Source organism: Lycorma delicatula, chromosome 1 (genome assembly GCF_047948215.1).
Source record: "Lycorma delicatula isolate Av1 chromosome 1, ASM4794821v1, whole genome shotgun sequence".
Lineage (NCBI taxonomy): Eukaryota > Metazoa > Arthropoda > Insecta > Hemiptera > Fulgoridae > Lycorma > Lycorma delicatula.
In genome coordinates, this window is record NC_134455.1 from 235280574 (window position 1) to 235424752 (window position 144179).

A 144179-nucleotide genomic window follows, 5' to 3' on the forward strand; every position below is an offset into this window, starting at 1 on the left:
TTTTCAAATTGTAAAAATTGTGATTAATACTAGTCTTTTTTTTTTAAACTAAATTTTATTTAAATAATTATTTTATTTAAATTATTTTTTCAGAAATTGTAATTGTATTTCAAAGAAAAAGTAATTTAACCTTTACTTTTTTTGTACGACAAATAGAATTTGCTGGTAAAATTTCCACAAAATTGCACTTGTCAAAATGGTAATCTTGGAGACCAAAATTTTCAATTTTCACTAACTGTTAACGTAAATATTTTCTTATACAAACATTTTCATACATACAGAATTGGCTTTTTGACTTAGGGGATCACAAAAAAAAAATAAAATAAGTACTATCAAAATTTCCCTCACTGTTTTTTTATAACAAAGGGAAAAAAAAAATTTTAGTGAAAGCAGAATAGGTATTTGTTAGTAATTAAGTAGGCTTACTTTTAAAGATTTGTATCCAGATTTTGGTATTAATTTGCCAAATAGATAAAAATATTCCTATTAAATTGCCTGTTCACAATCAAGATTGTGAAGCAAGCTTTATCTTGCTGTCTGTCATCAGATTTTATGTGAAATAAAACTATAAACTACATTGACATTAAGATTCCTATCTAAATTGAGTTATGGTTAAATGTGAAGTAGTTAATGTAGCTTCATAAATTCGCATTCATCACCAAACTAAAAGCATATCTACACACTTCACTACAAATTTGAACATAATATATTTTCCTTTTTGTCAACCTTGAATGTTACTCTCCAGGTAATTAAAAAAATAAGTTTTAAAACAGTACTTCCTTAGATAGGTAATTAAAGGTTTTGTTAAAAGTAAAAATTGAGGTTTGAAATTGTGTATTTTACATTGTGTAATATTTTACTAAAGAGTAAATTGCTCTTATTTTCTTAATATACAGAACCAGAATTAATATAATTATATAGTATTTGCATAAAAAGTTTTATTTTTAAATTATAATAGTAATAAATTTAAACAATAATTAATTTTCTTTGACATTCTTTTATTTCAGATGAGCAACATAAACATTCCATGATTGAAGATAAAAATATAGCTACTCATTAACAGTACATGAATTTTGGATTCTCTTCCCATCTGTAGCATCATTCATACTACCTTTACTTTAAAACAAAGATGGCTCAAAATTTAACAGTAACACTATATGGAATTAAGGATCTTCGTGTGGTAAAAAATACTTTTTAAGTCCTTACTAGCTTTTATTTATATTTTACAACCATGAGCTTCAAAATGTAGCTTGTATAATCTACATGCCTTTTTCACTTTTTTTAACATTGGTGTATTACTGAGCCAGTAATATAGTAATTGTACCAAGATGTTACATAATGTTTAGTATTCCTTCCTTAGTGTATATTGTCTATGCAGTCTTTGTAGAATTTGATTTTTCTGTTAAAAAAAATTGGTGTGATAAACTTATAAACTGTGTATATACACTTATATTTATTGAATTTATATTTAACATTTATTGAATTTGAATGAACATGTGATATTTAAAAAATCTGATATGGATGTGGACCCACATGACTTCCTCCTTGTACGCCTAATAATAAAATTTTAATAAATAAAATTTTATTTAATTTGATATTTTTTTAATTTCTATTGAAACATTGTAAAAGAATTTTTACAAGAGTTTAATAATTAATAAATCAATATATTTAAACAAAAAAAAAATTTTAAATGAAGTTTGATTAGAACTGATGTGCCTTCCTCTTGTTATATCCAAATATTTCATTAATTAAAATTTTATTTGGCTATGGAACCAACGAAAATAAGTACCACTTATAATTTTTTTGAAAAGCTCTCAATGAGGGCTTATTACTGCAGTTTCCTTGGATTTAAGGCTTTTTTGGACACTTTTGCTACAGTAGATTGCAATCAAGAGGAGAGATGCACAACTAGTTGATAAAACAGTCCTAAATCCAAAATTTAACCATCCTACGGCTAGGATGGTTAGTCGCTCTGAAACTGGATATTTCCACTGAAATCTGAAATTTACTTCCTTTCCTTCAAGTAAATAATAGCGGTGGTATATAAACAAATGTCGTGGTGTGTGTGTGTGTGTGTGTGTATATATATATATATATATATAATATACCATGACCAAATTTGAATTTGATAAGTGTTTTGACTTGCTCACATTGACTTGCTACTTGGAGTAGCAAAGTGGAAAGGGCACATTCAAGAACCATTTAAAAAAGATTTCTTTTCTATTGACAAAAAATTTTCATTGTACATAACTTAATTAAATAAAATTAACTTTAAACTGTTTTGGTTTGTAAGGCTTCTTTTCAATTTCTATCAAGTTTTCTTGATATTTAAAAAGATTCACTTTTGTCACGCTTGAAAAGAAACTGAATTATCTTATTTAAATAAAAGAACTGGATAAAACTTAAATTACATTGCACGTAATTTACGTTATACTTAATTTGTTCGGTTTGTTAGGCTGAGGTGCAATAATGACAAAATATATAGCCTAAAGGAATTCATTTAAAAATAAAAATAATGGTTATTGCCACTCACTGTTAAGGTTCTGATTACTATATTTAGACTATTTTATTGCAATTTGCTTTTATTATCCTGATTTGAATTATTATTCAGTCATTGATTTCACAGACGGGATTCCATTTACTATGATTGTTAAATGGACCTGTTTAAGTTTTCCTTTTAGCCCCTTCCTGGATTCCTCCCATTAGATTTTCTAATATGTTCTTCTTAATTGGCAGGAATTCGTTACTCAGGTCCGTTATAATCGGGTTTTGTTAGAATATATTAATTTCAACGGTTAATTAGTAGTAGCTACTAAACAATTTATTTTATAATCCAAACGTATAGTTAAATACACCTAAATCGAAAGCATTTATTTATTTTTTTTTATATTTATTTACAATTTAAAACTTACATGGTCAACCGTCAGACCTAAGTCTGTCGACAGATATACTAAAGAGTATTATTACATTATTAAGTGGTTAATGTAATAACAATTTTATGTAACAACTAAAGATATTATTAGTTTTATAATACTTATAATAGTAGTACAATTATAAAATTAATTTTACAAAATTAGACTAAATATTTAAAAACTAATGAACAAATTATTTCTTTAATAATTGTAATGTATTAGATTTAGTAACTAAAATTATATTCAAGAAACAAAATATACTTATACAAAATATATACTTAATTACAACAACGAATTACACAATTAATATCTTGTTGCAACAATTACTTAAAGAAAATAAATAACTAAGCTTTAACCATTCAACAATACATTATTTATTGATTTACAATAATTATCAACATTAAAATAATAACTATAATCATGTTATAATTGTCTGGACTGCCAGTATAAATCCAACATGAATCCTGTTAGTACCTATTACGTTATAAGTAATGCCCACTCAATGAGAAGTTTTTTTAAATCATTTTTTTTTATTTTTACATTATTGAGGTGATTCGGTAAAGAATTAAGTAATGCAGGAACAACGTACTTCTTTAATCGTTTACCGTAAGTATTATTATATCTATCTGTGATAAAGCTCATTGCTCTCAAATTGTATCCACTTTCTATATTTACCCTGTATTCACTGTTGTAAAAGTTCTTAAAAATAATTAAGAATTTAAATAGACCTCTAACTGACAGAAACCTTGTAAGATTATTTAAATTAGTGTCATAATTGTTATCAGAATCATAAAGAGCAATATCTTTGAGGACCCTATTTTGTATTAAATTTATTTTATTTATGAGATAGTCTGCGGCTGATCCCCATGTTGTCAAGCCGTATCGAATAACAGATTCAAACAAGGATGAATAGAGTAAGCGTTTACAGTGAATTGGTAATAGGGGTGAGATGTGGTGGAATTTCATAGCAACCACTCTTAAATTTTTACATATATGTTTTATATGGTGATCCCATCTAAAAAAAGAGTCAAAATGTACACCCAAATATTTGTATTTGTCAGCATTCTGGAGATGTTCACAATTACAATTTATGTGGTAATTTTTTATACAGTCACATGTATGACAAATAATTTTTATTGGTCTTTGGGATTGAAGATAAGGAGATCTTACATGTAAAACAGTAGTTTTTTTAGCGTTAATAATAGGCCTTTGTCATGAAGCCACTTTAATAGATTATTAAAATCTTCTTGCATTAAAAACTCTGCTTCTTCCAATCGCTTATGTCCAAATGCTAAAACACTATCATCAGCGTATTGCAACAGACATGAATTAGAGATCGCGCTAGACATATCATTAACGTACAGATTAAAAAGTGTTGGGCCCAAGATAGACCCTTGAGGCACGCCACTATCCGTTTCGTATCTATCACTATATTTATCTTTAATTTTAACAATAAGTTTTCTGTTACTTAAATAGTTTTGTAGCATATTATTAAAAGGGCCATTAAACCCTAGCTTATTTAGGGCATCTAAAAGTTTATGATGGTCTAACGTATCAAAAGCTTTACGAAAATCTAAAAAAAGTAAGATTACATGGTTACATTTATTTAAGTTAATATTGACAAAATCAGATAAATCATTTATAGCATCGTTAGTCCCAATCCCCTTTCTGAAACCATATTGAGTTTCACTGATTAATTTGTTATCATCAAGGTATTTAGTAATATGCATAGAGACATACCGTTCAAAAACTTTTTCGATACATGACAGTATAGAAATTGGCCGATAATTATTAAATCTTTAAAAGAACCAGCTTTATAGATAGGTCTAACAATAGACATCTTCAGTAGATCAGGAACCCTCCTTGATTTAATTATATTGTTTACTATAATTGAAATTAAAGGGCTGACTTTATTAACGACATATTTCAAATCTTTGATTCGTATGCCATCTACACCTGGCGATTTTTTATCATTCATAGATGAAATTATATTTTCTATTTGTTTAGGAGAACTTAAAGGTAAATGAAAAGACACAAGCTGCATGCAATTGCCACTCGTGAATTTCAAGAACTTATGTATACAATTATGTTTAATATCATCTACTGAAGTTACAAAGTGTTTACCGATAATGTCTGCAGCGACCTTACCCGCGTTATTAGATGTACCGCTTACATATTTAATTATAGTATCGTCGTATTATAGTTAAGTTACGCTTAGAGGGTAACCCCATCAAAGAGTTAAGTAGTTTCCAGTTACCCTTAATATCATTCTTTTGAAAATTTTTAAATTTATCATTAAAATACTTCTCCTTCGCTTTTCGTATTTCAATATTAATTTTATTTCTATATAATATGTAATCTTTTCGAATTTCCAGGTTAGCTGGTGCTTTTTTCCATTTTTTGAACAGTTTGTCTCTATACTTTATTTTATTTAGAATGTCATCCGTCATCCATGGTTTTTTTCTATTTTGAATTTTAATCCTATCAGTATTTCTGCGAACTAAAGAACTGTTATACACAGAATTAATTATATCAACGAATTTCTCATATGCAGATGGATTATTATCCATCTTATTACCTAAGGTGTCATAATTTATGCTATCTAACTTATATCTAATTAAGGCATTATCTAAGTAAAATGAACCAAGACTGTCATCCATCGATCGTTGGGATGAACTCTTGTACAACAGATCTGCTATTGTCACATAGTGATCAGAAATTTTAGTTTCAATTACTCCAGAAAAAACGTAATCAGGAAAGCCTCTAATAATACTTTGTATTATAGTAGTTAAAATGTAATGCAGTTACCAACTACGTATGTATTTAGCTTTATAAATTCGGTATTTTATTAGTAATCGCAGTAACTTGACTAAATGATGCTACAGGAGAAAATTTAAAATAAATTCTGATTTTTCTTAAATACAATTTAGTTATCAAAACATGAGTTCTGTTAAAATATATTCAGCTAATCTCTGTTTATGCAAACAAAACTGTCAGTTAGTTTTAATGTTGACACTAATGACCACGAAAAGCTTGAAACTAACAGTTTTCCGTGTTTTTGGTCCGAAAGATTTCTTGGTTCACTTACACACAAACATGTTTCATACTAAGCCACCGACGTACGTACATTTGCTTCACCAATAATTGTTTAACGGCGGTACTGACTTCCGATCTGATCGGCGCGTAAAAAACCTTGCGTTTAAATTTTGCGTTATATGTGAAACGCTTTTCCATGGTGTTGAAAAATTGTTAGAAAAACATTAAAAATGGGTAGAATGCGGATTTATTATGAAAAAGACCAATTTACAACTACAGTAGTAGGAAACGTTAGACGGTAAACGTGAAAGAACGTTTTTCATGCGTAGAGCAAGTGACAAATTTCCAGAACGACTAATCACAAAATTATGTTGCCGAGATGTAAAGCTCGTTGACATGTCAAATTGTGTTTATTCACGTTTCCTGTCTTGTTTCCATTCGATATTGAACAGATGAGCGAGTGGATTGAAAAACTTCAGCTTTACACACACCTATTAACTATATGTCAAATTGCATTTCTTAAAATCCCTTGGGATATTCCTCTTTGTAGCCCTGATTGTATATGAAATGAATAACAATATTCTGTACTTGGCTTTATCCATTATAAGTTGAATTATAAGGCAAATTGAAAAAATTTGCCTTATCAGTTCACCTAGGTTTTGGGTTGATTTGATAGCTACTAAGCGGATATGTTATGTCCATGATGTATGAGGTCCATGTTATGAGGTCCATCACTATTTTTTGGTAACAAATGCTAAGTTTGGGTAGTAATTTTTTCATTTTGTAAAGGAATCTCATACGAAGTGAAAATCATTATTCCATCAATCTCTCAGTATCACTCAAAATCATACAATATTCTGATATTTCTTTTAGCACAATCATGTCAATATTTTCTTATTTTGACAAGTTTGCTATGCAGTCTGCTTTGGATTTACTACTAATGACTTGGTCCTAGAATGTAGCCCTAAGAAAAGCTACATTCTCCCTCGTGTTAAGTAATAAAGATAAAATTTATCTTACATTTACATTTTACATATATTTTCTTGTACATTTTTATGAGAATTACAATAATTTTAGTTCAGATGAGAAATGGAATCAAAGGATTATCAAAGGAGACTTTAGCACGAGTAAAGAAATATTGTTAGTGATAAATGTTATTTAATCTATGTAACAGTTCGATATGTCTTAATCTAAGAAAAATCAGTTCGATGTGTCTTAGTTTAAGAAAAATCAAATCCATTATCACAAGGAAAATGGATGTTTGTTATTAACTATAAAATAGAGAACCTACCAGGAAAAAATACAATAGATTTCATAATGACAGTTTTAATAGTCCAGTAAATTATAGTAATTACTATTAAGAATTTTTTATAATTATGTATATTCCATTGGAAGAAATTAAGAATCTTTGTTAAAAATTTCATTTTTTGATAAGCCAGAACTAATCAGATTCAATAATGTATTTTGAATAAAGATTTAAAAACAGTTAAATTCTTATTCCTGATTACAATTTGTGTTATTACCATTAATAAAAATTGTTACTAAAACTTTAGTCATTAAATTTATAATTTTTTATTTCTAGGAGAACCAGCCCATCCCAGAACCAAAAGAGAATGGTAAACACATTTTGTTACTCTGTAATCTATTTAAGGGTGTGTGTGTGTTGTGTGTGTGTTGTGTGTGTGTTGTGTGTGTGTGTGTTTGTGTGTGTTTGTGTGTGTGTTTGTGTGTGTGTGTGTGTGTGTGTTTGTGTGTGTGTGTTTGTGTGTGTGTTTGTGTTTGTGTGTGTGTTTGTGTGTGTTGTGTGTTGTGTGTGTGTGTGTGTTGTGTGTGTGTGTGTGTTGTGTGTGTGTGTGTGTGTGTTGTGTGTGTGTGTGTTGTGTGTGTGTGTGTTGTGTGTGTGTGTGTGTGTTGTGTGTGTGTGTGTTGTGTGTGTGTGTGTGTGTGTTGTGTGTGTGTGTGTTGTGTGTGTGTTGTGTGTGTGTGTGTGTTGTGTGTGTGTGTGTGTGTGTTGTGTGTGTGTGTTGTGTGTGTTGTGTGTGTGTTGGGTGTGTGTGTTGTGTGTGTGTTGTGTGTGTGTGTGTGTGTGTGTTGTGTGTGTGTGTTGTGTGTGTGTGTGTGTTGTGTGTGTGTGTGTGGGGGGGGTGTGTGTGTGTGTGTGGGGTGTGTGTGTGTTGTGTGGGTGTGTTGTGTGTGTGTGTTGTGGTGTTGTGTGGGTGTGTTGTGGTGTTGTGTGGGTGTGTTGTGGTGTTGTGTGGGTGTGTTGTGGTGTTGTGTGGGTGTTGTGTGGGTGTGGTGTGGGTGTGGTGTGGGTGGTGTGGGTGTGGGTGGTGTGGTGTGGGTGGTGTGGTGTGGGTGGGTGTTGTGGTGTGGGTGGTGTGGTGTGGGTGGTGTGGTGTGGGTGGTGTGGTGTGGGTGGTGTGTTGTGGGTGGGTGTTGTGGGTGGGTGTTGTGGGTGGGTGTGGTGGGTGTGGTGGGGATGTGTGGTGGGTGTGGTGGGGATGTGTGGTGGGTGTGTGGGGATGTGTGGGGGGTGTGTGGGGATGTGTGGGGGGTGTGTGGGGTGTGTGGGGTGTGTGGGGGGTGTGTGGGGGGTGTGTGGGGGGTGTGTGGGTGGTGTGTGGGTCTTTTCAGAAAGATCTTGTGTTCCATTTTTTCTTTGTAAATTCTTTTAAGTATAAAAGGGTTATAATGTTATAATATTTGTTATAAATATTTTCTATTAAAATGTTTCTTCAAACACATATGGATAAGAGACTGTAAAAATCTGGTAAAAAGCAGTGAAAGCGTATTTATATTACAGAAAAGGTCTTATGATAAAAATTTAGGTTAATATTTCTTTTCCATACGTAGCAATTTTAAAAACCGAACAACTAAGGTCGTTCTTAGTTGTAGAAAGTTTTCCGCAGCGACAACCAAACTCTGTGCCGCGGCGACCCAGGTAAAAGTATGGTAAAAGCTTCATAATTGAACCAAGAAATATATAATTAATTTAATGTTATTAAAAAATATAATTAAGATCAACTAGTTTTAATTTTACGGTACTTTTATATTTTTACTTACGGTAGGTAGGGTGCAATGGAAAAATTTTAATTGAAAAAGGACGCCGCGACTCGGAAAAGTTTGGGAACCACTGTTCTATAATAGTTTAGATGACATTCTACATTTTTTTTGCTTTTAGCAGTTTGGGTCATGCATGAATGCATTTGTAAATTTTCCATTACTGGAAAAGTTGATTTTTTATTGGTTCACAGCCACACACTGCTGGCTACATGAAAAATTTAGGAAAAATTTACAAACTTCAATGTTAGCATTGATGCTAACTTACCTTTTTCATGTCAAATTTTAACCTTTTTTTGGGATAGGCTATTAGGCACTATCAGTTTGACTATAACATTCCTAACCAAGGAGATTTTTCGTTGTGATTGCAAGGGTTTGGAAAATATAAAAATTAAGAAAAGGTTAAGTTTTTATATCCACAAAAACATCACTACAAATGAAAAATTGTATATAAAAAAAAAATCGTCACACACCATTTAAGGAAGTGTGTGATTTCTTTAGAAATATAAAAATGAATGTTAAAATAAAGCAGTCCAGACTTAATTTTGTGACATTAACTTTAATTTCATGATCGATCATTGTATCCTCGATAATCGAAGATGTTCAATACATATTTTAAGTATGTTCTTGGAATGTGCAAACAAATCCCTATTTTTTACGTTTACTCTTTATTTGATATCACGAATTTCTCGACTAAGTACTCTGCTTACTTTTGTTACAAACCAGTAATCAGTAATGTCTACTTCAATTCAGGAAATTATTCGACTCATGTTAATTTTCTATGTTCGATGATATTACATAATCATACTTAATTTAGCCGCGTTCTTCACACTACTTAACACAAATTAATCCTTCAATTTTTTGGTGTTAATCTTTCTAGTCATCCTACTGATCTCATTTTCGAGACAAAGACAGAGTTTCAAGTCTTGTTTATTAAACAGGCCCATCCGAATTAAATTATACCTAAAATCAGTTGTGCTTGTAAATACGTCTGTTGTGCTTGCCAGTTTGTTCATCGTTGTTTAAAACAAATTTTCTTATTGTATTCAATACTGCAAAATTTATTTCTAATTCCATTATAATTACTGATGTCATGCAAACAATTTAATATTTTAGGGAGAAAATTCTTCTATTGCTACCTTCATTGCAATTGCCAAGAAAAATATCTAACGTTGAATAGTCTCAATAGTTGGGGCGTGTACACTATGAAAGTATGACTGCACCATTTCTCCTTCCAATCTCAAGAGAAAAACCTATCGTTGATGGATTCCAATTGTTTCATCAGCGAGATCTGATACCTAAATTAAAATTACTATTCCTTCATAAGTCTTTCACTATTTTCTCGTGTGAGATCCAATCTAAATTTTCAGTTTCCACTGGCCATTTGAAACATGCCTGGCTGGAACAAGCTTTCTATTATTCCACGTTGAAAATTTATATCTATATTATATAAATTACGTTGAAATTATATTATCTTTGATAAGATCTCGACACTTTGGCTGGTATGAAGCAGCTTGTAACTTCTGATATAGCTAGTAAGAAGTTCAGGCCCTACCTTAATCCTTGTCCTGTTGTTTCTTTTTGCTACCTTATATGAGCCGGCTATCCGAGAGATTACTAAAATATTAAATAAAAATTTAATTTTATATTAAACTGTATATTTATATACAGTTTCAAAAATAAGGAATAGGATACTATTTGACACCTCTTATTTCATATTATAAAATTATTTTATTTTTATTTATAATTTCTAAACAACCCTTAAATATAATAATTTTCAGAAAAGTTGTATGAATTAGGAGAAAAATTAATAGGCTGCTGAAATTAAAATAATAGCGAATTTAATCATGACTGAAAAAAAAAACATTTTTTTTGCCCTTTGTTTTCGAATGTAAAAAGAACCATGATTGTACAGAGATTGTACTGACCAAATCACAAATCCACAATGTTCATGTTAACTAAACTTGACATAGCAAACATCTCAATAATATTGTCCATTACATTTTACTCATGAAAAACTTCCTTCTGATGGCTATTTACAGGGTGTAAATCTTAACGCGTTCACTGAATTTCTTGATAGTTTTAAAACAGTAGATGAAACATAGATTTGCCTTTCCAAAACAAAAGCAGAAGCTAACAAAAGCAGAAACTTACTCTAACGAAAGTGGTCATTGCTATGATTTCTTGTGGTGTGGTCTGGTCTGGTATGACTTTGGTGTAGAGAGCTCTTCTCGACACCCCTTTAAATATTGCTTTCCTAGGTTGGAAAAGTTGGCTTAAATTTTTCTTTTGTAAACCTTAATAAAGCCTATAGAGTTTTAAATTGGTCTCCCCAATTTAAGTTCATTGGTCTCCCCATCCTAATGCTTTGTGCCCACAATCATGCAGCTAACAAGTATAGCTGATTATACTAAATCAAACTCATTACTGTTTGGAAAAATTTGTACAAACACTGTTTGGAAATTTGTACAAATACTATCAGTGTAAGTGTAGTAAGTTTATTAATGAATTGAGGATTGCCTGTAGATTGGACTTATCATATAAATTTTTGTCAATTTTTTTTAAGAGGTTCTTCTGAAGATGGGATGTGTTGGAATTTGCGGATCAGATGTTCATTACTATACCGAGGGACATTGTGGAGATTATGTTGTTAAAGAGCCAATGATTATTGGTCATGAAGCAAGTGGAACAGTTTGTAAGATTGGAAGTAAAGTCACACACTTAAAGCCAGGTAAAATCTTAATACATATAACGTACACTTATATGTATTAAGTGTACACTATACATATATATGTACACTTTTACAAACATACTTATATGCATATTTAGAAATATGTTTGTGAACTCATAGGTACTGGTTCTCAAAACTGAATTCTTTTTTCTGATTACCATCTCTAATCCTTCATTAAGATAATTGAACTGACCTGGGACACAAGTCCTACTGAAAACAGAAAAGAAGTGCAGCAGAACACAATACAGCTTATGAAAACCATAACATACTGTGACCCAACTATATAAACACATTTAATACAAGGCTAGTAACAGTAAAAATTCTACTGCAACTTAAAATTTAAAATAACTCAGGAATGTATGTAGTCAATCTTTTACAACTCTTTCTATATTTTAGTAACTTAAAATACATAGTCAAATAACATAAAATCTAAAAAACTAGCTACACTAAATTTGTGATTTGACTTGTTATACAAGGTGGTAATCAATTATTGCAAACATAATCAATAAACCCATTATTTCATGTTCATTCAGAAAAACACTTAAACAATTGAAATGAGCCAAACAGACTACAGCTGATTTAAGTAGTAGTGACCAAGGATTCACACATTAACTGCCATAACTGTGTGAAAGATCCTTGTTTTAATTCTTACTATTTCTACTTCCCTCTGTGGTGATAAAAAAAATGCCAGGATCTACCATATAATACTTAATCCAGTGCAAAAAAAAGAAGATATTGCTCTTTTCCCTTGTCCCAAAATTAGCAACTTGATGAAAAGAATCATACAGAATGTTAAAATATCTCAAAAGGAAGTCTACGGTCTGGAAAGCAACAATAAAAAACCACCAGTAATTGACTATCAACAAAATGAACTTGTATGTTCAGGTGAAAAGTGCTTGAACCTCAATGTTATTTTTACCTGAATATTTCACCTGCTCTGAGTATCAATTTCCTGCAACTACAGAGAATGTGTTCAAAAACTACAAAGAACTACAGATGAAAAGTTGAGGATTTCCTTCTATATACCAACTTGTTGATCTTAGCCATAAAGCCAATATACAGAAGACTTTTCTGTGTATGGTGCACAGCAAAAACGATGTTACAGGAAATCCTGTTACAACCCAATAACATTAATATCTTGTGATGGAGAGGTCACCACAAAAATTGATTTATTTCTTGATTGTTATCAATTCAGTAGTGCTTTCGTAAGACTATGTTTACATAGTCTTGGAAGCAGAATATTCTTAAACTATGCAGAATATTAAATCTGTAATTATATGTGGGATCCAGTCCTGCAATAATGGTTGCTGTAATGACTAGTACATGTCATGTTACTAGTCTCCATTTGTACTGAGAATGTACAAGACTACACTTCATTTACACTCATTCATATCATCCTCATTCATCCTCTGAAGAATTATCTAAAAACTGTAGTTAACTGGAGGCTAAAAAGGAAAAGAAAGTCTTCATTAGAACAAGATTTATTTCAACCATTCTAAATGGCTCTTTTCCACTTTCCTCCAGATAAATGCTACTACATAATTTTGGAAATAGTTGACTGTCAGTAGTGTTTAGGAAATGCCTCAGTGATTTGTATTTGTGGTGGGTGACCTCTTCTCCATCATGAGATATATCATTGCCAAAGGAGGGAAAGGAAGAGCTACAGGCCTACTTCCCTCTGTTGTATAAGGGAAATATCCTGAAAAAATGATCTGTACATGACTAATATGGTGCCATGAGAAAAATACATCTCCAGGTAATATTTCAAAAAGGATACTCAAATATATTTCTGAATCCTGGGTATTTGTTGCATAATTTTCAATGTAGAAAAGGTTTTGACATGAGATGGTAGCAAGAGATATGATATTTTGTATTTTGGTAGCTTTCAAATTTTTTATGAGTGGAAATCTGTTCATTCAAGACTGATTGGCAACAACTAACATGGCAACAACATTGCAAAGACTATGCTGATAACTTGCATGGAAGATTAATCAGCACGGAAAAGTTCTCATAAAGTGTACTGTATGAGGAATCTCATCTTTCCAGATACAAAGCAGAAATTTTATACGATTATTCCCAAAGAATAACTAGGAAAGTAATTTTATACTTTACAGACACCAGAACTCTGTGCAACACACCATCCTCAGATGTAAAAATCAAAAGATGTTGGATCATGTGATCTTGGTGGCCAGGAATTTGGACATCAACAGATCCATTTCTCAGAGAAATGTTTTAGGAGAGTGGAAACTCCACATGAGATGTGGGAGGTGCTCAATTCTGCTGAAAGTATACTTTGCATCTGAGCTACAGGAACATCTTCTAGCAGCTGCGACAATTCTAAGTAAGTTGCCAGATAACATGAACAGCTGATTGTGAAGGCTTCCCCCCCTGTACATTAAGTCTGTTGAAAATTGCCTTCCACTGATTAGGAGAACTTTTACTTCTTCCTATGTAAAACACAATCTAGAGTGAGATCTTCTGGTTGTAGAAGTTGAACTGGGTGGAATAAAACTTAGTTGTAAGATTTCTTGTTCTGAGATTTTGAAGATTTTTTGTGATACTCATTCATCTTTATAAATTCATGTTAATTTAATTGCATCCTTGTTTATTAAATGATAGCTCATGATTATTTTGTGTTCTCTATTAAAAACAAAATTGGCAAGTTTTCCCAGTTAAAATGTAAAAGTCATTTTTTTCATTTTTTATTTGCGTAATTCTAACTTATATTCTTTTAATTCAGGAGATAGAGTAGCTATAGAGCCTGGTGTACCATGTGGATCTTGCAATTTCTGTAGAACTGGAAGGTATAATTTATGTTCTGATATATTGTTCTGTGCTACACCTCCTGTACATGGAAATCTTAGACAATATTATTGTCATTCAGCTGATTTCTGCTTTAAGTAAGTGTAACTGATTGTTATTTTTGTGTAAAACAGTTTATATTTTTGTAATAGTTTTAGGCTGTGTCAAAGTTTTTCCTTCTGTCTACCTACAGCATAAGATACATTTAATGTTTTAAATGTGCGTTACAGCTTGCATCCAAATTAGCCCTTATCAGAAATCGTCAAGAAAATACTGGTGCAGTATTTTAATGCTATTAAAAAACTGTGGAAGATTTCTGATAAGGGCTGTTTTGGAAGTTCTGAGCTGTATTGAATTCAAAGAACAATAAATGCATGATATACTGCAGGTAAAACGGAGTTGGGGGTAAAAATATAACATTAGCATTACGACATAATATAACAATTAGTTACCTATATTCCTTATGGATCACACGATTGTAGTGTGATCATGTGATCACTATAATCATGATTAGAGAAAATCTAAAATCTCAGAGTCAAGGCACTGACTTGATGCCTAACAAAAGACTAAGTCAAATATTAAGTAATATATACTGTAAAGAGTATTTTATAATTATATTGACTGTAACTTCAACAAAATGCAAAATATATCAGCAAGAAAACTCTACCACTTTTGCTGCCTAGGATGACCATAGCCCCAAAAATAATTCCCATCAAACACTAACAAAAATATGTTGAGTTGGATATCAAGAAAAGGTTGATGTAAAAAAGAATTGAAGGAATACGCAAAGATATAATTTTTTGACTTTCTACAAAAATTGATTTTTTCGCAAAACATGATATTTTTCACAAATAGATGATTTTACACAAATAATGATGATTTTACAAATGAATAAATCTGTTTTTGTGATTCAAAACAAATAGTTTTGTAAAATTAGAATATTTAAAAGCAAAAACTGTAATATTTAGAAAATGTGATCGGATTACCTCTCATGTATTTGCAGCTTCTCAATGTTATGCTGTTAAGGACAACTTGTAACTTAGACCCCACAATCACTTAGAATGGTAGATATAAAATCAATATCAATAAAGTTTACCATTTTATTTGTAGGTTGCCTGATAATCTGTCACTTGAAGAAGGTGCACTCTTAGAGCCAACTGCAGTTGGTCTACATTCTTGTAGAAAAGGTGGAGTAACACTAGGATCTACAGTTCTTATAACTGGAGGAGGACCTATTGGTATAGTCACATCTGTAGTTGCTAAAGCAATGGGAGCAAGAAAAGTCATGGTCACAGGTGAAACCTGGATTAATTTAAAGATATCATAAAATATTTTTTAATTACATAATTAAACCTGTTCAATATACTAATAAAGAGAAAGCACAGTAAGGAAAAATTATAATCTATAAATTGAACTGATCAAAACTGAGTTTTTAAGCTCCTATTATATATTTTTAAATCGATATATATATTTTTTTATATATATATATTTTTATATTTAAATTTGTGTAATGAGTGAATGGATACACATCTATTAAGCAAGAATTCTTTTATTTTTGATCCTTTCTTTTAGTCTACAGGGTTTCCTTTTCTTCACATTAATTTCCCTAGTTGGTCATTTGTAAATTTTGCATAAAATACCCATTTATTATGACTCAACTTCGTTTCTTATGTTATACATGTCATATTTAATTAGTATACAATTCATCACTAATAGTGATACTTATTGCAAAAATAACTATTGTAATCAGTAATAGTGATTAAAACTTTTGAATTCTGAAAGATACCTGAATCTTTCAGACTTGTGTACTGTAATTAATCAATTCACCCATCATTAAAAAGTTTGACTTGTTTTTGATGACATAAATTTGATAGATTTGAGATACCATTAATAATGAATGTCTGAGGTTTGAGAAGAGTATGGTCTAAACAAGCTCTTCAGTTGTATGTCCATAATAGCTAATACTGTATTAAGCTTTGTACTAAAGCAATACGTAAATTCAATATGAATGTGCCAATCTTACTAAAGGAATCTCTACAGTTTTTGTCTAAAGGGGGAAAAAACTGCATAATGTAAAGTAAAACAGCTGCATAATGTGGATCTAACGGTGGACATATATCAGATTAACCTGAGTGGAATCAAGAAACTGGTTCATGTTCCCCAACAAGCTGGCTGTATAAAGCCAGGGAATGTAGTTTGAGAAGTCACGTCTGTATTGGGTGAAGATACCCTGACGTCACAACAGAGTGCGTATTGGGCGCGACCATCAGAGAGCGTGGCTCTCGGCGAGAGTAACTGCGAGCATTTAAGTGAATATTCAGAGTTTCAGGAGTTCCGGTCTTAATCCTTCCTCTGGGGGTATTATTGGCAATCAGGAAGATGCTGATTTACTTGGGTAGGGAGTGCATTGACCCGGTGAGGGTGACATCTTTAGATCTGAAGAATTTAATAACTTACTAGGTCAGCCTCTGCTAGATGTTCTACCCATCCGGTTGAAGTCGGGACAGTGGTGGTGAAAGCAGAGGGTAGAAGTTACGTGGATTTGCTGCAAACCATAAAAGCAGTGCTTACTAGGGAAAAGGCTGGTGAAGTCCTCTCTATACGCAAGAGACAGAATGAAAAACTTCAGATCAAAATCAAGGATCTATAATGCAAAGCAGTTTATGGCTTTTACTTTCAGGATAAGCAAGATATGCTGACAACGGGTGGCAGACAAAAACATCTGTGCACATCAAAATGTGGACTCTGAAACGAATGAACAGGAGATCAGAATGTCATAGTGCATATGTTGGGACAGGAGGAATTTTGGATATTCTGTCAGGCATACATACAGCGAAAATCAAAATGTCAACAGTAATTACGACGCAGCGTGCTGTGAATAAGTTGAAGAGTACAGATTGGGTGGGTCCATTGCAGTATTTATATAGAGAAGAGTGACCGGTGCTAGAGGTGTTAAGGGTTGTAGTCATAAAAGTAAATGCATTGATCCTGACTGATACTGTGGGGGTAAAAGGTACAAAAATTCCTGCAAATGTGCAAAGGGGACAATCGCACTGGAAGAGTGTCATATACAGCTTGACAAGACATGATTAATGTGCTTTTATCCAATGCTAATAGAAGCTCGATTTTGTTGAGCACTTGAAGAACTAGGTGTGGACATATTAACAATTGAACCCAACAAATATATTGCAGCAATGGCTGCCTGAAGCATTGATCATAGAGATCTTGCTATATTTGACAGTCAGGCTAACCTGAGCCTCCTAAGCCATGGAAAGGGGATTATAGCTCTGGAGTTAACAAATGCAATAATCATAATGGTATGTCTCCAAAAATTGAGTTCGCTGAATTTCAGGTTTTCATAGGCACCTTACAAAGATTAAAAAGATCTTCCAAAACAATTGACGGGTGATTTCAACAGTTGAGCTGTAGCTGCTGGTAGCAGGTTCAACAGTTGGACGAGGTGATGTGCTGACTGAACTCCTAGACAATGGGATGTTATTGTATCTATGATGGGACACTTTCTACATAAAAGGTGGAACACAATAGAGGTTCAGGAGGGTAGAATAAAGTTTGATTTTCAGCGGAGTTCAAGGCTCAGTGCTGGGGCTTTTATTTGGGTGCTGGTGTATGATGGTGTATGATGGTGTCTTGCCCTTAAGGTTTCCAGAGGGCATAGTGGTGGCCATAGTTGCCAAAATCAAAGTTGAAGAAAGAGTTAATGCGTCCTTGGGTATTGTTAAAAACTGGTTAAGAGATCGTGGCTTGACACTTGGGCCGAACAAGTGTGTCCTATTGACACATCAATGATGTTGAAAATAGATCAGCAAATTCAACATAAACTAGTGTTAAGTACAACTGACAAAAGCTGGTAAATTTACACAACACATTCAATGGATTTGCATGAAGGGAGAAGAAACTATTTTGATGTCATCGCAGAGTGCCCAGGTCGTCTAAGCAACGGCTGAATTAAAACTTGGGACGGATAGAAGGAACGATGGAGGGCTGGTGGGACGGCCAAGTGGACTCTCATAAATGATCTACATGCTTGGATCAGCAGGGCATATGATCCCATTTGATGCAGTTACTACAGTCATGATAACTTTGAAGCATACTTGAACAGATTTGGGAGAAGACACATCCAGTTGTATGTTCTGTGAGGCTGAGGATGCGGTAGATCATACTGTTTTTAGATGCCAGAGATGGGAAATCTGGGCAGGTATGTCTGAATTTATGCCTGATACTTTGTTGGACTTATTCTGGCATTTGCTGAACATAAAGTAGGGTAGTGTGGAAAGCCCCAACTGCCGAGGGCTGCCATGCTCAGGTGTGCCAGTTCCAGTAAATGGTTGGAGATTCTAGTGGGAGTTATTAAGTTAAATTAAAATACTTGAAACTGGTGAGGGTGCCGTTATTAGTGCATTCCTCATTAGTGTGGGCATATGTAAACCCTCAAAAGATCTGACCAGTGAGCTGACCTGCCATGCTGGATTTACAGCTGGTAGGTGGGGAGGCTTGTTAGGAGTTAAGTACTTTTAAGGAAAAGTTAGTGATTATAGGCATGCCTGAGCAACATCAGCACTAGTTCCTCTTGTGATCATAGTTATACAACGTATTAGTTTACTGCATGATATAATACCTTAAAGGGTTTGATCAATGGCTTCAATATGAGCTGGAACTTATTGTTTATTCATCCCGTACTAAGTTTAGCATCTTGGCAAAGTTCAAAGTGGCCATTTTTTCAAACAGAAAAATTTTTAACCACATGGCTTACATTTAATGGTAACAAGTGGAATTAGTTCTCCCACCATATAAATGTAGTAGCAATTCGTAAGGATGCTACACCAATTGCAATGTTATTAGTAGAAAACTAGATTGACAAGAAGAATTTAACTAGAACTTAGGCTAGTTAACCTTTAGCTAGAACTAAAATTTAGGCATGAAACAGAATATTCATAAAAATATCTTCAATCTCAATGAGACTACCTCTATTCTATATTTCACCTGAAATTGTAATCTCAACGTTATTGGTTTGACAATTCATTTGATATATCTTTACAAATATATTTTTGGGATATTTCTGACAATAATATGAATACATCTGGTTGGGCAGGGATGACAAAAATTTCTCTCAATTTAGGCACAGGCTGACAGATAGAAGCATCGGCAAGCATTATCTTTCCAGTGATTTATCATATACCAATAAGCAAAGTGCAGCACAAGCAGCTTTGTTTGGTGTAGCACACCAACATTTCAGTAATCAAAAGATTTTAGGTTCAACATTATGCAATAACGTAAAACAGATAAAAGCATTCACTTCGATTTGAATTGTTTCTATAGAGCAGCATATTTTTTTATTCCAGAAAATCGAAAGTCGTTAAGCTCAAAAGCTCAAGCTCAAATGCTCAACAAAAGCAATGAGTGGTCAAGTCCCAAATTTAAAGTATTGGAAAGTACTTAAGTAATTACCAACTGCCTAATGTACATTTTTCCACCATTAATGTGTACTGATTCATCTTTAATTTTGAACTGAAAAATTTGCTTGATCTGGTAATATATTTGCAGATTTCAAATCAGCTTCCACGGAGTTGCGAAATTTAACATTTGTGGGCATTAAAGCATAGTGGACTGTGAGATGATCCATTAATTAATATAAATTGTTAGCATGCACATTTACCTTGCATGTTTAAAGTTTCTGCAGGTCCTCCTTCCTCTGGACTTCTGTGATGTCTGGTAACAGTCATCTGCAGTGGGAGTTTTGGAAATGTACATTAGAGGATATTTATTGCAGATAGGATTACCTATTTATATCGCCATATGATCCATGGCACATAAGTTTAGTCATATAATAATGGATCAACACTTTTATCAAGGAGTTAAAGCAGGTAAGATCTGGCAATATGTGACAAAAGGTAAGCAGCCTTGTTTTTGCCACTGAAACTTAGTGCGTAGCAGTTGACCAAACAAAATATTTTTTTTTTGTTTCTCATGTTAGCATAAACATGGTGTCTTGTTGTGCTTGTAACCTTTTTTAGGTTATTAGGAATAAAGGCTAATCTTTAAGTGATAATTTTGGCAATCATGTCAACACAATATTGATTACACAAGTTTCTGTAATGTAAAAAATTGGCGATAAGCATAGAATTGCATGTAGGAAATATTTTCATTATTTAGCAGAATAAATAACCTTCACCCATCAAAAACATAAGAAGGTATTGTAAACTACTAACTTGTATACTCCTACTAACTTCATTAGTAGCTGGGAGCATTGTAACGACCCCTATGCTGATTTGCCTTGCATCTGACTCCTTGCATTTTCTACGAATATTATGTCTTCTGTTTCGGCATGATTTTAGAAAAAGAACTCAAATTCTGCCAAAATATAGATAAATCTTGTGCTCTACAACAAAGCATGCTGCATGAGTATTTTTGTGGGTTTATAATTTACTCTACTGCTAGAATCAGTCCATTGTCATTTAATTTACAGAATTTCTAAGCTTAGTTTTTAATTTAATTCATATTTGTAAATTATTTATATTTGTAATTTAATTTTTATTTCACTTAACAAATTTTGCACATTTGTCAAAGAAACGAATTAAAATTATTCATTCAATAATTAAGTTGTCAGCGTATGCTCTTGTGATGTAAGTAGACAACATAATTAAGAAGTGGCAATATGTCCACCACCTGACTGAGAGCCAGTATACTATGTAAAAAATTGTGCACAACATATCTGCCACAGAGTAGACACAACTTTTCTTTTTAAAGTTTTTTGTTTTTAATATGTAGCTGTAATTCAGTGCTCCTTCTGGAGCTCCAAAGAAAGTCAACAGAAGAAATACATACATACAGGTGTTCATAGGCAACTTCAATAAAAACACAAAATTGAGAAAATAATTTTGAAGGTGTTAATTGAATGAAGCATTCTTGTGCATGTACTAATGATGTAGGTACTTGACTGTTGTTCTGTTTTATTTTATTAGCTTTTTTTATTTTAACTAGCAACCACTATTATTCTGTTTACATGAATTGCCACAGCCCTAAAACATGTCATGATTGGCTTTGAAAGGTGAGTTCACTTGTGGCCCACTTTTGGTTCAGTCTTTTTAAATAGTAATTTGTGACTGAATATTGGATCATGTGACAGCCAAGTCTCTGGGTATTATACTATGTAAAGTCAGTATATTAAGTGAAACTGAAGATAGTGATATAGTGATATATCACAAATTTCTAAAAAATAATATTAGTGAATAAAATTTCAGGTTCACATGATTATGGTCTAGAAATGGCTAAGAAATTAGGGGCAGATGAAGTATTGAAAGTAAACAAGAATGAAGACCTGAAAGAACTAAGTAAAAAAGTAATTGAAACACTTGGAGAAAGGCCTCAAATAACAATTGACTGTGCTGGTAAACAATCATCACTAGGTCTTGGATTGGAGGTATAGTGACTTTAACAACATAGTATTTGTATGTACAGTTAATTTAATGTTTTAAACAAAGTTTGAATTATTATAAATGTTTCTGTTTAAATTAAAATTTAAAAAAAAATGTTTTAAGAGATTAAATCGTCCAGAATAACTATATTTAACCTTCAGCTAAGCAGTCAATCAGTCAATCAAAATTTCTCCTTCAGCCAATGGATGGAGTTCCTTGATCCATGGTCTCATCTTCAGTTACTCAATAGTGATAAAATGAGTCACTCTAATTTCAGAAAGTGAATATTGCAGGGCACCAAATTTGCTGCGTATTTTGATTTACCAACATTTCCATGTTAACAAAAACATGTCTGTTCTCTATATGATTTTTATTAGAATTTTGTCAGTTTCATTCTGATTTTCTCTTTATTAATACTGTCTATAAAGATCTGCCTATCAGCTGACAGACAATGTACTTTATTCTGCATGCGTGATACATAACAGTGAAAGTGAGTAGTCACCTGACAAATATGATTGTATCCACCCCAGATGTTTTCCAGATGTTCTCAGCAGATGCTTGTGGCAGGAGAGGGGTTGCACTTCAGTTAATGGATTTGACGGAAGTTACATATCTGCACCAAAAATTATGAAAGAATAAGTGGAGGCATGGAAGTACATGCCTAAAAGTGGGCCATTGACATAGAACAGGGTTTACCTTTTCAGAACAACATTTGTCCCAAGGATACCAACTCATGGTGCAAGTATAACAATTGCTTCAGGTGAAAGATGTATGCCAGGTAAGCACAAAGAAATTTTTTTAGGTTGCTAAAGAAAATTTTAGTATCAAATTGAAATTTACTTGCTATCAAAATAAACTACTGTAGAAGAGCTTTGTATAAAATTTTAAGCATAAAATTTTAAGCTTGTTAATCCAAAAAAAAAATTTTTTTTCAGACTACTGAATGGGGAGGTGTACTAGTGGTTGTAGGATGTGCAGATCATACAGTAACTACTGATCTTGTACCAGCACTATCACGAGAACTTGATATACGTGGTATCTTCCGATATGCAAATGAGTAAGTTATAACTTTGTGAAGATAACTATATATAACTTATAACTTATATGATACTATAACTTATAACTTATAAGTATTGTACAGACTTAATTTAATATTTATATTGCAATATTTATATTGTTTCAGCTATCCTGGCTCAATACACTTGGTCGCCTCAGGAAAAGCTGATGTAAAGCAGATGATTACACATAATTTTGATATCACACAATCTGTAGAAGCATTTGATGCAGCAGCTGAGCAGAAGGGAAATCCAATAAAAATTATGATTCATTGTAACGAGGATTGTATAAATAATTCCAACAAAACATATGAGAAACATAACCATTAAATTGTAACAAAAAAATGTAAAAAAAATTTCATTCAATTTTGTATTGTCATATATTTCACTAGATTAAAAGAGGATACTGTTAAAAGGTTTTGACTGTTTATTACATTTTACAATTAAGGTAAAAGAGGTTTTTACAAAATTAAGGTAAAAAGAGAGGTTAAAATTAAGGTAAAAACAAAATTAATAAATACTACTGTGAGACAAGAAAGGTGAAACAAAAATTAATATAAAATACTGGATATTTGAGTGAAATTAGTTCCTCTAATGTCTAATTCCTTCCATGTCTTTCTGTAAATTCCTCCATGTCTTTCTGTACTTGAGGCAATTTACTTATTCAAGGGCACAGTTGAATAGCGGGGAAATACATTTTACAACAATTGGGTAAGAGGTTTTTTACAAAAAACAATTGGGTAAGAGGTTTTTTACAAAATTAATATTTACAAAATTAATAAATACTACTGTGAGGACAAAGTAAAGGTGAAACAAAAATTAATATAAAATACACAAGTAAAGGTGAGGTGAGTTCCCACAGTAAAGTGGGAACTTGTTCCTCCATGGCAGCAGCCAACTATACGGTTCCTCTAATGTTTAGTTCCTTCCATGTCTTTCTTCTGTACCTACGTATACGTATAAACCAGTTCGGTCTGCTTTTCTTGTTCCATGTTCCAGAAAAGTGAGGCACAGTTGAAGAATAAAAGCGGGGGGAATGGGGTTTAATAAAAGGGGTTTCTCAGGAGTTGATGTCACCATTAGTAACCTCTTCCAAACCTTCTGTGTGAATTTTTTAGCATCAAACTTTTTATTATATTGAACTACCCACCTCAGATGTTTAATGCTAAAAAATTCAAGGGGTGGGTAATTCAATATAATAAAAAATATGAGGGATCTTAGGGAGTTAATTTAAGAATACAATAGTTACCAAAAGAATACAATAGTTACAAAAAACATTATAAAAAGAAAAATGGAATTTAATCTTCCTCTGCTTTGCCTCTGTAATATGGAATATCAAAACCTTTCTTCCATGTTTACACACTACTACTACACAAGTAAGGTGAGGTGAATACTGGTGGAAGCGCAGTAAAGTGGGAACTTGTTCCTCCATGGCAGCAGCCAACTACGGTTCCTCTAATGTTTAGTTCCTTCCATGTCTTTGTACCACCTACGTATAAACCAGTTGTTCGGTCTGCTTTTCTTGTTCCATGTTCCAGAAAAGTGAGGCACAGTTGAAGAATAAAAGCCGGGGAATGGGGTTTAATAAAAGGGGTTTCTCAGGAGTTGATCAATCAAATTGATCATAGTCTTTAGTTCACCATAGTCTAAGTCCCCCTTGGTATTTTACTTTAAGTTCTTGTTCCAGTTGATTCTGCTTGGTATTCTGCTTGTAAAAGTTAGATGTTCATATACTCGAAACCTCTTCCAAACCTTCTGTGTGAATTTTTTAGCATCAAACATCTGAGGTGGGTAATTCAATATAATAAAAAATATGAGGGATCTTAGGGAGTTAGATTAAAGTAAATTTATATAAACAGATTTTTTTCATCATTTTGTTTAATTTAAGAATACAATAGTTACCAAAAGAATACAATAGTTACAAAAAACATTATAAAAAGAAAAATGGAATTTAATCTTCCTCTGCTTTGCCTCTGTAATATGGAATATCAAAACCTTTCTTCCATGTTTCATTTTCATAGTCCCACTTGGACGATATTCCGTTTAAATGTCCTATTTCAGCATCAATCATTCTTTTCACTCTTGCACGAATGCATTCATAATCAAATATCTGAGGTGGGTAAGGATTCGATACTGAAAAACATTATTAAATTATGAGACAAGAAAATTTATTTGATTAAAATAAAATTTATCTAATTAAATTTATCTGTAATTTTGTCACTGTACTCTAACTGCAAATAAACACCAATTCGTAGCATGGTTGCACGATCCATGCTGGGTGGTTGCGCTGGAGAGTGATATCGTTCCACTGGCCTAGGCCAATACTTCAATAGTAAGCAGATCTAAATGGATTAAAGATGAGATGATGGCAGCGGCAATCAGGTTTTACCAATGTGGGGATCCCAGTTGGTACATGTGATTAGTGGTGTTGCTTTGTGTGGACGATCTGGGTGACAATGTTATATTTGCAGGGTATCATTCTTCCAGTACAGGTGTGGAGAGCTTTGTGAACTTTGAGAGGAAAGAAGGTAATAATAGGAGATTATAATGCCAAGTCGCCCGAGTTTACGTTATATAAAAGAACAATACCTGGCATAAAAAAATGGAGATTAATATACATGAATAACGATGAGCCGACCTTTTGGCGCAGGGATTCGAGCTCGGCGATAGATTTTTTATTTATGAAGAACACGCATTGACACTGCAATTTGAGAGTGTTAGAAAATGAAAGCCTATCGAACCACTTTATGATATTTTGAGTAGACAACGGAACCACATTTGGTCAAAGCTGTAAGTGTTATCAAGAACTTCCGGTTCGCGGAAGTTATTGGTGGACGGCTTGCCAACATCACTGACACAGAGGAAAAATCATTACTAAAGAATGTGAGAAAGCTAGAGTCACAGTTCAAGCACCTGAACGAAGGTACACATATTAGTGGAGACCAGACCAGAGATGACCAGAGATTAGTGGAGACTAGAGATGTTACGAAAAAGAGTCTGGGGGCTGCCAACAGAGCTTCTCAAAGAGCAAATGTAAGGAAAGTATGTCGAGGTAAGTCAAAGTGCTGAACTGAATTATGCCAAGACATTGGTTGACCCATTGGGAAGGGAATATCAGTAGTAACTGGTGATAGCTGATATCCGTAATATCAGTATCCGGTGATATAAGTAACAGCCATAGCCAGTTAGAGAAGAGAGTTTAGTAGCGGAAGACGTACCACCTCTCTGCCATGGATGAACTGAAGACTGCAGGAAAGAAAATGAAGCTGCACAAGAGCTGTCGCCTGGTCCAGACGGCATTCCAGTTGAGGTCGTCCGGATACTGGTTGAAGAAGCCCCAGGCAACCAGGCAACCATACTTGGGGGTCATGAATGAGATTTTGTGAGGGGACTACATTCCAACCTCCTGGAAAGCTTATGTTTAGCTCTGATTAAGAAACCGAATGCACCGGAAGGTTTAGTAGGTTATATATCACTTTGCATAATGAATAATTTATTCAAACTATTAGAGAGAATGATTGAGGTCAGGCTGAAAACACATATTGAAGAGGGTTGTCCTAATAGGCAATACGGATTCCGGTCGGGGAGATTAACTACTGACGCGGTGAAGGGTATAATGAGACTGGTGGACACCGCGGCTGTGACACTGGTGGACAATTGGTGAACACATCCTGTGGTGGTACTGGTCGATGTACAAAATACCTTAACTCTCAGTTGCAAGGCCATATTTACGCTGTTGAGGGAAGTTGGGAAAGTTGAGGGAAGAAGGTACCAGATTGTTTAAGAAAGCTTATTCAAAGATATTTGCAAGGGGATCATCATATACCGCACTGGTAATAGTGAAATTAGATTTAGAGTGTCGAGCGGAGTCCCTCAAGGCTCAGTATTAGGTCCGGTTTTCTATAAAACCGGACCTTTCGCGAACGACATTGTATTATGGCGAAAGGTGAAAAAGAGGTGGCTGCAGCGTCAAACGAGGTGTTAACAATAGTCAGTGACTGGATGAGGGCTAGAGGTCTACATCTCCCATACCGGAAAACTACGATGATTCTAATGACTGGAAGAAATAAAATAGATCCAATCCAGATCAGAACAGCAGAAGGACCGGTTCACTCAGTAAAAAATTAAAAATACCTTGGGATGTGGCTTGACTGCAGACGATCTTTCACATTCCACATGCAAGAAACTCGTACCAAGGCTGAGGAAGTGGTTAAGAATTTAAAACAGAACTGAATTTTTGCCTCGCTCAATTCTTAACTGATCACGGTTTCTTCAGAGCATACCTCTTCGCGAGGCCCATGGCGGAGAGCTGAGAATGTCAATATTGTGATAGAGATATGGCAGAACATGTATTTTTCTCATGGAGAAATACAAGAATGTATCATTATAACTGTAAGGAAAGACCCTGACAACGTGATCGCTGTGATGCTAACTGTAGTGAATAAATTTGCGGTGGGGTCTGGTTTTGTGTACAAGCCACTGCTGCAACAGAAGGAAAGGGATGTGTTGAGGGACTCAGTATTAGGTCCGGTTTTCTATAAAACCGGACCTTTCACGAACGACCTTGTATTACGGCGAAAGGTGAAAAAGAGGTGGCTGCAGCGTCAAACGAGGTGTTAACAATAGTCAGTGACTGGATGAGGGCTAGAGGTCTACATCTCCCATACCGGAAAACTACGATGATTCTAATGACTGGAAGAAAGAAAATAGATCCAATCCAGATCAGAACAGCAGGGATTCCATGCTGGGTGGTTGCGCTGGAGAGTGATATCGTTCCAGTGGCCTAGGCCAATACTTCATTCCAGTGATGTAAGATGTAAGATGTTAAGATGTAAGATGTACCTTAGTGAAGTAACATAAGACTGAGTCCCAGTCGTTGGGTGGGGTTCTGGGAATGACATAGTTGGGCCTAGTTCCTCCTCCCGGGAGTTAGGGGCATGCAAGAATAAAGACTGAGACCAGGTCATAAATTGATGCAACAGAAAAAGTCCTGAGACCAGGTGAACTGGACTGAAGAGCAAAGGGGTGATTGACAGCCTTCTGTGGAGCCATCGTTCATCTTTGCTTGTGCAGATGGGCGGTTGTGATGAGTCACAGGGACTCTTGTTTCCCTGAGCTCAAAGGCACCCCTGGGGTCATGCTGTGCTTAATTGCTGATGTGACCTTGGGTGGGGAGAAACTGTCAATTAGGAGTTTTAGTTGGTAGCGTGCAGGCACACAACTTCTGCAAGTCCGACAACCCCACTTGTGGGGGAGTACATAAATGGTATTTCTCTGCAACACTGACAAAAAACCTTATAACATTCTATTTTCAAATTGATTTTAAATTTATAACAGTGGTGTTGGATTTATAAGCACAAACAGTCTATTTGTATTTATACTAAAACCAAAGTGTTTTATCCCATTACTTAAACAGTAGGTATGAGTCAACAATAAAATTATTTAACATTTTGTTTTTTACCCTACTCTGCGATTACATCAAAATAAATGACTAAAAACAAAATACTGTAATTCAATAAAATACTTTGTTATTATTTGCATTAGTTATTTTGTCTAACATATTTTGTGTCAGGAATCCTAAATAAATTTAATTAGAAAATTTATTATATTATATAAATAAGTATTTCTCTATTTCCTTCAATAGTCAAAAAATAATCACTGTATTTTTCTTTACTCAATTGAAATTAGACGAATGTAGAACAGAACAAAATGTTCTGTTCTGTTCTGTCATAAAACCATTTTTATGTTATACATTTACACATTTACTGTGCTGGACAATTGTACAGTGCATTTCTCAAATATGTAGTGACGTTATTCAACTTAACTCTCATTATCATCCCATAATCAGTTTGCCATAAAAAAATCTTGCATCATTTGTTAACTCTTTTTCATATACAATGAAGGTAAGCTATTGATTTATCAAATATTTGTTTCCTTTGTTTTAAATAAAAAAAACAAGCTACTTCAAGGAAACTTATGTCGAATTATACAAATGATTGAACATAGAAATTGAGGTTCCATAATTTTTGGCCATTTATGATAATTTTGGGAATGAAGTACACACTGGAACTTCAAAAGTAAGTAAAATAATATAGGTAGCAAGGATTAAATGAATTTCTAAAGTAATAGCTTCTCCTATATATAGATAGAATAAAATCTTTAATAGTGAAAGTATATGTGTATAAAATAATAATTTCAGATAGTAAAAGAGTAAATGGGATGGTTTACTTACCGAATGTCTTTATCAAAATGAATAACCAAACTGCAAAGGAAACTAATATTAATACTACACCAATTATTGACTTCAATTCTCCTGAAGGTGCAGTCATTTCTGCATAGGTTTGGCAGAAACTTGCTCGATACAAACATTTCTTCTCTTCTATAGTTAGATTCCTCCAGTCACATTTTTCTTTCTCTCTAAGGGCCTGAAATTTTAAAGTTCTTTTCAAATTAACTTGTAACCCATTTAACAAATACATAACAAATATGTAACAAATACGTAACAATTATGTTATAGCATTGTTATAATAACATTATGTTATTTGTAAAATATTGTTCCTTTATCAATTTATATCTGTCAAAATACAGATAGACTATGAAAGAGTACAATAACCACATCACAGGTTCGCTAAAAGTCTTGCTTATTTTATTCTCTGTAACATGTAAATTTTCTTATCACTAGTGAGAACTTTGGATGTTGATACCAACATGGTTAAAAGAAGCTTCATCAGTAAATCATAAAGGTATGCAGTGATAGACTTCAATCCATTCACTCACGTCACGTCACGTCACGTGGCATATTTCTACACAAACTGAAACATTCAGTGAAAATGTAACATTTATACAAGTCTTTAAAATATTAAGTAACCTATATATTCTCCCCAAACTTGTTGTGGGACAAGGGTTCAATCGTTTTAACTTTAGCTTCACATAAAACTATGTCAACATGATTACTAGCACCAGGAAAAATACCGCGTGCATATTGTTAAAATCCTACTGTAAAATCAATGCATAAGCCATATCTGCAGATTCCTCATGAGTGATTAATAATTCAAACAGTTAACAGTTCACCAGTACTTTAGTTTGTGTCAGTAACACTAACTAATGTTAAATTAAAGTTCAGTTGAGGATATTCTCTATAAAATAAGATTCATTTCTGGGAAATATTTTTTGATATTTCTCATGCCAAATTTATTTTAATAGTGCATTATATTACTTACAGAGCAAAAATCAGGATGAAACTTTTCAGCATTGTTAACTTGAAAATTAAGATTTATGTACCTATACTTCTTACATGACTTCCTTTTTTAGTCATTGCTCAGTAGATTACACTCATATTTATTATTTTTTTGTTAATATTTTATTTATTAAATTGGGAACTTTTATGTGCACTACTTTTTCTGTTCAAAATGTAAATTTCAACATTTCAAGTAATTAATTTATTAAGTGTTATACATTTAAAATTTGATAAAAATATCAATAAGCAAAGATCTTACATAAAGCAAATGTCTTATTTTCCAGAATGAACAAAAAAAAACCTTAAGGCCTATGTAAATCCTTGGTAGAAATTTGTTTAATATTTAGGGAACACTAGAAAAGAATTTTAAAAATGCAGGCGAGTCAGATAAATCTTACTACTCCAGCTTTTTTTACTAAGTATTTGCAGCAATGTCTGATTTGATAGCTTTTAAGCAATATCTCTTATCAGTAAAACATTATTAAAATTTTTCCAGCTATTATTAACTTCTTTCTTAACACAATTATAATTATGTTTAAGCCATTTGCTAAATACCTTAATAATGGAAATGATTAAGTGAAAAATGAAGTAAAATTTGGAGCTTCATGTAGCCTTATTTTTTTTATTGGCTTTCAATATTAACTCATTAAAGGACAAGCTTTAAAATAAACTATGAATTAAAATTTTCATTATGAATATTTTCTTCTAATGCAATAAAAGAATTTTGAGCTATCTGTTTAGTCTGTATCTAAGTATAACTACTTAAACATCTTAGATTTTTTTATATAAACATTAGACACTTGATTATATTTGATAATTTTTGTTAATTTAATTTTTTTTTTTAATAACTAAGATGAAACCCCCAAATACTTGCAACAACATATTAAAAAATACAACCATTTTATTGAAGGGTTATCAATGGAATAATTAACTAGGCCTTGTTTACTGTAGTAGTAATAATTGGTTCATGTTAAAAGGGTTCTTGATAAACTAGTCTCATATTAAAAATTAAATTTTAAGTTTAGTATAAAAAACATTTACAATGACGTAATTGATAAAATCTGGCTGTTACCTGTATGTAAGGACTGTTGCTCTGAAAGCGAATTGCTGGACAAGGCGTCATTACACAATCAAAATATGTTGGATCTCCATTTATTCCATGGCCAACGATTTCTCTATCTCCAATGATTTTTTCCCAGCTACCAATAGGGTAAGTATGGCGAACACTGTTGACTAGCAAGTTGTAGCTAGGTTGACATAATCTACCTATTATCCAGTATTGAAATTTTATTTTAAAAATGCTAAATTGCAATTTACACATTTGGTAGTAAAATACATTTATGCAGCTCTTATCTTTAAAATTATTATAAATATCTAAATAAGATATAACTTTATAAAATTTGATAATTGTTTACAATTGGTCAATCTCATTAAAAGTTCTGAATGCAGGGAAAACAACTTGATACTTGGATATTTTTAAAGGTACTATTTCAAGTATCTTAAGGCCTACTAGTAATTAATTTCAATGGTGCGTTTATGCTGGAAATAATGTTTACTGCTCAGTTAATTTTTATTTCAATAATGTTACCTTTATTATATGAGCTCTGGTTTTTTTTTTGCTAAAAGCTACAAACATCGTATCAAATTAAATACAGTTTTTTAATCTTAAATTGGTTTTGTTCCTCAACTTTCAGAGTTCTAAAAGGCGATATTTCTTTTTTATTTTTATTTAGAATTGGAGGATTAGGCTTAGTGTTGGCTAAATTAATAAAGTGTTGGCTAAGTATCTCTAAATTAATTTTATTATGTTGTAAAGTTATGTAGTAGTTAATAATAGTTTACTGCATAACAAGTAGTTTTCATAACTAACTTCTGTAACATGAAAGAAGAATATCTGTTTTCATTTCTCACAAAAATTCCATGGTTTTTAATACAATAATTTTTTAATTAGTATTGCGAATAAAATCTTAACACCAAATTATCTTTAATAAGTATCTTTACGAAGTTCTATTTAATATGTAAAATTAATTGTGTAACCTACCCAATAACTAACATTTCAGTTTACAAAAATGGATATGAAATATCTAACGATATGAAATATCTTATTATTTATATCAGAATATAAATAATAAACTACAATACATATTCTATACAGATATTGAATATTTGAAACCCTTTCTATTCAAATTTAGAATAAAAGGAAGCAAATAAAAACTAATTTGCTAGGATTATCATTCCATAATTAGTTACTGGAATAAACAGTGTTGATAAATTTGGTGAAAATTAGCTGTATTTTTTATGAAAGGGTAAAAACCTAAAAGAAGTTTCTCACATAAAACACTCAACTAGTTGTAATTGTAACATCAATTTATATTTTAAATATAAGAAAAGAGAAAATTAAAACAAGGAAGCATTTTCTGACAATGTTGTTCTTTGAACAAGACTGATAAATTACTGTAATTAAAAATCACATTAGAACCAATGTTATAGTCAATGTTGAAGCTATTAAAAATAAACAAATGAAATACTTTTATTTATCAATAGACGAAGTAAAATCAGAATTATAATCTTTTAAAAATAAGATTAATTTGTATTAGGTAGTTCAAATTGGTAAATGAAAGATTGCCAAAGTTGAGAGAGTTTCCATTAAGAAGGCTCCTTTTCTTAACAGAAACTCACTTTAATGAGGATATTTTCATAAATAGAATATCAGAAATTAAACATATTTACATGAAGGTTTAAAAAAAAATCTATATTTCATGACAAAGCAGTCATATTCTGTAATTTTCTAGAATTTATTATAGATTGCACTGAAAGATATCATTCTTAGTAAAATTAGTTTAAGAAAAAGGAAGGGTACTTTACATTATAGGTCTGAATAGAAAATACAGTTAGGATTTGGATATCAGGAATAGATTCAGTAATTCTGATTCTTACGTCAGAATTTGCATTTGTGTAAATTTTTACAGTATGAAATTTTTACAGTATGAAAATTTTACAGTAAAAATACTGTATAAAATTTTTACAGTATGTTTTTTATCTGTTTGAGATAAAAAACAATATACTTGTTCGGTTTCTTATTTAAGCAATAAGTAAATCTCGTGTTGCTCAATATATTAAATGGTTTTTTATTAATGCTGAAAAAGTTTAGAAAAAATTTCAGTATAACAATGGAATTATGCATCTAAATTTTAGGTCAAATTTTATCGTTTATTTATTAACTGCTATGAGAATGAGTTTAATAAGGGTTGGGTAATCGTGTACACTGATCTGGTCAAAAAAAATTTAGATACTACAAATTACTACATTATTTTAATGAATATTTTACACTAACCTTGAAAAAGTTAATAATAATAATAATAATGGCTGAATATAAGGTTTTTTTAAATCTTAGAATATAGTAAACATCATAAGTGTAAATGATTAGCAATGACATTTTAATGAAAATGCTAGTTTTGTTCATACATGGTTAAGTAACAAATAGTTTTTATTGTTTTTCGTTAATTATCAGCATTCATGTTGTTCCGGTACTTTACTTTTTTTGGCCCGATGTAAAAATGAAAGAGCATTTTGAATTTTTCCTGCTTCACTACCAGCATGAACCAATATCAGCTTCGATCCTTTGGATACAGGTGTTTTATAGCCTTTATTTGAGCCATCGATCCAACCGTAACTTTTTCCAAGTGAATACAAGATTCATCTGAAAAAAATATCGGTCTTCCTTCTCGTCTGTAAGTGCTCATTTTCTTGATAATTTACTCGTTTAATACGTGTATACATTGTTTTTCTACTAAAATTTTCCTGTTTTTCAATTTTTTTCACCTATATCCCTTACTCCTCAGAATTTTCCGTAAGTTTCATAACTAATTCATCTGCAAATCTGGGTGTTCGGTTTTTAAAACGAATAACTTTTTCAATATTGGCAGGGCTTTATGTTTCTATATGAAAATTGTACGAGGTGTGTTCAAAAAATAACGAGATTTTGACGGTTGTATTAGTCCAATTCTCGGAATTTTTACCTTGTTGTATTGGTAAACATGTCTGAAAAGTGTGGGTACATTTTTAACTATATTGGATGTTTTAATCTTGTCAGCTGTCAAAAGGATAACATATGTTTTGGTACGATAGGCGATTTTTTATTTGTATAAATAATGGATCAGAAAATTTGTATTAAATTTTGCTATAAGAATGGAATGAAGTGTAGCCATGTTTTAACAATGTTTAATATTGTTTTTGGTGAATTTGCTATGAGTAAAACAAGGGTTTACGATTGGTATAAGCGATTCCAACAAGGTCGTGAAAACGTTGAAGATAACGGGCGCGCCAGCATATCAACAACCGATGAAAACTGAAAAAGTGAAAGAAATGATTATGAATGATCGCCGAATCAGAATCAGAGAAGTCGCTGATGGGACATCTCTTTGGCTCATGCCATAAAATTTTTCCGGATGTTTTAGGTACTAAACGTGTGGTAGAAAAATTTGTTCCAAAATTGTTGAATTTCGAACAAAAACAGCGGCGAATGGAAGTTGCTCAGGAGTTGCAAAATGAAGTCAACAACGATGCAGAACTACTGAAACTTATCGTTACAGATGATGAAACATGGGTTTATGGATATGATGTCGAAACTAAGGCTCAATCGTCCCAGTGGAAGCATTCTGGATCACAAAGACCGAAAGAAGCTCAACAAGTACGAATCGTGTATCGAATGTGAACGTTATGCTCAGAGTGTTCTTCGATTTTAACCTACAAGTATTTAGTATTACCTACAAGTTCAACGCAGTTTGCGTAAAGCAATCCGAAAAAACGTCCGGATTTGTGGCGAAACAATTCATTGCTTTTGCACCACGATAATGAGCCTGCTCACACTTCACTGCTTGTTCATCAATTTTTAGCCAAAAACACTGTAATGATACCCCAGCCGCCATATTCTCCAGACATGGAGAATGGTGTGACTTTTTTTCTAACCCAAAAATAAAGAGAACCTTAAAGGCCTGTCGTTTTGCAAACATAGCTAAGATTAAAAGCGAATATCTGAAAGAACTAAACACTATTCCAAAGACAGAGTTCCAAAAGCGTTTCGGGAATTGGGAAAGCGCCGGAATAAGTGTATAATATCTAACGGGAACTATTTTGAAGGGGGTAACAATGTAGACGAATAAATAAAATAATTTTATTTACTTTTGAACACACCTCGTATATTATATATCGTTAACGTGCATCTTTGGAAGTTGTCGAAGTTAACTTTCATTTTCATTCTATTACGACTTTTACACTTCTATTACCCAGCGTACTAAACTCTCATTTTCTCCCAGTTTATTTCATTCTGTTTTCACTTTACGTACAATTTTTCGCTGGATTTTCTTCTATTAGTTTGCTGTAGATATTCATTATTATACATTTGCTTTGGCTTTTTAGAGGTATTTCTTTTACTAATCTACGACTGCATCTTGGTTGAAGCATTAGGTAGATTAAGTATTTAAAAAATTTCTGTTATTGAATCAAAATTAGTATTGAAAAAACGGTATATAAAAAAATAGAATTACTGATTAAAGGTCGATAACAATTTACGGGTGAACTACACGATTGCAAGAAGGTAACTGAATTCCCGCTTCTACTCAGTCCTGAACCCATCGCACTGTCGCTCCTGTTGTACTAGGCATTGCTCTCGCCACTTCACATGCCACTCCCAATCGAATTTCTGCTCATCCGTATGTTTACGCTTTCTTAACTTTGAACAGTTATCGACCTCCCTGGCGCTAGTGGTAATGTTTCGGCTTTTCATCCGGAGGTCCCGAGTTCCAACCCCGGTCAGACATGGCATTTTCACACACGCTACAAGTAATTCATCTCATCCTCTGAAGCAGTACCTCCTAACGGTGGTCCCGGATGTAACTTTAAAACAGTTATACAGACTTCAGGAAAACACAGGCTTCTGGCATAAAATTTAAAAAAATTCTTGTAGATTTATGAATTCATCATGCTGAGTGAACATAAAACATTATAGGCTGCTCTGCAAGTTGACTGCACTGTGATATGATGCGGTTTACCTTGTAACTAATAAAAATTGATTATGCACCAGCAGTGACTATCTGACAATGATGATTTTCATGATAGTACAGCACAGTTAATGAGCAACAGCAAGTTGTTGACTATGATAGGTCACTAGTTGCAACTCTAATTTTTATTTGATTTTGACATTTAATCAAAACTTGCCATAAAATTAGTTTGTTAGTTTTCTTTTCTTGTGCATCATGATATTTTTTTAATGCCATCTAACAATGTTTTTCTAAAATTGCTGGCAGTTTTGTAGATTTGTCCAGAAGTTTAGCGTATAATTATCTATTTGTAGGTGTGTTTTTGAAAACAAATTATTAACACATCAAGCTAGGAATAAAAAATACATTTAAAATTAAAATAAATGAAATAAAATTTAATTGTTAAATTAAATTTAATTTATACTCACTTTTTATAGTCATCCCTTGAGTACAAAAACTGAGTCTTCTGTTTCTCCCCAACAATGATTTATTTTTTACATTACGTTTTAGCAATTGTTCATGTTTAAACCCGAGAAATTATAAATATAATCATGTAACCAACCTTAATCTACACGCACTCGTTTCGCTCGCTAGTCAAGGTTAGCGAGTAAAGCGAGCGTGGGTTTAGTTGGTTAAATTATATTTATAAGCAAAAGCAATAATGCTTATATTGACTCTTTCAGGCATATTTGGAAGACCCATATTTGAATAAAATCGAGACACTGATTATAGGCAGAGACACCAATGCCTCGTGGTATTTAATATGTTTAAATGTGACCAATTGGTTTAAACGTGACTAATTACTAATACGTAACGTAAAAAAAAACCATTGTAGGGGAAAAGAGAAAAGGCCCTAAAAGGTTTATACAAAGCACATAAAAAGACCATTATTATTATCGTCATTTAGCTCAAACAATGATATAGAGTACTAAGAGAGAGTACTAAATTCATAGGGGGTGTACAATCAACGTGTAAAAAAATGCTAGGAAGAAAACTGAATAGACCATTTAATCCGTTTAAATTAAAAATTTTATTTTGTATATATTTATAAATTTTGCAAATTCTACTTTTAATTTTATTTAGTAATAATTGTTATCTCTCTCTTCCTAGTAAGTTTAAAACGAAGGAATTTTTGGATGTAATTAAATATTCTAAGTTTCATTCTAACATACATCAAACATAGAAAACTTTTATAATAAATTTAGATTGAAGAGCGTCATGGAAAGACTGATACATTATTTTGATAGTTGATAATAGAATGACAATTTTGTAGTAAATTTAAAAGGCAGTAAAAAAAAACTAGCTATAACATTGTTAAGTTTAAATTTATTTTAAAGTAAAAAAAAAAAAAGATTTCTGGTCTAGACAAGAAAGATTTGAATTTTATGAATGTGCTCCAGAGATGACTGTTCATAAAGATATTAATATAACTTATATTCAAATAAATACAGGTTTCATAGGTTTCATTATGGACAAACTTAATGAATTGGTAATTGCAGAGAAATATCCTTCCTGGACAAAATCGCTGTTATTAAGACTAGAAATCACCATGCTTAATTTGAGGAAAAACACTCAGCCGTTGGCAATATTTTTATTCTGTTTAATATATTAAATATTAAAGGAAGAAGTCGTCTGAAAGGTTTATTGTTTTATTCTAGACCTTAAAACACCATTTGGTGTAAAAATACCACCCAAAAGTAGGGTCAATGGTTGCCTATCATCACTAGTTCATTTCTCTTCACTAAAACTTAAGATCAAAAGTATAGGATTCTACAATGAATTCCCAAAAATTTAAATTGCAGTATATTATTGTAACAACGAGTGATTTATTAAAAGTAGAACTTAAAATTCATTTTTATTATTGTTTGAATAAAAAAGGGTATGACTGACTTTCTATGTTTAGATTACTCGAGTTATTTAAATAAGCAAATTAATTCTTTGCTTATTATTCTTTACAGTCAGTTTAAATCATCAATAAACTAAATAGATTATACTCGCAGTTTGCAGAAAACAGTTGAAAGTATTATATACTGAATCGTTTCAAGAAATAAATTAATACTAAAATTTCGTATCGCACTAACTTAAAAATAACTATCAACCTTTTCCTTATGGTTACACTATGCTATTTCAAGGTACAGGGTTCCAGTCAGGTTTGGTTAAGTCTGAAATAGGATTTTAGTTTACATGCAAATGCAGTCACCTAAAACCTAAAGATTACTGCATATAACAGTCATTTCATCCAGGTGATCAAAGGCTTTCAAAAAGCCCCGTCCCGCTTAGAGACTAAATTTGGGAAAAATCTTGATTCGGTTATTCGATGCTGTTTAACTGTGCGAAACTTAAGGTTTCATTCATATTAAGGGTAGCTGTTGGCTATTAGTGACGAAGTACAAAAGTTTCGATGACAATCGAATAAGTATTGAACTGTGTTGGTAGTGATGGATTTATACTTAGCGGAGACAAAGTCTGCAAGAGCTTTCACCTTTCTTTTACCTGGTTTTTAATCAGCTGGGCGATTTTGTTTCCCAGAGCGAGTTCGCTTAAGCTCCTAGATTGCACAAAGCTCTAATTTTACTAATTAAATTATTCTATTTTTTTTTTTTGCAGATTTGGACAACATAAATTATTTTAGAAGAAGAGGGTAATATTTTAAAAATGCTTAAAGAGGGTCGGACATGTAAAAACGATTTGAGCTTAAGAAAAAAAGATTTGATGAATTTAATTTTTAAATGAAAAGCAGTACTATAGCAGTTATTTTGTTTTTCTTTAAAATTAATGTATATCAAATTAATTTCTTTTAATATGCCGTATTATCTTTTAAAAAGAAATCATTTTTACGAGAAATTAAGATATATTTCCTATGAGCAGTATATGTAGTGTTAAAACACTACAATATTATTTATTTAATCTTATAATTTAAGACAAAATAAATTTCACAGTTGCAAATATAAATTTATTGTAGCAATATATGTTGGTTAATTTTATACGACTTTTAACAAAAAATTGGTGTAAGCTTAAAAACATTTCTATTATTTACCAAATAAGTAACTTATGTGGCTAAGAAAGAAATAATAAGATACGTAAAATTCTAGCAACTCGTAAAAAGTGATAAAAAACTTATTCTAATGTAACATTATACCTGCTCTTACAAAACCGGATGAAAATATAATGCTTGACATCGTTTTAAAATATGGAAAGCTTTTAGACGAAAAACTTAATGGTTAATATGTTGTTATACTTTATGTTATTTGTTAAATACTAAAACAAAACAACACTACTTCTTCTTATCTACCTCACAAGAATCCATAATGTTTTCTTCTTCAGTTATATTTTTTATATATTTTTTGTGTATATAAGTCTATATATTTTCATCAATATATATATATATATATATATATATATAAGATTTGGCAATTATTAGTCAAGTGTGAAACAATAACTAATGAAGTGTGATTCTAGTAGTTCCACTCCAAAATAACCGTAACGGTTTTTATTAATAGTTTAGTATCAGTCTTACGAATGACAGACACTCTCGCTATTTAACGATTTGGAAAAATAATTCATATAGGGGAAATAATATTTACTGTTCCTCAAATCGCTGCAGCTATTTCTGACCGATAAAAACAGTTTCCTCTTAGCTGTAATAAATATTTTATTTATTCCTTCTAAACAAGTACTGACGCAATTCAATAAAGATTAAATGGATACAAAAGTTTTACATTAATCTTAATAACAAATAATTCTAAATCTGAAAATGGATAATTAAACGCGGCCAATCCCTGCGACATGGAGGATACGGACACAGTAGTTTTAAATTAAGAATAGGGTCTGACCTTGACTATTACTTAAAATGGTGGTCGAATTATATACTGTTTTCCTAATGTGTACGTTGCAATACAACAGGTAAACAATAAGCAACCCACCCACGGCCCAATGAAGTGAGGATGATACGTAAATAAGGTCTAGTTTTGTACAGACTCTGGCAGACCATTTCTGAACATGGTTAATTGAACCCTAACCACCAAAGTACATCGGTATTCTTTGTCTGTTATTCAAATCCGTATAAAAGTAACTAACTTTTACTCGGATTTGAATTTCGGAACCTTCGAAAATCAACTGTTAACAACTGATTTGCGACGACGAGTTAACCACTAGACCAGCTCGAAGGGCTGAATTATATACAACGATTTAATTCATTAATCACGTGATTAACCAGGATACTGTAGTAAAATCACCATCAATCTGTGATAATTAGTCTTTGATCTAATTCCTCCGGTCTCACACCGGAGGAATTCCAGTGCATCATCCTAATGGGAGAACAGCAGTGAACGGCAATTGCAAGTTTCAATAAGTTCATAATGGAAGAGCTAAGAGCTGCAAAAGAAGCCTGAAGGAGAAGTCGGAGGGTGCTGGGGTGGACAGGCCCACGACCAAGTGCCTCAGGGGCCTGCTGAGCAACTGAGAGGGCCTGCTGAGCAACTGAGAGTCGCCTTGGTGCGGTGAAGCCATGGGCACTCTGTTCCTGGTGCTCTATGGCGTTCTCATTACTATGGAAGGCAGTTGCCACTTGGTAAGTATTGGGCTGGTACGTTCTGTGTTGTAAATCACAGAACGTACCATTTTATGATTTTTTATGTTTTTATGATTTTTTACTCTTGGTGTTAGTTATTGTGGTTGCGGGAGTTATATTGTGGGAGCATGTGTTACCATGAGTGTTCACAGTATGGAAAGAAATTTTCCTCTGTTACGTGTGTTTTTTCCTTGTTGTGATGTGTGAATGATTTGTTACTCCTTGCGTTGGTGTTATCCTTGCATGAGTTGTGTTGCGTGAGTGTGTGTTTAGATGTTTTACTTGTGATTGCAGTGACTGATTGTGTGTGCAGGTATTTCTCCTCTTCCTGAAGTAATGCTGCAAAGCTGTTCACAGGGGGGTGACTGGAAATGCAGGGGTGGAAGTTTATTCAGTAGAGCACAGGAACACATATGCACTTAATAACATCTTGCAGAATAGCAAGTTGATGACACTGCTTTGATGCCTGTAAATGGGGTCCTCCACCTTTAAAAAAATAAAAAAAAAGTTTCGCCTTTGGAACTAGAGCGTCACTTTACCACATACATAACAAAAATTATTAGGATGATTTAAACAAACTCTAGGCATTTTGTAACTAACGACTAATTAAAAGAAATAAAGTTGTAAATATGTAATACACAATAATTCAGACACACAAAGCACTCACAAGGCGTGATTACTTGTTCACTACTACCTCACAACTGGCATCGTTCAGATGAATCTATGCTATACTTGATCACGTTTGTACATGTCTATACACATCTGAACCTGCACAACAATAGCAACACTACCCTTTCAGTTAGTTCATTTGGTTCCATTATATTTACAATGCTCAAGGAGCTTTTACTTAACAATGGACAAATGGATGAAAAAATGTTTTAAAATATTTAAAAAAATTAAAATGATAAAAAGCTGTGGGTGATGGAGAAATTCCAAATACATATTTGAAAACAGGATAAAAAACTACATTACGTATATTTATACTCTTGAGACAAAAATCATGTTCACCAATGTTATTATAATAATAAAAGTAAAGAACCATATTTTAATTAAAAAAATATCTTAGTTAATAATTAAATACAGTAAGTAGTTTAATAAAACATTACGTTATATTATAATAGTTTTTATTCTAAGGTTTTGCTTTATTAAATGATTTTGTTTCCTGTTTTATGTCTTTTTTGCTTAATCGATGTAAAGAAATTCTGGTTTTAGGTATATTACTGTGTGACTGGGAATAAGTAGACTTGTCTTACAAGAGAATATATTTATAAACCTATGTTTACCCTTCTGTAAAAACAGAATTATTGTTTAGCTTGAGAAAATTTTAAGTTAAAACATTACGTTGTACTGCATATGTAAAAGTACAGTTATATTCTATTTATCTAAAGAATAAAGGAACTTTGCAGATGAACACTATTATGATTTCAACTAACAAACCTTACCTTTAATAACTGTCATGTAGTTAGATTAAAATGCAGTAATCATTTTGGAAAGAATATTAGGCATTAACCAGGAAAATGTTAATGTAAATTGATCCACTAAATAATTATTTTGGAAATTTATAAAAAAAATCTTATAAAAAAAAAATTGATTATTTTTGTATTAACTATGGTTACTTCTAAACCAATCACAAGAAAACTGTGAAAGTTATTATATATATTTACTAATGTAATCTTAATGTGGTAATACTGTGTACCAACATTTTTTTCTCTTTTTTTATTAATTACTAAATAACATAATTAGTTACTAATTAAAAATCAACAAAACATAAAAAATACAATTAACAAAAGAACAAGGTTTATGAAGGCTTACAATGCTAACTTAATTACTATTTGAAATAAAAATCATAAGATCTTTCTTTTTAAACAGCTCATTTGAATGAAAATGATTTAATATTTAGTAAGACACAGGATACAGCATCAATTAAGTAACTGGATGATTGGGGTTACATCAGTGCTCTCACAGTGACAGTTTTGAAAATGGCCTGAGAATTGAAGAACTTTTGATAGGAAGATGCTTTCCCTCGGGGAGATGTATGCTTGACAAAGTTGATTAGCTGAGAAAGCAGATTAGCCAGTTATGAATTACCCACTAGAGTTATCAGTCTTCTTGAAAACTGATAATTTCAAGAAGACTGATAGTAGAAAGACTTTAGTGGGAGGATTAAGAAACTAACTACAATTCAACCGTACAAAAGAACAAAGAGTAGGTCCTTGAGTTTCTAAACCAACATCTTATGATTACTATCTTGTAGAATACGTCGCTATGAGATTTTCTTAGGTGAAACAAAATCATCTGTTTAGTAATAATCTGGCCAAGCTTGATTAGTAACCTCGTTAAGAGGTTCTGAATTCCATCTCAACAGCAATCCCAAGAGAATTGGCTCTCAAAAAAGAGGCTGTATTGAATCATTGGGAAACAATATGGTTGGATTCTGCTTTACATCATTCTGGGGTCCATTAGATCTGTAAGAAGAAGAGGAAAACTAACTGATCCCTCCTGCTGTTATAAGTTGTGTCTCAATAAAGTCCATGAATTGAAAGGACTGGATGTTGGCAGCATTCAGAACTTTTGGTGCAATGTTTTCCATCTTTGTACTCAAGAACTATGTAGTTTTATTTGAAGATAATTTTGAATGCAAGTCTAATAACAACGATTATCATGAAAGGGATGATGTATTTGATCCCAAAGACTTTCATGCATTGAAATACTTATATAATTATGGGCCTATTATCTGCCTTCCTACCAAAAATATTAACAACTTGTCTGGGTGCCAAGGTCAATAAATATCTGGAAAGGCACTAGTGATAGGAACAAAAACTGTTGCCAGGGTTAGATGAATTGAAAGGAGCAGTTAGTTACTGATGGTATCATTTCTGGTATGGCAAAAAAGAGGAAAGTCGGCATATACTGATTACAGAAATGCTTTTGATTCAGTGCCACACTTCTGGTTTGGAGGCACTAGGCCTGTATAATATCACCTGTGCTATATTGGGATAAAGTATATCCATACTTAGTAATCATAAAGTATATCCATAGTAATCATATACTGATTACAGAAATGCTTTTGATTCAGTGCCACACTTCTGGTTTGGAGGCACTAGGCCTGTATAATATCACCTGTGCTATATTGGGATAAAGTATCCCAATGTAGTTTCAGCTGTTTCATGAATATGGATGATATTATCTTTTTTCTGGCATTACAAGAGTTGTAAAGCAGTTTTCATAAGCTGGTTGAATTGTTTAGTGAAAACATATGGATAGGTTTTGGTCTGGACAAATTGCAGATTAGTACCATAAAGGACTACATACTCTTTCATATCTTGGTTCCTTATAGGATCTGGGACTGAACCATGGCCATGCAAAAGAGGCTTTAATATATGACTTAAAAATCGAATACATTTCTTAAACATGGTTTCCGCTGATATATTTTAAAAATAAAAATAATTAAACATTTTTTAACCACCTTACCAGCAAAAAATATATATGTTGAGATCTTTTGAACAACTACAAAAAAACATTACAAGATCTTAACAGTATAGGAGATTAAAAATATTATTCTAGTATTAAAAATATTATACTAATATTATAAGTGTACACTTGACATTTGAGTTTGAATATACTGTTGACATTTAAACAGTCATAATTGTGTATTCATTCTAATTTTTGATTTATAATATTTTTAATATCCTGATGATGGTTTAAAAAAAAAAACTGAAAGAACTCGAGAAAATATATCTTCTTTGCTGGTAAGATGGTTAAAAAAATTTTAATTATTTTTATTTTCAAAAGTTGAGTTAAGGCTGTCAGCTCCAAGTTGGGTGGCCCTAATAAAATAAAGTCAATAAACATATTTGCATTTCTACTAATTACATATAGCTTTTGTATTGTAAAGTGGACTAAAATGGTTCTCCAGGGGCTAAATTGTATCATGTAGATGATGTTTATGAATTTCTGTGCGCATCATCCAAGGAGTTTGGTTGCGCATGGTGTTCTGTGGTGGTTGGATTTCAATTAACCACACTTCCCAGGAATGCTTGACCTGAGACTGTAAAAGATTACGCTTCTTTTACTTCATACACATCATCTTCATTCATCTTCTGAAGTAAAACCTAATGGTGGTTTTGGAGGCTAAACAGAAAAAGAAAGGAAGAAAGGTGAGAGAGCCATATGAAAAACAGCTGCAGAACCTCAGAAATTTCTTTTGAGAAAGCAGGATCCTTAGCTTACTCCACAGGGAGGTACTAGATGATATTCATTTAACCTTCTCTACTGCAAAAATGAGGGTAATTTTGAACCCTTGGCTGAGGCCTCCATGGTTGATGAGAAAGTGTATGGGTGGAGAGGAAAAGTGTTCCATGGTAGATTCATTGTATGTGTCATGGTTAGAAATGGGGGTTGTATATTTTCCTTTCAATGGCTGGAGGGTGTGGGGATGTTTGATGAGACTAGAGCATTGTATTTGTCATGTACTCAGCTCTCTCAGTTACAGGAAGCATTTAGTAAAAAATTTTATGAATGTCTCAATTTGCGTGACAAAACTAATGAATCCATTGAACATAAACTCATAATTAGCAGTTATCATGTTTTGGCCTTGAGGAAATATATAAATCATCGCTATAATGTGGCCAGAAATCTACTTCAGTATATAGCTCTCAAAGTTCCTCAAGATACTTGAATATTCCATCCTGTGCTTTCTTTGTAATCCTACATCTGTACTTGAGTATGCTAGATACTGTGTTTATTATGCCCATATAATTCTCACAGATGAATCAATGGAACATACTGATCCTGATGTTGTAATGACAGACATGCAAGAAAAAATTGCCTGACTTATAAATGTTATTATTCCACTGACAAACAACTTGAGGAAAAAAAAATATATTGTGAAACTGTGGCAAAGGATGGGGGGATTTGGCTGATCATTGAATTAGAGAAAGAGATGGATGTTTTCTGTTCGGCTGAGTGCAATGGATGAGATTCCGGATTAAGTCTCTTGAACTTCTGATAACATAACATTCATAAATATACTAATAATCCATTTTCATATAAGAGAAACACTTACTATTCTATGATACATAGAACTGTTAATTATTCACATAACAATGAGGTGGTATTAAATAATGAATTGGAACATATAAAAAATAAAGCTTTACAAAATGGCTACAATAAATCTTACATTGATAAATCTTACAGGGGATATTTAAAGAAGAAATATAATAGCACAAACACTACCCTTATTCTAGTGAATGGTTCTAAAAATTATGATAGAAAATATATTTTATACAATTAGAAACAAAAAAACATATACACAAAAATCAAATAAAATAGTGTATGTTTATAATAAAGAACAATCTACAATTGCATATAAACCAGTAAATAATATTTCAAAAAAGTTCTTTAATTATAACACTAATTATATTTTTGACAAATTTAACTTGACATATATAAAATTAAATGCAGAGACTGTGATGCCATATATATAGGTAAAACTGATATATCATTTAAACCAAGATTCTTTGAACATTTAAGCATTTAAAATTAAAAAGAAATTTTTTTAAATATGGCAGATCATTTGATTTCAAGTGAACATAAAACTACAGATTTAGTAAATAATCTTAAATATTAGAAATTTGTAACATTAAAAACAAACTGGAGCATTTAGAGAAATATTATATTTATAAATATAAAAATTTAAATTTATTAAACCATGAAATAAATTTTGCGCAGGTTGATCTGTTTAAATTGGTAGGCTTGTATAATAGAATTTTAACATCTGACTAATAATATTATCAGTCTTGACTTGGTTGACGAAGTATTTCAATGCTAAAGTTAATTTCAGTATTTTCAATAACTGATGATGAAAAGGATTTGAAAAGTCCATGTTAGATTGAAGGTAGATCAACTTTACTTTATATGTGTGTATCTGGTGATTAATAAATACTAATTATATATAATTCAATAAAGTGTACAATATGTTTAAAAAATTAATATATATAGAGTTATTTCTTTCATATTTTTTAATTCTGTTTGAATAGTACTACATGAATTGGTTTGTAATATATATATATAATAAATGTTATTGAATTTTGACTTAGTTATAAAATTAAGTAGAGAATTATTCATTATGATTTTATCATTAAAAACAGATCAGTTGATGAGGCCTGGTACATATTAATATAATATATATATATATAAAAATTTGGCTATTATTAAAATTCAGTAAACCTTTTGTTGTTTTTTTTTAGATATTAAATGTTAAGAAATTTTATAATTATAGCTTAGATTTTTAATTTTATTTTATTTCATTATGTTTCATTTTTGTGTTTTCTATGATGATCTTTTACAATATAAAATTGTTTTACATTTTTTGCTGACAAAGTTCTGCGTTTTAATTTAAGTATGTTCTGGAATTATAGTATGCAAGGGCTGCAGATTAAGAGTCAGCTTGATATGAACAATCATTATTTAGTGTTCATTTAAGAGTATTTAAGAAGCAATCTGAGGTGTAAATGTAGTAAACTTGATTTAAATACCTATAAGAAAATTAAATTGTTAATTTAAAATAGTGTTTAGAATGTACACACACCAAAAGAGATATACTCTGCAAAAGACAGAAGTATATAACCTGACTAGATCCCAAACAGGTGCTAGTATCTCTGTCATAGCTTTCTGAGTATGAATTCAAATGAATACAATCTGATGAGTAATGGTATTAGCTGATTCGTCTGTCAAGTATAGATTCTAACCCAAGAAAATTGGTCTCTTCATGACAAAACTTATATTTATAAAACAGAGAGTTTGTAGAAATATCCAACACTAAAAATTATGAAATTTAGGCTTTACAATTTATAGTGTAATTCAGTCCTATGAAATCCTTTTATTCTGTTAATTTAGTTTTTCATTAAATTACAGTACTTCTGTTGGGCTGTGAGATATTACTATAATTGCAGTATTATCGATCAATCTATTCATAGCTAGTCATATGCAATATTAATACCAAGAATAATGTAAGAAGACAAAGTTACATGGAATTTTACTCATTTCTAACCTTCTAAATATTATTAAAATATTATTCAAGTAATAAACTACAAAACATAAAAGTTCCAAAATTAAACTATGTGAATTTATTTAAGAAGTCAATTTGCAACTTTCATTTTAATTCTCTTATTACCCTACAAATGTTTGCTATTTGTCTAAAATGTAAAGTTAGAAGATGAGTACTAGTGGTTCATTATTTTAATCTGCTAAATGTTTTACCACTGCATTCATTAGAGATGTTTATTTGTAGTATTATTGCTTAATATATGACAATTATTTTCTTGTTTATACCTGTACCTGTACTTACTTTTAAAGCTAAAAGTTTGATTTATTTTCACTTATTTTTTAATTACAATAAATGAAATATTGATTATATTGAAATATTGAAATATTGATTATGAAAGTATCATGATAATTTAATTCCACTGAATTTTATCACTGTTGTATTATCTGAATAAACATTACTTGACTGTTTTTTATAACTGAGGATAGCTTTTTGTTACTGAGGAAAACTACAATGTAACACAAAATTAAGTTCTATACTACTATACTACCTCAGCTAATGCTTTGCCAAATTAGAATTTTTCATTTCTAACTATTCCATAAGTCTCTTGCTTCATTTATGCATGTATTTTTTTATATCTATAACAAATAACCTAAATCAGTCATTATCTGCATGTACTTTAACTAATTTCTCCATCTTTTTTTAGGAGTTCAAAATTCACAGTAATAGCTTTAAAACACTGATAATATAGTGATCAAAGAAATGTTTTACTAATGTAAATTATTAAAAAATCTAAATGTTACAGACAAATAATGCCAAATTATTGACACATTAATAATTGTGTTTCTTTGTCAATTAAGAGTGATGAGTAGAGATATTTAGTGACCCTTCCTACCTTATAAGTTTTCTGTTTGAACACTTCTTGTTATTTTACTAATTGAGATTTTATGACTGAAAAAGTATTGTTTGCTTGCTGATCTACTTACTTCAAAGGTACAATTGTAAGAAAATCATGTGGATAGCAGTACAATAGTTTGAATAAAATGCTATCAAAAGGTCAGAGAGTAACATTTTAATAAGATTATTTCTTAACCCATTTCCTCTTGAGTCATGGCTGTCATGATTCTTGAGTCATGTGATTTTTGTATGCGATAGGTGGACAGATTTAAGTGTGCAGTGTATGGTGGTGATGGGCTCTCTAGATGTTAACAATATTGTTAGTGTCATGATAGACTCTGTCGAAAAGTGGAACGCTATTTTTCTGAGATGGTGAGGGCCATTATCACAGTAAAGGTGCTGAAGGATAGGATAGGGAGCCTGCAGGAGTAGGAAGCATCCGTCGCATATCGATATGGGTGTGTATTATCCATTGATGCATGTGGGACTCCACAGAGTTCTTGGCATCCCTTTCTTACTGACAATTATGCTGCTTGCATCATGATGAGCATTATCGGAGAAGGGAGGTAAATGTGAGATAGATGGATAGGGTGCATTCATCCATGTCTGATTTGGATAGGCATTTCTCCATTGAGCCTCATAGGATTTTTCAATTTTTTGCTAGCTCCTTCCAGTTGATCCTGCAAGTCCCACTGAAGACTATGTTATGCTTTTTGCCAAGTCTGGTCTTCACATGCCACCGAGGGAGGAAGTTCTGTGGGGTTTAGTCTATGAGAGCCCAACACTGTTGTCTGTGGAGGCAGACAGTGTGGGTGGTAGAGCATTTTCTTCCTGCAACGTAAAAAAAAGGAAAAAAGACGATTTTAATAACATTTAAATTTTATGTTTGCTTATTTTTAATCATGATTATCCATATAATATTTTATACATTTTTGTATGTACAATATTCTTATTTTGTTATTTTTTACAGGATTATTCAAAAATATAATTGTGAATAACTTCTTGAGAAACTTTATCACAGTAGTAAGCCAATCTAAGTGGTTTATGATAGAAATAATGATTGAACAAAACTTTCACTTACTGAATAAACAATGTTGAGGAGGTATTTTATAACAATTAAGTTCTCACAAAGAGTTCTGTCAACATGTTCTTGCAACATTTAAAAAAAATCTCTGAAAGTAACATGATTTTAGCTTGAGTTACAAATGTATTTCATTTAGTCTTTCTTAATTGGTCCAAAAACTCAAAATTTGAAGATATCATATGATTGATGAACATTGGAGAAGTGCCATCTGACAAAATGGAGTTATAATTCTTCATCTGATAGTCTCTGAAGTTCATAATATATTCACAGATCAGTGAAGAGTGGTAATTTTTAGGGTGGCTGGGTGAAACTGGAATATTTGCTCTCTGAACATGACCATCAGGACTCTTTGCACCACAGTTAACAAATTCCTTATAAGTTGAAGTGCGAATTCTAATTCCTAAAAATCTATGTTTTTCCTTTCTAATTTTTAGGTCACATCCTTTCACCCCTCCCCTTCCAGGTTTTCCATCCCTACCCATTACACCTTGCTTTCCATCATTTGCTATGATATTAACTCTATGATCACTTTTTCCTATATTGTGTAATATAATTAATCCCTTTTTTCCTCCTAATCCTCCTTTTCCACCTTCTCCACTATTTCCTCCTGTACCTCCATATTCTCCATCATTATGATTTTCATTCCCATTTGCCCCATTACTCCCATCTAAACCATCCCCTCCATCCTGGCCATTCTGACCATTTCCACCACTTGCACTGAGAAATAGATTTTCACCATTATTAAAAAACTCTCCTATTCCAAAAATCTTCCCACCTGGTAAACCATTGTGTCCATTACTACCAACTTGGCTGACACTGGCTTTAGGCAGTGGATTCCCTCCTTCAGCACCATTAACAGAAATTTTCCTTGAGCCAATAACATTCCACACTGGTGCTATAATTGTTATTTCCTTTCCATTGTACCAGCCACTTATTAAATCCCTGTCAATAAACACAGAATGCAATGCAAAAATTTTAATTTGTACAGCATCTTTGCAGTTTTGTAATAATTTGTCTTCCAGTTTACTAAATGTTATAAAATAATCAATCACAGTAACAATTTTATTCTGGCAAGTAATTAGATTTTGATGTTTTATTGAAAGTTTTATCAAGGAATTTATGTTATGCATTAACACACTGTTGGGTTCAACAAGTCTATAACGGTTCTGCAAGTTACACTTTTCAATAAATATATTAAAATTATTTTCATTAATTTCTAATCCTTGTTTACTCTCTCTTATTCCCCAATGCTGTAAATCTTTAACGTTGTACATGTTTATATTCTGCTGAACTTTATAGCTGGATAGTAATCCAAACACATCTTTTAAAAAACTATACTCCTCTACTTTCTTATCAAAAAAATCATTAACTAAATACATAGACATATTCCACGTCAGTGGTGTATAAGCTGTAGTATTTAGAAAATCATTCAAATTTACCAAAAATTCATTTAAGGCAGAAAGGTTTTTAAAGTTTGAAAAACAGTCTAATTGTAAATTATTTTCAGTTGTAAAATTATTTACTTTATCAATATATTCCCCAGGATTTTTTGATTTACCAATTTCTACTGAAAATTTCTTGACTTTTTCTTTTGTATGTATTGAATTTTGAATAACACTGTTGATGTTATTAATTGATTTAATGTATGGCTCGTAATGATTTATCATATACAAACTGATTAACTTTGATAATTCTGCTATATAAGAATTCATTTTGGCAAATAAATCATTCAGAAAAATCAGAGAAGAGTCAGTTAATGGAATTCCAAAATCACTAGAATTTACTTTGACAAAATTTTCATTAGTCAGTAACATTTTTCGAATGTTAGTTCTTTCTGTTTGAAGAATTTCTATGTCTGAAATTGGACCTTCATCATCAGGCCTTCTTATAATATTTATTTTCATAAATGTATTGTTTTTTTTTGCCAAGAGATTGTCAATGATTTTTATAGAATTATTATAATTTCCCATATTTTTTGAGGTGCTTTGATGTTTAATTTTTTCAGATAAACTTGTTTTAACGTCCATTAAATAAGATGCAATACCACTAATAACTGTGCTGTCTGACACCATTTCTATTTTACCTTGTCTAGATCTGTATACATTCTCCACTTTAGTTGCTATTATATGAATGCTTTCTTTATATTTATCTACATCATGAATAAGCTCTGTTAAATGTTTTAAAAGATTTGGAAAATCTTCTTTATACATTCCTACTTTCAAAGATGCATGAGTTATTACAATAACTATTTTAATTTTGTCAGTATGTTTAAGGATTTTCTTTATTGAATACATTGATATAATTTCATGTATAGGACTTCGTGTATCTCTAAATCCAGGATTATCACAAAGAAAATAACCAGTTTCCTTATCAACTAAAAGTTCAGGGTACAACGTCTCAGAAGTTATAGTGTCCATACCTATTTTTAAACCATTATCAACTATAATAAAATCACTTGAATCATTATTTACACTCTTAGAAAAAATTTTAGAATTATTACCACCCAATATCTGTACTAGTGTGGATTTACCAACACCAGTGTTTCCAACAAAAAACACAGCATCTATTTTATTATTGTTTTTAGGAACAACTAATGAGTCAACAGTTTTCTTTAATAGATTAAAATTTTGTCCAAAGTAATTTATAAAATTATAATTTTCATTTGAATCATACAATTGATTAACTTTACTGCAATCTCCTTTGCCAGATAAAAATTGATTGATGTCCTGAAAAAAAAAATTGATTAGTTTAGTTTTAAACATAAAATTATCTTGATGATTTGGTAAGTTATTTAATCTGATTTAATAATGAATGAATTTTATTTTAAAATATTGGGGCATAAAAAAGCATTAAAAACCATATATCAGTTGTTTAGATTTAAACATTTGAAGTCAGTGGCAAATTAAAGTCAATTACTTATAAATAAATAACCCATAACAATTTTAAGAACTGATGAACTTCAGTAGTGTATAAATGTATTCTGACATAGCAAAATGGGGATTTTGGTACAACCGCATAGGATGACCTTGAGGGGTTCAAGGCCGTTGGATAACCTTGAAACTTTGAGGTCGTATATCTCGGGAACTGTAGAGTTAAGAGGAACGGATGCGCGCGTTGTAATCAGGAGGTCGAGATATTTCAAGGTCACCGGATGACCTTGAGAATTTAAAGGCCGTTGGATGACATTGGGCGGATATCTTGAGAATGGTAGGCGATAGCAATAAACGAACAAGCGGGTTATGATCGGGAGATGGTGATGTTTTAAGACCATTGGAAGCCTTTCAGGGCCGTTGGATGATCTTGAAAGTTTGAGGGCGGATACCTCGAGAACGGGAGGCGCTATCGATGAACGAATAAGCGGGTTACAATGATAGGAGGTCATCAGATGACGTTGAATTCAAGGTCGAGGTCGTTGCAGATATCTTCTCGACCCTTATACCGAAATGTTTGTAGTGGTGACGGCAAGTATTAATAGTATATATGGTATAAATAAATAAATACATATATATATATATATATATTCGTACAATAGTATATGTAGTACAAATAGGCTATGTTCCATATCGGTATACGTTCGTCGAATAGAAGCTGCAACTCTTCTATCAGATAAATACTTTTAATAATTAAGGACTCGCAGATACCAAGCGGTGTTAGTAGCGACTTAGTAGTGATAAGAACTCGTGGATACCAACCGGTGTTAAGGAAGCGAGTCGGTGGTAGTAAGAATACCTGGCGTTATTAATAGGCTACGTGTTAACAAAGCGGCCTCTTTGTCCTTCGAGGGTATTGAAGCGGCATAGGAGCCTCTGGAGTGGCCTCTTTGCCTCAAAAATCTGACAAGAAATTTATTTTTATTATAGTTTTTGCTCCTTTGCCCGAAGATCTGGTAAGAAATTTATTTATTTTTTTTCATAAGCTGATTGCAGAAATAATGAATTGTAGGATCGAGCACATCGTCGTTTGCCCCTTCGATTGATCTCTGCACATACCAGCTACCTTATAAGGTACGCGTCTCATCTGGTGAAATGTTCGAAAAATCTCCCTTTTTCCGATATGACATTATGTTTCGCAGATAAGTTCCAGCTTGCTTTCAGCATTCCAATTCGTTTCGATGCTCCCACCTCTGATGAGAATTGGAACGAATCACATGAGTCGCGACTATCGGATGTAACAAGAATTGATGAACTCGACAGTATGTCGTCGATGTCTTTCTCTAGTGCGCCTTCGTAGCAGCGGCATTGTTTTTGGTTCAAGTAAGCAAAGCTGCGGAGATTGCGAAGCAAATACGCAAGATTGTGCGTATCGCTCACGAGAACGGTTTGAAGTAGCCCTCGATTAAAATCCTTAAACACAATGTTGCTGAGAAGCGCATGGAAGTGAAACTCTTCACGCTCAACTGACAGTCCATTAAATCGAGAGAGAGAAGTATGACGGGGAGGATAGTGACGGTAGTGTTTACGTCAGTTAGTGAACTATGAACAAAAGTCTATTGTCGGCGAGAATTATTCCCTTCCTCCCATCGACCGGAGTTAGATGATGTCTCTGCAGCGGGGTAGGAGGTTGTCTTCTATACGAAATTGAAAGGAGAAGAGGATTGGGTTCTACCTTTTCCAGAGGAGAGGTATGCAGACGCCCCGACCGATTCGAGCACGCTGGAGTTGCGTTGACTCATCGGTCACATGCGGGGTAGTTTCGTTATATTTTGCAAGGACCTTCTTTGCTAATTTGGTGTGGGCATTGATCATGATGCGAAAGGTGCTTATCAAGAAGAACTGCTTCAGGACATTATTGAGGGCGGAGATCTTCGCACGGAAGACGAGTGTTTCCACCAGGTCTTCGTAATCGATAACGACATAAGGTCACCCGTGTCATCTATCCCTGTGAGTGCGATGTGGAAATTGATGTCGAGTGTGTTGGGCATCTTTGTATCAATCGATACCGGCATGTTCATAGCCTCGTTACCGATGTGGGAGACGATGAAGGATTGATTGATGAAATAGTTTTTCGTTTTTCACATCGAAGACCGATGCGGTAAAAGGTCCCCTATAGATAAGAGCATGAGAATATGTTGCGCTAGACCGAAGGAATGGATAATGCGAAAAGGTGGTGTAACTATTTTCTATTTCTATAAGAATTCTAATCGGTAATGGTGTTAGTGTAACTATTTTCTACTTCTATAAGAATTCCAATCCGTACCAGTGTTAGTGTGAGGATCTTTGTTTTTTATATTTTGCAGTAACCACAAATGTCGATGCAATCCGTGATACATAATAGCAGCGATAAAACCCTTTAACTTTGACGGGATATGCTGACCTTCGAGTATTAAAGAATTTGATTGAGGGAATTCAAGTCCTTAAGGAAGAAGATAAGCACTTTATGAATCTTATGACTGTTAATAAACTTCAGTTTGCGATTCACGCACGTATTTGTTATAGGTACGATACTGAGCAGGATCCTAATTTATGTTTAAATTGTTTGTAGAGGAGAATGAACACAGGTTATATTTTAGTGATGATGAATGTAATCTTACGGAAAATGAGTGTGATCTGACTGAATATTTTTTAAATATGTGTGCGCACATGATAAGAAAGTTGAGTGCGAAAAGAGTTAAAGAGTTTGATCTGTATCATACGTATAAATTCTATCAGCTGTTGAGGTTTGTTCTAGTTGAAGTTATAAATCATAAAGGCGTCTGTTCTTCTAGCAGCCGTAAGTATCGGTGGATGATTTGATGAACTGTAATATAAGAGAATGATGTGATGTTTTTAAGTGCAATGGATTGCGATAGAGATTCTAGCAATAGAAATGAAGTAAAATACGCTCTTAATGATAAGAGAGGATTTGGGCCGAACCTGTGCGACCGACGTCCGTTGAACGAAGTTAAGATGAGGGCTATCGAACAGCAGCAGGAGTCTGAGAAGAAGCATTGGAGAGGAAAACCTCTTCGGCTGTAGGTGAATGTGTATGCGGTGGTTGGTATCCTTTGTCTGAGAATTAAATTTTTAATAGTTGTCAGTAAATGGTTTGTTGATGTTGCATAATGAATCCCGAGCTGTTAAGGAAATTGAAACTACTCAGTCTCAAATCAATTTCCGAAAATAAAATGGAAGAGGATTACATATTCGAAAAAGTGACTGCCAAAGACACTCAGTATTGGAGGAGTGTAGCGTTGTGGATGTCAGATTTTAAGTTATTCCTGACGAGATACACAGGTAGGATAGACGCGGATGCGATGGAGGAGATGAATAAGATGGTTTACGGCGGAGAGAAAGATCTGGGTGGCGATAAAGTTCTGTGACGTAGAATTCAGTTAAAAAATGTTAAAAAATTTCTGTTAAAATGAAATATGATACGCAATAAAAATATTATATGAGAAGGTCGTAATGATTATTTATTTCCCACCTCCTTCCGTTCCTATTTTCCAGTTTTAGAGCTGTCAGTACGCTTTTTTGAAAAGCTTGTATGCTTTCTAAAAAAGCTTGCAGGCTTTCTGAAAAAACATGAAAAAGAGTGCAGGCCTTTATCACGCTTTTCAAAAGCAAACGTTACCTTTTATATAGGGAAGAAAGCTGGGAGTTGCGATGCTTTCAGCTATCTAGTTGTCGACATAACTTATAGAAAAATCGGTTATGTTCGATAATCTCTGTCTGTCTATCTTCGGTATAGCGACTTTGAAAAGTAGCCAAAATCTAGGCAGCTTAAAGTTTCGCAACCCCCGGCTTTCTTATCTATATGAAGGATGGATTTTTTAAAAAGAATTCAGTCAACTCTTTCACTTAAATCAAACCAATAAATATGTAATGCTGTAATATTTATACTTTAATATATATATTGAGGATAAAAAATATCTTTCAACGAAATAAATTATCGTTTTATGCTGATAAATCTGTGATATATAGCCGTCTCTTTTACTGACACACCTTAGTCTGAACGATCCTTATTATTGTTATTTATATATTTGAATCAGATCCGTTTCTCACGCAGACGAAAAAATATTCTTACATAATTTTATTTTTCGCCTGCAAGAGTTGGAATCGATTAATATACAATTACTCCGTTTGTGCAATCTGAGGAATAAAGGAAGGAGCCGTTTGAAAAATGACAATGCGAATAAAATTAAAAATTTAATAATGATTAATAAAAAAATATAAATGAAGAATTAAATATAAAAACACAAGAATTAAAATTTACTAATAATATGATTTAAAAAATGTATAAATGAAAAATTAATTTGAGTAAATAAAAAAAGGATAAGAAATCTTAATATTAAAAGTGCTTCTCAGCAGCTGTTTCCATAACGACGAATCGGTCGTCCATACACATCGCCTTGATACGACACGAGGCCTCGATAACAGTCCTCCTCCTCCTCCTCCTCACGAATTTATAACAATGTGATAAGTTAAAACTGTGCGAACCTCAACATAATCAAAAGTGCATTCAACCTGATTACATACTACTACAGGAATAAAAGAAGTGACGAAAAGGATACAAACCGATTCCTACTCAATCTAAAATAAAATGTTATAAATCTACTTACTGAGTCAGTTAAAGATTGTGAAAAATCCATAAAATTCAATCTATTCCTCGAATGTGCACAAGAAAGACGTAGAAAAATAGCAGATGGTAACAGAAAATACGAAACAAAAACACATACTTTAAAACAAAATTGACACTAGTCAACAAAAAAACCGATATGGATAAAGCTCTAGGTAATACTTCTAATAAAATAGTAAACGAAGAGAAAATTTCTAACAAAGGAAGCGGATGGACTTTACCGAGCAGATATGGTCTATTTGTCCGTATAATCCAATACTTCCCCTTACGTGATTTGACATACATCGATCTCTCTAAAGTAGTAAAAAACGGTTGAAAAGCTGTGATCAACATTGGAAATGATGACAACTACTTCTTCAAATGGGCTATACTATCTAAACATGTAACCAGACTACACCCTCAGCGGTTAAGTGAGCAATAGAACGTTTTAGAAAACAAATATAAGTTTAGAATGGCTAAATTTCCAGCTGAAATAAAAGATATAGTAAAGTTCTAGAACGCTGATCAGGTATCGGTAAATGTATACGCACTAAAAAAACCGAAATAAAACCGATAAAGGTGTGCGATTAGGAAAAAGCGAATCACTTCGATTTACTCTTCCTGAAGAATGTGACAGCCGGTCATTATTACTGATATATATCAAATTTCTTATGTCTAGTCCAACTACAATCGACAAAAACCGATCATAAAATTTTAAATATGCAAACGATAGTTCACCTTCTTCCGAAAAGATGGTAATTGTGACAGGAAAATGCAGGATTACCTCCGAAGCTCTTTGATGAACGAGCCGGTCCAAGTTAAAATGCCAGAAATTAGTAAAAATGGTGATGGTATGTTTACTTACACTATCGTTCAAGAATTAGCAAAATATGTTTCTCGTTCCAGTCGTAGCTTACGTCGATTTTGAGTGTATACTATAGCCGACACCGTACTATGCACTATTAGCCAAGTTGGTGTTGCTGTATGACATACATGTCACATAGCAACACCAACCTATGAGCTATGGTCTGTACTTTGTGTCTCTTAAATCTGTTTACGACGAGATCTAGCAGGTATTACCTCAAACACCGTTGCTGTACATAGATCCTGACGCCGCACAACACTTTGTACGGCAATTACCCGGTATCACCTCAAAAGTGGCAGACAAACTGAAACGAAACGAAAAGATGGTATTTACACCTGAAGACGAGTTGAGATACAAAACAACCAATAATAGTTAAATGTGTAAGATACCGTACAGATCTGAAGCTCAAAAGGTGAGAGACCACTGCCAGTTACCGGCATACACAGAGCAGCACTCTGTAACAATTGCAACCTGCGTAGGACTATGCAAAACAGTATCCCCATCTTCATCCACAATCTATCATCTGGTTATGACTCTCACTTCATCGTCAGAGAGCTGGACTATGACGGTAAAATGATACGCGTGATACCGAAAATAACGGAAAAGTTCATCACGTTTGCTAAGAATATCAGCGAAAACATTTCGGTAAAGTACGTGGACACATTCCAGTTTATGACGTCCAGCTTGAACAAACTGATATCCAACTAACCAAAAGACATATTTCAGACTAACGATCGTAGATAAGAGTAGAACACTAATGTATGACTTTCACTATTCAGTGATGAGGCCAAAACACATTGGTATCATGATTATGGATTATATCGGATTGAAATCGAAACTTTACACCTTCTGTACGGCTAATGATAAGGTAACGAAAAAAGCAAAAGGTGTCAAAAAAATATGGAAAAAATGAAATCACCTTCGCCGATTACAGAGCCTGATTGGGTGATGCAAACCTTGAAGTTAACAGGTACATGCGTCTGTTTAGACCGACAAAACATTGTCTCAACACTATAGTGACGAACAAGCGAGCTCTAGTAAACTACAACGACAAACGACTAGTTATCGATAATATGAACACATTATCATGGGAGTCATTTCGATACACCCTTACAACTCGTACGGCTCTTTCGCATAAATATGTTATTATGATTATAAAAAAAAATTTTTAATTGTAGATATACTGGCAACGTAAAACATGAAGTAATTGAAGAGTTACATCAGTCGGCTGGACGCAATTACCCGACTTGTAGAGTAGACCTAAAGGGGCTCAATGATATGTATCAACCTGGTTTGGTTGAGATGATACCTTACTTTAAAATAAATAAAGGTTATAGGTTTATTATGACTGTAATAGATTGCTTTTCTGCATTCGCAGTTTCGATTAAAAAGTAAACCGTTGTCAAGTGGTAACTGTTTTGATTTCAATACTGAAAAAGCATTTAATGATAAACTTACAGGCAGATTATGGTAAAGAATAGTACAATGACAAGGTCAAAGCTTTGCTGAAGGAATATCGTATCAACCACTACTCCATTATTTCCGAGAAAACATCCTCTATAGTGGTTGGTTCAAAAAGACGCTGAAGACCAAGATGTGAATAAAATTCACAGAGCAAGGGTTGTATGTGGCTAGACTTGGTACCAAAATTCATGCATTAATATAACAACACAGTGCTTCGGATTATAGATGAAGCCGTAAGATGTTAATATAAACAACGAAGAGCAAGTATTGCAGAGGATTAACTTCATTACAGAAAGACTGGTTAATATCAAAAGGCCTAAATTTAAAGTGGACAACCACGTACCCATAAGCAAGGTGAAGGATTCCACCAAACTGGTCCAATAAGATCTTCAAGATCTATGCCGTCATACCAATACCCGACGTATGAATAGATCGATACTCTCGGTGAAGTATTGAAAGGTAAATTCTACGAATATAAACTGAACAAAGCCATCTATAATGACGTTTACCAAATCGAAAATGTTACCCGTCGTAAAGGTGATAAGTTACTAGTCAAATGGTTGGATTGGATAAATGACACAACTCCTTGGTACATAAATCAGACATCGTATTGAAATATTAATCGGAAAAACTGCTGTACAGAGATGCAAACAGAAGCAAAATTTGACGTTGTCCAACTTATATTACACACCTGGCAGTACTCGGAAATAGTGATCTGTTTCTTTGTCTTAACCCACAGCCGCTTGTCACGGTGATATCAAAGTTGGACAACGTCAAATCTTGCTTCTGTTTGCATCTCTGTACAGCAGTTTTTACAGCATATTACACACCTGGTAGTACTCGGAAATAGTAGTCTGTTTCTTTGTCTTAACCCACAGCCGCTTGTCACGGTGATATCATTGGTAGTTCAGGGTGTGGTGAGAAAAATGCTTTCTTCAGTTTACTGTTCCATCCCAAAGGTTTACACTATAGAAATATTTACGTATTTTCTAAGTCGTTATATCAGCCCAAGTATCGTTTCTTGTAAACGTTGTTGAGATCAGTTCCTGAGATCGGTTACTTCCCGTATTCGGAAGATAAACAGGTCATATTACCTGAAGAAGCCGGACAACACTTTATCATGATATTAGACGATGTGACAAAAGAGAAACAGCAAAACATAAGGAAATACTTTACCCGCGGTCGACACAACATTGTCGATTGTTTTTAGATGACTCAGTCCTACGCTAAGACACAGAAACACCTGATCCGTTACAACTCACTTTCTGATCATGTTCAAACAGGGCAAGTTTAATCTAGAGCAAGTATACAAGGACCACGGAATACCTGGTGGACGACTTTAAATCTGTTTGCTCCATGGCTTGGATCAATAACTCTCATGGATTTGTATATAAATTTACATATAAAGAAAGTGAGTTGAAAAAAGGCAGATATTGGATATGTTTCAACACATTTATCACGAATATTAGCCACCGTTAATGGCATCCGTTACACTGTTAACGGGTCCGTTCAACACTGATAATAAAAATATGGTATTTTACAATTTGGTTATACAACATGGTTAGTTTCATAATATAGATTGTCGATTATAGTGAAGGATGAAAATTTTAAATTAGAAATGGCGAGTTTGCATGAATAAATCAGACGTAAACATGCAGCCTGTGTCAATAATTCAAGTGTGACCGATGAGTCATTGGCTTAAGTGTACAAACCACCAAGAAAACTGTCATAGGAAATCAAAGAAATTTTAGGTATGAAGAAAAAGAAGAAGAAGAAGAAGATTGATGACATCTTGGATCAAATAAAATCAACTGCATGACCAGCAGTATCAGCTATCCCTTCGACTTATAGGTATGAAGAAGAGTTACATGGCGAGACCATATCTAATAACGAGCCGAGTAATATGGATAATATAGGGGAAAGGACGGTTGAAGAAGAGGCTTATGATGCTCTAAAAATGACACGTATGGTATATTAGACATTGAATTTCCTACATGTATTCAATGCTCTTGCATCCCAAAATTTAGAGTCTGTGTTTGAGGTCAAAAACATTGATGGCTGTTGGTATATGGGAGAGAAGGCAGTAACTTTGATCATGATGAAATGCATATCGATGAACAAATATTTAAACTCACCTGGATTGCTGCAAGTGTTATTCTACAAACCCTTCCTTAAATCTAACGGATGAGTAGTGTAAGCAAACCTATAGAACTTTACTTAAGGCAACAGGTGCTCATTTAATGCCAACAGGTCAGGTGAAAAGCAGGAAATTCTACAAGTAAATAAACTACATCAAAAAGTTGTTTAAGCCACTAGATCAGACCTTTAACCCACGGTCAGACTTTTAAGTGAGACATATTCCTCCAGCAGTACTCTGCAACAAGCAACCATTAGCGAAAGCATGCCGAAACCATATTTTTATGTGAATCCTTATGCTGAACAAATATTCAAATCACCACATCCCCTGCAAGCTGCTATTGTTTCACCTATCATCATATCATGTACTTACTCAGTAACCAGATCCGTCATAAAAAGATTCCGACCCTCTAGTTCTGACGTCATATTACCAAAATGGTCTCATGTCATTAGTAGTCGTCTTGAAGTAACTCATCATCGCTGTAGTAGTTCAGTTTCATCAAGATGTAAATAACATTGTAAAAGGAGTCCAATACAACGAAGTGAAAATGATAATCATCAGTCACTATCTTTGTCTCCTCCTTAGCTTATTGTCTCCATTTCTATTGAAGGTAATATTCCACACAATCTAAGTAGGACTCGAAGCCTGAGCCGCCACCAATACACTTCCATTTGAGAGTGTAGGAAAAGTAGACTGCATATATCTAGTCCAGTTTAAAGACTGCCACCTGCCCCTCCATTGTAGACAGAATTGTTACCACCACCCTGTGGTTCTCCTGCACAGACTAAAGAATTTGATAATAACAGGGTTGTTATCACTACGGTTTAGTCTAGACAAAAGATTTGCACTCCTGAAGGTGAGGTAGTTCATGAGTAATTAAAGGCATTATTAAGTCCTGAAAAGCAGTCAAACGACAGACGCTATACTGATGAACTCTATGAAAATCAAAATATCCAGGAGGAAAATGACCATCTACTAACAGAGATAAATTGTCAAAAAGAAGAATGCATTATGAGAGTGATATCGGTGACGATGATGATACAGGACCAACCGGCTCAGGATATCTAAGACTCCATCTGAATCTGCAACAGTTGAGACCTGAATATATTTATTGGGATGATCCAAATGAATTGATTGATAAGTTTCAAGATCCAGAAGACGAATACAGAGCTTGAGCATGGCCGTAGACAAAAAAATCATTGCTATAGTGGTGGAGTTGAAAGAGTATGGTATCATTTAAGTGAGTACACCATCAGCGATGTTCATAATAGCATATTGATATTGTTTTTATTTTATTACAAATGTAGAAGATGCCCAGATTAAAGACTGGTAGTGGAAGTGGTAATTTCTAACGCGATAATGATTCTCCAGATCCACCAGGTGTCAACTTTGGTTTGACCCTGAATGGTGATTACGATATGTAAAACACAAAACATGATAATTCTGATAAATGGAGGATGCTGTCAATTTCCTATGGGTGGATGCAATGCTTGATTGATATAAAAAAAATCGATTGATGATATATAAACTGTAATATTAGCATTCAGTCAGAGATTAAAGGAAGTGGAAAAGCAAGGAATTAAAGACACTGTAAAAATGTTAGTAAAAGAGAAGATTTATATAAATAACCATTATTTATTATTGGTTTAAAAATCATGAAAGAAAATTATACATTAATTCACTGGAAATGAAGACACATTTCCTATTCACTACATATTAAAAAATAATTATTCAGAAACATGAAAAAAATCCTTTTGAGCTGCTAGAAGCTGACAGATAGTGTTTATGTACTTCTTATAAAAGAAATTAACTTAATAAAAAAAAAAAAAAGATAAAAGGCTAAAAAAGTAAGTAAATAGAATCAGAAAAATACAAAAGGAAAAAAGGTAATAGTAAAAATTTTATCTCAAGTAACATACAGAAGAAATGCAGATATGTAAATGAAAGATACTTATAAAACAGCAGCAGGAAAAAAATTAGTTTCATTAATTGGGAAAAACTTAGAAACATTGGGTTACCAGAGAGATGTTAAAAAGTACTGAAGAAAGTACAAGACCAGGAAGGACAAGGAAGTTTAATTTTTTTCTTGCTTAGAGAAAATTTAATAATGCATGAAGAAGAGTCCTAGGAAGAGGAGTGAGGCAAGTTATAATGCCTATCACCAACTTCTTTTATACGAGTGTTGAAGATATAATAAAAAATTCTCTAAAAGAAAATGAAGGGATCAGCATAGGAGGAATGAGAATCAATATTTGTATAAGTTTGCAGATGACATGGTATTTTTAGGAGAAGTGTTCCCCACATTATATTCAACAGATGATTTCAAAATTAGAAGAAATTATGACAGAATATGACATAAAATTGAATATTAGGAAAATAAAAGTAGTGAAAGTAGGAGACAATAAGTTAATGAATGTCTGCACAAAAAATAAGGAATTGAACAAGAGTACAAATACTTTAGTATCATAATAAGAGAAGGTTGCAAAAGTGAAAACAGAATAAAAGAATAGCAATGGATAGGGAAGCATGTTTAATAGGAAAAAAATAGTTATTTAAAGTATGGTGTGGTTAGATTTGATAAAGCCTCTTATGATATGTTATGTTTTGAGTATAGAGTTACTTCTGTATGATGTGAAACACAGATGGTAAAAAAAAGAGAAAAGTTTGGTTCTGGAGACATTTGAAAGAAGATATTAGTAATATTAGATAAATTAAGAAGATAATAGTAATCATTCAGTGTAAATATTCTACACAATGTTAGACATAAAACAAGGTAACAGTTAATCATAAATATTATAAATAATAATTTATAATATACAAATAATAATTTAATTAAATAATAAAAATAATAATAATTTAATTTAATTTGATTTCTTTTATACAAATAATAATTTGTATGTTATTCGCCCACAATTAATTACTGGAATACGAGATTCCTCAGTTCTTATATAATTTATTAATGGTAATAATAAATAATTAAAACAAAAAATTATTACTTCCTGATAAGATGTAATTACCATATAAAAACTATATTTAAGTGCCAGTTAATTATTTCATTACATAAAATTTCAGCCGATTACTTTAAAATTTAACATGTGAGCTTATAATCCTTAGTCACTAAGTTAACATTAGACCTGTTATTGCTAACTATACCTTGAATTCACTTACAAACTTTTTGAATTAAGGTTATAGTTTATTAAATTAGTAACTTCTTAATTTTGTAATTTATTGGTAAAAGGGTTATTATCTTAAATGTATAAATATGAAATATTTAAAACTTAGTTTTTTTAATTCTGAAGTACTACCTCACGTATATTATGAAATAGTTGAAATGTGCAAAGATAGGCTATATAGTTCATGTAAATAGGAAACTTAAGTAATCCTGATGCTATTTTTGATGCTGCTTTATACAAATACATTTTATCATGTTTGGTGATTAAGAAAAAATTTCATGTTATGTAAAATATACTTTCATGAACCATAGAAATGTTAGATTATATTATATACTCCTGTTAGATCATTATTAACTTATTTATTTTATAGCTTGATTTAATGTTGGAGTTTCTTTTGGTGATACTTATTTGGATCTTTATCTTCAACCCTACCAGTCTATCATTATGAAACACTTATGAAGCCTGCAAGGCCTGCTAGTTCACTTGTATAATTTTGTGACATCTCAAGAAGTTGATTGAAATCAAGAAACACAAGTCTGGTTTTAAACATAAAAGCCCTTTTTTAAACCATTTAAATCTCTCTCCTTGTAGTGTTCAAGATTTTGCTAATGAAAAATAAAAAAAGTAAATACTTCTGTATCTATTATGTTGTTTATTGTTCTTTAGTTAAAATTCATTATTTACTGTTTAAAGTTTTATGATATAAGATATAAAAGTTTTTACAGTTGAATTGCATAGACTGGTATATTTAAGTTGTAAAAACAGCCAATTTTTTAATTAACTTTAGTATTTTAACTTTCAAATTTCACTTGCATTAATAATTTTTACAAACCTCATATCTCTTATTTGGATTTCTTCTTTTATTTGTATTTATTTTATTTTTACATTTCTTATTAGTTATGTAGTAATAACATATAATATTATATAATAACATATTCTTTATTTTTCATTTTAAATTCAGGGTTATGACAAATGGTCTTTCAGATTACAAACTTGAATAACTCACATTTAATAACACTCAGATGCATGAAAGTAGCATCAATAGAAAGAAAAACTCAAAAATTTTCAGTGGTTGTTATAACTGTTGTGTAGTTATTGATTTCATTACTAGGTTGATAGGAGAGAAAATGGCTGCCAACAAAGACAGGAAGGCTTTTTGTGGGCTGAATTTTCACATTTGTCAATCTGTTATCATTATTCAACATAATTTTAAAAGGAAATTTGGTGAAGATGTACCCAGTGGACCCAGTATCCATAAATGCTATTCTGACTTTAAAGAAAGGGGTTGCATCTGTAAGTGAAAGTCAACAGGCTGTCCACTATTAAGTGAGGCAAGTGTGAAGTATGTGAGAGAGAGAGTTTCATACCAAGTCCACAGAAATCCACAACTGGAGAAGATATCCAAGGTTTAATTTTTCAACATTATGGGCATTACTCCAATTCAACTTAGATATCAGTCATGAACTGGAAAGGCAACTACCAAAGAGATGGATTGGGCATGCTGACTATGTTGATAGTGACTTTTGCACTGGCTTATATTTCCCCATTCTTACACCCTCTGTGACTTTTTTCTCTGGAGTTTTGTTAGACAATACATGTATAGGCCACCATTACCACCTGCCATTCTGGATCTTTGTGTTTGCATCACGGAGGCAGTTATTGAATTGTCCAGTGTTACAAGGTAATGGCAGGAATTGGACTGCAGACTTGATGTGGGCTCCTTATGAATAAAAAGGAATTTGACTGGCTTTAACCAGGAAAGCCCTAATAGGAGTAATTTCCACCTACTGCACGGTATCATACGAGGCCCTCTGTGTTCTAGCTTCAGTTCTGCCAGTTGAGTTCCGAGTGGGAGAAAGGGTGGATATAGCTCATGGCTTGAGCAGGAGAGATGCTATAAAACATATGGTGACCGAATGGAAGAACAGGTGGCACAATGGACCAAGCAAAGTATACATGACTTAGATGCGTGGAACGGCAGAGAGTTTGGTGAAGTAAACTTCTACATAGTGCAGATATTAATGGGGCAACATAATTTTCAAGATTACCTGCACAATATTGGCAGATGTACATCACTGTCATGCATATTTTGCAAAGACGAGGATTCTGTTGAATATATAGTCGTCAAATGCCTAAACTGGGATATGCAACGGAATAGGGCGGGTATCACACAATGTACACCAGATACCCTTGTGATCTACATGTTACAAAGTGAGGAACATTGGAGGAAAGTCGAAAACATGCCACGGAGGTAATCAGGAGTAAAGATGAAGAGGAGCAGCACTGGGACTATTAGTATAGGGATGGGAGGACAGCCCCAGAGGTGAGGACTGGCATGCCCAGGTGTACCAGTGCCAATGATCCTCTCTGGGGAATCCAGGGCATGGTAGCCACAGTAAAAGAGAAAAGAATTGGCGCTGTGTTTTGGGCAGATATGTCCTGACATGGCATCAAGAAAGGGCACAATAAAGATTCCACAAAAGAGTTGACCGGCGAGCCAACCTACCATGTTGAGCACATGTGATATGATGTTTTGAACCAAATGCAATACAAAATATTTTGATTTTCCCTTTCCATTGATGCTAATTTCACGTATCATGTTTTAAACATGAGTTATTCAAGTTTTTAATAGGAAAAATCATTTATAACCCTGTATTTAAACTGAAATTCTCCCCCTAAGCATTCTCTAGACATAAACACAATAAATTCCTTCCTTCTTTTTGCATCACTAGTTACAACATAGTTGAAAAATAAATAATTAATCAATAAAAGAGGAAATTAGAAAAATGTAAAGATAAACAATACACAATTATATATTTATAATTTATTTGGATGAAACAACCTTTTTTTGGTTAATGACAGCAAGTGTCAGTAAATTCAACTAAACAGATATTAGACAATCTTGGATACTACAACTTAATTTATCTTTTATCCTTAGGCTAATATAAGTAAAAACATATGTCGTAATTCCAAATCATTTGTCAGTTTAAACTTTTGAGGGAAGATAGAAATATTGATGAACTCTGTTATACCAAACATCTCCAAGGAAATTTATATACTTCAAAAAAAAAAAAAATGAAATAAAATTGCAGAAAAGTGGAATTTGGATCTTAACTTCCACTTTATTATAAGATGGAAAAAATGATTTTCAAAATTATACAGCATCAACATGATCATCTTCAAGTTTCAGTAACTGCTTTATTAGGTGTAATAGTAAATTTTAACAATGTACCATTAAATAAAGAATAGAAGGGGAAATAGTAATGTCTAAAGATCAGAGAGGATTAACTGTGTACAGATCTTGAATGAATGAGTTAGAGCATTTAAATGAAAAAAATAATAGGAATTTGAGATGTACTGGGTGTTTGCGTATTTAATTAAATTGTATTACATAGTACATAATATATATAAAACAATATCTTATATTAAACTATAGAACATCTATCCTCATATGAAACATATACTTTCATGTCATAATTGTTTATCAAATGAATGGAAATTATAATTTCATTTATTTATCAATGTTAGTCACACTCTCTAGAAAGAAACAGTTGTATAAATTAATGAAGTTATCTATTTCAAACTGATTTTTTAACAGAAAACCAAACAAAATTGCCAAAAATCTGTAACATGTATATTTTTTTTCTATGAGTAATACTATATATGTCCTAAAAAGGCAAAAAAATTAATAATTGGAAATTTCATATTAAGAATCTTTTTCATATATATTTGTTTATGTAAATAGAAATTTACATAACTTTAATAATAATTTTAATTTAGACTAAATATGAAACAATCTTTTATTTTTTTTGTTTTATGTAGAGTCAAATCTTCTTTCCTTACAACCCAGCAATAGTCACCATCATTGCTAGGTGGTACTAACCTTGGTATCAGGTCTCCATGGTTCTAATATTTTGGTGGATTATCCTTCCTTATTCATTGCTAACTGAGCCAAGATTTTTAAATAAAATAATTACATGCAAATATAGAAAATTAATTTTTAAGAACATTTGACATCCCATGGGTTGTTAGGACTTAATAAGCCATGGATTTAGGATTTTATATTACTTCTTTTTTTTTATAGAAATATTTTGGCTAAATAAGTAAGCTTTTACTTCCTTCACAAATTATTATTTTTCTGTTGTTAGTTCTTTTTGCTTATAAAGCACAGTAGTAAATCAGTTTTTTTTTAACAACAGGCAAAATATTTACTAGGCCTTAGTATTTATAGTATTTATGAGTATATCACTTTTAAGTTTGGCTTCACTTATTTGTTGGAAAACTTTCTCTTAAATGTTTGAAGCCCCTTTACATTCTTCAACTATGATTTTCCTAATTTTTCCATCAATCCTAAGTTGAAGTAAAGCAAAAGAAGAAGAATTTTCTTGGATTCAAGAGGGGCACACTAGAATTTTAATTAATTCATTCAAAATAAATTTTCTTTGACCAATTTTTGTTTTTACAAAATGCTGCTATGTTGTTTTGCTATCTTATAAATATAAAAGCATTAAACATCAAAATCTTGAAGACCCATCCCAACCCAGTAATATAACTATGGCCTTCAAATCCCTACAACTTGCAGTGGGAACCATTTTGTCATATATTTCATTCTTCAAAACTAAGCAGCTGGTGAAGATGGTTGCTTGTTTCTAATGTGGAGTAAGACTCCACTTTGTAAAACCATTTATGAAAATGGTTGACAACAACCACTCAAAAACGGATATTCTCTATTTTATATTTAATCTATATAACTTAATATAAATTGTGAATAATATTTAATGTGAATGGTATTTAATATTAAATTGTTTACAAGCAGCCATCTCATAAAATGGAAGCTGCTCTACTTTATAATATTGATAAAGCAGCATTTCCTTTTTTTTAAGATATAATGTTTGTTTCATTTGCCGTCACATTCCATCTTGCAATCTAGAGCTGAAAACTTCAACACGTTGTTTTGATGAGCTCAAATCGCTCCAAACCATTTGATTTGCTTTGATGGATAAGATGATGTTCACTGGATATCTGAGGATTACTAGTGGGATAACAAGTGTTCTCAATAAAATCATACCACCTCAGTTGTGGAGTTAGTGTTAGTAAGCCTTCTCTATGAGGAAATTGTTTAACAAATTGCACATTATTCATAACATTTATTGAACTTCATGCGTTTTTTTTTCTAACAACCTTTGGTATTTATAATACAAATGTAGCAGTAATCAAATGATTAGTAAGTTAAAACATAGCACCAGAAGGATATCAAATGGCATAGAGCATCTTTTATCTTTCATCAGCTGAACTAGATTCACACAGTTTAACAAACTAATTATAAAGTTAGTATCATATAATATTAAATTAATAAATTAATATAATGGTAATTAAAAATTAACACATATTTTTTATGTGTATGTACATACAAACATGTACAGTGTCTCAAATAAATATATTTACTCTTTGAATGGTTAAGCTAGAAAATGAACAGGGATAGAAAAATCAAAACCATATCAGCTGATAGTTCAAAACATTTGTTTTTCATTGTTGTCATTCATTGCTAGATTTTATGTTATTTATTTCATAATACACATGGCTGAAATTCAGACTGTCTTTTGATCAACTAAATGGCTTTAGAAATATTATTGAAATCTGAGAATGTTAAAGATGTTCATTGATTTTGGGCAGTGGAATCTGAAATACCACCACAACAAGAGTAACAATTACAAGAATTCCTATCAAGTTTGAAACTAATAAAACAATGGAAATTGTAAAAAAGGGTCTGGGCAAAGGAAAACCTGTGTGGGTAACAAAAATACCCCTTTAATAACACAAACCTTCACATGATCCCCAAAAAAATTTCTCAGGCAACCGTTTTCATGAGACTGATATTAAAATGACAGTGTTCATAGAATTTTATGAGCTAATAAAATTGGGATATATGGAGCCCATACATCCCCCAAAACTTCTACATGCATTAAATGAAGAGATCTGGGACTGAGTAAAGTTTTGTGATTGGTAGAGGAATAACAGTGAAACAAATGACGGATTTAAAGATTTAATAAATTGGTTGGATGAAGCTTTTTTAAGATTAATGGAATAGTTAATTGACAAAACAATATTTATTCGAATAATGCAAATATACACATAATTGAACAGAAACCTATTAATTTACAAGGACTTTTAGGAGGTGGAATTAGTTGCCTCCTCGTGGTGCCACATGGATAATGCTAAACAACTGATAGTGGATGCCTTAGTAGCCCAAAAACTCAAAAACGACACAATGGCCGGGCCAATACATGTAAATGGCCCGGCAAGTAACCTTTTTCAAGGCCATGACAACATCTTGCTTAGAACCTTTTTTTTGAATGCAGATGGTGTAACTAGTGAAACATTTACAGAATTTAAACAAATAGTGACAGATAAAGATATATATTTATATGCTATAGCCAAACCAGATGCATCAACTGATAATAAACAATTCCTTCAGGCAGGGTAACCAAACATATGTCTAAAGTTGTGGCGTCTGGATTGATTTTGGCAGCTAAGAACTCACTCACTGTCTGCTTTAAAGAAATAAAACAAGTGAACAATGTGGACAAGTTGGAGACGGCTGAGCTGTAGGTGTGGAAAAAAGAAATCCGATGCAGATTTATAATTACTTACACTCCTCCAAGAAATCAACCAGCTCTGGGTTATCTGGAAGACATGTGGGATTGCCACTGTGTTCTCATGGGTGACTTGAATGCCCATTTAACTATTTGGGGATATACCAACACATGCACTACAAGAATAATAATTGAAGACTTTTTAGATAGTAACCCTGTACAGTTCATACAAAATGATAACAGCAGTCGATGTTTCTTGCTTTTTAGGTGGAATTTCACATCCAGATGTAGTTGTTGCTCACATGGCTCTATCATCGTTTCTTGAACACATCCTGCTGCCAAATCCAAGTGGCTTTGGACATAAAATACTTTTGATAACTCTAGTCAGTTGGATGAGTTGGAAAGTTGCCAGCAAAAGACCTGCAATGGAATCATAAAAAAGCAGGCTGACAGTTGTACAGGGAAACTGCTGAAACCCTAACTCAAGATTTGGTTGACAGGAATATCGACAAGAGTTGTTCTAGGATTAGAGAAGCGCTTCTGAAAGCCACCAAAAGAGCTATTCCAAGGTGTAAGGGTGAAATGCTACTCCTCCTTTTGGACAAAAGAGGAGCAGGACTTGACAAGAGAGCAAGCAGAAAGAACAGGAATCGAGGAGGATAGGCTTATATTAAAACACAAAACTGCAGTCATCAAAAGTGAATAATTCCTTGTAAATGTGAAACATATACAATGTTTTTGAGTGATATAGATTTCAGGAAAGTCGGATTAAGACACATAAGTTCATTTCTAAGCTCAATAATGGCCAATTTGAGAAAAATCCTTTCTCAAATGTAGCCAAACTGTTCACCATTGATGTTGGCGTAGCAAACCACGTTTGCAAGCATTGTGCCAAATTAAGTAATTTTATTCCGCACAAAGCGAACGGATCGCCAAAGACGAATGTTATGCTTGGGTGTCCAAATGATGTTGAAGAATTGATGAGCCTCATGTATAAAGATTTTGATGTTTGTGAGTTAAATTTTGCTTTGCAAGAAACAAAAGTCAGGAAAAGCCAGGTTGAGATGGAATAAGCTGAATTTTTAACACACGTCGAGGATAAAGCTAGCACAGCCATCCTGAAATTTCTCAATATCATTTGGAGTTCTATTCCTGTAAATGCCACAAAGAAGAGGTGATTCATATCCCCCCCCCCAAAAAAAGAACCAAATCTGCCAGAAAATTTCCAGCCCATTTCACTTACAAGCGTGTTTCCAAAGTGTATGAAAAAATCCTGCTTACTAGACTTCAGGTGGAAATAGAAAATAACCAGCTTCTGTCAAATTAAGGTTCAGGAAACATAGAGATGCTGTTGAGCAGGCAGCTAGACTGACTCAAGAGATAAAGAACAGCTCTCAAAGACAGCAAAATACATTGGCAGTGTTTATTGACTTTCACACTGCCTTTGACAGGATTGGAGAAGAAAACTTCTCAGCAAGCTGCAGCCCCTTGGAATTAAGGGAAATGTGTATAAAGCAATCCACTCCTTCCTAGCCCTAAGGTACATAAAAGTAAAATATAATGAGGCTGTGTCATCCTTTAAACAGACAAAGCAGGGATTACCACAAGATTCAGTAATCAATCTAAGTTTGTTTAACCTGATGATTAAAGATGTACTCACATCGGTTCAGTCTATCCATGGCACTCAAGCTTTACTCTATGCTGACAACTAGGTAATCTGAGCTACTGGTAGCTCAGATTAACATAAAAGATCTGGAATCAGCATTAAATGTTAAGATTATCGCAATGGCTTTTTGAGAATGAGATAATAGTTAAAACTGATAAATTGGAATTCCAACTTTTCACCCTATATACAAGAAATTTGAACAGCTGTTGTAGTATACAGTATGAGACCCTTGAAGAAAACAAAAATAGCTACATACTTAGGCGTAAAACTTGATAGGAAGCTCCAATGGACAAAACATATTGACCAGCTAGTACATAAATGAAGCAAGTGGCTTGGCTTGCTAAAGGGATTAGCTGAACCAAATGGGGAGCCACTGAAAGTGTTGTAACTTAAGCCTACACAACTTATGTCAGACCCGTTATGGAGAATGAAAGTGAGCTTATCTCAATATCATCTAACACCAATTTGGAAAAATTAAATAAAATCCACAATCAAGCTCTGCAACTCTTAACCGGGGACCTCCAACCCTCTCCAGTAGGTGCAATGGAACTACAAACTGGTGTAGATATTGCAGCCATAAATCAATGAACGAGTAAGGCGTCTCGGCATAGAATATTCGGAAAATTATAAGCCGCCTCCCAACGTTTGAAGACCCAAATGTCCCTGTTGGTAAAGGTAAATGAGTTAACCAGGGCATATGAATAAGATATAGAAGATAGAGAAATTTTTACAGTACATCTATTAGACATATATTACCTCACCTAAAGCCGTAGGGAGATTGGACCTGCTCCAATCCGTGAGCAAGAGTAAGATGCTGCCAACAGAATTAAAAGCTATTGCCCTAGAAACGATTAATGAGAGGTACCCCACTGTAGACTGGCTCCAACCACGTTTACACTGACGGATCTGCTAGTGATCATGTAGTAATAGTGGTGGTTTTCTCTCAAAAATTCCGGATATCGGATTGGTGGGAACGATGGCACCAAACTATTTTGGCGAAATTCGAGCTATCATACTGGCCTTAAAACAGCTAAGGCTTGCCTCTGAAGATGGAACAGTTATTTTTGTTGATTCGCATGCAGCGTTGCGAGCATTTACTTCCTTAGAGGCAAGTATGTCTGTTGACGTCCGGCAAGGAAGAGAAATGATTACGGAGCTGCTACAGGCCGGTTGGACCGTGATGCTGCAATGGATTTCCAATCATTGTAGTGTCGGTGGTAAAGAGAGGGCGGATAGACTGACAAAAGCAAGTTCCAAGAAACTGCAACCACAGGCCCCTGTTAAACTTAGCACTGTAAAAAGGTTATTAAAGAACAGGCTGAAGGTAGAGGCAAACAAAAGACACGCGACCAGCGCTATTGGCAAACAGTGGTCTTTGTTATTGTTGTCTAGTGCGAGAATTCCTCACAACTTTCCGCGAAGTGTGACCGTAGCCTGTTTCAGGATCATTTCTGGAAATAACTACTTGAGTGCTCACCTATATAGAATTGGAGTGGCAGACAACCCTGTCTGTGGGTAATGCAACTCGGTAGATCGTATGAATGGTGTTCATCTCAATACGTATGAAGTCACTGGGAGTTTTTACTTACAAACGCTACAAAACAACATTATTCCTGCTATATATGATTTTTTTTCATGAAGAAGTGTACTACTTTCAACAAGATGGGGCTCCATTCCACTATCATTCGTAATGTGATGAAATTTCTTGACACCTTTCCTGAGCGATGAATGAGTCGAAGAGGAAGTGCTTTGGAGTTCCCGGCTCGACCTCCAAACTTAACAAATGGACTTCTTCCTTAGGGGTGTTTTAAAGACGTATATGATAAAAACTACAATGTAATGAAACAGAAAATTTAAAATGCAGTTAATATGATACTTTTAGTTACAGTAGGTTAGCATGTCGCTGTGTATAAAACCATTGCCGTAGGTATATTGATGTTAAGAGAGGTCATTTTGAACAGGTAAAAACAATACAAGCACACGTATTTAACCTATTAACTTTAATAACATATAACTGTTCGAACAGAGTATACATTTTTTGAGACACTGTATGTAGCATAAACCACAACAGATTAGGCTAAATACTATGCGTTTCCATACCCCATTCTGATTCCTTAGGTTAAAAAAATAACATTCAATTAAAATTAAAAGAGAAAGAAAAAATAATACTTGTACATAATTCCAATTATTTGTAACAAGAATAAAGGTTGAATAATTGTTCATTTATGTTGTTATTTTGTGTTTTCATACAGTAAACGATTATTGCTTTTGTTCATTCATTTTAGTAGATAAAAGTTTATAGATAACAACACAATTTTAAACTGATTATTCGTTTCCGGCAATCGTAAAATTGAGCATGACCCAATTTAATCTCGTTGCTAAGTTGCATATGTGTGGTATACTGAGTCATCTCATTGTAGACTCGCACCCAGGCTGCCGAATAACCAAGAATCAAAACTTTTGTTGTAATAAGTACCCGCACAAAGGATTTCATTAACCCACTTGATCAGCGGGTCTCTAATTCAGTTCAGTACGCCTTGATTAATCGGATTCCGAGCCTTTAATAAATTTTAAAAATATTTTCATTTTTTTTCTAATTACCAAGAATATATTTTGTAATTTTGTTCTTAACTTTCTCTTCATTATGATCTTTATTTTCTTTTTAGAAAAATTCTAGTACTTTGGATTTAAATAATACGTAGTATTTCACACAGTATTCACTGTTAAAAATAAAATACATACAAAGTATATAAATAAAATATAATATAAAATGAAAGGAAACAATCTAATTTATAATTTAGGGGTACCAGTATAGCAAAAAGTTCATTTTATGAATGTATTTGTATGTGTGCGCGATCGCTACTAAGAACGGGAGTATGTAGTGACGGATGGATTTTGTTGCTGCTATTGATATATCCCTAAAAATAAGCGATAAGCAGTTATAATCATCACAATAACTTAAATTTTGCTCATAAGGTGGATCTCTCAATAATCATCGGAAAACTTTATTTAAATGAAGTTTTTCTATGAAGTAATACCTAACGGTGATCTCGGAGGTTAAAAAAAAAAAAAAAAAAAATAGTTATATTACATTTATAAGAAGCACTATTTTAAATAATCTAATCATCATTTTCTATAATCATAAAATATGGAAAGTTAACTTACCTCAAATTTAGGAATGGAGCAGTATCCATTTTTCATGTCATTTCTGAAAATTATGTTATGCTTTAATGTGCTGTTTGCTTACAAGTATGAATATATTAATAACTTTTAATTTTACTAAAACACTAATTGTACTTTTTTATTTTTTGCTGAAACACTTTCATATAACACCACTTACCTATTTGGCAAATATACCAAATAAACTATTTTGCCTAAGTTAAAATTACAAATTAAAAATCCAGGAAGCTAATTTACTTTATCATACATTAAGTTCAACTTAAAACAGGTATAAATGCCAACAAAAAAAATCAAACAGAAAATAATATAAATCATATTTTACTGTAGATTACTGCTTAACTTTAACCATTTATTATAAAATTATTAATAAGTATAAAAATCATAGAGGAATTTCATATTTTTTTTGGTTTGACAAAACGAATAAAAAAGGATAGTGAAAGTTACAAGTTTTAGTTTATTGTATTATTTTGCTACTGGGGTTCATTTTAATAATAAAACATATCAGCATAATTATATTCATGTATAAACATGTTTATACATTAAAAATACAGATATTTTAGAAAACATATTTTATTTGTTAGTTTGTTTACATGTTATGTGTTGTTTTTTAGTAATAGTTGCATTGTTCTTGCATGCACATGTGCGAGCTGCATTAGTTTATGGAGACTGAAACTATCCTAACACAAACATGTCTAATCTGTCAATTAATTCTACATTTGTGGATTAAAAGTTATTACACACTAATTAGTGATTAGTTTCTCTAACATAGAAAATATCTATAAATAATATAAAATGAGAAACTTCCCACCATCATACTTGAAAGGGTAGTAATTTGTTGTACTGTATTAAGGATGTCCTCAATGAACTACTTAGAACTTGTGAGGGGACATGCATGAATGTGTGTAAAATGTTCCTACAATTTTAGAACGAACTCTTTCACAAACTTAGGTAACAGAAAGCAATGGTTCCATGTGATTTCAATTTGGAAAGAATCTATTAAAAACTTATGCTGAAGCACAACTAACATTGTTCAGAATATTTTTAGTTTTGCTTTCATTTCATTTAGAATGTGCTTTGTTATTTTTAATTCATTGTATCTTATGATTCTGATCAAGATCTTTTGTTTCTCTCACAAATATGAAAAAGTTCCTTTGTAACTATTTGAGTAGCAGTCCTAAATTATATGAACCATACGCCCTTATTAGCTGTACGCAAAAAGATTATTAATGCACTATCTGTCTGTTATACTTTTCATTCACCAACTGCAATAAAAATAACGGGGTATTCAAAATTAATCCTAATGGTTTAATTTTGTTTGTATAAACAGAACATAAATTTAGCTATGCTTTCACTTCTTCTGTTGGTACATTTTACTTTGAAGTGAATAGAGAGAGCTAGTGAAATGAAAAATGTTACACATGAGCAATTCAAAGTCAATCTTCATTTCTACATTACAGTTTGGATTTATTGATGGCTTTTCTTTATTAATAAAGAAATGATTTTGTTATCGTTTAATCTCAAAGAAATTTTAAGAATATGGCGTAAACATTTTTTTGTATGAAAAATGCTAAGCATAAGCTGAATTCGAATCTAAAACCCACCTTATAAAATGCTAATGGACCAAACTATGAATTAAAAGAATCAAAATAATATTGACCAGCCATCAGTACTTTTAATGTAGATTTGGTAGTTAAATAAAATTAAACTGTTTAACATAAAAAGGAATATGAAATAAAATAAGAGCATTTCTGTTTTTCACAGTTTTTAAAAATTCAATTATTAAGCTTTAAACTCATTGACAAATATATACTCTTAATTGTATACTTTTATATTTTTTTTTCAGATGACTTAGAGATTATTTATAAAACATAGAACCAGTGATATTGGAATATAAAAAAATAAAAACACATAGCTAATTTTTTGAAAATATTAATTTAAAAATTTTACCATAATTTCCTTAATTTTTTTTATCTCTTAATTTCTAAAGTGCTAATTTTTATTTGTTACACAGTTAAATAAATTCAAACATTAAAATACTAACATAATATCATAATCTTTAAATAAAGCAAGTGCTCTTAGACCTACATTTGAAATTAGATTCACTATTGCCTTATAAATTTTGTGTTTCGCATATTTAAAAAATATTTTTTTTAGGTTTGGTGACTGTAAGAATACATTTTTTGTAGGAAGACCATGTTTCACTACTTATAAAAGCATATATAAAACTGTAAACTGGACAATGCATTAACTTAAAGTAGTCATTTTATTACTTACCCAATGATTTTGAAGTTTAATAACCATAAAAAATTTACTATCGTCTAATTTTGTAATTTATTTTACATTATATAATTCTTATCTTTCTCTATGAATCATAAGACCTTGGCAATGGTGAGGGGGATTGAGTGCTCAGTGATACAGACTAGCTGGATTGAAGGTGGAACCATTTCAAAGATGTATCTGTTGACAGCCAGACTAAGGAATGATTCCTTAAAGAGGGCAGCAGTTCTTTCAGTAGTTGTTAAGAGTGTAGGTCAGGAGGACTTAAACAGCCTTATCAATATCACTCAATGTTCTGAGTACTGCATAGCTGAAAGAAATGGAAAACGATGACTGTTCTTTTCCAAGAAAATGTAGCTCTCTTCATTTTCATGTAACAAATATGTATGTGCCTTCCTTGGTAAAATATTCTGGAGGTACTCTAGTCTCCCATTTGGATCTATAGGTGGTGAGTACTAAGGAAGGGATCTCTAGAAAATTAAAAAATAATATTATATGAGTTGGAGCGTGGAATATTAGAAGTCTAAAAAAGGTTGGTAGGTTAGAAAATTTAAAGAGGTAAATGGATAGGTAAAATGTAGATTTAATAGGATTTAGCGAGGTTCAGTGGGATGAGGAAAATGACTTTTGGTCAGGTGATTTTAGAATAATTAACTCAGTCTCAAATAAAGGGCAGGCAGGAGTAGGTTTCATAATGAACAAGAAGATAGGGAAGAGAATAGAGTTTATTAAAAAGCTTAGCGATAGCATCATTATAATAAGGATAAAATCAAAACCTAAGCCAATAATGATTGTTAACGTCTATACGTCTACAAGTGCCCATGATGATGATGATGAGGTAGAGTGTGTATACAAAGAAATTGATGAAGCAATTAAACACATAAAAGGGGATAAAAATTTAATAATAGCTAGAGATTGGAATGCAATCATTGGAAAAGGCATGGAAGGAAATATTGTGGATGAATACGGGCTGGACAAAAAGAATGAAAGAAGCGACCGACTTACTGAGTTTTGCATGAAATATAATTCAGTCATTGCTAATTCGCAGTTTAAAATTCATAATAGAAGAATATACACAAGGAAAAAGCCTGGTGATGCTGCAAGGTATCAAATAGATTATATCATGGTTAAACATAGATTTAGACATCAACTCCCCGACTGCAAACCATATCCTGGAGCAAACATTGATAGCGACCATAATTCAGTGAAAATGAAATGTAGATTGGGGTTTAAAAACCTGAATATAAGATATCAGATGAATCTGTGGAAATTAGAGAAACTTGAGGCAGAGGTGGTAAAGAAAATTTTTGAGGAGGACATTGTAAGAGGACTGAGAAAAAACGATAAGGTAGAAAATATAGAAGAAGAACGGGAGAAAGTTAAAAAGGAAATGCTTAAATCAGCAGAAGTGAACTTAGGTGGAACAAAAACAACTGGTAGGAAACCTTGGATATCAGATGATATATTGCAGCTGAAGTATGAATGTAGAAAGTATAAGAATGCTAGTGATGAAGAAGTTAAAAGGGACTATCGACAATTAAAAAAATACTGTAACAGGAAATGAAAATTAGTGATAACAGTGGATAAAAGAAAAGTGTTCAGAAGTGGAAAGAGAAATGATCATTGGTAAAATAGACGGAGCATAGAGAAAGTTAAGGAGAATTTTGTAGCACATAAGTTAAAATATAATACTGTATTAAATAAAGATGGTACACCAATTAATAATACGAAAGAAAAGGTCGATAGTTGGGTGGAATATATTGAAAAATTATATGGAGAAAATTAATTAGAAACTGGTGTTAGAAAGAATTAGAAAGAAGAGGAAGTCAAAGAGGATGAAAAGGGAGATAAAATACTGAGATCTGAATTTAATAGAGCATTAAAAGATTTGATTGGCAGAAAGGCTCCTGGGTTAAACGGGATACCTGCAGAATTACTGTGCAGTGCAGGTGAGGAAGGGATAGATAGAGTATACAAACTGGTGTGTAATACTTATGAAAAAGGGAAAATTCCATCAGACTTCAAAAAGAGTCATGATACCAAAGAAAGTAGAAGCAGATAAATGTGAAGAATACAGAACAATTAACTTAACTACTCACTCTTAAACTTAACTCAACTACTAAAAAATCTTAACTAGAATTCTGTACAGAAGAATTGAGAGGAGAGTGAAAGAAGTGTTAGGAGAAGACCAGTTTGGTTTCAGGAAAAGTATAGGAACAAGGGAAGCAATTTTAGCGCTTAAATTAATAGTAGAAAGAAGAATGAAGAAAAACAAACCAACATACATAGCATTTATAGACTTAGAAAAGGCATTTGATAACATAGACTGGAATAAAATGTTCAGCATTTTAAAAAAATTAGGGTTCAAGTATAGATATAGAAGAACAATTGCTAACTTTTACAGAAACCAAACTGCAACAGTAATAATCGAAGAACATAAGAAAGAAGCTGTAATAAAAAAGACTGACAAGGATCCTCCCTATCCCCATTACTTTTTAATCTTCATGTAGAACTAGAAGTTAATGATATTAAAGAACAATTTAGATCCGGAATAATAGTGCAAGGTGAAAAGATAAAGATGCTACGATATGCTGATGATATAGTAATCCTAGCTGAGAGTAAAAATATGAGTAAACAATGAATGTCATGGATGAAGTCCTGCGCAAAAACTATTGCATGAAAATATACAAGAAGAAAATGAAAGTAATGCAGTGTTATAGAAATAGTGTAGATGGATCATTCAATATAAAAATAGGAAGAAAAAAGATTACAAAGGTAGAAGAATTTTGTTATTTGAGAAGTAGAATTACTAAATATGGATGAAGCAGGAGCAATATAAAATGTCGAATGTCACAGTCGAAACGAGCCATCTCAGAAATATAATTTGTTTACATCAAAAATTAATTTAAACAGCAAGAAAACATTTTTGAACGTACATGTTCAGAGTGTTGCTTTATACGGAAGTGAAACTTGAACAATTGGATTATCTAAGAAGAAAAGATTAGAAGCTTTTAAATGTGGTGTTGTAATGTTAAAAATCAGATGGGTGGATAAAGTGATAAATGAAGACATTTGTGGCAAATTGATGAAGAAAGAAGCATTTGGAAAAATATAGTTAAAAGAAGACACAGAATTATAGGCCACATATTAAGGCATTGTGTAATAGTTGCTTTGATATTGGAAGGACAGGCAGGTGGGAAAAGTTGTGCAGGCAGGCAATGTTTGGAATATGTAAAACAAATTGTTAGGGAAGTAGGATGTAGGGTTTATACTGAAATTGACTGGAACTAGATAGGGAATCTTAGAGAGCTGCATCAAACCAGTCAAATGACTGAAGTAAAAAAAAAATATATTCTAATCTATTACAAATGAAGGGTGTTGTAAAACTTTGTCTTTTACTCATCAGTAAAAGACAAACATGGATTATTATAGAGCATTGGAGTCAGTTACTCTATTTTTTGTTAATTTATTCAAGAAAATCCAACTACATTATTCAACTTCAGTGCTAAATTTCGATTTCAAAGTTCTTATTTTTATGACTACAACTAAGTAACTAAACTTAATGTAACAGCTGTTATCCCGGACATTCTTTTTATCAGTTTGTGTCTCATGGATGAACATAGGATATATAAAAATGTTTAAGTGAAGAGGCAAAAAAAATGTATTAACATGTTGGAAATGAAATTAAATACCATTATATTAAGTACTAAATATATTATAGTACTTTATAGTATATTATAGTAAATATATTATAGTGGTATAGTACCATACTATTTGGTACTATATTAAGTACCAAATACTTAATATAGTACCAAATAGTATGGAAAATTGTTTTCAGAAATTGATGTAGTGATGAAAAAACATTACAAAAACAAAGATTTGGTGCATAAGAAAAAGTAAGATAAATGAAACCATGTTTCGTTACGAAATTACAGTATATAGGTAATAAATTATTTGATAAAGAGTAACAAAAGGAAAAACATTGAATATTTCTTTAAAGGAGAGACTGTTCTATTATCTGAATTTGTGAGAGATGAGAAAGAATGAATCAGTAGGAATTGATATGCTGTCTTAATTACAGTAAAGTAGAACTGAATAAAATACTCAACTGAATGCAAACTTCATGAGACAAGAGAAGAACCCTCAGAAATCAAATGAAAGCAAGGTAAAAAATTGCAACCTCCACAACAAAAAGTTTAATATATATTTATTCCAGTTTTATAGCTAGAATATTTTCTAATCAAAGAGAGGGATAGTTAAAATTTAAATTATATTGACAAATTTGGTTTCAGAAAAAGCTTGGAAACATGATAACAAACTTTTGTTCAGAGTAGGTTTGGAGGGCAGGTTGAAAAACTAATTTACTATATACATACACTTATATAGATATTTAATTTTACAAAAAAAAAAGTTTAAAAAGTTTTTTTACCTGAAAACATCTGATGATATACCACTAATAACTATTGACAGTAGAATAAAAGATCTTACTTTCATATTGTGTGATTTAGCAAATACAAAATTTAAAATGGTAAGATTATTTGAGTAGAAAGATGATTTTAGCATCAAGCCAACACTTGCATTATAAAATCTCAGCACTCACTTGATGTGATATGTAGACGTTCTTGTGAATCACATAAATTTATAGAGTATAAAACTAACTACGTAATATATTGTTTATCAGATATCTGTCTGACCTTGTCCGTTTAGAATAACTACAACAGAAGAAGATTGTCTACAATTTTTGTTATAATTTTAGTTACAGTATTTGCATTGAAAGATAATAAATAATAAATGTGAAGCACAACAAATAAGGAAATGTGTTACTGATTAACTAGACAGTAAATGATAAGATTAAATTAATGGGAATCACAGAAACTAAATTTATTGGATTAGAAAGAAGTGAATTAATAAAAAAAATGAAAATAACTTCTTTTTTTAAAAAAAACTTTTATTTTAAATTCAGGTTGTTGTATTGGTAAAATTATTGTAAACCAGCTGATTTTTGGAGTCGAAAATTCTGAGGTCAAAATCCTAGTAAATCACTTTTATATGGTTACTAGTGAACTTTAGTAGTTGGGTTTCAACTAACCACACATCTTATGAATGGTCAGACTGGAACTGAGTAGACTACACCTCATTTACTTGTCATATATATCGTCTTCATCTCACTGCGGCATGGGATCACTTATTACTCACAAGTTGAACAGATTGCAATGTACACATTATGAATAAAAGAAATTAATTTTAATAGAAACAAAATATTAAAATTTTTTCTTTATAAAATTCATCTGTGCTAATGAAAATAGCATATGAAATGACTTTCATTATGGAAATCATTTAGGTTCCTAGAAACAGGATTAAATAATTTTCTTTACAAAATTAATCGTAGGTTTTGAATTATACATTTTATTTTTAAAATTCACCTTCAATTTCATTTTACAAATAGTAAATGCGTGGGACACCTTTAATGGTAATGTATAAATAATTATTAATTACGTTTGTATGTAGCAATCAATTTTATGTACACTAAACAAATAGAAATACTGAACAACATTTCCAAAATCCAAAATGTATATGGATATTGTAAAGAAAATGATTTAATCCCTAACCACTCCGTAATATTAAAATATATAAAAATTTACTATCATTTTTAAAATTATTGAATTAAATGATAATTTCTCAGCAACAAAAAAGAAAGAGCTCAAGTAACAATAAGTAACAATAAGAAAAAAATTAGGGTTAAAAGAGCATGAACAGCGTGAACAAGGGAAGAGTAAATTGAAACATTCAAGATTATTTTATCAGAAACAGTAGCTTTAAATTCAAAACAGCAACATAATGACAGAATGTGGTCATTTATATCACTCAATAAGACTAACAGAAATATTAGATAAAAATGAGGCTAAATAGGAATGCGATTGCATAGATAATTTGCAAAATAGACTGAATGTAGTGTAAAATTCATTTCAGACAGTCAAGAGAAGAATTTTTCAACAAAAGAAAGACTTATAAATCTCAGGTTGAGGTTATATGTGGAACTTAGTGGCTTATTACCAGAACATCACCAAACACATCACTGGGACCAGGAAGAATGACTATGGAACTTTTCTGCTGTCATGGAGCCATTTTGAATGCACACCATAAAAGAATCAATCGAATGAACATAGTAGAAGCATGTTGCCAGACAACAACACTCTCTCTCTTTCTTCCTCTTTAAGCCAACTTTGAGTATGTACGAGTTAAAGTGTATATCTTAAAACAATTTATTTTCTGTTGAAAACAAATTACTCTTGAAAAGTTTTTGCACCACTTTGCATGTCATCAGCAATGAATGTTATACCTATTTTGAGCTCACTACCTTACTGGGAAGTAGGTTCGATGGCAAAATTTTAATCATACTGCCGCCAACAGACCAGTAGGGACAAAGAGTGAATTAAATAAAAGCATATAAAACAAATATTTTTCCAGTTTGAATACAATTATTTTAAATAATTAATACACTTTAGATATAAATTGCTATAACAAAGGTATAACAAAGATTAATAATTGCTATAACAATGATATTCACATATCTTTTTATCTTTCTATGAGTATTTCATAAAATATCCTCAATCACTCCATTAAATATATTTTTAATATTTGTTTCAATTTTTAATAACTAGTTTTCAATGCAAGAAATTTAGTGTGGGACAAGTTAGCATATGTAGGAAAAAGAAGACATAGAAAGCAAATAAGCAAATGAATTTCTTTTAGGTGAATATAAGGATGAATATTCACTCCTTATGATGGTGAATAATGCCACAAAAATAAAACAGTAAATTCTCTTCATCAAGGGAGGAAAAATAAACATGCCACAATTTACCATTCTAACCCCATAGGGGAAGACACGTTGTGGCGATTCCGGTCGCCATACCACCTCTTCCGTTTCGAGCCCTGAGGGCCTTTACGGGAGGTCGTCTTTCGAACTTTTAGCCGATCACAAAATGACTCCATGTTTATTTTTCAATCCGTTATATCTCAATAAATATTAGTTTTATTAAAATTTATGTTGTGTTAAAACATTAAGTCTTTTATTCTGAACAAAATTACAATTTATTTTTTAAAATCGGTTTACAAATAGCCGAGTTATGGCAGAAAATTGACTTTGTAACTTTGTATGTTTTCATGTCCTCCACTTTACGTTCAATTCGATTAAATATTAATTGTTTTTATTTATTTTTAATTCTAGTATGGTAAATTAATATCAATATGATACTAATAATAATAATTTTCTCGCAATAATATACCTAATAATTTTGACACAAATTACATCAATTTTGTACCATAATTCGACTATTTGTAGACCGATTTAAAAAATAAAATGTCATTTTGTTAAAAATAAAATGCTTAATATTTTAGCCAATAACATAAATTTTGATAAAACTAATATTTTTGGAGGTATAACGGATTGAAAAATAAACATGGCAGCCATTTTTTAATTTGCAAAGGTATTTAAGTCCTGATTTTTTGTTAATCTTAAAACTTTACTTCCAAGACGCTTACCAAATATTAATGTGATTCACATATTTGAACTAGAGATATACATTTTTGTATAAAAGTAATAAAATGGCGGGGGAGAATAAAGGAGAAATTGTCGGTTATCCTAAGGATAATTTTTGTTTAGTTTTACAAGTAGAATCCGAAAAAGTATATAGCCAGCCCTCCATTTTAGAAACATTCTGTATAATTAATTGCTTTTCACAATGTTGAACGCATTTTAAAATTAGATTCTATAAAAAAAAAATTGTAGATACTTTGTCCAGTTTTATTAATGAAATTTCTTCAAATGTGAACTCGCTTAAAGCTACGCAACTTCCTGTTAATACATATGAATTTATCCAATATCTAACATCTATATTGGATTATAACACCTCAAGATAATGGAAGGAAAAGTTGTCAAATGAGAGGTTTCCCACCTTTACAGATTTCATTAAATTTCTTAATCCTAGAGGAAACTTTAAAAAAAAATATTAATACATCCACCTCAAACACGCAAGTGAATACAGATAACGAAACCAAGGAACAACGTCATAAAATTATAACCAGATCCGTAACCAAACGTTTTAATTTAAATCCTAATAAACAATCTAAAAACCATAATGCTAGTTATTATACAAAACCCAATTTTTATCAGTGTTCATTTTGTATATCATTACTTATATCAATGTAAGGAATTTTTTAATTTGTCCATAGATAACCTTTCTTGAAAATAATAATTGTTTTGATTGTTTATGTTAAGTTCATTTTATTAATCAATATTATTCAAAGAGTCTATGTAAGATTTGTGATAAGAAACACAATACACTCATTCATTTGGATAAAATTAATTACTTTCAGGCAATTGCCTGAAAGTATAGCTTATTCGTTTAAGAATCAGTCAAATGAAAATATAATTTTGTCAACAGCTGTATGCAATACTGCTGATATACATGGTAATGCTTATTCACGTAGGTTACTGTTAGATTCTGGTTCACAAGCAAATTTTTTTACATTTAGTTTTGCCCGCAAATTAGGCCTTAAACTTAATTTTAAAAAATCCATCCCCTTCCGGCATAAATAATTCATTATTTCAATCCAAACAGTGTTACACTTACATTGCACTCACGTTTTAAAAATTTTTCGTTCAAGATAAAATGCGCTGTTTTACTAGATATTACTGACAGCTTCCCTTCATCCGCATTTGACATTTCTAACTTAAAATTACCTCATAATATATTTCTGGCTTGCCCCAGTTTCAGTATACCAACTAACATTAACTTACTGATTGGAGCTCAATTCTACTTCAATCTTATCCTTCCTGGGAATTCATTCGTAGTGTCAGATATCTTAATTTACAGGAAACTAAATTAGGGTATGACGACCACTAATTAATGTTCGCCTTCCTAATAACAGCGAGGACAATAATAATGTCGCAACTTTTCTTGTTCGTAACACTCAAAAAAATCGATCTACTATAATCGAGAATTTCTGGAAAATCGAACATATTAATTCTGAGCTTTAAGCAGTGAAAACTGAACATGTGAGAAACATTTTCAAACCAAATACTATTCGAAACAATCAGTGCAAATTTGTCGTGTCGTTACCACGTAAAGCTAATAACATTCAACTAGATGATTCCGTCGTCAAAGTTAAAAATAGACTTTTATCTTTGGAAAGAAAGCTAAGCAACAATACTAATCTTAAAAAGGACTATTCCGCTTTCTTACAGGAATATTTAAATTAGGTCATATGTCACTACTCAACTCCGATGACTTTTTAATTAATAAATCGAATGTGTGTTATTTACCACATCATCCAGTATTTAAACCATTAAGTTTAACTACTGAGAGAGTTGTCTTTGACGGTTTAGAGAAAAATCACTAAAGGTTTATCCCTCAACGATACTCTCCACTTGGACCTGCTGTTCAATAATTTCATATTACTTAGATTCAGAATCCATAATTACGTCATTACTTCTGACATAGCTAAAATGTATCGTCAAGTATTAGTTAAATCTAATGATTCCAATTATACTTTGGCGTGATTCTCCAGATAAGGAGTAAAACACTACGCTACGTTCGGTAACGTACGGGACCGCTTGTGCACCGTATTTGGCCACACGGTGCAAATGAAAATGAATTTCCACTTGCATATAAGTCCATTCGAAATGATTTTTATGTTGATGATCTCATAACGTGTTCAGACAACTTTGATGAAGTTATTAAGTTAAAAATTTATATTTATAAATTATTGCAACATTATTGTTTTTCACTCCATAAATAGTTTTCCAATAATAGCATAATTTCTACTTCTGAACATAATACTTCCATTCCTTTAAATCAAAAATAGAACTTATGTACATTAGGAGTTCTTTAGAATAATTCCTCAGAAAGCTACTTTTTCAGACTACTCATGCCATTGATTCTAAAAAAAACACTAAAATAAATATTCTGTCCATCATAGCAGGTTTATTTGGTCCTTTAGGACTCATTGGTCCCCTGTATTGTTTTCTCACATAAACATTTTATGCAATCATTGTGGCAACTTAAAATTAATTGGGATGAAACATTACCCAATACATTATTAACACAGTAGCTCAATTTATATAACCAGTTACATTTGATTGAATCCATTAAAATATATCGTTCCATCAAACCCAATATTGATAGTAGATTAATTCTATTTAACTACATGGATTCTCATATGCCTCCATAAAGGACTATAGATGTTGTATTTACATAAAAATTGTATACTCTAATAATACAATTTCCTGTAATTTACTTTGTTCCGAGTCATAATTGGCACCTTCCAAGACTTGAACTTTGTGACATACTACTTAGGCGTTTATTATTGAAGGTAACACTGATAAACATGATTTTTGTTTCGTAACTTGCGATACATGATTTTAATATGTTTTTTGATGCTGAAAATGAATATGAACTCAGAATATTTCTATCCCCCACCATTTTTTAAAAATGTTTATAGTTTAATTAAATAATTCTTTTTATTTTTCAATGTGTATTTAGCATTTTAAGCTCCTACATTGTATTTTCATAGCACATTTTTTGTTATATAACTTTGTTAACATAATTTTTAAGCTTTAAATAAACAATACTAGACAAATAATTATATCATCATAGTCACATATTATGACATATCTAACACTGCCTTCGTGGACAAGATTAATCATGACTGTGCAGGTCAAAACGTGTAGTTGAAAACACAGCTGTGTTGTTTGTATTAAGCACTGGATTTAGGAATGAATTAATTTTGTTCAGTTTTATTGCTGTCTTAAGTTTAACAGTGCAGTGTCATAATGCCTCGAAATTGTGTAAATGATGTGGGTGCCTTTTGTTATGTATGTGGTGAGTTTATCGTAAAGTCAAATAGAAAATAACATCACACCTATAATTAAAAAAGCATATCATGTGTACTTTCAGTGTAAAATTGGCGATAGGATAACACGTGGGCTCATTTTGTTCTGTATATCTAAGAGGATGGCTGAAAGGTACATGGAAGCCTTTGCCATTTGGTGTACCTATGGTTTGGCATTAACCAAAGGATCATGTAACCGATTGTTACTTTTGTGTAACAAGTGTATCTTGAAATTTCTAAAAAATCTAATCTACTGTTAAATATCATATCTGCCAGTAGCCGATTGCAAAAATAGGATTTTATGTAAGATTTCATGAACATTGCTTCAATCAGCTGTTCACTGGCCAAAATTTTTATGGGGTGAAGCTGTACTTGCTGCAACATTTTCATTAAGTAGAACTGCAACAAAAATTAAAGAAGAATATATTGTCACATTTTTTGCTGCTCGACTAGGAGACTGAAAGAGAGACTAACATTTACAAATGTTTATATAAATACATTTATTGCTCTAAGAACATATAAACAATAACAATAGTAAATAAATGACATACAAAATACTATTTCAAGTATTTCACCTATCTCTCTTAATACTGACTTTTCCAGTATTTATGTACCCTGAGCTGCAGAACCACCTCATTCCTTAACTGTTGAAGTGTGAGAATTATCATCAGCGCCCTTAAATTTTCCCATGAATTCCTATTTCGGTCCGGTAACCCTTCTCGCCGAACAACAGCTGATGGAGGTGTGCCATTAACAGTATTACAAAAAACGATTGTTAGCCTGACAAAAGGACCCTTTTAGTAACCTTCTGGATTCCTTTCATGAGTATTTTCTCATACTTTCTTCTTAATTGGAAGTAATCCGTTACCTAGGTCCGTTATACTGGTCTTATTACAATATATATTGTAGCAACCACAGGGATACAATGACAATACAAGTCGTGTGTGTAAATTATTTAAAAGTTTGTATGGGCTGAAACAAGCTTCAAAATGTTGGCATAAGTGTTTAAATGAATTCTTTGGAACTTGTAATTTATGGAAGAATTTTTCAAAATCTTGTATGTTTTATAATGAAAAATATTGTTTTTCTATGTGGATGTTGGGTTAATTATGAGACAAGAGGAAATTGTCAATGAATTCATGATCAGATTGGCCCATTGTTTTGAGATTATTTCATCAGATATAGACTGTTATTTGGAAATAAAAATTGATAAAACTCATAATTATATTAGAATTTCTTAAACTGCGTATACGAATAAAATATTTAAAAAATTTGACATGGTACAAAGCCATTAATGATCCCTATTGAATATAGATGAATGATAGGTGATGTATCATTGGAGGAAGACAAAAGTAACTGTCGTGAAATCATTGGAAATTTAATATATTTAATCTTGGGGAATAGTATTTAGGAATTAGGCGATAGTTTATTGAGAAGTGAAACTGACCAAGCAATTCAAACCCTAAAAGACAGGAAAGCATCTGAAGTTGATGAATTAGAGCACAACTTATAAAATCGGCTGGAAATATAAGTAAGGATGCAATGTACAAGCTAGTCATCAAAATTTATGAAACTGGTGTTGTGCCTGATGATTTCGGTGGCATATCTAGTTTAATCATCAGGCACTACAATTTGTAATGCCTGATGATAAGTGCATTACAATCAGAGGTTAGTAATTATTAATAAATCAATATAATTCTATTAAAAAAAAAGTTGAAAAAATATTTCACCGGTGCTGAGGAGGAGGATAAAAAAAATTCCACCTTATAGTTAAGAAAAACTTCAAATTTACTCTGACAATGGTTGAATGAGAAAAAAAGTTTCACATGTGTAGCATACGACAAGCCCCATCTTACTATTTCAGCAATACTTTGGTCATCCCTTGCCGTAAGAGTTGATTACATCAAAAATTGTTTCAGACAAAATTTTTAGGTAATGTTTAGAGGACTAAAGACCAATTTAAACCGATTCGATCGTGTGCCTATTAAGAGAGATATGATTTTTTTGTTTTCAAAACCTCATTTTTTTCACCTGTTGAGCCAGTGGTTGATGATGTTAAAAAAATTTACTTACATAAGTTTTAGACCTTTAACCAAAAAATTGTAGGAACTTTAAACGAATTCGATATTTTACTTAATAAAAATATTATAGCGATATTTTGCTTTTTTGAAAAAGCCACCCCATTTCCACCTCCATCCTCCGATTTTGGACGTCAATAATAATAATTGTATAAATATTTGATGTTAATAAAAGCAAATATTTCAGCAATTGTGCAAAAGTGCAGCAAAAAATTTGTATATGTAATTTAATAGGTGTACAAGAAAGAATATGGTGACCACATTAGATTTAGTGAAAAATCTGATTATTTGATATTAACTGAAAACTATAATTTAGAAAAGTATTATTTTTGTATTTTTTTAGCAAAAATTTTTACTATAAATTAGAATTCAATAAGTTCTTAATGAAATAAAATTTTATGTCCTTTTGATTTAAAAAAAAATGTGTATATGAAATTTAATAGTCGTACAAGGAAGTCATGTGGTGTCCACATCAGATTTTTTATTCTTGTTGACTACTTCCTCATTCCTCCCTTTATTCTTCCATTTTACTTTCTCCATCCTTTTCCAACTCAAAAGCATCAAACCAGTCCCTCATCATTCATGGTTCACTTCATACAAGATACTCTATATGTAACGTTTGGCTAACCGCTTCTTAATTCTAAGCCCAAATTATTATTTTTACTACAGTGTAATTCTCTCTTGATAATGAAGGCTTCCTTCACCAAAGTATTTTCAAATCTGTATTTGTAAATCTGTATTTTTTTTTCTGTTCTTCATTCACTTTTCCTTATTACCAAATTTTGTTTTTTACATTAGGTACTTTACTTTTTCTATATTTACTTCCATTCAATACTCTTTCATCTCTTCCTTCATGGCTGTTAACAATCCTTAAAGCGAATGTGTGCATCGGCTAGAATTACTATATCATCAGAAAATCTTATTTTTTGTCCTCCTCTATTTATTTCTTCTTTTCTTTTTTCTAATATATTCTTTATCATACCTTCACTACAAATACTGAACAATGTCTATAAAAGGCAGCTTCTTTGTCTAACACATTGACCTTGATCCAACCAGTTAGTATATCCTTACGTACTTTTGTTATTTCTGTTTGTCTCAAGTATAATTCTTTAATTAAACTTCTGTCTTTCCATTCTACTTTTTTCTTTAAGAATTTTCATAATTTTCTTCCATTAGACTCTATCAAATACTTTCACTAAATCTATACTGACTCATTTCTCTTCTTCTTTTCAATCATCCTTAATAGCCCAATGGAATCTCTGGATCCTTTTTCTTTTCTAAATCCAAATTGTTCCTTTCCTACATTAAATTTCATTATTCTTAAGAACCTTGGGTTTAGAACTCTTAACAATACTTTCGCAGCATGGGCTATTAAATTTATTGTTCTATGTTCTGTACATTCTTGGGTAAGATTTCTCTGAAATAGGTATTAATAGTGTTTTTACAATTTCTTTATGTAATCCTTCCGTACTGTATATCCTTTAACACAGTTCAACTATTTCTTTCCCTCCTTGCACATTTAAATATTTATAAAATTCTATTGAAAGTTCATTTTCTCCAGTCAATTTATTTTCTTAATTTCTTTAATTATTTTCTGTACTTCAAATTTTAATATTGATGCTCCTTTATCCTCTTCAGATACCTCCCATTCCTTTCCTATGTTTAGTTCTCAGGTTTCTCTCATGTCATATAGATGTTATATATTCCTTCCATCTTTCTCATATGTCTTTCTCCTCATGTAGCATTTTAATCTCCTTTATCTCAACTTCTTTTACCATCCCCTTTTCATTCATCCCATTTAATGCTATACATCACATCATATTGCCCTTTTCTTACCTAAATCCTCTTTATCATTGCATTTTCCCTTTAACCATTTATCTCAAGCTTTTTGTGTTTCCCTCCTTAACTCATTGTTTAATTTGTGATACATCACTCTTTCCTTTTCTCCTGTCTTATTCTTTTACCACCTTCTTTCGTCCATTTCATGTAAGATTTCTGTTGTTACCAATGATTTCTTGGCTCTATTTTCTCATAATAATAGCCTATGTCTTCCTCTGCTAATATACTATGGCATTTTTTAATCTCATCCAGGCCTTATTCACTGTTCTTATTTTCCTTTTTCTTTTTTAAATTACCATAGCTAGTTTTTCACCCACTGTTTCACATGATCACAAGGTCGTCATAAGGTCATGATAATGATCACAAGGTAATATCTGCACCTGGTAATATACTGGTTTTCTAAACAGCATTCCTATACCTTTCATCTACTAAGATATGATCTACATGATAGTATACATTGTCCCATGTATCCCCTTACACATGGATGTATCTCCATCCATGCTTTCTGAAATAATTTTTTCTTGGCAGAATTTTACTATCTGTTTTGCATTTCTTACTACTAAGCCAAATTTGCCTATCACACTTTCTTCTTTACCTTTTCCAACCTCAGCATTCCAGTCTCTCAACAGTATCTCAGTAGCAGTCTTTTTGATTTTATTACATCTTCAGTACTCTCATATAATTTAATGTCATATATACTTATACCATTACTAAAGTTTTTAGTAATATCTCAGTCTGTAACAATATTAATTAACCTATTTTACTAGTTTATTCCTCAAAATTATCGCCATTCCATTTTTTCCTTTCATTTTTTTCGAATGGAATATGGCAACTTCTTCACTCTTCCTTTCTTCATCATTCCCACCTTACTAAATTATACCTCACTTTTCAGTATAGAGCCTATAGAAATACCATAAGGTATTACTTCAGAGGATGATATGTATGAATGTAAATGAAGTGTGGTCTTGTACAATCTCAGATCAACTATTGGTGATATGTGTGGTTAATTGAAACCCAACCACCAAAGAGCACCAGTATCTATGATCTAGTATTCAAATCTGTATAAAAGTAAGTGCCTTTACTAGGATTTCAACCTTAGAACTCTTGACTTCAAAATCAGCTGATTTGCGATTATAAGTTCACCACTAGACCAACCTGGTGGGTTACTAAATTAAACAGTAAAACTTATACCATCACAAAATTATCATAACATTATAGGTATGTGATAAATTCATACAGAGCTATGAGATGCAATATGTTTCTAAAAGTCCATTTCTTGCATTCATATCTGAATTTTTTCCTGCCAAACCTTGGGTCAGTAAGTCATGAACATGGTGAACTTTTACACAATAGTTTCAGTTTAGGAAAAACCATTACAAAGGAGTGTTAATATGTTAGCTGATTACTGTTGGACTTTAATTTAAGATGGACCTAAAGCTACTGAGGGTGATAGAAAGATTCTACTTACAGATGTGTAACCTATCCAAAAATATGAAAACAATTATCACAATTAGAAAAATGAAAAAAGATGTGTTTTGTATGTCAGTATTATTAATAACATTAATACTTCATTACTTACTCTAGAATCATTTGTATATCAGTATTATTAATGTTATTAATTACACTGACATACAAAATAAAACTAAAATATATGAACCGTGTTTACCAACATGGATTCATGATGACCTGTCATGAACCAATGATTTTTCACTGCCAAATTTTAACCATCATGGGTTCATGCCGACCTGTCATGTTGGTAAAAATAAATCTGAAATTTGACATGCCACCATAGATGTTTGTACAATAATTTTTCAAAGACTAGTAAAAGCATTAATGATTGAGATGGGACGATAATTAGATAATTCATTACAGCCTCCAATTTAAATATTGGAATAACTTTAGATAGTCTCCATTTATCAGGAAAACTCATTTTTAGAGACAAATTGAATATGAAGCAAAGCTGCTGAGTAATAACTCCCCCACAACCGCTAACAATATAAATTGGAATACGATCTGGACGACAGGATGCCTTTGGTTTCAAACTACTAATTAACTCAAAAACCTTGACCATTGTCAAAAAAAGGAACTCATCATCAATAAATTACTATTAATCAAACTGTCACTAATCTGCCCATTCAACTCATTAAAGCAATATGATGCAAGAGTTTATGTGTACACCAAAGAGAAGTAATGAGTGAATCCAGAGAATACATCTCTGCCACAAAAATTAATGTTGTTCAAACATGCTGATAAAAACAGAATTTTTCTCTTATCTAAAACAAACCTAAAACTGTTTTAGGCCAAACTTTAAATTGTCCACAGACTGAACATAATTGTATTTGCTACATCAATCCTTACTTTCAGAAATTATTACAATCCTTTTAATAATAAATTATGATACTAGAATGTTCCCTCTTTCAGGCATAATGTTTTTTCTGATGAATATCTCTAATAATGTCAGCTGAAAATCAACATGGGAAGGAAGAGTTAGTATTTTAAAATATTTTCTTTGGGACACAGTATTGTAAAACATCATTAATCTTAGTGTAAAAGTAATCAATAGCTAAATTCAAATCTGTAAAATTATACATCTCTTCCCAGTTATTAACAAATTTATTATAAAGATTATAAAAATCAGCTAATTTAAAATTGTTCAAAATTCTGTCAGGAGCAATAATTTTATCTGGCTTGGGAACCAATAAATTAAAACATAAACCTAGATGATGAGAATCCTCTTCAACTAAAGAAGGAGTACCTGTACTGACAAACAGATTCTTATTATTCGACAGCACAAGATCAAATGATTGTCCATTAACATTCATTTTTCAAAATGCAGAATCTAAAATTCAATAGGGACATTAAAGTTATTCAACATCCATGCAACAAGTGTTCCCTCATATAATTTAAACATTACTGATTTAATTTTAGAGAGGTTGAAATTATTCCAATGCAAAATAATACCACATAAACCAAAGTTACTAAAATATACTCAAAGTTTTTGACGTAAACAAATCAAAGTAACTGGAGAAAATGAATTATACCAATTAATAAAAAATTACCAGTATAAAATTTAACCTACTCTCAAACTCAGGATATGCAAAATCATTACAAATATCTGAATGATATGACCTATCATATCCACCATGACATCTACACTTCTTGTATTATCTTGTCAATCCTTTCTGTGTACCTGATTGCTACTATTCTTACTCCCAAATAATTCACCATCAGAAAAACTATTATTCAGTTGTATTTCAGCTGTTCAGCTGTGTTTCAGTCAATACAATAACAAGATAAGAGAGACCCAATACAGAAGCATAGATATTAAGACACCTTCTTTCTAGACCTCTAACATTTTGATAATAAACAAAAAAATTATGTTTAATATAGAAGTAATGAAAACGTAGTAAGATATAAAAAATAAATAAAAAAGTAAAATCAACAAGCTTAATGCATTGGCAAATGGATAAATAAAAACATATTTAACTACTTGTTATTGCAAATTTATGCAATAATCAAAAATAATTCTAAAAATCATCGCACTGTAACCAGTGTGATGGTTTTTAGAGAATATTTGAAGTTCCGTAGGTTTTAAGTCAACACAAGACCCACATAATAAAAAGAAGAACAAGGTATGCACTTTATTTTGATGAAACATCTTGACTAATTAAACTGTTACATAATTACAGTTAAATTAAAAGTGAGAATTATAAATCAGATTGTCATAGATAAACAGGAAAATCAAAGCAGTAACTCCACAATAAAGTGTGTAGAGAGAGAAACAATTAAGAGGATCAATTTATGCTTCTCTAGTTTTGATTTGAAGCTAGAGAAGCGTAAATTGATCCGTTGACTGTTATTGATCAGTTGACTGTCAATAAGTGAAATAGTTAAGAAATATATTTGAAAATGTATCACTTATAAAGATTGAGAGCACAATAAAAGTGTTTATCTTCATATTTGTGTAATTAAAACAAATAACAAATACAAACTTTAAAATGATAATATTATTCAGGTAGAAAATTGATTTTAGCTTTAGGAAGGATTTTACAATGCAAGCATTATAAAATTTCAGCACTCACGTTATATATAGATAAGTAAATTTATATGCGTAATTTGTTTATCAGTCGATAAACAGAATAATTATACAGAATAAACATATGAGCTCATTACACAGAAGAATTCAAATAGAAAAAATTTATCAATAGTATTTTTTTTAATGTCAGTAATGTGCTTGGCAATGTCAGTTTTATGTTTGCTCTCTAACATTGAAATAAAAAAAAATCCAGTTAAATGAAATCAGTGTGTTTCTATTAACAACAAAATAAAAAAAATTGATAAGATTAAATTAATGGGAATCACAGTAAAAGCTATGTTAATTCATTGGATCAGAATCAAATGGACTACAAACAAATGTGATTTCTCAGTTTCAATAAAAATTACTTTAAATAATTAATGCTTTTCTAATATAAATATTACTATAAAAGAGTTTTGTTTAAATTTTTTCATCTTCCAATGAGTATCACATAAAAAACAGTATGAACTTCTTCATAATCAGTCCATTAAATTTATTAAAAATAAAGTTTTTAATGCAGGAAACAGTAAGAAGTTAGCAATAGTAGTGAAAAGAAGAAATGCAGATGGCAACTTAACACATAAATTTTGTTTTGATTGATCGTGAAACAGAAAATCTCTTCATCAAGAGAGAAGAATAAAAATGCTACTATTACAAGGAAATATAGATGCCATCATTTAACAGGAAGATGTGTAAAAAATAGGACATTGAAGAAAATATGAAACTAGTAATGAAGAAAAAGTTAAAAGAACATAAAGAAAATTAAATAAGCGTTAAAAAAAAGCAAAAGTAAAGTTGAAATGGCTTGTAGGGGAATGCTCAAAAGAAGTTTAGAAAGAAAAATATGATAACAAGTGATGCAAAAGAAAAAGTAAAACACAAAAATGGGATAAATGGAGGAAGTATAAAGAAAATATCAGCAGAGATGGCGTAATATTACATAATAGAGAGAAATAATTTAATTTTACAAGGAACAGGTGCAGAAACTGTGCTAGTCTCACTGAAACCCAAATGATTTCTCAAGAGAAGATCAAGATGAAATGAAAAGTATAAAACAGGAGCATCAATCCTATAATATACTGCTTTTGACTGAGTGATATAGAAGGTTATAAGAGGACAGCACTTTACTATTAAATTACACCACCAATTAAGTGGACGTATTCACTTAAGAGACTCAGTGTTTGTTTTTTTAATCACATCACGAACATTAATTTCATAAGTATCTAAATGGACAGTGTGACAGACTGGGGTAATTGGAATATATGGTTAAACATACTACATGACAAAAAATATTTGCATGATGTTTATGAAAGGTATTAAAAATACTGTATAAAAAGGAATGGTGAACTGTAAGGATCTGAATATAGTTTACATGAAAAATTAATAATCCGCTATTTATCATCATACATAAACTGAGTTAGTCATCTATGGAATGAATAATAGCAATCCTCAATCCTTTACATAAATTTTTTTTATCTTTTCATCCAGAAAAATTTAATATTATTTAATGATACCACACTGTGATGCATACAGGTTTTTGTTGTAAGCACTTTAACTGTCTCTTCTGAAAACATTATTACTGGATTGAAATAACAAATCATTTATCTGCCTTTAGACTTCTTTTGATACACTTGCATGTCAAAGCAAGACAAAGATTTCACAATGATAACAAAAGGCTTAGGGATGATAGCAATTGCTTAGAGAGAAAATAGTGACTTAATTTTGGTACCAGAAGAGATAGAGAATTGTTAAGTAAATGAGGGTTGGAATTAGGTGAAAAAAATGAAGGGGCTGAGAAAGTATTGGATATTTTAGGATCAAAACTTTATATATATATATAAAGTTTATATATATATATATATATATACCAAGATGATGAAAAGTAACTTACACCCATCCTTAACTTTTTTTTTTAATGTGAGATAACTGGATACAGTTTGTAGCATTTTTCCTTGTACCAAGGGGCTACGTTAATGAATGTATATTTCACTATTTTTGATTTTTGGACGGAAGGGGTGTTTCTACCCACATTATAGATAGAAAAATTAAACTGTGTAGTGACAAGAGCATGGAAAATGGTTGGTCAATGAATATGTACATAGATTAATGTTGAACCTTCCTTAGTAATCCTGTTCCTGGTCTTCAATATTAATCAATATTGTATTGTTAATCAATATCGTACAGATGTAAATCATTTAGGTATTGGTTTATGACTGAAGATTCATGGAGTCTCCTGACAACCTGTAAGCACTTTCATAATATCATCATTCCACCAAGGAATGAACAGCTGCTTAGATTTCCTAATGACATTGGTATAGACATATTACAATGCTCAGTAAAATGTGAATCTTTCTATGGCCAGCCCTCTTTATAATTTTGATCCAAAATTTTATAATACTGTTGAGTGCTAGAAGTTTGATAAAAGACAGAAGATTGAAGATATGACAGACAAATCCTCTTATAAATACTATTATATCTATTTGCTCTAGAATCACTTACTGTGCACAAAGTAAGTAAGTTATATATAAAAAATATGATCATAATATGAACCTTACAGTAGTTAATACAAATTAATACAAAATTAACAAGTGATTAAGATAACAATTACAAAATAAATAATTAAACTAATACAAGAATTATTTATCTTTGAACCACAAAAGTAAATTAGCTTATACTTCTATCAATAAATAATATCACATTGTCCCTTGTGTGCAATGAACTCATCAAATAACTTATTGTACTTAATTGCAGACAAGAACCTTATCCCAAAACTGAATTCTCTAGTGACACATTATGCTAAACTTACTTTGAACGCTCTCGCATACTGTCTGCACATTGAATTCATGTTCGCTGGTCATCAGCAGTATTCATATCTCTCAGTCTAGGACTTGACCTGTAGTAACAGCAGCTGACTAATCCTTTTTACCATCAAGGGTAATGGTGTCTATTATCCAAATCTAATACACTTTTATAGAAATTCTTACTAAAAAAAAAATATTTTTTTGTGGTTTCTGCTAGATTTTTATTTTTTAATTGGTTTTTCAATATACGTTCTTCATTTTCGCTCTCTTATTTTATTCTATCACTTTCTATTACTAGAACCTTTTCTAACCATTACAATATTTATCCCATTTCATCGTCTTCATGATTCATCATCATAGTCATTCCATAGGAGTGTTACTATTTAAGAAGGTGATTATGACAGATTTGTGATTTCTTCCATAGGTGCCTGTATTTGATTAATATTGAAGACAAGGTACAGGATTACAAAGGGAGGTTCAGTAATAATCTATTTACATATCTTTTGACCAACCAATTTCCACACTCTTGCCACTATGCAGTTTAATTTATCTATTCAAGAAGTAGTTCAAACAGAAATTCACTGATAATTGTAAATGCTAGTACTAGCATGTCTGATGTTTATGATAATTTTAATATTCTATTTATACAAATAATGATACATATAAGTTTTGCTAACACAACACTAGTTACCATTTTTTTTTTAAATATTCTCAAAATATTTCACTAGTGAAAGTACATTAACTTTGGGCTTAATTTTTTAAACAATTAAGATATATATCATTATTCTATTTGTGCAATTTTTATAATAGATGATATTTGAAAATGAAAAAAATGTGATGTGGACACCATATCACTTCCTTATTTCCAATAAAATTACATACACACATTTTTTTTTAAAATAAAGAGTACATAAAATTTTATTTTATTAATAAATTCTGATTTTCTTTAATTGTTATTATTGAATTATTATTTACTGTAATTTTTTTTTACAATCAGAGGTTAATAATTATTAATAAATCAATATATTTAAATTTAAAAAAAAATATGAAGTTGGATTTGAACTGATGTGCCTTCCCCTTGTAAGATCCAAATATTTCATTAATTAAAATTTTATTTTGTTATAACTTTGGAACCAATGAAAATAAGTACCACTTATTTGCAAAGCTCTGAATAAGTTGTAGCTTGAAATAAGTTGTTGAAAAGCTCTCAATGAGGACTTATTACTGCAGTTAAGAAAAAATCCAAAATCCAGATTTTGGGTTTTTTTGGACACTTCTGGTTCAGTCAATTGCAATCAAAAGAGGAGGTGAACAATTAGTGTCACAACAGTCCTAAATCCAAAATTTCAGCATCCTACTGCCAATAATTTTTTAGTTATGCAGATACATGCGTACATACATACATACATATGTACATATGTCATGCTGAAACTAGTCAAACTGGATATTTCCGTTGAAATCAGAAAACCGAAATTTTTCATGATCACAGTACTTCCTTTATTTTGTACAAGGAAGTAAAAAGATAATAAAAAATGATATTTGTTAAAATAAAAAATGTAACTTATGTAAATTAGTTACAGTTTAAATATTATGATGGTTATATTAATAATAAATTTAATGCTTACTCAACCTGATTACTTGAGCTTGATATAACTACTTCAGTTTTAGTGTAGAATAAAGGAGACTAGCAGATTGATTTATTCATGCAGAAATAAATTTCTCTATACCTAAAATACTGAATCTGGATGAAGAATCACAGGATTGCCAGTAAATATTAGTGAAAAACTGTTGTTTTAGAAAAGTTATTTTTCATTCTGTTATTGCAAAAAAAAAATTGTCATTTTGACAATGATATTTGAGGTCATCACCTTAATAATAGCATAAAGATGTATCCAGCGATGACTGTATTGGGTTTTAATTTGTTACTAGAAATTATCATTTATTACTATAAAAAAAAATTGAATTTTCGTATCTGTATCCCTTACCTACAAATTTTTATATTTTATTAAAAATTATTGTACACTAACATTTCCTACAATGCAATTACTGTGTAAAAAAATTTTTTAATAAATTTTACAACAAAGTTTATGATTCTGTTGCAAATTTAACTGTATTTTTCAAAAAATTGGAGCTATTTGTAAAATATTAAGCCTCTTGGTTTACTTTGTAAAATTATCTACTGAAACCTAACGTCCAAAAAGCAATTTAATTTTCTGTAAGTGCATTTATAAATAATTTTTATATATTTCTTTTGTTATGTTTTATTTCAATTTATTAGTCTAGAGTTTTTTTTTTTTTTTTTTTTTTTGTCTTCAGTCATTTGACTGGTTTGATGCAGCTCTCCAAGATTCCCTATCTAGTGCTAGTCGTTTCATTTCAGTATACCCTCTACATCCTACATCCCCAACAATTTGTTTTACATACTCCAAACGTGGCCTGCCTACACAATTTTTCCCTTCTACCTGTCCTTCCAATATTAAAGCGACTATTCCAGGATGCCTTAGTATGTGGCCTATAAGTCTGTCTCTTCTTTTAACTATATTCTTCCAAATGCTTCTTTCTTCATCTATTTGCCGCAATACCTCTTCATTTGTCACTTTATCCACCCATCTGATTTTTAACATTCTCCTATAGCACCACATTTCAAAAGCTTCTAATCTTTTCTTCTCAGATACTCCGATTGTCCAAGTTTCACTTCCATATAAAGCGACACTCCAAACATACACTTTCAAAAATCTTTTCCTGACATTTAAATTCATTTTTGATGTAAACAAATTATATTTCTTACTGAAGGCTCGTTTAGCTTGTGCTATTCGGCATTTTATATCGCTCCTGCTTCGTCCATCTTTAGTAATTTTACTTCCCAAATAACAAAATTCTTCTACCTCCATAATCTTTTCTCCTCCTATTTTCACATTCAGTGGTCCATCTTTGTTATTTCTACTACATTTCATTACTTTTGTTTTGTTCTTGTTTATTTTCATGCGATAGTTCTTGCGTAGGACTTCATCTATGCCATTCATTGTTTCTTCTAAATCCTTTTTACTCTCGGCTAGAATTACTATATCATCAGCAAATCGTAGCATCTTTATCTTTTCACCTTGTACTGTTACTCCGAATCTAAATTGTTCTTTAATATCATTAACTGCTAGTTCCATGTAAAGATTAAAAAGTAACGGAGATAGGGAACATCCTTGTCGGACTCCCTTTCTTATTAGGGCTTCTTTCTTATGTTCTTCAATTGTTATTGTTGCTGTTTGGTTCCTGTACATGTTAGCAATTGTTCTTCTATCTCTGTATTTGAACCCTAATTTTTTTAAAATGCTTAACATTTTATTCCAATCTACTTTATCGAAAGCCTTTTCTAGGTCTATAAACGCCAAGTATGTTGGTTTGTTTTTCTTTAATCTTCCTTCTACTATTAATCTGAGGCCTAAAATTGCTTCCCTTGTCCCTATACTTTTCCTGAAACCAAATTGGTCTTCTCCTAACACTTCTTCCACTCTCCTCTCAATTCTTCTGTATAAAATTCTAGTTAAGATTTTTGATGCATGACTAGTTAAACTAATTGTTCTGTATTCTTCACATTTATCTGCCCCTGTCTAGAGTAAAAAAAAACTATTTGAGAATAAAGAATAGAATTGACATTGAATCTGCAACAGGTAGCAATATTAATTCACGTACTTTGTCAAAATGTTGTAATGTACTTGTATATTATATTCCAAAAATATTAACAACTGGTAATCCTTCCCTGAATTTCTAATCTATCAAAGTAAAATTATGTACTTGTATTATCTGAACTTGGAAATTATGATTAGGATAGTGTAGTTTAATTATTTGGCTACATTGATGATATAGTGTTGCTAGAGGAAGCGGAAACAAGGTATGGGGGTATAGGCAAAATAACTGAGTTGCATACAGGGTTAGTGAGTGGATGGCTGGGGTAGAACTTGAGTTGGCTCCTGAAAAGACGGAGATGGTGGTGATCTCTGCCACCAGGAGGAGGCCAACTTTATGTCTATATATAGCAGAGAAATTGTGTCCCAGGTAACCATAAAATACTTGAGAATCTGGGTTGATTCCAGACTAAGGCTTATTACTCATGTATTCCAGGCTTGTGAGAAGGTGGTGAAAACAAGGAGGCTTATTGCTAGCCTACTCCAGAATACAAGAGGCCCACCCAACAAAGGAGGAAACTGCTTACTGGTGTGGTCTATTCAGCCCTGCTATATGGCACTGAGTTGTGAGTGCATGTTGTTAGATTTTCCAAGTACAAGGGTAATAAATTGCAATCCATCCACAGGAGGTGTTGCATCAGAGTAGTGGTCGCCTATAGGACGGAGTGCAGGGAAGTGGTTGAAGTGGTTGCTGGACTCCCACCTGTAGACTTGATGATAATGTGGAGTAGCAGAACTAGGGAAGTGAGGACACTCCCGTTACAGGAAAGGAAGTGCTCTACTGAAGAACTTGAAGAGGAGATCCCACAAACATGGCAGGAGCGGGGAACCGGGTCACGAAGGGTAGGTAGACCCATCGCCTTATTGGGGACATCAGAGGGTGGTGCCGGAAGACCCATGGTACACTGGGTTTTGAGTTCAGAAATTCATGCCACAATTCCTGGCGGGTCATGGGGGATTCAGGTCTTATTTGTACAGATTCCGGTTCGACCTATCTGAAAATTTACCGATGTGCGAGGTTAAAGAGAACCCCCAACATATACATGATAATTTGTATTAATTTAATAATTTGTATTATTTGTCCTTTTTTCTGCATGGTTCTTGTGCGATGTTGTGGTCGGGGTTTCTTTTTGATGTTTTATTTGTGCTGATACCAATGGTGTTGTTTGTGTAGTGTGTGACATCCTGTTGGTTTGTTATGAGTGTGTATATGGACGATTCCTCCTTCTTCTGATGAAATGCTTTTAGAAGCAGTACCAGGAAGGGGGTAAGCCAGGGGTAGAGGTTTAGTAAGTAGTGCACAGGTATACATATGCCCTTGGTTATAACTGGTGGAACATGTTAGCGAGCCTGACACTGCTTAGGCACCTGTAAATGGGGTTCCTCTACCTCTTTAAAAAACAAGTGTAGTTTAATGGGATGAATGGAAAAAAAATTCTAAGAGGAATTTTATGTGATAGTAGAATATTTTCCAAAGTTATGTTAAAAGTATATATAACAAAGAAGTAAATAAGTAGATGACAAAAAGAAAAAAAATGTGTATTAATTATCATATAAACTAATAAAATAAGTAAGACTACAAATGACATTGTCTGAAAATCTAGTTGGCAATCTGATATAGAAAACACGAGCTATCTGAAAAGAGTTTCCAATGTTATAGACTCTTTTGTTTATTTTAATATATTGGCTCTGTTTGAAATGTTCACTGCAAAAGAACAACATGTTGAGATAGATTTTTATTTTCTGAATGTGTAAAACAGTTAAAATTCATTTGCAGGTGTTAAAAAATGATGTTAAAATATAGATAAACTTGTGATGAAACTTGGATTCATCATTTTGAGCAGGAATCCATTTGTCAAAATACTGACTTGTATGTGGTTTTAAGTAAGTAACATTTAAGGACATGTAATAACGTTTTTTAAAAATTATTATTATTCTTACACAATTTGTATTAGAAACCAACCTGAATCAGTCACATTGACAGTAATATTTCAGTATGACAGATTGTTGTAATATTCAGGCGTCCACAAAAGAGGAAATGGCCAGCTTGTTTGAAAAAAAATAAAATGAGTAATTTTTATTTTTTTAAATTTCTACAATTTATTGACTATTAAAAATAGCATATTCTTTTATTTTGCATAAAGTTAAAAATATGAATCTTCAACCGTCATTGTAAGTTGCTTTGGAGAGGGAAAAAAGTGCTTTCAGAGTATTAATTTAATAAAGATAATTTGAAAATTTTAGGACAAAAAATTTTATAAATATTCAGTAAAATTTTATTATAATTTCAGAAAATCAGCTGAATAAGTCTTTATTACAAATAAATTAAATGTTTTTTAATGCAATGTTTCAAAACTAGGGTATATATACTTTCTAAACAGGAACAGAAATAGTATGGTTCAATTAACGGGGTTATGGAATTTTTTCATTTTTAATTTCATCCATTTAATTGAATTGCATAAGAATAAATTGCATAGGAATACATCTAATGTCTAAGATCATTAAAAAAATTACAAAAATGAATAAACCATAATTGTGAAAAACTTCATTTTGTGATCTCTTCACAAATGAAGTAATCACACTTGTTGAGTTTACCTATCAATGGCATTCCAAGAGATACCATATATATAAGGCACTTGTATAAAATGAAATCAGATGGAAACTTCTGACTTCCCTATCTGAAGAGGCTGACTGGTTGTGATTCAGATTAAATAAAAATGAAATCCAAATCTTAAAAAAGTTTATTAAGTTAACATGACATTTCAAATAAATGCATTTGTACACAAAAAATATTATATAAACAGCCCAAGAATATTAATTCTGAGAATTATTACATCATTTAAAACACTTCAATTTCATTGAAATAAGGTCATTATCTAGATTATGGTAATTAATATTGTTAAATACTTACAGAAACAAAGTTAAAAATTTACTTTTAAAATTACAGATTTTGTGATGAAAATTAGTTTTAAATATATAAAATTCCCATTTTGTTCAGTTACTGCAAATTATTTCAGCGTTCAGATGTCAGTTCAGTAATAAAGGCAATCAAAAATTTGTCTAAATGAAATATTCATAAACTTTCTAGTTAATATTACCTTATTGCACAATACTTATGGAAATTTATCCATTATATGTGAGTGGAAAATTTAATACTTCATTAAATAATGTTTCAGTTAAGAAATTCAAATGTGTATGTTAAACCTTGAAGCAACATTGTTAAAGCCATATAAAGAGATGGTTTCTGGATGTAAGCCAAGATAATTAAAATATTATTAATTGGCTGTTTGTAGTAATTGTGCATGAAGCAGGTGAATGATGAGAAATATATTGTCTTAAATGTTATAAAAATAGCAATGAAATTTGTGAATGGAGTAAACTCAAGATGTGAATTATCAATTGGATCTTGGCAGCTTGTGTCTCTTGTAGCCTGAAATATCACACACAAGGCACTAAACAAATCATTTTACCTAAGCAGCATCTCTCATTCTCCTTGCTACCCCTCCCCCAACAAATCTTTGAATTTTTCTACTCTGACTTTGATCACTAATATTTACATATATATATATATATTTGTATTATAACATAAATTATTAAATATTACAATGACTCTTTAAAGTACCCATAAGATATCTTATACCTAATCTAAATATTTTACATATTTATTTTGTGATATTTTTTTGATATTCTCTTACTTCTTTTTAGATTCATTTACTAATTTTTTCTTATGGCACTACTCATCCATCTCAAAACTTTTATTTTAGCCAATTCTAACTTTCTTAAAACTTTGGAAATTATTTTACTGTCATATGAAATTCCCCTTAGCATCTTTTTTCCATTCATTTCATTAAACTACACTATCCAGATCATCATTTCCAAGTTCAGTCAAAACAAGTACTTAATATTTATTACTTTGCTAGTTTAGGAATACAGGGAAGTTTACTAGTTATTATTTTTGATATGTATGTAGAAATACATTACAACATATTGACAAAATACATGGATTAATATTGTTATCTGTTGCAGATTCAATGTCGATTTTATTCTTTATTCTCAAATAGTTTTATTACTCTAGATTAATAAATTAAAATAAAATAAAACAAAATAAATATATAAGAATTATTTATATAAATTCACTTACAGAAAATTAATTACTTTATGGACATTAGGTTTCCGTACATAATTTTGCAAAGTAAACCAAAAGGCTTATATTTTACAAATAGCTCCATTTATTTTTAAAAATACAGTTAAATTTGTAACAGTCATAAACTTTGTTGTAAAATTTATTAAATTTCTTTTATACAGTAATTGAATTGCAGGAAATGTTAGTGAACAATAATTTGTAATAAAATACAAAAGTTTATAGGTAAGGGTTATAAACAGGAAAACTTAAATTTTTATAGTAACAATATATAATTTCTAGTAATAAAGTAAAACCCAATACAGCCATCACATAGGCTGGATACTTTTTTATGGTATGATGACCCCAAATACCATTGACAAAATGACAGCATCACTATTTATTTGTTTTTTTTTTTCAATAATAGAATGAAAAACAACTTCTCTATAACATTAGCATTTCACTGGTATTAATTGCCAATTCTGTGATTCTTCATCTAACTTCAATATTCTATGGATAGAATAGTTTGTTTCTGCATGAATAGTGAATTCTCTGGTCGTGGGGAAGAGGAATAAGCTATCCTAGAAGCTACATGATGTACTGGTGGAAAACAAAATTGCCAGCCTGAGGTAGGAATGTTGATGTGTTAGAAGAGCCCTACAGAGAAGGAGAAGGAGCGATGCTGATTCTACAGTGGCTAGAGAACAGCTCTTAAGATGTAGGAATAAAATGCAGAAGAGCATTGAAAAGTCCAAGAAGGCTAAGTGGATGAATAAATTATTTTGTGAATAAATTAATGAGGATCCTTGGGAAACAGGTATCAAATCGTTCTGACAGATTCGGCAAAGCATTACCTTTTCTCCTTGGTAAGCAGACGAGGGATGTGATTGGATTTGTACTATTCCACAGAAGTGACTATTTTTTCAAAGTAAGATGGTGGCCCAGGACATTCTCTGCTTTACAATCAAGGAGCTTCATGCCAACTGAGTAAATCTCAGAAACGGCAAGATTCCAGGCCCAGGTGGGATACCTGTCAAGGCTTAGTTGATGTTGCTTCTCTGATGGAGCACTTAACTACGCAATAGTGAGTGAGAAGAGCTCAGAGGAATGGAAATGTGCTAGGCTTGTACTTCTGAAAAAGACTGGTAAAGAGGATAAATATCCAGCAGGTTATAGGCTGTTATGCTTACTCAATACTCTTAGTAAGCTATTTTAGGAACTAACCCTGCAAAGGATGAAGGATGAAGCTGAGGCAGGTGGCAGGCTCTCCAAATGTCCACCATTGATGCACCTTTCAGGCAGGAAGGTCCACCACTGATGCACCACAGTGAGTAAGCTTCATAGTAGATGAAGCAGTTCTTGGCTCCAAATGCACCAAGAAGTTGCCGATATTAGTTCTCTGAAGGGAACCTATCCCAAGAGGATCCTGGCATCAGCAACATATAGCAGGATAGAGTTTCAAATGGAGTGCGGAGTACCCCAAGGTTCCTTGCTCTGGCCATTATTATGAAACATCATCTATGATGGTTTACTCAGTCTGGGTTGGCGGAAGGACATAGAAGTAGTTGGCTTTGCCGACAATGTGGCGCTGGTTGCAGTGGATAAGGAGGTCCAGTGACTCATGAATAGAGCTGTAGAAATGACAAAGGAATGGGTTAACAGCAAGGAACTGAGCCTTGCAGTAGAGAAAATAGAAGTCCTTGTCCCTGTTGGGAAAAAGAAACTCCCTCACATATAAATTAAGGTAGGTGGGGTTGTGGTACAGCCAGTAAAACAAGAGAAGTATCTGTATGTCTGAATACACAAGGGCACGAAGTTCACCAGGTACATGGAGGAAGTGGCTGTGATGACTGAAGGGATAGTGAATGCCCTCTCTGGACTGATAGCAAACGTAGGGGGTCTGCTGTCATCTAAAAAACGATACTTATTTCGACTTTGTCATCAATTTTACTTTATGCATTTTACTTTTTGTGGCATTGTGCCATGCAGTATGATAAATGCTGGTGTAGGCTAAATAGTGTTCTGAGGAGGTTGGCACTCCGGATCACCTCCACTCGTAGGTCAGTATCCACTGTGGCTGTCTTCGTTATCTTAGGGGTGCCGCCTACTGAATGAAGGATATCTGAACAGGTTTAGTGATGGAGATGTGACACTAAAGAAGTTTACGAAAGGCTAGTCTCAAGGAGGCCGGATAGATGGAAGCGCACCTCTGTAGGAAGGTGGATTCCTTATTATCCTTATTTTTTCTTATTAACCCAAACTCAGAAGGTAGGTCTGTCGAGGTCGTGGGAAGATACATTTTTGGCTAACTCAGTTCAGGTGTTCCTACTTTGAGTTATTTTTTTTAACAAATTAAAATTTAAAAACACTACTAATATTGGGAACAATAAGAAGGAGGTTTCTGTAGCCACACATTCTTTGAATACGGCAGACAGATGAGAGTCAGCGATATAATGCAATAGTAGGAACGTTAAACGTCGAAAATTTCTCCAGATTAGTGAGATCTCATGACACGCGATAACCTCCATGAACAGAAAAATCCTGCGCACCAAGGTGGCGGTGGAGAGGCAACAGAATTAGCTGTTTTCTGGGTGGATGGGGAAGGGCAGCTTTGGCAAGGATACAAGTTGTCCGGGACTCCCCGAATCAACTGTAGGAGGCCTGCAGGAAATAGCATGCCCATAAGCTTATGGGCATGCTATACTTACCTGCTTACGTGCCTGCTTATGGATGCTTACTTGCCTTGCGACATAGCTATATCGCAAGGCAAGTATCGGGTGCTGTTGTAAAAGGAGGAAGATTTTTATTAGTTGCAAGCCCGACACTACCAATCGTGAGGTGGACAGTGCCTGTCAGAGATTTTCCTTCCAACGCAAAAAGAAAAAAAGAAAAACGATGGATAAATTAAAAAATAGATACATTATTTATTTATTTTTTTAACTGTAAATAAATTTAATTGTTATAAAGGTCTATTTATATAATTTTTTTTATTATTTTATTGTTAACCTTTGTTTAACACAATTATTTTTCGTTATATTTTTGTAGAAATTTTTAAATTATTTCATTTGTTTATTTAATCTTTTATACAATACTTAATCCAAATTAGTTTGCCATCTTCATTACATAAGTGTAGAAACCCGGAGTAGAGAATCCTGTGGTTTTACAATTAGGCTGTTGTAAACAATAAAAATCATGTGCTCGTACACAAATAACGTCTCTCGCGATGTGCTGTAACGAAGCTGCAATTTGACACACTTACAAATAATGTAGAACTTATGTTATTTTTAAAATTACGGAAAGTGAAAACCACGATCCGAATTTGGCTGTAATTCAATTTGCATTGACTTTGTTTAAAAGAAAACAAAGATCTTACGTAAAAAAGAATAATTCATTCATAATGAATAACCAATTAATTATAAAGCACTACTAAACGAGTAAATTTAGCAGTATTGTTTATTTATTTCTGAATTAGAATAAAAAATACTAACTGATGTTGTCAATCCTGTTTTCTATTATAGCGTAAATTTAGCTTAAAAACTATTAAACCACTGAAACATCAAATTCAGATTATTGGACAGGATAAATAAACTAATATCCGAACCTTATGTGTGGATTGGAAAGATAAAACTTACCTCAACAAGGATGTTGAATCTAATCTTAAAGCAACCAAGCCAGTGGATAACTGGTTTGGATCATGATTATTTTTAACAAGATCTTTTTGCTTCGTATTGATAAATTTGTGAGATGAAATATACTTTAACAGCCGGAATCGAGAAACCAGTTATTTTAATTTGAATATATTTTAAATTCCAACATGGAAATATTTATAACAAAATATTACTTTTACGTAAAGTTGGAATAATGCAATAAAATGAAAAAAAAAAAAATACTCAATCATAAACAGAAAGAAAACGACAGGCCGTGATAAAATTAAGTGAAACAAAAGAATTTTATCTTGCTTAGTTCACGTGCTTAGTACGTCCTGGACCAAAGTAATCGTTGCGGCTTTAAAGTTGATTTTTGAAGCAGTTGTTGAGAACATCTTTGTGATATATTTGTTTGCCGAGATAAACATGTCGGCATATTGGGACTCCGTTCAACTCGAAAGGATATGTAAGAAGTTATCTGGAATATGAACAGTACGAGGTTTTTGTTTCCTTAAATCTATAATTGAACACTTCGAACGACATTTTTTTCACGAAAGTTTGTGTTGTAGACTTCGCCGATGGGCCTTTAGCAGTGTACTTGTTTCTTTATTTTCTCTTGAGTTAATTTAAAGACGCAGTGGTAAGATAAGTTTCAATTAAAGCTATTCGTTTAATACTGCATATTTTATTAAAAGATTGCAGGTAAAAACTTAACCCACGAAAAACGCTAATAATATCGGATAGTGATATAAATAGTAGTTCTACTGTACACTAATTCTGAACAAACAATGGCTGTGGTTATTCAATAATGGGGAATTATTTTTCATATTCATAACCGATGGTCTGCAATATTTTACTATTAATAGAGATGACGCATACTTTTCGATGGAGTCCCAATAAAATTTTGAATATACCGGTTGTCGGAAAAAAAAAAACGGCAGTTATAATTTAAATTTACTATATTACATTTACGTAGATTTACAAATTAATGTGTTTTATTACAATAAGTAAAAAGACAAAGTTTTTTATACTTCTTAATGTAATTCTTTAAGATCATATTTTATAGCTTTGTAAACGTTAAAGCGGTAAAATGCCTCATTACACACTCAGACGAGTAGGTCTGCAGGAATCGTTTTTATGGCTGCAATGGCGTAGGTGGTTGAGCGACTGGATGTTTTTTTGTATACAATGTCTTTTACGTAGCCCTAAAAGAAAAAATCTATCGGGGTCAAATCGAAATTTCGGGGTGACCAAGCGGTTAGACCTTCTCTATATATCCAGCCTTCTGGGAATCGTCGTTGAGCGCAGTCTGCGCATTTTCTGAATAATGTGGAGGAGCTCTATCCTGTCGGAAAATTAGGACCTCCATAATTCCAAATTGCGAAAACACAATGTTCTCTTTCACGTCAAAGTACACTCATAATAGTCTGTGTATGATACTATCCGGGACATTTACTTTTGGACAGTAGGAGACGAATTCAACCGACTCGTGTGGATTTTTCGAGCCCTGTACTTAATACTTATCGCCATTCACGACTCCATGAACATGAAATATTGCATCATCAGAAAAGAAAAATGCGCCGCAAGTAGTTTTCATCAGAAGAAATGAAGTCCAACATGGTTGTTGCAGATTAAACTCTTTGAGACTTATCTTTAGGTTTAATTTCATAAACTTTAGTTTACAAGTAGGAAGTTTCAATCGCTTGCTAACATCATGAATGGTCCGTTTATAAGTAATTTTTACAACTAATAGTAACAACTAAACTTTTTGGACTTCGTTGGAAAGATAGTACATTCTTTCTACTTTTTTGGCACTTGTTTTAGGTCTACCTCGTCAGAGTTCTCTCAAACGGTTTTTCTCCTACGGTTTTCAAAAATTGTTCACACCACTTACTTATATTATGCTTTTGCAACTCGTAGAGTTTCTATGATAGACTAGGATATAATTTCTTTGTACGACAGTCACTGATCTTATTTCTACGAACCAGAACACACACTGTACGTTCTCTTGCGGCGACGCCATGGTACTGGAGCCAGGGCTTGATCTATCAATATTCTAACGTAGCTGTCACCCGAGTATGTGTAAACTAAAACTGAATTGTTATCGCTTCAAAACTACCCGTAAAAGTGGTGAAGAATAAAAACTTTATTCGTTCTTGAACCTCGCAGTTCTTTTTTTGGGCACCCGGTAACGTACGAGTATGAACCAAGAAAATGAATCCATTCAGTTAAAAAAACGCTAAATTAAGTAGCCACTAAATCAAGCACTTTCTCGGGCCGATTTAAATTTTTTTATATCAAGGTCCGCTTCATTTTTCATCATAAGGATGATAGGTTTGTACATGTATAAAGAATCGAAATTCAAGGTTATTAGAACTGCCAAATATCTTCTGTTCCCCTTTATTAAAAAAAAACAAAAAAAACTGAAACCCATACAACTGAACTCTTATCTTATTAAATAATTGTCAATATTAAATTGCAATTTAAGATGATCGGCAAAAATATTTACTAATTTTTTGCAAACACTTTTGTTTAATTTTCAAACAGTCACTGACATCACTAAACCGTCTACAATAATTTTTATAATTTTATTACCAGGGTTAAGCAATATAAAATAAATTTTATCAATGCTAACATGTAGAAATTTATTTCTGAAAACACTTAACTACATAATTAATTTTGCTATTGCAATTGTTGTTTAGGGCTGCAAAAATTTTCGCTATTGTGCTTTGATACTGTGTTTCTGCGTAGCTAATAATGTATTACGTTGGTCTTACAGTTCAAGTTGCTGGCATAAAGGAAGAAATTCCAGAATGAGCAATAAGAAATAAATTTTATCTTCAGAATGAAATTTTTCCTGCTAGTAGTTGTCAGTTTGATTTCCATAATTTGATTCTCGTATAATTTTAATTTCATGACTTAAGATTATTGTTTTGCGTTACATTAAAAAGAGATTTGTTTATTTCACTTTCTTGCGGATTTTTCGTTTTATTTTCTTATACTACTCGTAACATCATTTCTTAGAAGACTAATTCTCACTGCCTCTTCCAGCTTCCACTGAAGTTGTGTTAGGGAATAAAGTTTTCAACTTTCAAATTTTTCATATTTAAATAAATTACAGCAGGGTAATTACTTTAATCTATTGATCTATTTATTATCTCCAGAATGAAATTTATGGTAGCTGTTTAAGGCAATTTATTTTTCCAAAATTTATGAAAGAAGTTGTATAAAAGATTACGTTTATTTAAGAAGTCGCAAATTCTGCATAATAGTACATATTTTTTCAATTATTTTAGAAAATGTAGGAATTGATGTTACAGAGTGTTAATTATCAATCCGGCTACTATGTTCTCATTTAAACATATCCTGAATTATAATATTATTTTAGCAATCTGGGAACAATAATGGATAATTAATTTAATTAATGGATAATTTATTTAATTCACAAAGGGGATACTAAACCGAGGCTGTTTTTTTTTTTAATTTCGTTTGGCAGTTAGGAAATATATTATTAAAACCAGCAGAGAGTTTGTTCTACAGTGCCTTCATTATTTAATTGCCTTCTCAGTATGTGACCTATATAAATATGCGTTTTTCTATTAAAAATAGTTTCCTGTTGTAGGAATAGATTTATATATTATTTTAATTTTTGGTTTTTCAATCCACCATCAGGATAAGAGTAATAAAGAGATTATTAATATTAAAACGTTTGTAATGTGGCTCCAGTGAATATGCTCTTCTTTTTTTAACTATGTTGCGAGTCTAAAAATTATTTTGGAATTATCTGTTCGATTTGTTTAGCTTTTCATTGAAGTATTCTCTTTTGCTTTATAAAATACTGTTTGCCTATACTTTTTTGTAGAACACTTTTATAAAACATTTTTTTTAAATATATGTATGATGGTGACTTAGTATTAGCTGTTTTGGAGGAAGTTACCATGAAGATTTAATGCAGTAGGCTCTTCTTGGCTAAATATGGGATGCCTAGTGAATTATCTCAACCAAGACGAAATACAGCTCAGCATCATTTTGAATACTAAATTTTTAGCAATTTATTCTATCACCTTTGTTAGTTAAAAAATATTTTGAAAACAAAGATAAGAACTTATATTCCACCTACCAGTTATATTAACCGACTGATATTACTAATTAAAAGTATCAAAAATGTATTTATTTTATATTTTTGGAAAAATATCCTTAATTAAACCTTAATTTTATAAATCAGTTTTATTATTCGGTTAAGAAATAATTATAAAGAGAAAGTTTTTTTAATGATTTTCCTATTAATAAGAATATTAATAGAGATAAACAGCTGTAGTAAATGGGCTAAATGGCTTTGAAATGCAATAAACTGAAAAAAGTGCAATAGTAGGCTCAAAAACAGTTTGCGTATTTAGTCAGTTTTGATAATTAATATTTTTAAAGGATTTTTATGTGTAATATTCTTTTCCAGTTAATAAAAATCTTATTAGTTATACATAACGTAATTTCTTATTCTAGGAAAATATAAAAAATTTCCCATTTCACATTATTTTTTAACCTGACTTGAATTAATGAGATGCATTAAAAATTAAAATTATGATAAAATATTCTTAATAAACAAATGCAGCTGGTAAAATTTTATATTCTTTGGACACATTTTTTATTTCCTTGTACGAAGTAAAGGAAATATTGTGATTGCAAAAAATCTCGGTTTTCAGATTTCAACGAAAATATCCATTTTGAGCATCCCCGAATCGGCGTGACGTCTGTATGTACGTATGTATCTCGCATAACTAAAAACGATTAGCCATATGATGTTAAAATTTTGGATTTAGGACTTTTGTAACATCTAGTTGTTCAGCTCCCCTTTTGATTGTAATCGACTGGACAAAAAGTGTCCAAAAAAGCCCAAAATCCAATTTGGGTTTTGGACTTTTTCTTGACTGCAGTAATAAGCCTTCATTGAGAGATTTTCAACGATATATCATAAGTGGTACTTATTTTCATTGCTTCCAGAGTTATAGATAAATAATTTTTTTTAATTAATCAAATATTTGGATCCTTCATGAGGAAGGCAATCGGTTCGAATCCGACTACATCTTTTTTTTCTTTTTAGCTTTTTTATAATTTAAACATATGGCGTTATTAATAATTTTTAACGTCTGGTTGTAGAAAAACTTTTACAACAAATAATAATTCAATAATAACTATAAAGAAAAAACTGAATAAATATCGTAAATTATTAATGAAATAAAATTCTTGTAATTTTCATTTTAAAAATAAAATGCGTATATGTAATCTAATAGGCGTACAAAGAAGTCATGTGATGTCTACATCAGATTTTTTTATTAGGTAAACTATTTACCCAGAAACGTTGTTTATAATTCTTTAAAGTTTAAACTATCATTCACCTAACAATTACAACAAAATAACTTGTTTACTTCATTGTTAACCTCAAATTTGTTAATTTTATTTTACGATGAGATTTTAATCTAACATGAAATTAATTACAAAATAAATTACTGATGGTTTCTTGGCAGAACATCAGTGTTGCTTAGCCAAAAACAAAATAAGAAGTAAGTTGTCTGCATAATCATAAGTTATCGCTCATTGTAGACTAAATTATTTGGCATGCCTCTGTATTTAATAACTGATAATAGTTATTACAATTAATACACTTAAAATCTATTGAATTTATGACAATGTTACATTATTCATAATTATTCAAATAAACAGAGGTTTAGATTATTATAACACTGCACCTGTTTACACTTCAGCTAAACTTCTGTTTTTCTTCTTTTTTTAATCTCTAATATTTCCTAATTTTATGATATAAAATTTCTTCTACAATGATACATTTTGGAGCTGTTTTTGGGGATCCCATTCCAAATATTGCAGGAAGAAATTCTTTCGAAATTTACTTACTTATTATATGTTTTAAATAAAATAATAATAGTAAAAAAAATAAATCTAATGTGAACACCTAATTTTTAAAAAAATGAAAAATACATAAAATTTTATTTCATTAATAATTTCTGATATTTCATATTTTTTTCATACTTTTTTATTGCAATCAGACGTTAATAATAATAAAAAAAAATTAGGACATGAAGTCGGATTCGAACCAATGTGCCTTCCCCTTGTAAGGTCGAAATATTACATTAATTAAAGTTTTATTTGGCTGTAACTCTGGAAGCAATGAAAATAAGTACTACTTATGACATATCGTTGAAAAGCTCTCAAGTGCAGTTAAGAAAAAGTCCAAAATCCAAATTCTTCGGATTTTGGGCTTTTTTGGACACTTTTTGTCCAGTCGTTTGCAATCAAATGAAGAGGTGAGTAACTAGATTTTGCAGCAGTCCTAAATCCAAAATTTCAACAACGTACAGCTAATCGTTCTCGAGTTACGCGAGATACATACATACGTACATGCCTACGTAGAGATACGCCAAAACTAATAAAATTTTAATCAGGGATGCTCAAAATGGATATTTCCGATGAAATCTGAAACCCGAAATTTTTTGCAATCACAATACTTCCTTTAGTTCGAACAAGGATGTAAAAATTAATCCGAACAACTTTGTAGAAAACACTGTTGACAATCCTGGAAAAGGATTTGCTATAAGATACTTTTAGAAATCATCTGTGATCTATTAAATTAGAAAGAATTTGTAAAGAAATCTTTAAAGACCAAAAATTTAAGTAAATAAATTTTAATTAAAAAACAGAATATTTTAATGAATACTCTATCAATATTTTGGAGAAAACTCACACACACATATATTCCCGATGTTCACAAAAGAATATCTGGGTTTTAATTTTTAACTGTTGTAATATTATCTCTTGGATAAGGTTTACAGTGTTTAATTTAGGATTAGAACCAAAAAGCAGAAAATGAAACAGTTTCAGTTGCGCGCATGGCCGTAGATTGATCCTCTTTCTTTCTTTCCCTTTGACAGCGCCTCAAACATGGCAAGTCGAAAATAGAAAGCCTTCTGTGTTTTGTAGATTGCTAAATCTGAATCTTTTAATTATAGTTCAACATGCGATTTTTAGAAAGATCGATTGTGATCCTCCAATAACATTAGTCAATAACTTTGAAACCTAATTACTACGCTGTGCGTGCCGACTTCGTAATCGAAATATTTCAGCGTGAATATGACGAATTTGTTGGTCCTTCTGCTTAATAATGAGTGAAAATTTCATGGAAATGAATTATGGAGTCTTGATCTAATCTTGAAGTTGAAAAATTAAGGCACATAATTTCCACATCTCGGAGTCAGAAAATGCTCACTGGCTAAACTCTGTATGGAATTAATTGGTTAAACGACGTTTTTCTCAACCACTGGATTGTTCATCATGGATCCGATGACAGATTTTTTTGCGGTGATCTCCAAGGTTACTCGATTTAATCCCATGTAATCTTTTCCTTTGGAGTTTTTATAAACCATTCACTGTATATGATTCTGCTACCTATTGATGTATCTGATTTGAGGCAAAGGATTGAAGCAGCTATTATTTCCATTACTCCAGACATGCTGGTTGTAGTATCATCGGTTAACAGTGACTTTGTTACATAGTCAATATTTACTGAATCTAATATATGTTTGGGTGCTGATTACAAATATCAATTCAGAATTTCCCTATTGGCTTAAGATTTTTTATATTGTCCTTCCTATTTTCCAGCAAATAGATGTGCATGAACAATGCCTGTACTGTATGTTATTCATTTATTTATTTATTGTAGAAGTTAAGTTGCTAAATAAACTATAATTTAAATATTATTATTACTTACACAGTAAGTAATCACAAATGATACACATATGGTTCATGTAATATTTTTTCTGAGAATTTATGTCACCCGTTAGTCACAAATTGGGCAGCATATACGAATTTTGTTTTTGCTGACTCAGTGCTGGATGTAATACTTTAAAAAATAAAAAAAATATATCCTATTGTTAAAAAATGCTAAATAAACTCAACTACTTCAGTTAAGTGTGATTTCTCATATATGTAACATATGATAACAAATTTACTTTTCCTATCAATTTCTGATTTTAGTTTTTGCTGTAAAATCAGTGTGTATACTACATAATGTGTGTATAAAATGTTTATAAAGTTTTTTAGTATGTTTGTGACTATATTGCGTTGAACGTTTTAATGAAAATGCCATTAACCATCCAGACTGTTTCTGCTTCATTCATGGGTAGGTAACATTAAAGTCTCAAGGAGAAATATCAGTCCAGTGATAAAAAAACTAGATGAACCATATTTTTGATGTAAAATAAGTGATCAGAACAGGTCTTGGGCTCTTCATATTTGCTGCAATTCATTTGTAATGCTGTTGATTGTTTGGGTGAATAGATCTCGTCACATGACATTTGTAATTCCAATGGTTTGAAGATCTAAATTTACCCAAGAATTAACCAGAATTGTCCCATCATACCTGAAAGGATGAAATCTTTTAAATACAATATTAAAATAAGACCTTTATATGACAGGCAGTGCGAACTTCAACATTTCTTCTTCCAGCATGAAGACTTAGTTTAGTGCAATGATGTGGAATGTTTACTAGAAGTTTTGGGACTTATGTACCATCCTGATGAATGGTGACTTTTTTTAATTCCTCAAAGCGTAGTTTGAAAGTAGCCTTCTTCATGTTGGAAATAATATCCCATCAATCCCTTTAGCTCATGAAGCTTGCATGAAGGAGTCATATAAAAATATGACATTTATGTTGGATGTGATTCTGTATGAGAAACATTTGTGAAGATCTGAAAATGATTGCATTGTTACTTGATTTACAAACTGGATATAATAAATTTTGTTGCTTCTTATGTGAATGGGAAAGCAGAGATAGGAAGAATCATAATGCTAAAAAAGAGTAGCCAAAAAACGAAACATTGACTGCAGAATACAAGAACCTTGAGAGTTCAGCACTAGTAAAAGCTGAAAAAGTTTATTTTTCACCATTATACATTAAATGTTCCAAAAATGAAAAATTTCATGAAAGCAATGGATCTTGATGGGGACTGGATTTACCTTTATAAAAACAAGTTCCCTAATATAAGTGGTGGTATATTTCTGGACGACAAACAAGAAAATTAATGATGGATATTGAATTTGAAGACAATTTGAATGACTGTGAGGTTGCTCCCTTATAGAGTTAAATCTTTTAGAAAGGTTGTAAACAACTTCTTTGGAAATCATAAGACAGATAACTAAAAAGAACATGTAACTGAGGTTCTTAAAAACTATATTGTACTTGGATATAACGCATCATTTCTTGGATATAATATTTTAGATGTAATAAAAATCCACTTTTTAGATTCTCATAAAGATTTTTTCCTGTCAATCCTGGAGTTGTGAGGAACAAACATTGAGAACCTTTTCACCAGAAGATATCCACCACAGAAACAGGCTACAGGAGAGAATGAAATCCAAGAATGCTGGCTACTACTACATGAATCTAAAAATTTATGTACCTTTAGCAAACTACACCAGAAAATCCAAAAGAAGTAGATTTTAGGCATGTAGAAATTACATCTATAATAATGTTACATTACCGTCACAATAGTATTTCTTACAACAAAAAATGGTAATTACAAAAAGCTAAGCCTGATGGAAAGAAACCACTTATGTATTTGAAATCAGAGTAAAAAATACTATAAGATTCAGCTATTACATTCTTGTAAGAAATAAAATATTAAACCTTTTTGTCTAGTAGTGGTATGGAACGAACTCTCATATCAGTTGGATGTTTCTTTTATGACATTGAACACTTGCTGGGAAAACCTATAAGTGTTGCTCTTTCGTGTTATTTGTGTTCCGTTACTGTAAGTCAAAATTAAGAGATATTAAATAGCTTTAAAACCCCGATATTCTTTTTTGTATATCCTGTGTATTTAATCATACGCTCAGGATGAACTTCAGCAAAAACTTCAACAAATAATAATATTTTCTAAAAGAGTACACATTATAAACAAGTTAAGCGTTGAATTTGACAAAAATACAAAATTATGGAAAAATTACTGTAAATTTAAAATTTACTGAATTATTCCTATTAAAAATATTATTTCTTATGTTTTGCAACTAATTAATTATGGTTATGGTACATATTTATTACTGTATAATACATATACTGTATATTGTATATAGACTGTGTTCACAAAAAAATGAATATGCTGGTAAAATAAATGATTTTTAACAGAAAATAATTATGTTTGTCCTATAAAAAAAATAATCAATATATTAACCTAAAAATACTAGATGCAAGTGCATGAAGTATGAGCATATAGAAACCACTTAGACCACTTAAACAACCATCATCCTAACCAGCCATATTACACTTAAAGTCGGCTTATTACCTACAGTTTTTGGTAGTGTAAAATGTCCTGTAAAAACCATATTTCATTATGTTTTTAAGTAACATATTCATTTTTTTCATATTCTGCTCACCTTTGAACTCTGGAGTAGTGTTATAATACTTATAAAAACATTTCATAATTCTCATTTGATCTCATAAGTCACGGTGAACGGAAACAGACATCAATTTTTTAGTAGTGCTTTTCATTTTTTAATTATACACAAAGGATGTAATTCGGAAGGGAAATTTGTTATAAGTTTGTGGTTTTTACTTGATAAAAATTTAAAAAGATAGGAAAAATAAATTATTTAAAAGAATATATGGTCTGAATTTCTAAAACAAATACTTCCAATAAATTTCATTTTGATTTTAAGATAAAAATTTAATCTGGTTGCACAATTAATTTTTTTTTTACTCAAATTTTTTTATTTTACAGATTCAAAGAAATATTCACTACGTTTACTAAATATACTACGGATACGGTAAGTTGCATTCTTTTTTAAAAATTAGTTGATTAAAACTTATCACTAGAAATACATTATCATCATAATAGAATTAAAATATGATTACGAAAGGTTCTGGAAAAAACATGAACAAATTTTTTTTCATGCAACTGATTCGCCTCGTGTTTAATTATACATTTATATTAATATTTACATAACCCGTATATATAAATTATATATTTATATTAATATTAATTTATATACTAGGAACAAGTGATAAAATTAAAAATTTTAAAACACCCACGAAACCGTTTTGAAGAAACATGTATACTGCAGCGTCCCCTGGCGGCTTATAACCGTAAAACTAATCGAAGAACCTGCTATGAGGTGATACCTACATAATGCAATGAGATGATATCTATGTGTTGCAAAAAGCCGCATCAAAATCGGCCTAACCATTTTAGAGAAACACGTTTACTGCAGCGCCCCTTGTGGGCCTCTCTCTCTTTATCCTGTTTAGCCTCCGGTAACTACCGTTTAGATAATTCTTCAGAGGATGAATGAGGATGATATGTATGAGTGTAAATGAAGTGTAGTCTTGTACATTCTCAGTTCGACCATTCCTGAGATGTGTGGTTAATTGAAACCCAACCACCAAAGAACACCGGTATCCACGATCTAGTATTCAGCCCCTTGTGGCCTGTAATCGTAAAACATAACTGTATAACCATAAAAACCTGTTCTGAGGTGATAACTGTGTAATGAAAAAATCCATATCGAAATTGGTTCAGTAGTTTTTGAGGAAAATGATAACAGACATACATACACACACACACACACACACACACACACACACCCACACACACAATATCTTACTCCAAACGCACATAACGACTTCGTTCTATCGACGGTAAAAGGCAGGCCATAGGCCAGCCGCAAAATTGTTACATGGTTTATGTTTCATTACTCATGATATTTTTAATGGTTTTACCAATTTTAAGTAAATAACTTTCATGAATTTAACGAACTAACAACAAAAAAAACCTTTACAACTAAAAGCTTCAAAATCCTGAAAATTTTTAGGTGTTACTTGAGCTGTGATTTTTTTATCACAGTACTAACCCCAGTGTTTTCCTTTTTTATCCCCAAAAATAAAAATATAATTATAATTATAATTTTAGATAAGTCGTTCGTATCAAGTTACAAACGATTTCTAAATCGTTCGAGAAGTGTAAATCATTAGAACGATTGACTCGTTAGTGCGCTGCGCGCAGCCACCCGGTGCACCACCAATGGTCCGCTTTGCACCAATAGCAGCTAAAATAAAAATGTGAACACATACAACAAACAAAGAATACACAAATATTCTTACTGAAATTTGATTTTTTCAATAATTTTTCAATCATATGTTCATGAATAACTTATTTTTCAAAAAATTAACACATAATGCGGCAGCTCTCTCAAGTAACACACAAACGTGTTTGTTTTTGAAAATTTTTTAAACATAGTTCGTTATAATAAAAGTGCGAACGATTACATTCATAACGGCGGTACATAAAATACAATTATCATTCATTTCGCGCTTTACATGATTACGTCTAAAGTAATGTAGAAAATTAAATCTAAAAAAAGATCTAGTTTGGTTCACAAATTAAAATATCTGAATGAAAATGTATAATCATCAATCAATTAGTAACTTCTGAAAAAAAAAATTATACTAAAATACACGTAAAAAATATGAATTTAAATTTTAGCAAATCTCTTTCATTACTTTTCATTCGCATGCGCATTATACATGAAATCTATAAAGGATATAATGAAATTTCTTATTTATACGTTTAATGCTGGCCTGGTTTCAAAAATCACTTCCAATGACTAGAAATTTCTGTTTTAGGGGTTTTTACTTATAGATATTAATGAATGCAATTGTTTTTCTTAAGTAGATGCCTAAATTGTGAAAGGTTAACATATGGATATAAATGAAATGAGTTGTTCAGTTTTGAATTTCTACAAATTGTTAAATTAATGATTGAGTAATAGTCCAACATTACGCTTATTTATTCGTGTTATTTTATGTATCATAATAATTTGACAAGTTACACAATCTGTGCACTTGAAACACATTTTCTCAAATTTGCAAATACAACATGAAGACTTATAATAGATCAAATATTCCTTTGTAATATTTCACTTTACTGGTTTGCAACTACTGTGCATCATTTATTAAAACAACTGAAATAAAATTTAAAAACTAGGAAATAATATTTCACACACTGAATTACATATTCATAGCTAAAACTATATAATTACCAAGTTAAAATCGACATTATTTTATTAACTATTCGTCTTACTGTCTGAGGGATGAGCAAATTTCCTGCAAATCTGATTCTCCAGTAAATAAGCTACGTACAAGTAACCGTGTGAGAAAATAATCCTCGTTTTCCCAAAACAAACCTCGGTCTTTAGCCAAAAATGCATTATCATTTTAACAAAAAATGAACGACTTAAGAATATTTCTCTGCAGTACGTAAGACGTAACGTAGAATACCTGGAATTGAATTGAATTTATAAAATACACTTCGATCTGGATTTTCAGAGATACTGTGATCAGGTTATACATTTGATTTTGTGAACTTTATAAGAATTATTGAAAACAGCTGATATTACAACGAAGATAACATGTTTTTTTAAAGGAAAATATGATTAAACTTTATATATATAGAAAGAGAGAGAAATATTTTGATATTTAAAATGCAAGATATTTAAAATTTATAAGTAAACTATTAAATATCTTTTTAGAATAACATTTTCTAACGGTCTTCAGATTGAGTGCACGTGTAATACCACTGATTAAGAATGATAAAGAAAGAATCATTAAGAATGAAAAAATACATGATACAAATCAGTGCAGACTAAAAAATACGTTCTAATAATAGGTTACATAGTAATAAAATAACATGTTAACAATTATGAAATATAAATATCTTAACTTAAGGTTATCCTACACACTCATTGATATTTAAAGGAATTAAAAACAAAATTATCTACTTTTATTTTAAAAAAAATATTTTGGTCTAATTTCTCCATTAAAGATACGTTACATTTCTCTTCTAATATTATTTTATTACCTTCACAGTTATGGTCAGGTGACTCATAAAATCTTGTATTAAACGTTTATTTGCCTGTTGTAGTTTAGTTTGAAAGCCGGGTTATTACAAAACGACATTAAAACTTTTAATTTCCATTGCTCATTTGCTTATTGAATTGCAATGGAAGGCTTACATAAGCTTGAAAAAAAAGTGTAGGCTACTCACTATTACAAAACAAGGGGCATATTTGGAGTGATTTAAAAATTACAGCCATGGACTTCAAAGTGGATGCAGAAAGCATTTCTGTTTCCTTTGTTTGTAAGACAGTCAAACAACGAAAAATAATACGAAGTATTAATAAAAGAAAAAATAATATATATGATTCCTAATATGAATCTGGTTTTAAAAATATTTCAGTTCTAACTGTAAAAGCAATATAATTCAACCAACCTACCCTGTTTTGACTCCACAGTTGTCATACTGATTAATCCATCGAATTGGCTCGCCTCAAATCATCGCAAGTAATGGTAAGTTTTATCCCCCAGTGATAAAGAAATATGGTTGTCATCAATCATTAAAGTTTGTAATGAATAATCGGGTGATAAAACAGGTCATGAAACATCGAGAAATGCAGAAAAAACCCATATCCCACTTTTTCACTGGTTACCATAAATTCCTCTTTACTAATTTACCAGGAATTAAAACGTATTTATAATCTAATTAGCCGTATTTATTGTTCCAAATAATTTAATTCTCATTTACTCTTATGATATTTAAGATCACTTCAAAAGATAAATAAAATTTTAGAACTAAGACCGATCAGAATAAACACATTAAATATGTTATGTTGTTTCATGAATAGTTAGGTTGAAATCTGGCTTGGCATTATTCATGGCTTTACTAAGCCACTAATTTTCCAGATTTCCAAGAGTAAGCTTTTAGCTTACGTGATGAATCATACAAAAAAGTACACACATTATTGAATAACGTAAATTATATGTAAATAAATAAATAGATATTTACAAATATAACATGCAGAACAATAATAAAAACTGCACATCTGGTTTTTATGTATGTTAAAAATATGCATAATAATTATTACTGGCTTATATATATATATATATCACATACACCATACACCATACAACTAACATAAGGAATTTAAGGTTTAAATAATCGAATAAGAAGAAATTCATCCACTTATAAGCGTAACTGACGTGAAAAGCGTAAAAAATCGTCATCAACGTCACTAAGAAAAAAGATTCAATACGTGGAAATTTACTATTTTAGGAATTCATCCAGGTAAATGAAGAAACTTTTTAGCTATGGTGAACCATAAATACAAACTGAATCTTTGAGAATGATTGTTGCAACTTTAAAATATACTATTTTACAAAACGAAAAATAAACATCCTTGTGATGGCACAACTTTTTTAATTCATTAAAAATTACTTATATCGTCTTAAAAGCCTACAATTTCTAACATTTAGTTAATCGTTTAGCACAGTTAAATAATCATTTTACAGGAAAGAAATTAATGTTTGTTATAAAAGATTGTAATAACATAATAATTATAATGATTAATAATTATTATTTAATAATAAATGTTTTAAGTGAATGTTTTATTTGTTATTTTCCAGGCGTATTGTAAAGTAACAACCAAATATACTCCATATCTTATCTCTTTTTTTTTTTAGCTTCCGGATGACAATTTTAAATTCATCCGAGGATGAAGATGAGAATCATCTTCAGAGGATGAGATGGAATGACAATTTTAATTACCATCCCTGACCAGGATTCAAACCCGAGTCCTCCGGATGAAAGGCGCTACCACTCGCGCCACGGATGGGTACAGTATATACATGAATAATTTTATCACACAATTTCTTCTATAATACGAATTAAACATGCAAAACACATTTTCTTTGGATATTCGTGTTTTTGGTAAAAGTGTAATTGTGTGTTGGTCAATTTGTGAGCGCTACCATGTATTTGAAAATTATGCAATAAATACGGTATTATATATCTCTTACTGGCATTTTGTAATTTTAATTAAGAAAATGAATTAACGTAAACATGTTGAAATCGGATCTATTAAAAAATTTGAATATTTTAAAAAGGGGAATTGAAAAGGAATCACTAGTTCAGCAATCTGTAAAATGTATTATTTAAGTTATTTATACTTCGCAAGTAAATTCAGTAATATCTTTAATTATAATGTTAAACATAACACCTACCTATTTGTTTTTAGAATGTTTGGAAGTAAATATTTGTGTAACTTGATAAAAGTTTTGTAATGTAATCTTTTTTCTTCATCTGTTAAAAATAACTTTACGTATATTTTTCTTGTCCCTTAAAAACCATTTAGATTGGTAGAATTGCACACAAACTAACCTTGTTTATAAAATATTAGTACTGATAGATTAATGGAAAAGTTGTGAATTTTTTTTTTTTAAACTAAAAGAAATTATACTCCTTATTTATTTTATTCCATCAGACAAGAATAAATAATTTGATAAAGTCATGCTGAAATTTTTACCGTTGATTTTGTATCAAGAATAAAATTATTATTATTTTTTTTAATGAGTAATACAAGAATTAATAAATAAAAAGGTATTGTGAAATTCCTAAATATATTCAAAACAGATTTTAAATAGAAGTAACCACTTGAAATGAATATGTATTCATGAAGGAAAATACTGAAGTGCTGAAAATTTTCTTGAAGGATTTACAGAAATATGTAAGTTAAATTAAAATATGTTAAGACTACTGCAGAGTTAAAGTTCGGGACTCATTATTTATCAGTTATCTTCTCTCGTAAGTGAGCAATAAAATGCTATGGTTTTATGTACTTTTGGTTTATAAAAACTTATTGATTAAATTATCTTTTACAAAAATCTTCTTATAAGTTACGTAAATAGACTTAATTTCAAAACACTGAGAGTTACTATTTATTCACAAACATCTGATATAGGCTGCAGCTCATTGTAGTTTAACACACGTTTGTCTTTGTATTGAATGAAAGTAAAAATACTCAAGCTAATTTTAAAGTATATTAAACGTAATTTATTTTTTGTTGTAAAGTCTTTTAAGACTTAAAAATTTAATTTAAAAGCTTTACCGTACATTGTGGATGTGGGAATTATTAATTTTAACATAGCATTAATACTAATATTGGTAATACCTGTTTTTTAATAGTAATTACAATTAAGTGAACTGGGCCCACGCAATTTACTGTTTCCGTGCGCTGTTTACTTTATCGTATACTTGAGTTCATGTTACATGCAGTCTACATAGTGTTGTTAGTGTAGTAAACGATTCAGTTAAATTTAATTTAAGCACTCCGTCGTTCTGTTTTATTATATTTTGCCAGAATTAAAGAGTTATTACGAAAAATAAAAGCTAACACAGAATTTATACAAAATAAAAGTCTCAGATGCTTAGTTATTTGAAGTAAGCCCTTAAGACTATTAAAATTTAGATAAGTATTTAAATTAATTATTCATATCTATAAGTATACTTAATTCTGTACTTAACCGTAGTGGATATTAATCATCACATTAAAATATCTATTTTAATCTAATAGCTTTTTTCATAAGTGGCAAAAATAAGTTACAGTAAATAAAGAAGAAAAACAGAAATAAAAAAGCGAGGTCAGGGAATCAGTAACATTGTTTTGTGCTGAAAGTGTTAGCTGTAGGGAGGGTATGTGTGGGAGTGTCCTGGTTTAGCGCGCTATATTGTAGCTGGTTGCCCCCGACAGAAATACCTGCGTGCTCCTTCTTTCTGCATTCAGACAGGAATGCTATTTTCATTTCCATCTCATCCACCGTAAAATACTTCTATTTTTCTCCAGAAAGGAATTTATTTCACTACATTCTTCAGACATTTTCGAATCTTTTTTATTTGTCTTGGCTTTCGTTCAAACTAAAAGAACTTCTTAATACACAGTTTTTTTTTTTTTTTTTTTTTTTTTTTTAATTTTATGCTTATTTCATCCATTCTGTTTTCTAGGATTTTAGCTTAAGTGTGTATGTGAATACATTATTATGATTATTACTATTATGTGTGACTTTCCGTGCAGTTTTTTTTTAAATGAAAATACAAGCATTTTGTTTGCTAAAAATAAACAATTAAAAATAACCTCATTTATAATAAGAATAATATAAACAACTTCTACATTTTATGAATAATAATTTATATATTCAAATTTGAATGTAATATGATTCTGGTTAAAGCACAATAAATTTTTGGGTTAGATAATCTAGTTTTAAATATCGGTCATGATCACTCCAAAATTAGTGGATCGCAATGTAGAGTCTCAACGTTCTGTAAAAGTTCTTTTATTACTTTAGTTTTTGATTTCTAAAATGAATATTAAACACTATCACAATCTTTCTTCTCCTGACTCAAAGTTATCTATTCTCAAAAAAAAGATGTTATCGGTCAACGTTTTTAATAAGCTTTATATTCATAACCTTTTCCATTTTTTTTTTTTTACCTAGAGAAATATAGTTGCTGGACTTTCTCCTTTACCAAGTATAACGATCTTCTTTTCTCATATAATTTACTTGTGCTTCACGAAACGAGCAATCTAATTTATTATTACGACTAAAATTAAGGTGAAAAGAATCTCCTGATCTTCTAGATGAACTACTCAAAAAGTGCTCGTTTTCTGATATATTTAATTCATTTCATTAACATGTAACTTCATACGTCCATAAAATTTTTATTAATATTATTATTATTTAGACAACTTAAATGGTATTGTTGTTTTTGATCGGAATAAATAGTTAAATTCAGTTAAGTATTTGCTAAAATGATCGTAGCGATGATAAGAATGTTGCGCTATACCGATAGCCTGTTTACTGTAAGTAAATTAAAGAAATAATAAACGCTTATAATTAGAACAATTACTTTTTATCATTTCATAAAAGCTAGCTACCGGAAAAACCAAATAAAATATTAAAACCTCACTACTTTTTACAAACAAATGTTTAAACAAGTGTAACATTAATATAGAAGAATTGTAGTAGAAGAATAAATATTTCTCGCTAAAAATATTAATAAAATTAAGTTTTAAGCAAAACAAAACGTTTACACGTACAATGACAGATAAAATTAATTAAGTTGTTTATTTTTAGTTCATATATTTTTACATTACAGTACATTAAGAGGCTTCGGTTTTAAAACAACAGGAAATGGAGATCGTTAAATTGAAATATTCCTTCTTTGAAGGTTAATAGGGAAGATAATTCAAAAAGGGTAAGAGTAAGTGAGACTGAATACTACTCGACAAAAGTTATACTAGTAAGCGATGTCTTCGCGTCACACACCATATGTAATGGATTGGATCATTTCCAAACCAACTGGCGTTCTTACTTGGTGACTGAGCAATCTTACACCTCTAGGAAATCCCTGACAGAATAAGCCATTTTTTCAAATACAAACAAGGTTAAACAAATTTTTTATCTGTGTATATAATTGTAGTTCTGAATGAAAATTTTTCATATTATTTTTTTTTTAATTTTGCTTTTTGTTAATAATAATAATAATAATAATAATAATAATAATAATAATAATAATAATAATAATAATAATAATAATAATAATAATAATAATAATAATAATAATAATAATAATAATTAATAATTAATAATTAATAATTAATAATAGTAATAATAGTAATAATAGTAATAATAATAATAATAGTAATAATAGTAATAATAGTAATAATAATAATAATAATAATAATAATAATAATAATAATAATAATAATAATAATAATAATAATAATAATAATAATAATAATAATAATAATAATAATAATTAATAATAATAATAATAATAATAATAATAATAATAATAATAATAATTAATAATAATAATAATAATAATAATAATAATAATAATAATAATAATAATAATAATAATAATAATAATAATAATAATAATAATAATAATAATAATAATAATAATAATAATAATAATAATAATAATAATAATAATAATAATAATAATAATAATAATAATAATAATAATAATAATAATAATAATAATAATAATAATAATAATAATAATAATAATAATAATAATAATAATAATAATAATAATAATAATAATAATAATAATAATAATAATAATAATAATAATAATAATAATAATAATAATAATAATAATAATAATAATAATAATAATAATAATAATAATAATAATAATAATAATAATAATAATAATAATAATAATAATAATAATAATAATAATAATAATAATAATAATAATAATAATAATAATAATAATAATAATAATAATAATAATAATAATAATAATAATAATAATAATAATAATAATAATAATAATAATAATAATAATAATAATAATAATAATAATAATAATAATAATAATAATAATTAATAATAATAATAATAATAATAATAATAATAATAATAATAATAATAATAATAATAATAATAATAATAATAATAATAATAATAATAATAATAATAATAATAATAATAATAATTAATAATAATAATAATAATAATAATAATAATAATAATAATAATAATAATAATAATAATAATAATAATAATAATAATAATAATAATAATAATAATAATAATAATAATAATAATAATAATAATAATAATAATAATAATAATTATAATAATAATAATAATAATAATAATAATAATAATAATAATAATAATAATAATAATAATAATAATAATAATAATAATAATAATAATAATAATAATAATAATAATAATAATAATAATAATAATAATAATAATAATAATAATAATAATAATAATAATAATAATAATAATAATAATAATAATGCCCTGAGGTAGATAATCCCCACGTCCGGAACACAACATCTATGTTCCACGTCCAGGGCGGCAACAGCTGTACCTTTGTACATCGCATATAGCTGGCTAACGGGGTTCCGAGTAAATTCCTCGGTTATGCATTGTTGAGTTTGACCTGGTTCCAACTTCAGGTCACTAAACGGACTGGATTATTGGCTACCTGCAGGAAATGGAGTAACATATGATTTTGGAAATGGATTCATACCATTCTTAGAGCTGGCGATGTGGCGGCCAGGGTCAATGTTATTGCAGGTGTAACGGAGACCCTTCCGTTGTCCACATGCCCCCTGCGATGGCAAGCATGTAGTTAAGGTGCCCATGTTCGGAGCATGGGAGCCCTGAAAGCTTCGGTGTGTAGGGGCCTGGAGTCAGTGCAGAGACTGCGCATCCGCTCTCTGCCAGGACATATGCCGGTTCCACCGGAGTACCGGATAGGACCTCCAAGGTTAGTAGCCCTGGAGTGGGGGTGTACCCCGGCGGCTAGCCTTGCTACAGAAGGGATCCACTGTTCATGAACATTGAACATTTAAACGTGGCAGAGGGTGCACGTAAACACCCTCGTTTAGAAACCGCCGATTCGCCACAAGCGAAGCGGAAAAAAAGTAAGGAGAGTGATAAGATTAGAAAAGATGCTGGTAAAATCAGTAAAGATTTGAGAAAAGCTTTGTTTGGTAATAATGTTCCCAAACCAAGATTTTTGATCATTACAAAAGAGAATGGTAACTTCCAAAAGGTAAGTCCATTCTTAATTGCTAGAGAGATTACGAATTGTGCTGGTGGTCCTGTCAAGGAAATCCATAAGACGTTTAACGGATTACATGTCGAAACTATAAACGACATGCAAAGCCAGAAAGTCCAGGCGTTGAAGAAGATCGGTGAATTTGCGGTTACTGTCCAACCGCATAGTACACTTAATTCATCTAGAGGAGTTGTTGTTTGCCGTGATCTTCTTAACTGTACTGAAGAAGAAATAGTGCAGGAAATGTCTAGTCAGGGAGTGACACATTGTCGCAGACTTTCTATGAGACGAAATGGTGAGATTCTTCCTTCGGCCTCTCATGTTTTGACATTCAATAGGCCAAGTCTTCCTGAAAAGGTACGAGCTGGCATCCATCGGCTTGATGTACGGGCATTTATTCCGCAGCCGATGAGATGTTTTAGATGTCAACGTTTCGGACACACTGCCGCTAGGTGTGAAGCGCAGGAAATTTGTATATGCGGAATGAAGGTACATGAGGGTGATCCATGTAAAGACCCTCCAGTCTGCATTAATTGTAAAGGGCACCATAACTGTCGATCCAGGAACTGCCCAGTATACAAATCAGAAACAGCCATTCAGGAGGTTAAAACGCTTCAAAAAGTCAGCTACCCTGAAGCGAGGAAGATTGTAAACCTACGTACACCTAGACCATCGACTTCATACGCAGAAGCAGCTGCTGCTCCCCCCACACCTAAAATCAACGTGGAGCAGTTGCTTAATACGATGGCGCCAAGTCTCGCGACAATGATAGAAAGAATCATTGATTCCAAGATCGAGTCGACTCATCAGATACAACAAAGTAAACATGAGAAGGCTCATTCCCGGACTGACGTCGCCGACAGAAGACCCGTACCAGCTCAGTTTAAAAAACCGGCAAAATCTTCGATTATAACTCCAGCAATAGACGTAATGAAGAAAAATCTTGATTTATCCGACAAAGATCTAAAGATCATCCCGACGACGAGTCATATAGCTAAGGATACTGTGACAAGAGTACAGGAAAAATCTGCGTCAACCAAAATGGAGGTGCAAGTAACTATCCAAAAAGCACCGGACACAGACGATATTAAAACTGTACCTACAGAGGCCCCAAAAGCTCAGAGAACAACTGTGGCGAGAGCATCTGTATCAGCTGGTCCAAGCACAGCCTTAGACATAGAATCGAGTTCATCAGCCGCCGAAAGTGCATCGGTTGCAAGTTTAGACTCAATTGCAACGATGCTCACAGCACCATTGAAGCTTTCATCACCTGATGTAAGCCGGCGAACGTCATTGGCGTCAGAAAGAGAAGACGATGCCATGTCCGAAGCCTCAGACACTCTGTCGTCGGAAGTTGAGGCCGTTCGCAGAATGGAAAAGCGGTGTAAAAAGGGTTGGCCGAAAGGAAAGCCTAGAAAGTGATATAATTGGACCAGAAATTATAAGGAAAAGCAAAATTTTGATCATTTTGTGAAATTTTGAACCTTTTTTTTGTTTTTTTTTGAAGTGGGACGGGGCTAATGACCAAAGTAGTCGATGCCCCTAAAAACCTCAAAAAAAAAAAAAAAAAAAAAAAAAAAAAAAAAAAAAAAATAATAATAATAATAATAATAATAATAATAATAATAATAATTAATAATTAATAATAATAATAATAATAATAATAATAATAATTAATAATTAATAATTAATAATTAATAATTAATAATAGTAATAATAGTAATAATAGTAATAATAATAATAATAACAATAATAATAATAATAATAATAATAATAATAATAATAATAATAATAATAATAATAATAATAATAATAATAATAATAATAATAATTAATAATAGTAATAATAGTAATAATAATAATAATAATAATAATAATAATCATAAAATTTATTTCCGGTATTCCATCGTCTTTAAGCAGTTTGTTTTTAGTTATTTTTATACTTATAGATTTAAAAAAAAAAGAAAAAGTAGGATTTAGGATTATAGAAAATTAAAATAACTTCTGATGTAAATACCCAGGGGGGGGTCCTGTCCCCCTACTGGGCGCGTCCTCAAGGTGGCGGATAGAGGAAGGCCTTGTAGATATACAGGGTAGGTGGTGTTCTTCAAAGGCCCACCCGCGGACCATAACAGGTACTTTAAATCCAACGCGTCTGTTCCAGATTGGGCGGCGTTTGGTCGGCGTCTGTTTCCCATGTTAGGGACGGCCGTTTCTAGAGGTGTCGGAGCCTTGCCCGCAGGAGCTTATCCTGTTACCCATTTGTTTTGAAAATTAATGGAGTACAACGATGTGAATAAATGCCGGGGCGGTAGGGTGTTGCGGGCTGACACCCTTCGGAGCCGTCGTGATGTTCAGTCTGGGGTGAGGAGTGCTGGAGCGAGTGGCGGCGCCTCACCTAATGGTACCACAAGGCCTGGAACGTCTTCTGTGGCTTCTGTTGTGGCTGAAGTTCAGTCACCCAGTGCTGTAGAACCCCGGGGTAGGAAGCGGTTTAAATGGACAGATGAACATAATGCCTTCCTTTACCGTACCTACCTAACTATAACAAAAATGGAATCGGACATGAAACCGTATAGTGTTCCGCTGCACCAAGCGATGGTTGAGAAGTTCCCTGAGCTACGATGTAAGTCTGTCCAAAACATCCTGGATCAGCGCAGATCCCTCTTTAAGTCTAATAGGGTTCCTGCGGATGTGGTGGCGTTAATCCGAGCTGATGTTTCTAGGGAGTTGGGGTTGTTGTCTAGCCCATCTTCAGATGAAAGTACTGTAGAAGAAACGATAAGAACCGACAATCCCTTCTCCGATCAATTTGCTGAGAACGAGATGCTGTATGGTGGTATGGATCCGTCGGCCAGACAGCGTATACCAAGGCTGAGGGTTAATGGCGGAACGAGGAACATAGTGAGCCTTATTAATGAGATTCTTGAAGAAAAAGTAAGATTAGTACCCTCCATAACTGAGCTCCATGAGTTAGTGTACATCGGTGCGATTACGGCAGTCAAAGCGAATGGCCAGCGAATCGTCGCTTCTGCAATGCGTAAGAGTCCCCAGCGTCCACCTTGGGAGGAGAGACTGTGTAGGAAAGTCGATAAGCTGAGAAAAGAGATTGGTCGTTTGTCCAGTTTCTTAACATCTGCTAACCCCAGTGGAAGGATCCGATCGGCGGCGGAGTCGATAATCCGAACATATGAGAACCCGGAAAACACCACCGGCCATGAAGTTCTGGATTTGTTAAAGCAACGATTGATGGTACTGTCATGTCGGCTGCGGCGGTATCGGCAGAGTAACATGCGCCGGGAACAAGCTCACTTGTTCCGTACCAATCAAAAGGAGCTATATAAGCGGTTGCAGGTTTCACCTCAGCAACAACCTCAGGCGAACGCGTCCCCTACTAGTGAGGAGGTCTTGGGTTATTGGGGCCCGCTTTGGTCGTGTTCCTCACAGCATAACAGTGGGGAAAGGTGGATTCGTGAGGAGCGAAAACGAGTTGATAGAGTCCAGACAATGGTAGATAATTTAATCACTCTAGAAGATGTACAGGAGGCAATTAGGAAAACCCATAATTGGAGGGCGCCTGGGATTGATGGAGTGCATAACTTTTGGTACAAGCGCTTTTCTTCTGTTCACAGGCGTCTTGCAGAATTTTACTCTGCCATCTTGCGAGATGCAAGTCTAATGCCGACCTTTTTCACCCAGGGGATGACCTATCTGATCCCGAAATCTTCTACTGCGAAGGCAGATCCGTCCAAGTACAGACCTATTTCCTGTCTCCCCACAATATATAAGCTTTTTACTTCTGTTCTCACTGCCAAAATCAATAAGCATCTTGAGAGGCATCAGATCTTAGCTGAGGAGCAAAAAGGGTGTCGTCAGGGTAGTAGGGGCTGCAAAGAGCAGCTAGTGATTGATAGCGTTATCTCTGTAACGGCAAAGAAGAGTCGGGGCAGCTTATATACTGGTTATATTGACTACAGAAAGGCCTTTGACTCGGTTCCGCACTCCTGGTTGATAGAGGTCTTACGTCTCTACAAAGTCGATCCCGTTATCGTTGAGTGCCTAAGTGTCGTTATGGGTAAGTGGTGCACAAATCTTTTGTTGACTATTCCAGATAAGAACCCCGTTAAGGTCGGAGTAACACAGATCAACCGAGGCATTTTTCAGGGCGATTCCTTGAGCGCTCTATGGTTTTGCTTAGCGTTGAATCCTCTGTCTGCCATCTTACAGAAGTCCAAGAAGGGTTTTACTCTTGGGCAGTACAGTTTTAGCCACCTCATGTATATGGATGATATTAAGCTTTTTTCTGACACTGAAAAAGGGATCCGGCAACTTGTCAAATTAGTCGAGAGGTTCAGTGTCGACATACGCATGAGTTTTGGTCTTGACAAGTGTAGGGTCAATGCTATGAAGAGAGGAAAATGGTCGCAGATTGAGGCGTGTGAAGTGCCGCAGATGGATGCTCCTGCACTCATGAATGCAATGCAGCGTGGTGAGACATATAAGTACCTTGGTTTCCTGCAGGATATTGGAATTAGCCATAGTCGAGCGAAAGAGGACCTTACATCTGGCTTCAAGAGTAGAGTAAGAGCCGTCATGAGTTCCCAGTTGAGTGGTTCTAATAAGGTAAAGGCCATTAACATATTTGCCGTTCCGTTGATTTCCTATAGCTTTGGCGTGATAAATTGGACGCGGACAGACCTTGAAGGGCTTAATAGAATGATTCGTGTATCGTTCACGCGACACCGCTCCCATCACCCGCTCAGCTCTGTCGAGCGGTTTCACCTGTCCAGGAATAGAGGAGGAAGAGGCGTTGTGGATTTGCGGGAGGTTCATGCAAAACAACTGCTGAATCTCCGGAAATACTTCCTAGAGAAGAGCCAATCCAGCTTGCTCCACGGGGTTATAGTAAAAAGTGACAGTAATCTAACCCCATTGCGCCTCGGGGATGACAAATTTCAGCCCCTTGAGGATACCTTCTCCGAGATCAGTGTGATGGATAGGTGGCGTTCGAGGGAGTTGCATGGGAAGTACTATGCGGCGCTTATGGATGAAGCGGTTGATCGGGATGCGTCTGTGGCCTGGCTGAAGTATGCCGAGTTGTTTGCTGAGACGGAGGGCCTTGTATTTGCTATACAGGACAGGGTCATCAGCACACTCAGCTACAGAAAGCATGTCGTCAAGGATCCTGCTGTAACCATTGACCTGTGCCGTCTCTGTGGATCGACCAACGAGTCCATCGAACATGTGGTTAGCGGGTGTCAGTTTTTAGCTCCAAGGGAATATACAGTCCGACATAACAACGTGGCGAAGATACTTCATCAGAGACTGGCTTTGGACCTGGGTCTTCTCTCCGTTTCAGTCCCGTATTTTAAGTATGCTCCTCAGTCTGTATTAGAGGACGATCAGTATAAACTGTACTACGATCGTACTGTTCTGATGGACAGGACAGTGGAGCATAATAGGCCAGACATCGTTCTGACCAAGAAGCAGGAAAAAATCACCTTCCTGATTGATGTCACAATCCCATTGTCCACCAACATAGTGAAGAAGTACACGGAAAAACTAGTGAAGTATAGGGATCTTGCAGAACAAGTCAGGGAGATTTGGGACCAGGAGAGCGTAACAGTGGTCCCGGTGGTTTTGGGCGCGATGGGAGAGATTCCACGTTCTCTGCATGGTTCATTAAGATCCGTTGGAGCACCAGCAAATCTGTTCCGACCAATGCAGAAGGCTGTGTTGCTGGATACATGCCGCTTGGTCCGTCGGTACATCACAAGCTCGAGCGATAAGATAACGCCTGTTCTTGAGGGGCCACCTGATCGTCATCAGATGGAACTGCAGACGGGGGACAATGGCCGTTAACATCGGCAGTTCATAAGTTGTTATGTCTGGTATTTTATCTTTCATTCTTACATTTTACCCATAGTTTTTTTTTTTTTTTTTTCAATAGTTCATGCTACCATATACAATGCACGTCAGAACAATAGTTAAGCTCCTGCGCCTTGCCTATGGGCCGGCCAGGATGCTTTTTACTGGGCTTGCCCAAGAGAATAATAATAATAATAATAATAATAATAATAATCAGTAAACTAAAGGAGGTTTAGTCAGTATCTTTAACAACAGGCTTATATATATAAAAGTTTCATGATAAACGTTTTTAATTCTCATGCAATGTAATGGTTGTATTTAGTTTTAATTTAATAGTCAGTAGGGACCCCCACATCCCGTTAAACTTAATTCGATTTGTACAAAAATTTGCAGAAAACCTAATTTAATTACTTCTAATGTGATATTCGATTAATCGGGACGAAGGTTTAGTGATCTACTTGCTTCAGAAGAATTTTCAAAAAGATTTCAAGGGATATAACTTGAATAGGCAATTAAAATCATAAAACGTTTTAAAATTTATTTCCGGTATTCCATCGTCTTTAAGCAGTTTGTTTTTAGTTATTTTTATACTTATAGATTTAAAAAAAAAAGAAAAAGTAGGATTTAGGATTATAGAAAATTAAAATAACTTCTGATGTAAAACAATCATGATTGAGTCCGGTGGCCTTCCTCAAAATAAATTACTGATAAAGATGGATTTATTCAGCTACTAAAACAATTAGTAGGTACAGTATTAAAAATATGTACTGTTAAAAAATAAGTTAAAAATGATGTCTCTCTCAGAATCAGAATAACCATTTCCTAACTATCCCATGAAAATGATTTTTTAACTTTTTCGAAGGCTCCATTTATGAAGTTATTTATTAAAAAACCAAAACGTTTCTAATTTGTTTGCTATTTGTGTTTATGATTTAATATTTATTTATTGTTCATTTTATTTGTTTTTATTATTGTAAGTCTAAAGAATAATTTTTTGCTTCTTTATGTAATACGAAATTGATTAAATATATTTAAGTGATGAATTTACCATGAAATGCATATGATTTAAAATACTTCATCGTTTCTTGTTAGTCATTCCATTTGTGCATTATAAATGTTATAAAGTCGGGTTTAATACAATCGATTAAAAACTAAAATATCGTTGTAATACACTTAACATAATGTATTTATGTTCTTCACAAGATTCGTCAAAATTCGGTGAAAACCTGTTACGCCCAATTTTGAACGATCACCATACAGTCCCTTCTTTATAACGGTCCTTTCGTTATATAGTCGGGAAAGTAAACTGTATAAATCTTTAACGAAATAAAAGCTAAGAAAAATGTGAAGGTTTATATAAATTTATAGCTTTTATCAGCTGATTTGTAAATAATATTTTTTAGCGTGAAAAAAAAAATTCATAAGATTAATATGAAAAATAGATGTATAAATTAAAGAACAGACTTTTCATATCGTACTAAAAGTAAGAATATTGTTAAAGTTCAGTGCTTGTTAAATTTAGTCTCATGACTAATATAAATAGAACAAAGGTGACTGTAATAATGGAAATCAACCGAGCAACGGGCTTCATTACGTATTATTACTACTCAGTTAAGTGTTACTATTGAAATCATATGATTCACGCTTTTCAGCCTTGTAGCTCTATGCCTGTGTTTGAAGCGGCCCATAATTTGAATTTACGAGTGTTGCGTTAAGTTATCCTCCAGCAAACCTTATTTTTCCTGTGACAGAATTCAACTTGTCTTTATTCAAATATACCTACCAAAATGTTCAATTTATTTAATTTTATCTAATATGTAGGTATGTAATTAGAACGCGGTGATGATATATTTAATTTATCATACGCATTTTTTGGTCTATCAATGTATCAATAAATAACCGATTTTGTATGATTCTGAAAGCGACTTGAAGTATTCATAATATATCAGTTAATTCTTTAATTAGTAAGATGGTAATCAATGCCTAAGTTTTATGCAAGGACTAATGAAAGAAATCAGCCTTTTGGCTGATAATTGTAAAACTTGCAAGATAAGACAATTACGTAGAGCTAATAGAAAAAAAAAATTATTTTTTTACATATAAATGATTCCTCCTCTATGAATCATGAGACCTTGCCGTTGGTGAGGGGGCTTGAATGCTCAGGGATACAGAGTAGCTGGACCGAAGGTGCAACCATATCGGAGAGGTATCTGTTGAGAGCCAGACTAAGGAATGATTCCTGAAAGAGGGCAGCAGCTCTTTCAGTAGTTGTTAGGGGCGTGAGTCAGGACGACTTAAACGCCGTATCAACATCACTCAGTCCTCTGAGTACTGCGCAGCTGAAAGCAATGGAAAACTACAGCTGCTTTTTTTCCAAGAAAATGTGGCTCTCTGCATTTTCACATAGCAATAATGGAGGCGCCTTCCTTGGTACAATATTCCGGAGGTAAAATAGTCCCCCGTTCGGATCTCCGGGTGAGGACTACTAAGGAAGGGGTCACCAGAAAATTAAAAAATAACATTCTACGAGTCGGAGCGTGGAATGTTAGAAGCTTGAAAAAGGTTGGTAGGCTAGAAAATTTAAAAAGGGAAATGGGTAGGACAAATGTGGATATAGTAGGAATTAGTGAGGTTCGGTGAGAAGAGGAAGGCGACTTTTGGTCAGGTGATTTTAGAGTAATTAACTCAGCGTCAAATAATGGGCAGGCAGGAGTAGGTTTCGTGATGAACAAGAAGATAGGGAGGAGAGTGGAGTATTTCAAAACGCATAGCGATAGAATCATCGTAATAAGGATAAAATCAAAACCTAAACCGACAACGATTGTTAACGTCTATATGCCTACAAGCGCCCATGATGATGATGAGGTAGAGTGTGTATACGAAGAGATTGATGAAGCAATTAAACACGTAAAAGGAGATGAAAATTTAATAATAGTTGGAGATTGGAATGCAAGCATTGGAAAAGGCAAGGAAGGAAATATAGTGGGTGAATACGGGCTTGGCAAAAGGAATGAAAGAGGGGACCGACTTATAGAATTTTGCACGAAGTATAATTTAGTAATTGCCAACACCCAATTTAAAAATCATAATAGAAGAATATACACTTGGAAAAAGCCAGGCGATACTGGAAGGTATCAGATAGATTATATCATGATTAAGCAAAGATTTAGAAATCAACTCGTTGACTGCAAAACTTACCCTGGAGCAGACATTGATAGCGACCATAATTTGGTGATAATGAAATGTAGATTGGGGTTTAAAAACCTGAAGAAAAGGTGTCAGATGAATCGGTGGAATTTAGAGAAGCTTGAGGAAGAGGAGGTAAAGAAGATTTTTGCGGAGGACATCGCAAGAGGTCTGAGTAAAAAAGATAAGGTAGAAAATGTAGAAGAAGAATGGGAGAATGTTAAAAAGGAAATTCTTAAATCAGCAGAAGCAAACTTAGGCGGAATAAAGAGAACCGGTAGAAAACCTTGGGTTTCAGACGATATATTGCAGCTGATGGATGAACGTAGAAAATATAAGAATGCTAGTGATGAAGAAAGTAAAAGGAACTATCGGAAATTAAGAAATGCTATAAACAGGAAGTGCAAACTGGTGAAAGAAGAGTGGATTAAAGAAAAGTGTTCAGAAGTGGAAAGAGAAATGAACATTGGTAAAATAGACGGAGCATACAGGAAAGTTAAGGAAACTTTTGGGGTACATAAATTAAAATCTAATAATGTGTTAAACAAAGATGGTACACCAATATATAATACGAAAGGCAAAGTCGATAGATGGGTGGAATATATTGAAGAGTTATACGGAGGAAATGAATTAGAAAATGGTGTTATAGAGGAAGAAGAGGAAGTTGAGGAGGATGAAATGGGAGAAACAATACTGAGATCTGAATTTAAGAGAGCATTAAAAGATTTAAATGACAGAAAGGCTCCTGGAATTGACGGAATACCTGTAGAATTACTGCGCAGTGCAGGTGAGGAAGCGATTGATAGATTATACAAACTGGTGTGTAATATTTATGAAAATGGGGAATTTCCATCAGACTTCAAAAAAAGTGTTATAGTTATGATACCAAAGAAAGCAGGGGCAGATAAATGTGAAGAATACAGAACAATTAGTTTAACTAGTCATGCACCAAAAATCTTAACTAGAATTTTATACAGAAGAATTGAGAGGAGAGTGGAAGAAGTGTTAGGAGAAGACCAATTTGGTTTCAGGAAAAGTATAGGGACAAGGGAAGCAATTTTAGGCCTCAGATTAATAGTAGAAGGAAGATTAAAGAAAAACAAACCAACATACTTGGCGTTTATAGACGTAGAAAAGGCTTTCGATAACGTAGACTGGAATAAAATGTTCAGCATTTAAAAAAAATTAGGGTTCAAATACAGAGATAGAAGAACAATTGCTAACATGTACAGGAACCAAACAGCAACAATAACAATTGAAGAACATAAGAAAGAAGCCCTAATAAGAAAGGGAGTCCGACAAGGATGTTCCCTATCTCCGTTACTTTTTAATCTTTACATGGAACTAGCAGTTAATGATGTTAAAGAACAATTTAGATTCGGAGTAACAGTACGAGGTGAAAAGATAAAGATGCTACGATTTGCTGATGATATAGTAATTCTAGCCGAGAGTAAAAAGGATTTAGAAGAATCAATGGACGGCATAGATGAAGTCCTACGCAAGAACTATCGCATGAAAATAAACAAGAACAAAACAAAAGTAATGAAATGTAGTAGAAATAACAAAGATGGACCGCTGAATGTGAAATTTTTTTTTTTTTTTTTTTTTTTTTTTTTGTCTTCAGTCACTTGACTGGTTTGATGCAGCTCTCCAAGATTCCCTATCTAGTGCTAGTCGTTTCATTTCAGTATACCCTCTACATCCTACATCCCTAAC

General features: G+C 31.9%; 3 protein-coding genes across 3 annotated transcripts; 1 reads left to right on the forward strand and 2 right to left on the reverse strand.

Annotated features, from left to right (window-relative positions):
• The first annotated feature begins 1015 nt into the window (after positions 1 to 1015).
• Positions 1016 to 23359, forward strand: LOC142317782 (sorbitol dehydrogenase-like). The gene is made up of 8 exons (XM_075354331.1): positions 1016 to 1180; positions 7531 to 7564; positions 11575 to 11739; positions 14480 to 14639; positions 15652 to 15836; positions 21801 to 21979; positions 22910 to 23031; positions 23158 to 23359. The coding sequence occupies exons 1-8, from the start codon at positions 1130 to 1132 to the stop codon at positions 23357 to 23359; spliced, it is 1098 nt and encodes a 365-aa protein (XP_075210446.1). The 5' UTR covers positions 1016 to 1129.
• A 1536-nt stretch (positions 23360 to 24895) lies between these two features.
• LOC142329674 (cytochrome c oxidase subunit 4 isoform 1, mitochondrial-like) lies at positions 24896 to 36760 on the reverse strand. Its single transcript, XM_075374362.1, has 4 exons — positions 36733 to 36760; positions 31339 to 31532; positions 29262 to 29454; positions 24896 to 25162 (listed from the first exon to the last, which is right to left on the reverse strand). The coding sequence occupies exons 1-4, from the start codon at positions 36743 to 36745 to the stop codon at positions 24981 to 24983; spliced, it is 582 nt and encodes a 193-aa protein (XP_075230477.1). The 5' UTR covers positions 36746 to 36760; the 3' UTR covers positions 24896 to 24980.
• Positions 36761 to 49688: 12928 nt separating this feature from the next.
• Positions 49689 to 83509, reverse strand: LOC142329668 (uncharacterized). The gene is made up of 3 exons (XM_075374348.1): positions 83218 to 83509; positions 76497 to 76539; positions 49689 to 52626 (listed from the first exon to the last, which is right to left on the reverse strand). Exons 1-3 carry the CDS (start codon positions 83349 to 83351, stop codon positions 50029 to 50031), a joined length of 2775 nt encoding a protein of 924 aa, XP_075230463.1. The 5' UTR covers positions 83352 to 83509; the 3' UTR covers positions 49689 to 50028.
• Between the last annotated feature and the right edge of the window lie 60670 nt (positions 83510 to 144179).

What these genes read in the sequence shown, in the direction of transcription:
- LOC142329674 (XM_075374362.1), bottom strand. An exon ending in GCAACAGTCCTTACATACAG is followed by an intron (nt 29,455 to 31,338) that starts GTAACAGCCAGA and finishes TTAAAATTTCAG; the next exon opens with GCCCTTAGAGAGAAAGAAAA. An exon ending in CATTTTGATAAAGACATTCG is followed by an intron (nt 25,163 to 29,261) that starts GTAAGTAAACCA and finishes AATGTTTTTCAG; the next exon opens with TATCGAATCCTTACCCACCT.
- LOC142329668 (XM_075374348.1), bottom strand. Translation starts at nt 83,351, where the DNA reads ATGCTAAAATCATCTTTCTACTCAAATAATCTTACCATTTTAAATTTT. An exon ending in ATATCATCAGATGTTTTCAG is followed by an intron (nt 76,540 to 83,217) that starts GTAAAAAAACTT and finishes CATAATTTTCAG; the next exon opens with AAATGACATGAAAAATGGAT. An exon ending in GCTCCATTCCTAAATTTGAG is followed by an intron (nt 52,627 to 76,496) that starts GTAAGTTAACTT and finishes TTTTTTTTTCAG; the next exon opens with GACATCAATCAATTTTTATC.
- LOC142317782 (XM_075354331.1), top strand. Translation starts at nt 1,130, where the DNA reads ATGGCTCAAAATTTAACAGTAACACTATATGGAATTAAGGATCTTCGT. An exon ending in GAATTAAGGATCTTCGTGTG is followed by an intron (nt 1,181 to 7,530) that starts GTAAAAAATACT and finishes TTTTATTTCTAG; the next exon opens with GAGAACCAGCCCATCCCAGA. An exon ending in CACTAGGTCTTGGATTGGAG is followed by an intron (nt 21,980 to 22,909) that starts GTATAGTGACTT and finishes ATTTTTTTTCAG; the next exon opens with ACTACTGAATGGGGAGGTGT.